Source organism: Taudactylus pleione, unplaced genomic scaffold, assembly GCF_031769625.1.
Source record: "Taudactylus pleione unplaced genomic scaffold, aTauple2 ptg000174l, whole genome shotgun sequence".
NCBI lineage: Eukaryota > Metazoa > Chordata > Amphibia > Anura > Myobatrachidae > Taudactylus > Taudactylus pleione.
Window position 1 is genome coordinate 45,006 of NW_028284576.1, and position 144,179 is coordinate 189,184.

The window sequence follows — 144,179 nt, forward strand, 5'->3', positions numbered from 1 at the left end:
TAAAAACAATACAATACACATTTATTGTCCTCAACAACAGAACAAAACAATGTTGGATTGTCAACGAAATGTCAATTACAAACACGTCAGCATATAAAACAAACCAGTATAATCTCTCCATAATACTCAGGTCAGAACATTTTGACAGTTCAATAGACGAACAGCTACAGGAAAGAAGCTATTATATAACCGTTTTGTACTCCTAAATCGTACATCTGATATGCTGGGCCATACATGCTACAATTAACTGATATCGACCAATCGCCCCGATCATTGTAGCGTGTGGGGGGGCGACCGTGGGTTAAATATTGCTTGGTCGGGCATGCCGGATTGTCCAGCATGCCCGTCCGATGCGTTATTTCCCGGTAAACTGTCGGCCGCATCGGGCAGTGTATGCCCAGCCACGGCCGACAGACAGACATTTCCTGTGTTCCTTCCTATGGACGGAACAGGGAAACGTCTCCTTCCCCGGGGGCGGAGCGCGGATGTCGGGCTGATACACTGTGAGATAAATCTCACAGTGTTTGCCGGCGACATCTGCGGCTGGCAGCCAGCCAGATAAAATGTCTTTCGGTCTGACAGACATTTTATCTGGCCGTGTATGCCAAGCAATAGGAATTTTTCGAAAACCATATAGTTGGGATGACTAGGGTTAGCTAACATACTTCTAGCCTGCTTTAATACTGTCATAGAGAACTTGAATTTGGGGCAATTTCACACCCACTATTTTACTTGCAGTCTTGACCACACGTTCATGGGCACCCTGATCAGCATCAGAACAATTTCCAAACCATGTAATAATCCCATAGATCAGGACACTCTCTATTATACACCGATAAAAGCTTAGGAGCATCTCTGAACTCAACTACACACATACATAGACATCCTAATTTAACAGAGTTTATTAAATATATTTAGAAGTGTTGTATATTCGCTAGTCTGTGGTTGTCATCTATAAATATAGCAGAATATAGCGACATGTATGTGATGTCAGACGTATTTATTATATCAGTAATGACACTATTATATTATGTTGCTGCACCTGGGTTTTGTTTTATGGACAGTAACAAGGATACAGATAATCAATGCATCATAAATCATCAGATAACTTACCTACTACAGGTATAGTTATGATTTATCATATGAAAGACCAAAGAGCGACAGTCTCTTAGCATGAAGAGTCCTAATAAAGCCACTGCATCAGAACATTGGGGGTCATTCAGACCCACTCGCGAGCGGGAGTCCGCTCGCAAGTGGGTCGATGGTCCCCACTGCGCATGCGCACGACGGAGGGAGCTCCGTCGTGCGCATGCGCGAGACCCGGCGAGCGAAGGACTTTCCATCGCTCGGGGTCTCGCACCAAAGGGGACGTGCTGTCGATGTTGATTGACAGCACGCCCCCTTTGGTGGGCGTTCCGGGGGGTGCTGTGGGTGGTGACTCACAGCTATACGAGCGCCCAGGAGGACGCTCCATTTTAATGGAGGTGGGCCCTGATTCAGAACGAGCGCTCTGGTCAGAGCGTCCGGCTCTGAATCAGGGCCATTATTTGTACCACACCATACTCAATGACAGCAATATAGAAATACAAATGATTAAATGAGCATGCATAGCCAACTTATAAGAAAACAATAAGGCTGACTTGCTCATATGAATTAGATAAATCAATCAATTGTTCATATTTTATTAATCAGAATACCTTATATGTATTTAGGATGTATTGAGCAGATTTCTAAGTATGTTAGGGCAAACACATATGTAATCTCCATTCAAAGTGGATTGAAGACGAGAGATATTGCTATTTAACCATGAAGATCGAATTATGGCAAATGAAGAAAGCTTATACAGTATATAGAATGACAGTAAATAGTGTAAATGAATAGATGACTAGGTTATTGGTCATTTGCATAACATATGAATTATTGGTTTCCCAGTGGTTCACTATAATCAATCGAGCTGCAATCGGAATGTGGGTTATTACAACCCCCCAAACAATCTCCAGAAAGCTGCAGGCTCTTGGGGGTACATCTTATAGGAACTGTGAGGGGTTCAATACCAGAGTAATACGAAAGGGTCTTATTAAGTATATCAGTGTTCTCCCCAGGCAGTTTTCGGCGGGCGCATCGCCCGGCAGAAACAGCCTACTGCCCGGCACTTTCCCCCGTCGACCCCTGCTGTGGAACGCTGGCCTCTGCAGTGACCGGAGGCTAAAGAAGCCTCTGATCGCTTCAGAGTCAAGCATTCCCAGTGATGCACTGCGTGGGTGATGTCATGACATCACCCGCGACATGAGGAGCCTTCCCTGTGTGCCTGCTGGATCTAGTTAGAGCCAGTCAGAGCGAGGCAGCGGGAGCGTGAGCGGCGATAAAGTTAAGGTAAGTTCTGGACTGGGGCTGGGACCGGGACCAGTCTGGGGGCACTGCCTAAGGGGCACTATTTATGCCTGGGGGCACTGCATAAGGGACCAGCCTGGGGGCACTGCATAAGGGACACTATTTAAGTCTGGGGGCACTACATAAGGGTACTACTTCAGCCTGTGGGCACTGCATAAGGTCAAAGCAAAACTACAGGGGGCAATGCATAAAGGGGAAAACTACAGGGGGCACTGTATAAAGGGCACAAATACATGGGGTACTGCATATGGGGATAATTACAGGGGGCATTGCATAATGGGCACTTTTGACTGAGTACCAGTTGGGGAGAAGCCTGAGACCTGTCGGCTGGAATGGTAATGGAGATACCCCTTTTCCCGGCATGCGTATAATTGCGAAGGGCCCCACCTGGCTACTTGATGACGCCACCCGGCTGGAAAAAAATTCTGGGGAGAACACTGTATATCCTACGAGGATGGCTGGTTTAGATTGCTTGACCTTGTGGTTGAGATTTGCATCCAATGGAGCCACAAGAAATCTAGATGTTGTGGGCTTTTCAAGTCACTGATTTGGTCCAAATCAATAGCTCTCTAATGTTTCATGATATACAGTAGAGGACCGTAAGTTCTCCCTATTTTTTTTTTCATCATACAGAATGTGGAACTCCTTGAGGTTGCTCTTGCCATTGCTAAACAACTTCTGTAAGTCATAATATATAAAGGAATACAAAGGGAGTTGTTGTAAAAAGGGGTGTGAGGTAGAGCTGTCATTTTGAAATGAGTAATCTTTTTTAGTTCTATCTCTGTACTGTATATATAATTTGAACATTATTTTAATCTTGTTACGATCATCTATTCCAAGCATTTGTAATATGGATTAATTTAGTTTAACATACCTCCCAACATGACCCTCTCCAGGAGGGACACAATGCTCTGGTCCTGGACTTCCCTGGTAAGAGGTGGGGCTGCAGCCCAGTCCAAAATTCAAATAGGGGAGCCTCACCAACTGTCATTTCACACGCTGCCAAACATCACTGGCTGGGACTCACTGGCAGTCGGTGTGACTCCCCTATTTGAATTTTGGACTGTGCTGCTGCCCCACCCCTGGAGCCTCCACCAATCATAAATTACCAGGTAAGTCCAGGACCAGAGCATTGTGTCCCTCCTGGAGAGGGTCATGTTGGGAGGTATGAGTTTAAGATAACTATTTGAACTCCTTTACAGCCAACTACTTTAATATTTAAAGAGGGAAATAAACATTTTAGTTTATTTATTTTTTACGTTTTTACTTTTGTACTACTTTTTTTTATTTCAGATTGAGACTCAAATAAGTAGTTATAATATGTAGGTATATTATTATTATTATTGCAGATTCACTGTAAACATATCAGCATGGTTCAACTTCTAATAGTAATGTCTTCTGTGCCTGGATATAATAGTAATGTCTTCTGTGCATGGATCTAATAGTAATGTCTTCTGTGCCTGGATCATATAGTAATGTCTTCTGTGCATGGATCTAATAGTAATGTCTTCTGTGCATGGATCTAAGGTTAGGTCTAGAACGAGGTGCTGCAAAGGACCTCTCTTACGTCACAACCATGTGACCCGCTGCAAAAGGGGGAGGGGTAAGGTTCAGAATGGGGGCCAAAATTGTACCCGCGCTAGCTTGCTTCGCTCACTGTGCTTTGGGCACGGTGGCTCACTTCTCTCACCCCAGGTTTATATTCCCCCTCTGTAACCACGTGGATAGTAACACTGGTAGCGGTCTGGCCCTGCTGCAGTGGCCACTTGGTTGTGATGTCAGAGGTCCATTCTCCAACTTGGATCTAGCAACAACCATGGATCTAATAGTAATGTCTTCTGTGTCTGGATATAATAGTAATGTGTTGTAGGTATGTGTCTAATAGTAATACATTATCTTGTAGCTTTTAGGAGGATATCCATGGTAATGTCACATGATGACATCACTGGGATTTCCTTTTACAATATTGAAGCACCCCAGTGGTATTAGATTGTAGGGACAGATTTCAACTTTACATGTTATTAGCTCACATTGTGGCTCCAGGAATTCAAGGAAACTATTTTTGGTCCTATCAAAAGACGGGTAGACTAATGTATCTAATATTTGGGGGCTGATGTGGACTTGAACACAACTCAGCCATAACTGCTGCCGCAATTGTGTGCATGAGAGATAAATATGTTCATCTGCCCGCACACAGAGTTGCATGTAGCTGGACAGCAGCTATTCGTACTGTTCATGTTTTACCCATTATCATTATCAGTTCAGCTCTAGGTGTAAAAGATGCTTGCAACAACCTGGTTGCACCACATCATTTGCAAGTGCAGACGTAAATGACATATGTATGACTCTACATTGCCTGCAGTTGTGTGGATGCAATGCCCATCGCAGATGCCATCCCATATACAGTGGGCTTGTGAAAATATGCCAAAGACTTAGCTTCCATTTTGTGCACAGAGACGCCCGCCTCCGGCGTCTCACATCTTGTGCTTACATACAAAAATATCAGAAAAATCGGTCACACATTAGTCATAAATCAAACCTTTGAGCAACCCTACAGAATGCTGTCTCAGGCAGAGCAGCTCCCCTAAGATGCTGGGGCATCTCCAGCTGCAAACAAATACGCGGAGGTTCACTAGGGCATGCCCATAAAATGGTCTTGGCTCACCTGCATTTTTTAGCCGTCCCCCGTAACCTCAGCCAAACGCTGACTACATGTCACCCACTTTGCACAAAAATCCTCTCTGCGATCGCTGTCGCTAACCAACTGCTGAGCGTGAACAGTGTGGCATCGACGCATCTGCTTAAGGCAAAACATGCAAGATACGCTCTGCAAATGGAATTACAGCCAGGATAATAACTACATTCCACATCAGGGACGCCAAGTGCGCACAAAAAGTTTTCTGTCACTATGCATTTTATTCATGGTCACAAATGACACCACCGGCTTTGGTGAAGGCATGGCACAGTCTGCAGGTGCATATCCTTCTCTTACACAATGTACAGGACATCCTAGCTTCTGAACATGGGCAAAAAATTAGACACAGGGAAATTCCTGGCTCCTGGCCCACAAGGACGCCACAATCTCTGAATAGGAAACAGTTACTTAAAATAACTACTTAGATTTAGAAAAGCAACATTCATGATATAACCATCAGTCATGAAATACTGTATGATCCAATCACCAATGGGGATGCATCCCAGAAAGTGTAATATAATACTGTATAGATATACATCTTTTAACTCCCCAAGGGGTCCATTTCCAAATTCCAGTAAGCACATACCATCCTGGTTTCAAATTAGCTTACAAGGGAATCAGCACCATAGCTTGCAGACATATCCGAATCATCTATTAGGCAACTATGGCTCCTGCTAAAGGCCCAGTGTATATTTATGAGGGGCAATTACCCTATTAAGGCCCGTATTCAATTTGAAGCGAAAAGCTGTTTTTGCGTGATTTTGGCGAAAACTTTTCCACGATGATGTCATTTTCGCCTGTTATGATTTTACTCTGTATTCAATTTGGAAGACTTTCCGCCTAGGCGGAAACTCAATGCAATGTAATAGGCGAAAAATATTCGCCTATGAATAGCAGGCAGAAAAAAGTGCAGAATTTGGGTTTTGGGGTGCAACATTGCGGGAACCCCTGTGCAGCCTTAAGACAGTCCCCCAAAGGTAAAGTGTGTCAAAAATGTTAACAAAAAAATCACTTAAGGACACCCCAAAAAATCACTTTGAATTTGGGGGCAAAAAAAAAAATGTTGGGGGACAAAGTTAAAAACTAGCGAACTTGACTCTGGGGGGTTCCCCAAGTACGCTCCAAGTGTTTTTTTTCATTGCAGGTGCTTGCGGAAGGTGGATTTTTCACGATTTTTTCAACTTAACTTTAGCAACTTTAAAATATGCTGACCCCCATTTTCAAGTACCCCAAAGTTATTTTCTGAAAAAAACCCTTCTGAATACTATTCTGCACCACTTATACAAAAACACTATTTAGCTGCAATTGAGCCCGCTTAAAAACACCAAATACATTCAGCAAGCCAAATCGGGTGGTACCATAGCTAACCCCCATGTCAGGGCATCTTTTGGGGGTGTCAGGCTGATTTCCCCAAATCTGTCAGTACTTTCCGCTTGTTTAAGTTTCGCCGGGTCCTGTTTTCGCCTGCTTTCAAATTGAATATGGCGATACGCGGGCATGTGCGCGATACTTTTCCGCCTGCAAAACATGCGATGTCGGCGAAAAGTCTGGGAGGCGAAAAAGTATCGCGGCTCGGCTCAAATTGAATACGGGCCTTAGTCTCATGTTTTTTGTTTTTGGACAGAGTAAAGAAGAGACACAATCAGTATTGTATCTATTTACTATGGGATCTTAATCCAACACTGCCTGAAAGACAACCAACAGAAGCCACCCCGATCCATTGCCATTGGCCAATCTTAGCCAAATGCATAGTTTTCCTCACTTTCATATAGCCCTGTGTTACGGCAATACATTAAATATAGTTTCCCTTTAAGCTTCAATCAATAGTCCATGCGTTTTCTTTAATACACTGTAGGAAACACAAACACGTTTGCAAATTGGATTTGCCAAAACTTAAACATCAGCATGTAGAATTATACTGAAAGCTACAGAAAGCAGCAAATTATTGTAACATTATTAATTTGCCCCACTTGAAATTTCCATAAATTATTTTTTCCCCAAACTTTTGTGAATACATTACGCTGTAATTGGGTAACTTTCCTCTTGCAGTTTTCCTCATCTCATTCATTCCTGGGAATGAAACCTGATTAATGAATCTGCTGTATAAATCTGTTTAAACAATACATTCAGAACAGCAGCAATAAATTTCCTGTTACAATTTAAGTCAAAACAGTTATTGCTTTATACTTTATGGTTAATAAATAGTGACAAATTCAATTACATTAAAATAAACAAGCTCATTGTTAATATATGTAAATAATAAAACCATATTGTGATATATTCCCCACACTAAAGGCTGTGATAAACCATACGGTATCTCAGCTCCCAAAGAACATTGTAATTCCCTTATTATTACAAAACACAGAAGTGCTTGGCTTGTACTCCTGATGGTTTTAAAATGAATGTGTAGTAACTATTATGCAAATTGGCATTATTATAATCTTCTGCAGGTTCAGCTTTGTGGTTTTGGCACTTGCCCTTGTGTAGATGAGCTTTTAAAAAAAAAAAAAAAAAAAATATATATATATATATATATATATATATATATAAAGTTTAATTTATCCACTATATGTGTGTGTATAAATACAAATGTATATTATATATCTATACATAAATTATATATCTATATATAGTATATATATATATATATATATATATATATAAATATATATATATATATATATATATATATATATATATATATATATATATTCATACAATTTACAGTAGGGAGTACATTACCCATGTGGTATTAACAAGCTAAAAAAAACACAGCAAAATCAATCACTGTGTATAGCTGCCTGTCTATTTTTGAAGGTCTGTGGCAGTACATCTCATCTTTGGATGGAGATAATGTATGCATGGGGCGGGAGGAGGGGAGAGTAAAGAAAAAAAATATTAATTAAATTAAACAAAACATTTTTCCTTTGTTAATAATATTAAATAATAATTTTATTTGTGTTAAATATTAAATTTAAAATCAAATTAATTTAAATTAAATATAATTTTGCATAGTTTTTTAAAAGAATTTTGTTGATTTTTTTTTTCTTTTTTAACTGCTTTCAATACTGTGGACATTTGTGACCTGGCAATGCAGAATTGGAGAATGCCCAAAAAGGACTCAGAGTTGACCACACAGCGATAAGTCTCTCCGTATCGCGGCCAGCCAGTATAGCCAAACTTTTAATGGTAAATTGCAGAAATATATTTGTTTTTATTGCTGCAATAAGTGGTGATAAAAATAATTTTCTATTGCCACATAAGGTGGAATTCAGTTGTTTTCTCGAGCCCGATTTCCCGTTGAAAGTGACAGGGTATCACGGGGCGAAATTCAATTGATTAGAATTTTCAGCTAATCAAACCCAATGAGGTTGGGTTTAGCCGCACAAAATGGCTACACCCGTTTAAAGAGCTGGGTGCGATTGTGAAAAGTGCCATTTGGGCACCCAAAAGGGTCACTTTTCATGCATTTCAGCTCGCACCCCCAGAGGGATGTGAGGTGAATTGTCAGCCATGGCAGATGATTGCAGCCGACATTAGCAACAATTGAATTGCTCCGTCGGGGGCCTAGGTGGCTGCAAACAATTGAATTCTGCCCATAATGTCACCACCAGGGCTGTGCATCTGAGACTTGTATCAGCTCTCTCATGTCTGGCAATATTAATAACTATTGATTACTTCTTTTAGCTGGTTAACAGTTTGTTGTAAGTGTCGGGCCTTAATAATAATACCTGTCAGGGCCGAATTAAGGGGGGGGGCGACAGGGGCGGTCGTCCCTGGGCCCCCACACACAGAGGGGCCCCCACTAGCAGCGGTGCAGCCGGTGGCTTCACCCGCCGCTAGTGTCCCCGCCACTAGTGTAGTGTAGACCGCACAGTGAGCGCGGCCACACTACACAGTGACAAACACACAGCCGCTGGCGGCAGCTGCGTGTACATTACAGCAGCCGATGACAGTCACACAGACTCTCATTGGCTGCTGCTTCAACGGAGGGAGCCGGCAGGATCTCACTTATGAGCTCCGTCTTCCGGCTCCTGCCGGGTGATGATGGGAGAGACGTCATGATGCTGATATCTCTCCCATACAGCAGGAGAAGAGGAGCCGGAGCGGAAAGTGGCGGTCGCGTCAGGAGTGGGGTTTCAGGTAAGTTGTGGTTTTTTTTGTGTGTGTAAGGGGCACTGCATAGGGGGGGCCGCTTCATGGTGGCACTGGGGGCAATGATTAGGACAACTACTGGCGGCACTGAATAGGGGTGGGCTACAACTGGGGGCAGTGTATAGGGGCGACTACGTCTGAGGGCAATGCATAACGGGGGACTACTGAGGGCACTATATAAGGGGCACTGCATGGGGGGGACCACTACTAGGTCTGGGGGCACTATAACAGGGGCACTGCATGGGGGGACCACTACTGGGTTTGGGGGCACTATATAATGGGCACTCCTGTATAGGGGGGACCACTACTGGGGCACTATATAAGGGGCACTGCATGGGGGGACCACTACTGGGTCTGGGGGCACTATATAAGGGGCACTACTAGGGGGAACTGCATAGGGGGACCACTACTGGGGCATTATATAGGGGGCACTGCATAGAGGGGGGGACACTACTGGGTCTGGGGGCACTATATAAGGTGCACTAATGGGGCACTGTATAGGGGGACCACTACTGGGGCACTATATAAGGGGCATTGCATGGGGGGACCACTACTGGGTCTGGGGGCACTATATAAGGGGCACTGCATGGGGGGACCACTACTGGGGGCACTGAATAAGGGGCATTACTACAGGGGATGGTGGTATATAGGGTCCCCCACAAGGTTGTTGCGCAGGGGCCCCCACAGACCTTAATCCGGCTCTGATACCTGTAATAGTTTTAATATTTTGTTCATCACTTAATTTTTTTTAAATGTGACTTCGGGTTGTACACTTATAGAGAAGTGTGAGACCCAGAGATGATCACTTTCAGATGGAATCACCGGTGTCCCAATCACCGGTGTTTGCCGCCTGTCACAAGGGGCTCTTTTGTGCTGCTTGACAATGTATGAAGATATCCAATCACTAGGAGAACCTCAGAGGTGACAGCTTAGAATACGATGGAAGAGAACGCCATACAGCCAGGTCAGTAGTCACTTACATGTAGGTCACAGCGTGTATCCTATGTCAACGGCAACGGAAAAGGTTAAAGTACAACTGTAGCGATCATGCTCTCGCAAAAAAACAATCACTTGCACTATGGAGGTATTGAAGACTAGAAACCAAAAGCACTATTTGCCTGTGTATTCTGTGACTATGACAAATAGGGAATACACAGAAAATGTAACAAATCTGCTAAGAAGTGGAGAAGTGAAGAAATTACCCACACTGTAGCAACAAATCATCTTCTAGCTAGCAATTATCAAGTGCATCATTTAAAATGACAGGTATAAGCAACCATCCCGATTTTGGTGGGGCAGTTCCACCATCACGTAAAGGTACTGCAGTATCCTGCGGTTGTGAAAGGTGGGAAGATCTTTCACCTGCGGCTCTTCATAAATAGCAATCTGACACTTGTCCTACATTACATTCTGCATGCACTACGGACATCTTTCTACATTATCAGATCGGAATTGGGAAAACGCCACTCGTCTATATGTCAATCAATCACATTGTTTAAAATTAAAAATGTAACCTGTCATAACGACATCTGCAAAATGAGTGACTCTGCGCCCATCTGTAATAGGATGGGATGGTGATGTGAATGCTATAATTGCAGACTTCTTCATTGTCACGGTGAACAGGATGATATACTGTATGTGTGTGAGTGGTAATCCAAAAATTCTAACAATTTTTTGATCTGACAGAGACTAACAATCAGTGTACTATTTATTGTAACACCAAGAGGCAATTGATGTAATCGGCTGTAAAATATACCCTATGTAGACAAAAGTGATTAGACACCCCCATGCAAGCGAAATTCATACCATGCACCATTGCACACAAGTTCCAAATAGCCACTAATGTGGAGGTTTCGACAGGAACACTTGGTAGGGAGGCCCAGGCACTTACAGTTCTATGGAAACAACAAATGTTTTTATCAGGACGACAATGCCACCTATAATGTTTCCAGGGTGACGCTGGACTGGTGTACAGAAAATTCGGTAACCCGGATGGACTGACTAGCTCAGAGTCCAGATCTAAACCCCACTGAGAACCTCTGGGAGGAATTGGAGAGACGGGTGCGTTCTAGACCGATTCGACCATCTTCAGTGTCACAGTCGGTCACTGTACATAAGGCAGAATGGCAGAACATACCACCTGCTGCTGTCCAAGAACTGGTGGCCAGTTTGCCAGGAAGGGCGTCTGCTGTAATCACTACACATGGTGCACCTACAAAGTACTGACGTCACTAACATCTCATTGATCTATTTGCTGTCAGTGTCCAATCACTTTTTTCTGCATAGTGTATTTCCATAATCACATTGGGGGCGATTCAATTGTTTTTTAGGCGTGACAATTAATGAGCGCCCAGTGTTGCATTTCAATTGTTCTGGGCACTCACTAATTATCGCCCTCTTCGCCCCGGGTTTAGCCGTGTAAAGTTCTGATTAGGGTGCTCTAACTGCGGTTAGCGCGCCCTAACCTGGGTGTTTCTCACACATTTCTGCTCACACCCTCCTGATGGAGCAAGCAGAAATGCCGGTGGCGGCGGCTATCGCGCCCTGAGGGAGCAACAATTGAATCACCCCCATTGGGTTTGATTCAGAGATGGAGTTTGTTTAGCAACGCCGCTGCGACCCGTCATGCACAAGCGCAATCCCGATGGTTTGCGTACATCTCTAAATCGGGTCCATAGATCGCTACATATTTGGTAACATATAGTATAATGAATTAAAAGAACGCCACTTAATTTAATGTCGGCAGGATCCCCGGGGACATCATAGTGGACGCTGAATTGACTGTTACATCTGCGCCAATATCTGTGACATTATTTCTGTTAAATGCTCTTTTTTTCTTTGTCGATTAGAAAGATTTATTTTTTTCCATCTTATTTCTATCTGTCTCTATTATGCACATTTTCATATGTATTATCCTCTTTGTGATTTCTGGAACCTGGATGGTTTTGGAGCTCAGTAAAAAGGACAGATGCAAATCACTGATCTGAGGAACTGGCAATAACCGCTTCAGTACAGACGCTGAATACATTACCAGAGTTATTTATGAGAAAGGTGACCAGGGCTCCCTTAACGCGGAGTGAAATATTTATGGCTTTTGCATTAAGAGGGTGGTCTAGTCATCTTATTTATAGAGTCCACGGGCTTCAAACCAATGACAAAATATTGAAGCACAATTGTGAAAGGTGAAAAGCTCATTGATTTCAATAAATTATTATGAATAAATATAATGCAGAATTGAGACCTATTATTGCGGATGGGAAGCTGGCAGCCTATTCTTATGAGTGATGGAGGGATGGAGCTGGGCACTCAGGAAAACAACAGAGTTTTGGTGACAGGTAGAGAGGAACTGGACCCGTAGCATAAAAACACAAACTGCTTGCTACAACAGAGCAGCACAGTGGTTAGCAATGCTGGGTTATTTGGGTTCAATGCTGTCCACATTGTGATGTCAGTGTAGATTTGGGGTCTGAAGTAGAGTAGGCCACAAATTTGCATTCCGAATGTATACCATACCTACTTTCTGGCTCGGGCAGCCAGGTGGGAGGTGCGGGGGGTCGTGGTGAGTGATGGTATGATCGAGATATTATGGCCCCACCACTTGCTATTAGGGATGTGCAGGCTCGGATAGGTTCGAGTTTGCACGTGGAGTTCGGATTTTTCCCTCCAAAAAATCGGAACTCAGAACGAGGCAAAACGTCATCTTACATGGACGAACATCATCATTCCTGGTCTTTTGTCCAGGAATGATGATGTTCGTCCATGTAAGATGACGTTTTGCCTCGTTCTGAGTTCCGTTTTTTTGGAGGGAAAAATCCGAACTCCACGTGCAAACTCGAACCTATCCGAGCCTGCACATCCCTACTTGCTATGATTACTGGCATTGTAAAGCGGGAGCTGGGCCATGATGAAGCAATTAAGCATGACTCGTCTCGTCAAGCCGTCCCGGACCGCCCACTTCACTAGGGACCACTGTGATGTTCTGAACTTGTACATCTGAGTGTGAGTCTGGATCTTCAGTAAAAGGGCTCCAATGCAGCAGACACAACTTTTCCTCACCCCGAGTTCTGTAGTGCTTCATCTCTTGTACTTCATGTGAGAAACCAATTCCAGTGCGGTTAAATTTGCAACCCAGCGTCTCTTGTACATTGCGAGCAGCTTTTCGCTGATTGTGCAATGAGATATACAGTGCGCTACTCCTCTCGGAGAGCCTCTGTTGCTCCTGGTGTCTCACGCCATATGGGGCAGGTCTGTACAACGGTCATCATCATCAACTGCATAATAAATATAGGCTAATTAAATGTATATATTTTTTTAAGTCCTATACCCCACACTCCACCGAAAGCAAAATGGCCCTCTGTAAAGCAACATCCAGCACCAGGTTATGCCAGGCTGGGCTGGATATACTATAATAAGTTGTCCAAAAGCATGGCCTCCCCTTGCCATGATGTGAAACTAGGTCATAATTTTAGGTAAATCATGGGGCTATTCCTGGCACCCATTGGGTTGTGAGTGCCAGGGCAATAGTGTATTGTGATAATATTTAGTACTGTTATGGAAATACAAGTCCCTGCACTTGCAGCAATCAACTGTTTGAAGAAGGTTGAGCTTGTAGAACTACAAGCATCAGCATGACTATTACTGACTTTACCATACAATTTTCCCTGGCTCCAAGGGCTTAAGGTGTGTTCAGAAGTACTACAAGCTCGCATGCCCCTATCTGCCTGTGATCAAGTCTAAGTTATATTTAATTTATAATCTGGCTGCAAATTGATGGATATGGCACAGTACAGCCAGGGTTGGACTGGCCCACAGGGGAACAGGGGAAATCCCCGGTGGGCCCCACTGCCTGTGGGCCCACCTCTTCCTCTAGGTGAAAGGTTCCAGACCTCAAATTATAGATTGTTACTCTATTAGATGGTCAGTTACCAGGAACATTGATAAGCATTGGGGCTTGGTTCTCTTCTATAGAAACTACACCAAGGTTTGCCCATTCGTTAGCCAAGCATCTGTGGTGGCTGACCATACCCCCTTTGGTGGATGACCACACCCTTTGGTGGATGACCACACCCTTTAAGCATGGGCCCCTATCACTGTATTCCCCCGGTGGGCCCTTCATGTCCCAGTACAACACTGAGTACAGCAATGCACATTTTTGCAAATTACATTCCAAATTATGTTCAACTGAAAATCAGGCCCTTTACATTCTCACCATGACTACTGCATTGGTGCGCTGCATTCCGTGGTCATCCAAAGATTTCCTGCCAGGTTACTTGGCTTGTGTCTATGATGATCCTTGATTTGTGGCTGTGGCAGGAAATTAGACTGTAATTACCACTGGTGCAGGAACTGAGTTGCATCCTGTGATTAAACAGTGCTGCAGATTTTGCTCTATACGCAGGGCCGGATTGAGGGCCACATGGGCCTGGAGCTGAAAATGACCAAGGGCCTATTATGAGAAGCAGAGGAGGCGTGACCAGTGCTGTGTGGGTGTGACCAGTGCTGTGTGGGTGTGACCAGTGCCGTGTGGGCGTGACCAGTGCTGTTTGGGTGTGACCAGTGCTGTGTGGGTGTGACCAGTGCTGTGTGGGTGTGGCCAGTGAAATGTGGGCGTGTACATTCCTATACTCACAGCCCCAATGTCTCCCTAAATATGTAAAAGAAAAAAATGCTTCATTTTGTGAGGTAAAAAGAAATACAATTTTACTACTTATGATTTATGGCTGACTGTGTGGACAGCAGATGGCCATTCATCATCATGTTGTCATGACAATGGGCCTATTTTATGTGGAGGCCTGGAGCTGTAGCTCCATCCGCCCCATTGTTAATCTGGCCCTGACTATACGCTAAGGATAATATCATTAAAAATTCCATACTGACATAAAAGACGTGGCTTGTACAATCTCAGGACAGGATGTGCTAAAGGTAAAATGTGCCCAAAACTCAGAAAAGTGCAGTTTTTGGAATTCTGGGCCTGATTCAAACCCGCTCGAGAGCGCTGAGCGCTCGCAAGTGGGTCGATGTTGGCCCAGTGCGCATGAGCACTATGGAGGCGGCTCCGTCGTGCGCATGCGCGAGACCTGGATAGCAACGGGCAAACCGGTCTCGTACCAAAGGGGGCGTGCTGTCGATGTTGAGTGACAGCACACCCCCTTTGGTGGGCAGACCGGGGGCGTGGCTGCCCAGACAGAGGCATTCCCATGGGAACGCCTACCATCTGGGGCCGGCCCCACTGTCATCACAAGTGATGTCAGTGGGTGGACTTCTTGCTCTGTAAGAGCAAGAAGTCCACTGGGACTTGCGGCAACGAGACCGTACCACAAGGGTCTCGTCACAAGTCCGATGGTTGCGAAGGTCTTGATCACCCACAGCTATGCGAGCGGCCAGGAGGTAGCTCTAAAAAAACAATAGGCGGGCACTGATTCAGAGCGAGCGCTCTGAAAGAGCGTCCGGCTCTGAATCAGGCCCTCTGTCCGCATTCCCTATATGTTCCAAGCTCCGGAATACCATACATTCCGGAGCTTGTACTCTGTAGAGCTGTCCTTTGCGCATTTATAAGTACATACCGGCATTATTAACGCCAGTATGTACCCTATAAGTGGCAGGATGTATTTCATCCAAAATGTGATGCATAGTACATTCAGCCCTTAGTCTTTGGTCATTGAAGGGAGAAGTTTTATGCTATATTTGCTAATAGCAACAGAAATGCGAGGATGATGGGGTACAGTACTGTAGCTCTGTTTTGTTTGCTCACAGGATTTATCGAAATGAGTGACATATACACAACCATTACACTGACTGGATGCGCAGCTCGCCTTAAGGGGATGGATACTGTACCTGTGATCAAATTGCCAGAGCCGTAACTAGACTTTTTGGTGCCCTATGCAAGAAAGAGCATTGGTGCCCCCCCCATTTTTCAAATAGGGACATAGTGCACCCAAAAAACAGGAATGGCCCATTGGGGAAGGGCCAGGGAAGAGATAGCGGGGAGGCCAGGAGATGCTGGGGATGAAATAAGAGGAAGCTACAAGTGAGAATGATAAATGAATAAACAGAAAATTGATAGCCCAAACAGCGCCCCCTGCCCTGCGGTGCCCTGTCCCCTGTGCCATGTATTGCAAAATTCTATTACATATTATATATAATTAGTAATGTTGGAGTTGTGCACCTATACTTTTTCTTCCTGGGATTTCTTAGTACTCAGAACCCTCCTGCCTGCGCTTGTTGTGGGGGCCCCTCTATGTGTGGGGGCCCCGGGACGAACGCCCCTTTCGCCCCCCTTAATCCGGCCTTGGGTCTGGTTCAGCAAGGAATGCAACTGTAAATGCAATAGCGATTATGCATGCAGTCTCACTGCGATAGTATGCTAATCCATTGCGATCGCAATGCAATCTCCGGACGCCCACTTTACCATACACACATCCATAATGTTTAGAAAGACTGTGAAAACATTGGTACAATCCAGTACCATCGCAGCCTCACGCACACTTGCACAAGCTCTGACATTACTCAGATATTGCTAACTTCAGGCCTCAGGCTGCGTAAGGCACTGTAGTGGATAATTTATGCACGCCCCTTCAAAGGCGCTCAAATGCACTGGCACGCCTGTGTTTCCGCAACCCCCCCTCATTACCCACAAACGCCACTTCCTGTCAATCACTCTGCAAAGGGTCTGCGTAGCCGCTGCAATCGCAGTCCTGATCGCAGTGGCTAGTCCACGCACGTGCATGCGCAGTACTCAACAATCGCCCGATTGCATGCGTACCAGCAACTATATATATTTCAACTTATATATATAACATATTTTTGTAGCCAATCACCCCGTCACTTCTTATTTTCTGTTGTTACAATTGATAGAGTCAGGTGATTCTGCAGAGTTACTGGGGCCTATTCATTAAACCTAAAAATTCTCTGGAGATAATTAGCTTTAGAACTCTCATGGAGTTCTAGCTAATTATAGGTGGAATTCATCATTCCACCTCTCCATAAGTATCTATTCCGAAAAGCTGTCATTTTTGCGATGACAACTTTTCGGGAAATAGATACTTTCCCTGCCTACACTACCTTATCGCATCTGGAAACCGTGCTGCGCATGCGCTGTTATATCTGTAAAACCAGCGCATGCGCAGCACTGCCTACAGATGCGTTAAGTTTGTGTACCCCCCCCGACCCCCCCACCCCCCTCCGCTCACCTCCCCCCCCCCCCGACATACCTGTCCTTGCAGCAGCCTCCGGCTCCGTCCTGCTGGTCTGTCATGCGGTTTCCCAGCAGACCACATGACAGATTAGAAAAAAAAAAAAAAAAAATTTCTTTGTCTAAACTTTCTTGTGCTCTGCTGGGGAGCACACATGTCCGACCAGCCTCCGGAGCCTGAGGACGGAGCAGAGCGCCGGAGGGACTCGTCGGGGGACCTGCAGACGCCGATACAGGTAATTTTCACCTGCTATTCGCCACCTCACAGTGACGAATAGTAACTGCATCAAATTACGAAAATTGATAATTTTCGGAATTTGATGAATACCACAATTTTCACATCCCCATACTAATGTACTAATGTACTAATGTACTAATGTATGGGGAGTGTGGAAATTAACACAGGGGAACTTAGCAAGGAGATATCTGTGATATCTCCTGTGCTAAGTGGCTACATAAATACCAAAATAACGTTATTTAAGGAAAATGTCCTTAAAACGTTATTTTAGTGTTGATGAATAGGCCCCTCAGTCTGTTGGCAAAAAGGGCGGACGAATCCTGCATTGAACACACAAGTCAGGGTGTGTTCTGTATCAACGTATTGGACATTCTGCTTTGTAATCTCCACAGCACAGATAACGGTGGGCAGTATTCTGCAAATCTATTTACTGTAACTAGGCCTCGGCAATGTATAATGTTGGCAGCGTGCTGAGCTATATGCTTGCAGTAATGCACCTGCTTTGTGCATATGTTTTGCCCTATGCAGTCTGGAATAAACAGAAACCACAGGAGTTTATGGAATTGTGAAACAGCTAAAGAGAAGTCAGCTTAATGCCGGAAATATTTATATCACTGGTATGTTACAAACCTTTGCTTTGCTTTCTTATAGTGAAAGGAAACCCCAGCTGTTTTGTGATATTTATTATGACGGGCTTGGAAGGCGGGGTAGGGGGGAGCTCAACAGTAGCCGAGGGTATCCAATGGAAGGGTGAGAGGTGACCATGTGATGCTGTCATCAACAAGACACAGCCCAAGTCAACCGCTATAGACATTGTAAATGCAGCTGTAGATTCAATTGCTTGTGTTACAGTAGGAAATGCTACACTAATGTGGCTCAATCATTCCTCTAGTGTCCAAGTTCATGCACTGTCCTAGTATTATATTTCTGTGTGGTAAATACATACTACAGGTCCAGATAATATTATAAATACAGTATATCATAGAGTAAAGTCTGTTTGGTCCTCTTATGATCCACAAAAATACAGATATGCAGCATACAGTACCTACTCCCAAAACCTCCGGGAGACACACACATTTTTGGGGAGTCCCTCGGGCTCCAAGAAGAGTGGGTGCTTCTCCATCATCCGGCCTAATTTCTACTGAAATGGGCAGGATGGTGGAGAAGCACCACTCAGCACCGGTCAGAGGCATCAGCCTCTCACCACAGTCCAGCACATGCTGCTGATCCCTGTTCCCCCTCCCTGGGTCAGCCCCTGTGCAGTGTTCAGAGCCATAAAACTTAGGTGCTCTTGCTGCCAATACATGGGTTTAGGCTGATTCTACCCTGCTGGGATAAAGGACAACACTAGTCCCCATGGGGATTTTGTCAAATATTGGCATGGGATTTTAAATCTTGAGCTGTTGATTATGGGCTGGCAGATGGTCCACATCTAAGTTCTGAGTTGTTGGTGATGGGCTGGCAGTTGGTTCCCCATCTAAGCCTTGAGTTGATGGTGATGGACTGGCAGTTGGCTCCTATCTAAACCTTGAGTTGTTGGTGATGGGCTGGTAGTTGGCTCACATGTAAACCTTGAGATGTTGGTGATAGGCTGGCAGTTGGCCCCATCTAGACCTTGAGTTGTTGGAAATGGGCTGGCAATTGGTTCCCATCTAAGCCTTGAGTTGTTGGTGATGGGTTGGATGTTGGCCCCATCTAAGCCTTGAGTTGTTGGTGATGGACTAGCAGTTGGGTCCCATCTAAACCTTGAGTTTTTGGCAATGGGCTGGCAGTTGACCCCATCTTGGCCTTGAGTTGTTGGCAATGGGCTGCCAGATGTCCTCAAACTAAGCCTTGAGTTGTTGGTGATGGGCTGGCAGGTGGCTCCCATCTAAGCCTTGCAGTTGACCCCATCTAAACTTTTGGGTTATTTGGGCAAGATGTCGATAGTGTTCTTTTTTCACCATCATATCTATCCCTCCTTTCAATAAATAATGAAATAATGCTGGCCCTTTTCCCTGCCAATATGTCTCTGTGTCTTTATTGTAGATATGTTTTCCTTTATTCACCTGGCCTGGAAGTTTATATAGTATGTAAGCCCCACTGGGACAGGGACTGATGTTTTTGACTAAATACTCTCTGTAAATTGCTACGGAATATTTGGACTGACGTGGCTGGCCATACACTGCAGAATCAATAAACTCTAGGCACTAGAGTGTGCTGAGGGTCTATTGCGCATGCGCAGATTGCTTGGGAAATGTCACGGTCACCATTTTCCCTGCAATTTCTCACAGTGCATGCGCAAATCCTGGAAAAATGGCTGCGGCGGCCATTTTCCGGCGTTTGAACAGCGCTGGGAGACCCAATGCAGGACTTCGGGAGGTAAGTATGACAAATTATGGGTGCAGGGTGTACCCGGGGGCCCAAGTGCACCGCACACCATGCACCCATTATTGATACGCCCCTGGCTGCTACCTATCACTAAAACCTCAGCTACCATGATGGTGGATGCATTACCTGCAGAATATCACAATATATAGACACCAAGCTGACAACAAATGACACATCTAATATATTATATGGGAATATAAAAGGGGATATAGAAAAGTACCTAAGGGCAAGGTACAGTAGCAAGGGGATAATAGTGTTTGGTTTGGCTAACCTCTCATGCAGACATATAATTGGTTGGGGTCAGTCTATCCATTTGTCCATCCATAAATCCATGTACGTATCTATCTATCTATCTATCTATCTATCTCATATCTATCTATCTATCTATCTATCTATCTATCTATCTATCTATCTCATATCTATCTATCTATCTCATATCTATCTATCTATCTATCTATCTATCTATCTATCTATCTATCTATCTATCTCATATCTATTTATCTATCTATCTATCTACTAGGGGTGAGCGGGTTCGGATTTCTGAAATCCGAACCCCCCCCGAGCCCCCCCGATCCGAGGCCACTCCGAGTCAGGCTCGACTTTTCCCGCCTGACTCGGATCTGAAATCGAGGCAAAACATCATCATCCCGCCTTCCGGGTCTTGCGGGTTTTGGATTCTATATAAGGTACCCACGTCGGCGCCATTTTCTCACTCAGCTGTGCACAGTGAAGAGGGAGGGTGGGAGTTATGGCTGGCTGGGCTGTGTAGTGTAGTGTAGTGCAGTGTAGTGTTGTGCTGTGCTGTGCTGCGCTGTGCTGCTGTTGTCCATAGGGGCTGTGTCCACTCCTCCAAAGTCCATAGGGGCTGGCTAGACTGTGTTGTGCAGTCAGTTGACCATAGGGGCTGTGTCCACTCCAAAGTTCTGTGCAGTGTCCCAGTCCTAAAGGGGTGCTGTAGTGTTATCCAGGGGGTGCTCTGTCCATCAGAGGTGCTCCCCCCAAGTGCAAAAAAATATATATTTTTTCTGTGTTTGTGAATTGTGTGCACAGTAGCCGCACATGCATCAACAAAGTAGTGACAAGCGTGCGCCTGTGTCATAAGTAAAGGGCCAGCTGGCTTGACCGTTAAAGGGTGCTGTAACCCCCAAAGTGCACTCCAAACAAAAAAAAAAATATTTTCTGTGTTTGTGAATTGTGTGCACTGCGGCTGCACGTGCATCAACAAAGGAGCAGCACCAAGATTGCGCCTGTGTCCCATTAGTAAAGGGCCAGCTGGCTTGTCAGTTAAAGGGTGCTGTAACCCCCAAAGTACACTCCAAACAAAAGAAAAAAATATTTTCTGTGTTTGTGAATTGTGTGCACTGTGGTTGCACCTGCATCAACAAAGGAGCAGCGCCAAGCGTGCGCCTGTGTCACATTAGTAAAGGGCCGGCTGGCTTGTCCATTAAAGGGTGCTTTAACCCCCAAAGTACACTCCAAACAAAAAAAATATATTTTCTGTGTTTGTGAATTGTGTGCACAGTGGCTGCACGTGCATCAACAAAGGAGCAGCGCCAAGTGTGCGCCTGTGTCCCATAAGTAAAGGGCCAGCTGGCTTGTCCGTTAAAGGGTGCTGTAACCCGCAAAAAACACTACAAACAAAATAAAAAAATATTTTCTGTGTTTGTGAATTGTGTGCACTGTAGCCGCACGTGCATCAACAAAGTAGTGACAAGCGTGCGCCTGTGTCATAAGTAAAGGGCCGGCTGGCTTGACCATTAAAGGGTGCTGTAACCCCCAAAGTGCTCTCCACACAAAATAAAAAATATTTTCTGTGTTTGTGAATTGTGTGCACTGCGGCTGCACGTGCATCAACAAAGGAGCAGCACCAAGCGTGCACCTGTGTCCCATTAGTAAAGGGCCAGCTGGCTTTTCAGTTAAAGGGTGCTGTAACCCCCAAAGTACACTCCAAGCAAAATAAAAAAGTATTTTCTGTGTTTGTGAATTGTGTGCACTGTGGTTGCACCTGCATCTACAAAGGAGCAGCGCCAAGCGTGCGCCTGTGTCACATTAGTAAAGGGCCGGCTGGCTTGTCCATTAAAGGGTGCTGTAACCCCCAAAGTACACTCCAAACAAAAAAAATATATTTTCTGTGTTTGTGAATTGTGTGCACTGTAGCCGCACGTGCATCAACAAATTAGTGCCAAGCGTGCACCTGTGTCATAAGTAAAGGGCCGGCTGGCTTGACCTTTAAAGGGTGTTGTAACCCCCAAAGTACACTCCAAACAAACAAAAAAATATTTTCTGTGTTTGTGAATTGTGTGCTCTGTGGCTGCACGTGCATCAACAAAGGAGCAGTGCCAAGGGTGCGCCTGTGTCCCATTAGTAAAGGGCCGGCTGGCTTGTCCGTTAAAGGGTGCTGTAACCCCCAAAGGGCACTCCAAACAAAATAAAAAAATATTTTCTGTGTTTGTGAATTATGTGCACTGTGGCTGCACGTGCATCAACAAAGGAGCAGCGCCAAGCGTGCGCCTGTGTCACATTAGTAAAGGGCCGGCTGGCTTGTCCATTAAAGGGTGCTTTAACCCCCAAAGTACACTCCAAACAAAAAAAATATATTTTCTGTGTTTGTGAATTGTGTGCACTGTGGCTGCACGTGCATCAACAAAGGAGCAGCGCCAAGTGTGCGCCTGTGTCCCATAAGTAAAGGGCCAGCTGGCTTGTCCGTTAAAGGGTGCTGTAACCCGCAAAAAACACTACAAACAAAATAAAAAAATATTTTCTGTGTTTGTGAATTGTGTGCACTGTAGCCGCACGTGCATCAACAAAGTAGTGACAAGCGTGCGCCTGTGTCATAAGTAAAGGGCCGGCTAGTTTGACCATTAAAGGGTGCTGTAACCCCCAAAGTGCTCTCCACACAAAATAAAAAATATTTTCTGTGTTTGTGAATTGTGTGCACTGCGGCTGCACGTGCATCAACAAAGGAGCAGCACCAAGCGTGCACCTGTGTCCCATTAGTAAAGGGCCAGCTGGCTTTTCAGTTAAAGGGTGCTGTAACCCCCAAAGTACACTCCAAGCAAAATAAAAAAGTATTTTCTGTGTTTGTGAATTGTGTGCACTGTGGTTGCACCTGCATCTACAAAGGAGCAGCGCCAAGCGTGCGCCTGTGTCACATTAGTAAAGGGCCGGCTGGCTTGTCCATTAAAGGGTGCTTTAACCCCCAAAGTACACTCCAAACAAAAAAAATATATTTTCTGTGTTTGTGAATTGTGTGCACTGTAGCCGCACGTGCATCAACAAATTAGTGCCAAGCGTGCACCTGTGTCATAAGTAAAGGGCCGGCTGGCTTGACCTTTAAAGGGTGTTGTAACCCCCAAAGTACACTCCAAACAAACAAAAAAATATTTTCTGTGTTTGTGAATTGTGTGCTCTGTGGCTGCACGTGCATCAACAAAGGAGCAGTGCCAAGGGTGCGCCTGTGTCCCATTAGTAAAGGGCCGGCTGGCTTGTCCGTTAAAGGGTGCTGTAACCCCCAAAGGGCACTCCAAACAAAATAAAAAAATATTTTCTGTGTTTGTGAATTATGTGCACTGTGGCTGCACGTGCATCAACAAAGGAGCAGCGCCAAGTGTGCACCTGTGTCCCATTAGTAAAGGGCCAGCTGGCTTGTCCGTTAAAGGGTGCTGTAACCCCCATAGTACACTCCAAACAAAAAAAAAATATATTTTCTGTGTTTGTGAATTGTGTGCACTGTAGCCGCACGTGCATCAACAAAGTAGTGCCAAGCGTGCGCTTGAGTCATAAGTAAAGCGCCAGCTGGCTTGACCGTTAAAGGGTGCTGTAACCCCCAAAGTACACTCCAAACAAAATAAAAAAATATTTTCTGTGTTTGTGAATTGTGTGCACTGTGGCTGCATGTGCATCAACAAAGGAGCAGCGCCAAGCGTGCGCCTGTGTCATAAGTAAAGGGCATGCTGGCTTGTCCGTTAAAGGGTGCTGTAACCCCCAAAGTACACTCCAAACAAAATAAAAAAATATTTTCTATGTTTGTGAATTGTGTGCACTCTGGCTGCACGTGCATCAACAAAGGATCAGCACCAAGCTTGCGCCTGTGTCCCATAAGTAAAGAGCCGGCTTGGCTCATTTCTTAAAGGGTGGTGTAACCCACAAAGAGCACTAGTCTCCAGCAAAAATAAAAAAAAAAATTCTGTGTTTGTGTGCGCCTTAGCCGCACGTATATATCAAATCAATATAACATAAATGGAGGTCCAAACTTTCTCCGATAAAAATAAAATAGGGAAAGATCAAGAACCACTTCCTCCTAGTGCTGAAGCTGCTGCCACTAGTCATGACATAGACGATAACATGCCATCAACGTCGTCTGCCAAGGCCGATGCCCAAAGTCATAGTAGAGGGCACATACAATCCCAAATGACATAGTTCAGGAAAAAGACCTGAAAAAAAAAACATTTAAATCATCTGAAGAGAAACGTAAACTTGCCAATATCCCATTTATGACACGGAGTGGCAAGGAACGGCTAAGGTCTTTCCCTATGTTCATGACTAGTGGTTCAGCTTCACATGACGATGGAAGCCCTCCTCCCGCTAAAAAAATCAAACGAGTTAAGCTGGCAAAAGCACAGCGAAGAACTGTGCGTTCTAAGAAGATATCACAAATTGCCAAGGAAAGTCCAAGTGTGGTGGCGGTTGCAATGCCTGACCTTCCCAGCACTGGACGGGAAGAGGTGGCTCTTTCCACCATTTGCACGCCCCCTGCAAGTGCTGAAAGGAGCACCTACAGTCCACTTGCTGATATGCAAATTGAAGATGTCACTGTTGAAGTACAATAGGATGAGGATACTGGTGTAGCTGGTCTGGCAATATTTCTATCTAAATCTGGACAATAACTGTCTTGCCATATGTACCATATGTAAAGGTGAAATAAGTAGGGGTAGGGACATTAACCACCTAGGAACATCCTCCCTTATACGGCACCTGCAGCACGTTCCAAAAAAGTTACTGTCAAGTTCAGAAACTTTGGCTAAAACCGTAAGCAGTCCAGGGACACCTAAGTCCCATTGTCCTGTTGTATCCAAGCGCCTGCAAACCACACCGTCAACTGCCTCCTCGTCAATTTCCTCCTTAGTCAGGATCGGAAGTAGTCCTGCAGGCCATGTCTCTGGCATGACTGACTCTCCTATCCGGGATTCCTCCGGAGGATCCTGCATTGCTACACCTACTGCTGCTGCTGCTGCTGTTGCTGCTGCTGGGAGTCGTTCATCATCCCAGAGAGGAAGTAGGAACACCACTACTTTTACTAAACAATTGACCCTCCAACAGTCCTTAGCGAGGAGGATGAAGTACGACGGCAGTCATCCTGAAGCAAAACGTATAACTGAGGCCTTGACTGCTATGTTGGTGTTAGACGTGCGTCCGGTATGCGCCATTAGTGCAGTGGGATTTAGGCAATTGATGGAGGTAGTGTGTCCCCGGTTCCAAATCCTGTCTAGATTCCACTTCACTAGGCAGGCGATACCGAGTGTACAGAAACGTCAGAAAAAGTGTCCTCAGTGTCCTGAAAAATGCGGTTGAACCCAATGTCCACTTAACCACGGACATGTGGACAAGTGGAACAGGGCAGACTAAGGACTATATGACTGTGACAGCCCACTGGGTAGATGTATCACCTTACGCAGCAACAACAGCAGCGTCACCAGTAGCAGCATCTCAGAAACGCCAGCTCGTTCCAAGGCAGGCTACGCTGTGTATCACTGGTTTCAGTAAGAGGCACACCGCCGACAACCTCTTAGAGAAACTGAGGGAAATCATCGCCCAGTGGCTTACCCCACTTAGACTCTCCTGGGGATTTGTGATATCTGACAACGCCACCAATATTGTGCGGGCATTACATCTGGGCAAATTCCAGCACGTCCCATGTTTAGCTCACACAATAAACTTGGTGGTGCAGAATTTTCTGAAAAGCGACAGGGGCGTGCAGGAGATGCTTTGGGTGGCCAGAAAAATTTCTGGCCACTTTCGCCATTCAGCGACTGTGTGCCGAAGACTGGAGCGCCAGCAAACACTGTTGAACCTGCCCCGCCATCACCTGAAGCAAGAGGTTGTGACGCGGTGGAACTCAATCCTCTATATGCTTCAGAGGATGGAGGAGCAGCAAAAGGCCATTCAAGCCTATACATCCACCTATGACATAGGCAAAGGAGGGGGTATGCACCTGACTCAAGTGCAGTGGAGAATGATTTCCGTGTTGTGCAAGGTTCTCCAGCCCTTCGAACTTGCCACATGTGAAGTCAGTTCAGACACTGCCAGCTTGAGTCAGGTCATTCCCCTCATCAGGCTTTTGCAGAAGCAGCTGGAGAAAGTGAAGGAGGAGCTAAGACGGAGCGATTCCGCTCGGCATGTGGGACTTGTGGATGAAGCCCTTCATTCGCTTTGCCAGGATTCCAGGGTGGTCAATCTGTTGAAATCAGACCACTACATTTTGGCCACCGTGCTCTATCCTAGGTTTAAAGCCTATGTGGTGCAAAGACCTGCTGGTGAAAACACTGTCAGCTGAAGCGGAACGTGACATGTCAACAGCTCCTTCTTCATTTTCTCCCACAACTGGGGCTGCCAGGAAAAAACTTAGGTATCCTAAGCAACCCGCTGGTGGTGATGCAGGGCAGGCAGGACCAAGTTTGGACATCTGGTCCAGACTGAAGGACCTGGCAACAATTTCTGACATGTCTACTGTCACTGCATATGATACTGTCACCATTGACAGAATGGTGGAGGATTACATCGGTGACAGCATCCAAGTAGGCATGTCAGACAGTCCGTACCTGTACTTGCAGGAAAAAGAGGCAATTTGGAGGCCCCTGTACAAACTGGCTCTATTTTACCTGAGTTGCCCCCCCTCCAGTGTGTACTCCGAAAGAGTGTTTAGTGCACCCGGGAACCTTGTCAGCGAAAGGCGTAGGAGATTGCTTCCACAAAATGTGGAGAAGATGATGTTCATAAAAATGAATTACCAACTCTTCCAGGGAGACCAGCGTCCAGAACGTACTGAGGGACCTGTGGTGGTGGATTCCAGTGGGGACGAATTAATACTCTGTGAGGATGAGGATGTACACAACACTGAAGAGGGTGAGGAATCGGTGGATGAGGAGGCTGAGGATGACATTTTTGCCTCCATAGAGCCAGTTTGTGCAGGGACAGATTAATTGCAAGCTTGTTTTGTGGGGGCCCAAACGAACCAATCATTTCAGCCACAGTCGTGTGGCAGACCCTGGCGCTGAAATGATTGGATTGTTAAAGTGTGCATGTCCTATTTATACAACATAAGGCTGGGTGGGAGGGCCCAAGGCCATCCTGTCTGCCACTGCAGTGCCACTCCTAGATGGGCCACGTGTTTGTGCCGACCACTCGTGTCGCTTAGCATAGCCTTTTGGACATAAAAACACTATTGTGAGGTGTGAGGTGTTCAGAATAGACTGGAAATGAGTGGAAATTAAGGTTATTGAGGTTAATAATAGCATAGGAGCAGAAAAACCAACACATTCTGTGATTTTAGCTGTTTTTATTCTTTTTTTTAAAAAAAAATACAGATCCAAAACTCAAAACCCAGAACCCAAAACACAGAAGGGTGGTTTTGGCAAAACCAATACAGATCCAAAACACGAAGAAAGATCCAGATCCAAAACCAAAACACAAAACACAAAAAGTGGCCAGTGCACACCCCTACTATCTATCTATCTATCTATCTATCTATCTATCTATCTATCTATCTATCTATCTATCTATCTATCTATCTAATATCTATCTCATATCTATCTATCTATCTATCTATCTATCTATCTATCTATCTATCTATCTATCTATCTATCTTCTATCCATCCATTAATGGCCCCTACTGAGTCTATATTAATTACACATGGTTTTATTGGTACAGTAAAATGTATTATTATTTATCAAAGCTTGTGGAGAGATAAAGTGGAGAGCAATACAGGGGTCTATTTACTAAGCCTTCGATGGAGATTCAGTGAATGGAGATAACGTACCAGCTCCTACTGTAACTACCATGTCACCGGCTGTGTTTGAAAAATTACAGTTAGGAGCTGGTTGGTTGGTACCTTATCTCTGTCTACTTTATCTCCTTCCAAGGCTTAGTAAGTAGACCCCAAAGCACCACCAACCAATCAACTTCTAACTGTCATGTTAAAGGTTGTGTTTCAAACATGATAGTTAGAATCTGGTTGGTTGGTAGTTTATCTCTCTCCAAGCCTTGATGCATCTCCCCATAAGTCAGGAAATGTCCCTGCATATTGACAGATACATTTTAACTTCAGGACTTTGTCAATAGAGCAGAACCTATTTATTATTAAAGGTAGAAGTCGTTTTCTGTTCCTCCCCCTGTTTCCGTCACTACTTCAATAACACAAGTTGGAAATCATATCACATATCTTAGTTTACATTCGATCATCTTTATTTTTTTAAATAAGCTTTTACTTAATGAACACTGAGAGTGATCCCGGGTACATTACTGGTACAGTAATTGTTTATGTGCACCAGCTATGAACAGTCTCTATACTGCAAGGAAACATTTAAGTGACACATTTGCTGGAAAATTGTAGCTTGTTACTGTCACAACAACTGGAATGTTTGACCCTGAGAAGTGGTCCTTGGGTCTACGTAGTGCTTTACCCTCCCAGGCATCTCTCTGTAAGAGCATGTTAGCCTACTGTACTGTGTGTTTATAAATTGTAAATAATGTGAAATGTTTTCAGAAGATGTAACTCTCCCTGCAAATGAAACCATGTGAACGTGCATGTTTCTTATGTATGCAAATGCAACCAGACTTCCAGCTTGCTTAATGTCCCAATGCAGATAATGGATACACATGCTGAGCTCAGTAAGCCACAACTGACAGCTCGCCCCCACCCTGCCCACCCCAGCAAGAGACACCAAGAGCCCCCAGGGACCCTTGCTGGCACTATCTCCAGAGTGGCTATAAAAGGATATATCACCATCACCCTCATACTACTAATTCCCTAAAACATACAGTACAGGCTGGTAACATCTCTATATACAGCGAGACATCTCAGGTTGCATACTAAAGAGAGAGAAAAAGTTACCAAACTTCCTTCCTCCTCTGTCTGCACAAATAGAAATAATTACCTCTAAAAACATAACAATTTGTCTAGGGAGGCCCATTCATTGCTTTAAGAGCTCTATTTTCCCCTAAAAGGCACTTGATTGCAACTTTAACGATTCAACATTTATGCCTCGACAATTTTGTTTTTGTGTTAGGCCATTACACTTATTTATAGTGGTTTGGGTGCTACATGGAATGTGTTTGCCTTTCATTTCCATGTATGCCTTCGGGTTCAGTCATCTGTTGTTTTTTTCCTTCTCTCTCTGGCAATATTTACACAATTAGAGATTTTTATGCATCAATTAGTGCCCCCCCCATCCCCCCACCCCCCTAATCTCTTTCTCGCTCGCACATTACTTGGGAAGACTGTGATCTGTTTTGTGCATTCACTCTCTAGAAGTTCTTCAACCTAAAAACCCTAAGAGGAAGGCAACAAGCGTGGAATGCTGATGAGCAGGATATCACCTCTGTAACGCGCGTACAGTATATCATTTACATTCCATTTGCATTTTAATTCAGAGACATTATGACAGCTATCACTTAACCTTGAAAATATAAATATCAGTGTATTATATCTGTTTTGTAAATGTCATGGTTGGGCAACAGATATAATAAACAATGTTTAATACCAGTAAACAAATGCATATAACATTGTGCTACAGTATATGCTTTTAACTTTATTATTTAGACCATCGATATGATTTGTCAATCATTTCTCTGAAAATAAAACTGTCGGCCCAACATCACAAATTATCCCGCAATCAAAACCATGGGAAACTTGTCCGTCTTTTCAGAAAAAGAATGTAAATATATGTACAGTACTGGATTGTTGTTCGGGTCAATTTGAGGAAAAAAGTCCAGACTTTTCGCCTGCTGGACTTTTCGCCTCCTTTGCCTGTTTTCCAGGCGGAAAAGTATCGCGCGCGTGCCCGAGATTCCCCGTATTCAATTTTAAAGTACACGAAAATGGGACCCGGCGAAACTTGGAGCAGCGAAAAAAAAAGGGAATTTTTGGGAAATCATCCTTGGACCCCCCTAAAGATGTCCAGACATGGGGGATCACTATGGGTACCCCAGTTTTTGCATGTGGAATGGAAGTCGGGTTTTTAAATAGCCGCGGCAGGTGCATAAATGCGGCTTTGAAGTAGGTGATGCAGTAGAGCATTTAGCAATTTTTTTTTGGGGGGGGGAAATAACTATGCCCACCAAATTTGGGGTACATGAAAACGGGTGCAAGCATATTTTTAAGTCCCTAAAATTATTTTTTTTAATTCTTCAAAAGTGCACCTGCCACTACTACCCGCAATGAAGAAAACACCAGCCGCATACTTGGGAACTCCTCTGGATATATTTTAGCTAGTCCCGATTTTTTTTAAAAACTTTTTTTGACATACATTATTTTTAGGGGCCATTCCCAGGGGTGCAGGCTATTTTTTTTGAAGCCTGCACCCCTAAACCCCAATTCTGCACTTTTTTTTTGCCAGCTAAAGGCTGGAGAAAACTTAACCCGTTTTTTTACAAAGACTTTCGCACTGGCGAAAAGTTTTTGTAATTGAATATGGGTATAATTACAATACGCAAAAATTATGTTATCGGCGTGTTTTCGCCTCAAATTGAATACCCCCAAGATTAAATATTTCACCCAACAACAATGTAATACTATCAGTGTTCTGGGCTATGGCTACTCTGATATATATCTTTATCTATCTAGCAACAGGTGTACTAATAAGCGTAGGCTTTGCGGGAAGAGCTATGTGTTCTTACTTATTAAAGCAACAGAAATGAGAGACTTTGCTGTCTGAGCGCCTTGTGCCGGGCCTGCCCCTTTTATGCATGAGGTCATGGCGTTGCTCGTGGGGGGGAGGGAGTGCCGACAATGCAGCAGTGCCTCGTGGGGGGGAGGGGGTCTTGAAGATGCTCCGGGCAGCTGTAATTAAGGCAGGCACGCTGCAGCGACATGTACAGAAAAAAAAAACTTTATTTTTTGCTTAAAACTAGGAGTTTCCCATGAAATACTGGACCTGTGGGGTATAAACAGCCCCTCACTAGCTCATTTATAAAAGACTGCTGCAAAATAATGATTCTGCTTTTATGGATGAGTGGAACATCATACACACAATACAGGGATGGGGTGGGTTTTATGTGTAGATTATCGGGGGGGAGGGGGACAACAAATCAATATTTTTAACTGGTAATACTCCCCAAAAAAAGGAACTTTTCATATGGTAGGTCATACCGTACAAAGCCCCCATTTACTAATGAGTTGTATCACCAAAACGAGTGATAAATTACACAGTGTATGATAAATGGTGCTCCAGCCAATCAGCTCCCAACTGTCATTTTTCTAACAGGTGACAGTTGGGAGCTGATTGGCTGGAGCACCATTTATCACACACAGTGTAATTTATCACTTGTTTTGGTGATAAAACTCGTTACTAAATGAGGCCCCTAGCATGGGGTTTTTTAGGATCATTTATAAAAGCTGCTAGTGCAAGTTTATACAAATTTGAGCATTGGCGACCATTAAATGCCAGCGGTTCTATTTCTATCCTAGGTTTTCTGTGCAACATTATTATAACTAGGCCCTAATTGTTTTTTTTAAATTAAAAGAAAAAAATGAGGATTATATACATATCATATATATGATGTTACCCATAGCCACAAAATACAGTCTAACTTTGACATTTCTACTCCAATTTAGCAAATAAAATGCAAATGTCTATCCGGTCTTAAAAAAATGTATGTTGTATGTTCGGTGATTCACTTCCGTCTGTATGAATTGAAGACAACAACAAAAAAACAAACAACTTTTTTGGTATTTTTAAAAGAAAGGATTGTTTTTATTATTTTTTTCTGTTTTTCACTTTAATATGTATTTTAAATGTTACTATGTAATCTAATGTGTAAATAGATAAATCCCCAATGTTTTTTATTTAACTTGTTCACTGACTATATGACAACATAATTGTAATAATAATTATTATTATTTATGCTTGAGTTAAATTGGGGAGAAAATTGCACGCTCATGGGTGATATATATGTGAAATTGACCTTCCATGATAAAGAACAGTTGGAGTTTGAATGTAGGGAAACTTTCAGTTCAGAAATGTCTAAAATGTTCCTTTTTTTTCCCAAATGCCTGGTTTATGCCTCAATGGCATAATCATCGACCCGCAAGAGAATCTCCTGGTATGTAATAGCAGCGGATCCCGGAGCTGTATCATTTATCTGGAAGCTATATAAACCCTGGGGCTGTACAACTGAATCTGCTTTATCAATCAGCTCATCGGACACCTGTGAGGATACCACTGATGGGGAACAACTCCCCAAAGACTTCTGAATGCATACTTCAAATTGTAATAGGAAAATCACAGTGTAGTAGAAAATCTGTGCTCCCTGATTGGTTTAAACATCTCATAAGCGAGAGTCGACGACTGTCTCAATGCTAAAATATTAACAGAAATATGAGGAAAAGAATAAACCTGTTCTCTTTGCAATACTGTAGGTGTCAGGTGATAGTATATTTTATTACTTGCCATTGTATACTGTATGTAAGAGATAAACAAAGGTTTCACAGATTTGTCATCATACATCTAGCCTCAATATGCCATGCAGCGCCGTCGTACACAGATACCGTATACAAGTGACCAATTTGATCAGCACAGTCTGCTGGTGCGTACTTGTCCCATCGCATTGCGACTGAGACACATTTTTGGCAATAAAAGATGTCCGACACCAGCAGAATCTCTTGGGAGCCGGCGCGCCGAGAGGGGCTTTTTAACACGACTGCAGGAAAGATGAGTAAGGACCAGTGGAGGTTCCAGAGGTGGGGCTGCAGCACAGTTCAAAATTCAAATAGGGGAGCCGCACTAACTGCCCTTACAAATGCTGCCAAACATCGTCGACCAGGACTCACTGGCAGTTGGTTGTTGCTCCCCAATATGAATTTTGGACTGTGCTGCAGCCCCACCGCTAGAACCGCCACTGGTAAGTAAGCATCTGTAGGGTATAGAGGCTGAGGCTGCTGGCAAACCCATTTGTCACAAGTTCTCCATTCTTTAAGGGATCATACACATGGGAGGTTTCCTGAATGCTCGAGTGACCGTGAACACAAAAAGCAGCGTTTACGGTTTGTGAAGAGTTCCTGAGACAACCTGTATTGTGCTGATGTCCTAATGAACATCTCTGAGATAATGGCAAAAAATCTCTTCTCTGAGAAGATCCTCATCAACTGAATACATTAATGAAAGTGGTGGACGTGGTCAGGACCATAACTAGGGATATGCAAGTGATGCCAGTGTCCAGGGCACAAGGCTGTGGGGGAAGCACACATATTTGGTTTTCAGTGTGCCTATAATGGCACCATGCTGCCTGCAGATCTGCCGGAAAGCTACCTTGTGAGTCAGCTCAGCTTCCTGGTCCCGGTGGGAGCCTAGCACACACTCCGTGCAGTCACATGGGGAAAGGATGGGCCCAGGATGCATCGTCACGGTTCTAGGTACGGCTATAAGACCAGATACTGGGTTTTATAATAATCTAGCAAATCCATGTCTGGTAAGGGAACTGCGCGAGTTGGCTATGTGAAGATGACCGTGATATAGGAAGGCTCACACAATGATATGAACATACTGTGATATGAGGGGTCCATGATTGGTGTGCTATAGAGTACTAACGTGCGGCAGAGTAATCCCCTTCAAGCCATGGCTTTGATAGGCTGGGTAAAACATTAAGATCATGATGCCATGGTGTCTTTTCACACCCTCTATTCCATGCAGCTTTCGTTGGTTGAGAGGTTACTTGTATACCAGCTAAGAAGAAACATGACCTCTGACTTGGATGTACTGTTGAGGATTCCCGGAAAGGCTATTTTTTTTTCAATTATTATTATTTAATTTAAATAGCACCATCACCGTGAAAAAAAAGCTGGTCCCATTATTGTCTATGGGACTAGTTTCTAGAGGAAATAATGGCAGAGCAGTAGTGTTCTAGTGATAGACTATCTCTTGTTTTCTAAACAGAGCTGCCTGATTTTCCAACCAGTGTGAAACATCCAGCTAATTTTGGGCAAGTCGATTTGAGCATCTCTCGCTGTGAACTTCAAATCAATCGGACAGTTGGGGACAAGTTATAAATGTTCCTCGCAGCTCCCATGTACAGTGTGACATCAAATTGGATGGAAGTTCCCAATAAAAACTTTCCTGGTAGTTTCTCTTGTTGTACGTGTGCTATAGAGATTTCTTATTTGTCTTTCTTTTCTTTTATTTATTTTTGTAACATATTGCCGGCCTTTGATTGGGAATCTAGATTATATTGACGTTAACAATCTCTAATAGTAGGGAAATAATGAGAGAAGAAACTGAGGGCCTGATTCAGAGCCGAACGCTCTGACTAGCGCTCGCTCTGAATCAGGGCCCTCCTCCATGAAAATGGAGTGGCCTCCTGGCCGCTCGCATAGCTGTGGGTGACCACCCACAGCATATGCGAGCGTCCATGATGACGGTCGAAATGGTCTTGACCATCGTGACCATCGGGCTTGCGACGGAGACCCTGCGGTAGGGTCTCGCTGCCGCAAGCCCAGGAGTGATTTGGGCTCTATCAGTGATGTCAGTGGGGCCGGCTTCAGACGGTAGGCGTTCCCATGGGAACGCCTCTGGCTGGCAGGCACGCCCCCGGCACGCCCACCGAAGGGGGCGTGCTGTCAATCAAAATCGACAGCACGCCCCCTTTGGTGCGAGACCCGGAGCGATGGAGAGCCCGTTGCTCGCCGGGTCTCGCGCATGCGCACGTCGGAGCTCCCTCCGTCATGCGCATGCGCTGTGGGGGAACATCTACCCGCTTGCTAGCTTCCTGCGCTCGCAAGCGGGTCTGAATGACCCCCTGAGCTTGGATAAAAGCACTGATGTATACATAATAAGCACATTATTATTATTAATATTATTATTATTATTATTATTATTAATAATTTATTTTATTTGTTTTGTAATGTTCAGGGAAGAGGAATCCAGTGAGCAGCAGGGTTAAACACAATGCCATAATTTATTTGCCCATAGACCATTTAGAGAACTATTCACTGGTTTGGAGTTTGTCTGAATACAGCCGGTTTACACAAGACTAACAATGAAACATCATTTTGTGCAAATTTCAGATTGTTTTAATGAGTTACAGTACATGGCAACATTTTAAACACACAGACCCTGAGATTAGTTACATTATGAGGCTTTGAATCATAATATACTGTCATTTATATGTTAAAGGAAAGATCAATATTATCTTGAACCTGTGAAAATAAAACCATATATATTTTTTTATGTGATTGAATTAAATGTTAATGTTTGCAAACCATGAAAATAGAGGTCTAATAGCTTCCAGTAGGTGTGAAACACAATTACTGAAGTTAACATGAAATATGAAATTGGTGAAGAACATGTAAACCTGAGATTTTCATCCATAAATGTAAGAGTTCCAGGTTCAAAATGAAATATTGTTAAAGGATTTACATCACAGATCCAAATATTCCATATTTATTTACCTGTTGGATCAGGTGGTTTTCTGGGATTACTAGTTCAATTTGTTTATTTTTTATAAACTCAGAGCATTGATGACGGTAAGAGCCTGTGCTCATTAAAGTAGTGCAAAATGGACATTTTGCAGCAGAGGAACCAACCCTTTTGTGTGCCTGGATTTGCATTGGTGCGGATAAATTTCCATAGGAGCACATTGTTTTATGGAACAAGATGGAACATCTGAGGATGGACATGATGTTGCCCAACCAGAGAGAAGGAGTTGGGCAGAGTGAAGGCACTCATAAAAAACTAAAAAGAGTAGGCATGTTGCTGCACCTAATCATGCAGAACAGTGCAGAACCGATTCCATTGTGTGGAGTGAGGTTATTGGACTGAGAGAGAGGGATGGAAAAGGTGCATTTTCAGTGTTGTTTCTTTGGCAAAGAGGGTCAAGGTCATCTCCACCGTATAAAAGGTCTTGAATCTTGCACCAGCTCAGACCTGAATCAGGTCTCAGTCTATACTTTAAATAGATGCATTTTCCTCTGCCATGGTGGTAAAAGCACCAAAAATTGCCCCATGTAATAAGGACGGTTTCCATGTTCCCACAATCTCATGATTAAAAGTCATATTCAAGGATTAAACCAACATTGTTTTAGTAAAACAGTGAACATTTGATAGAAAGTGATGATACAAAGGTTGTACTATCACGTAAAGTTTACAGTTTTGCACCAAGCACATCTAAAGTTTGTGATCCCTGAAACTGAAGCAGACATGTGCCCCATGTGACAGGCCATTGAGGCCGACTGGCAGTGTACAGTTAGTAATGGGTTTTGTGGTGCATCTCAAGTGTGCTTCATTCTCATGGATGGAACCTGTAATGGAGGGAACAGCCTATCAAATGACTAGGAATCAGTGACACCAATGAGCCACTCTGTGAGGTACAACATGGAGGAAAACATTTTGTGGGCTGAAGAGATATTTATGAGAGTGCATCTGATTAGTGGATTTACTCCAAACCAGTGCCTGATGAATATTAATCAAGAAGGGCATTGGTTATCTCACTTGTTCTTAGGAAATTGCCAGGCAGCATTTTCATCCATATTGGTTCCCACCACAAAATGGCTGCCTAAACCATTTACAGGGCCATTCCTAGGCCAGGCACTAACTGTAAAAATTCATGGTATTGAGAGAGGTGCGGACAGATAACTAAGCAGTGTACAAAGAGAGCTGGTTAATAAAGTTGCTTAGTAACAAAAAAGAAATCATGGTAATCCCCCCTCCTCCCTGTCTCTATCAGTCTGCACCTGAGGGGATATATGACCCCACCCCACCACTGCTGAATGCCAAAATGCCCTGACTGTGTATTGGTAACTGGTGCTCTTTAAATATTATGCTTATCGCTCTAAGAAAACTAAACCACAGACAATAATATAAATGTAGAACATTTGCTTGAAACATTTTATGTCTCCATGTGGTATAATACCCTACAGTTATACTAATTGAATTAATATATTTCATTATTTTTATATGTGAGTAACTATAAATAACATTACATTTATGATTTTAAAAAATATTAATTTAGATGAATCTCATTTTACTGTTTTTCTTACATCTTGTAAGCATTTTCTGTACTTGCAGTAACCTCATCATAAACTGTAATTATTCTATTAGTTTGCCTGCATTATAAAAACCAATTTCACTGAAAAATAAAAAACTACAGAATGTACATACTGTACAGTACTTAATAAATCACTTCTGTTTTTTCACAGCTGTAAGTTTATTCAATATAATCCTGAATCAATGTTTACCACTAAATTGATTACTTTTGTGAGTCTTTATTGGAAATTGCATACATATGCTGACACATTTATTAGATTACATCACATAGATTAACTATATTCTCTGAGAAATAGCTATGCTTGCAGGCTAGAGGCAGGAGAGCAGTGAGTTTTTTTTTTTTTTACTTGCAAACATAAATTTAATTATTCCATTAATATTTAGCTGCTAATTTTAGCACGTATATTCATCTATATAATATGTTCTAATTTGAAAGCAGCAAATTTAATTTGCCATGTTGTAGATTACCTATGTTTTTGTTTTTATAAAGGAAGCCTCATTAAAAAAAAAAAAAAAAGATTTTCCGGATTTTATTATTTTTAAATTTATTGTATTTATTTTGTATTTTATGTTGTTATACAAAAATGTGTTTCTTTTTTTGTGCATTCCACTCTGCTGTGAGTAGCCACAGTATTTTGACCTTTTACAGTTTACAGCCAGAGTATTGAAATATCACCAATAAGAGCAATAGAATGTTACATGTCCCAAGCCAACCTGTAAGTAATTAGACCATTAGAACTTTCAAAAACTTTGACCAGCTTGTAACCATTCAGACCATTAGAACTTTCGAAGAGCTACATCAATCTGTAGCCAGTGCAGGGGCAGAACTATGGGAGACCATGGAGGCGCCTGTCACCGGGCTCCAGCTCTAAAGGGGCGCCTCCTCCATTGCCCACAACATATTCACCACACTTAGAGTTGTAACTATGTAACTGGAGTGTACCGTCACAGCCGCCCAATACATGGCACCCCTACCCGGCACCTGAGAAGCCAACATACACTAGTGGAGAGCTCCATGTCAAACCATCAGATGTTGCCTTTGTCCATCTATAGCCTATTTGCATGCAAATTGCTAAATTACAGTATCAGCTGCTGTGATGGGGGGGCACCAAATTATAACTTGCCTCCAGGCGTCTGGGATGAATTTACGCCAGTGTGATGATTAGAACTTTCACAGAGCTAGAGCAACCTATACCCAATCAGATCATTAGAACATTCACAGAGCTAGACCATCCTGTAGCCAATCAGTGCAATAGAACTTTCAAAGAGCTCGATTAGCCTGTAGATAATTGGGCCATTCACAGCGATAGATCACCTGTAAGCAATCAGAGCTAGACCAATCTGTAGCCAATCAGACCATTAGAACTTTCAGGGGGAGATATATCAAAGTTTAAAGAGAGATAAAGTAGAAAAGTTACCTATAGCAACCAGCAAGCTTCTTACTGTGCTGGATAAATAATAGCTGGAAGCATTAGAACATTCAAAGAGCTAGACCAACCTGTAGTTAATCAGATCATTTGAACTTTCAGGGGGAGATGTATCAAACTTTAAAGAGAGATAAAATAGAAGAGTTACCTATAGCACCAACTGGCTTCTAATTGTGTTGGATATATAATATAATAGCTGAAAGCATAAGAACATTCAAAGAGCTAGACCAACCTGTAGACCATCAGAGCATTAGAACATTCACAGAGTTATACCAATGTGTAGCCAATCAGAGCATTAAATAATTAAAGGCTAGTCCAACCTGTAGCCAATCAGAGCATTAAATCATTAAAGGCTAGTCCAACCTGTAGCGAATGATAAAATAAAACAGAATGTTCACAGCACAAAAGTTAAAGCATCCGACTTACCAACATTTATTTACGGTGCTGTCTTTAAAAAGTAATAACTACTACACAATCAAAATTCTACATGCCAGGTATTTTTATTAATCTTTTTTTACGTTAAAATGAGCCCCCATCCTCATTAAATATTTGGAACTTCACTTTACTTTATTACTCACTGTCTAATTACTAAATTCATCCGAGGAAAAAAATACTGGTTAGAAGATTTTCCTTCCATTTTCTCCGTCAGATTTACAAAATAAACCATAATAACATTTGAATAATCATCCAATAATGTAGAACATTTAACCATCTGTGATTTAATTACTTATTACCCTAAAGAACGATGAAAGAAATGGCAGCTTTAGTTAAATTGAATAGATTTGAGCTAATTTTACAGATCTTTGTCATATAAACTGTTATCAATTATTTTTAATGATTCTTATTACATCAGTTTATTATCTGTAGGGATGAAATCGTTGATCGCTATTTTCCATTTTCTCAGCAAAACTCCTTCTCTTACTCATTCCCATGAGCTCAGCTGTGTTTTCCATTCTGCGTGTCAGCGTCTTCGTAATTTGCTGCAGATGAAAAGAGAAAGCGAAAGGAAAAGCATTAATAAGAACTTTAAATATAATGGCATTTTATTTTTGTAAATAGTCTTTGGAAGTATTGCAAAGTTCCTGATCTCTCCTCACTTTTGGATGAGGTTTGACGTCAGTTACCATGGAGGATAGTGAACAGGGATGCAGGCAGGATATCTGCGGGCGATATCCCGACACTTACATCTCGACATGGGACTAAAAATAGGCGTTGAAATCCCGACGCCTATTATTAACCCCGCTACGGAATCCCGACACCCGGCATACCGAACAAAGGTATGCCAGGTGTCTTAGAATCTAGCTGTGCGCGCGGAGGGGGTAGGTTAGATTTAGGGATCCCGGGGAACTTTGGGTTAGGCACCCCCCTGGAGGGTTAGGGTAGGGAAAGGGGTGGTTAGGCTTAGGCACTACTAGGGGGGGTTATGTTTAGGCTCCCCCAAAAGGTTAGGTTTAGGGTGCGGGGAGGGGAGGTTAGGTTTAGGCACTAACAGGGGAGGTTACGGTTAGGCACTAGGGGGGAGGTTAGGGTTAGGCACCCCTAAGGGAGGGTTAGGGGGGAAAGGAGAGGGTTAGGGTACTTACCTTTAGCTGTCTGGATTTCAACCCACCAGGCTGTCGCTGTCGGTATTTGAACCGGCGGCTAAACTGCCGCCGGCATTACATACCAATTCCAGTAAACACGAAATATCTCTTTTATGGGGTACAATTTCTGACACTCAGGGGTCAATTTATGTAACATAGGAGCTAAAAAATGCACCATAGTGCAGCTTATGGAAGCGATACTGATTTCAGTACTGCTGGAATTAACTAATTCATGGCTCCTTTTGGAGCCACGATGAAGACCCAGAGTTAAGTCGACATGTCCATTGTGGTCTATAGTGACTTTGGAAAGTGTCCCTAAATAGGTGGGCCCCAGAGAACCCCCTGATTTTACTGGTTAGTTTGAAGAAGGTGACCAAAGTCCTTTCTCTGGGGAAAATGCAGGAGAAAGGGTTTTTCTCATTTACATAAATAGGCTCCTAAGTACTTTAGTTGCCTTTTTGTGTCTAAGCAAATATCCCGAATGAGCTAAAGACTGTGTGACAGTTTTCATAAACCTTTTTCTATAAATAAGTAGAACTATGAACTTTGTCTTATTGAGAGATGTTTAATAATTTATCTGCTCCAGTTTGACTTGCCCCCTTCCCCGAGAGTATTTTATGCAGCTGGTAAGATTTTGAAGCTTAGATTGACATCAGTTAGATTAGACAACCCCACTGTAAATGTGCTTACCCATGGACAGAATAGTGGCCGTGTAGCACTACTAAGGGTCGGTGACATGCCTGGATAGATTTGCGCTCTCGACATGCCTCCTTCTCTTGTTCAATTCTCTCTTGGATAATAGTACAAATGTAAAAAAAAAATCTATACTACTATTATTATAAAAATAAGGAATAATAAGTAAAATAGCAATAGAAAATATCAATAAATAGTAAACACAGATCCAATTAATTCAATGGTGGATAAAGAGGGATGTTGCGGCCGCCGGTCTCTATACCAATGCTGGAATTCCTACTAGGGAGTTAAGATAAGTATCAAAATACCAACGCCTATCTTAATCTCGATGCCGGAATCCAGGAGGACGCATGCCCGAATGAAGGTAAGCCGTGGGGTGGAGAGTTAGGTTTAGGTCAGTTAGTGGGGTTAGCGTTAGGTTTTTTGGAGGGGAGGTTAGGGTTAGGCACTCCTAAGGGAGAAGATTAGGGTCAGGCATCACTAGAGGGGTTAGGGTTAGGCACTAAGAGAGGAGGGTTAGGCATGAAGGGGGGAGACTTAGGTTTAGGAACTAACGGGGAGGGTTAGGGTGCAGGGTCGGGAGGGTTAGGCTACAAGAAGGGAGGGTTAGAGGGAGAAGGGGGGAGGGTAAGTATACTTAACTGTAGGGATATCAATCATTGGGATGCCGCTGTTGGTATTGTGACCGGAGGCATCTGGACAGCCGGCATTACATACTCATTCTGATAAAGATATGTTGTCAGCCCGATCAGATTAATGCAGTGATCCAGAGATAGACGGTCCAGTAGGATTACCCAAATAGTGAGAGCATGGTAAGTATTGGCGCTAGCGCTCGGCAATCCTAATTGGTCACCTTGGGCACCAGGGTATGGGAGGCATTTTAAACTCTGATTGAGAGACATAGGTTAGACCTTCTAAACCTACTAAAGAGGACAAGTGAAAGTGTTGCTCATAGCAACCAATCTTGTATTGGTCTAATACAGTCTAGAAACTATTAGCTGGAATCAGCTTTAGAAGGCTTGATAAATCTCCCCCTACGTCTCTCACTCAGGGTGGGATGTATCAAAGCCTAAAAAAACTTCCAAAAACTACAGTTTCCTGAGGTTTACTGCAGTACATATAAATCCCGGAGAATTCTATATGGCTGAGATGTGCCTATATGCCGCCAAATTGTGCCCGATAGGCAATGCCATCAATAGATGGTGTTGGCTATAGACCGGCCCGCCGAGAGCCCTGCCCCAGTAAAAAGGGGGCATGGCCTAATCGCGGGAGGCATGACCACGCCCCTTTAGGTAAAAAGAAAGGTTTTGCAGTGCCGCTTCCGGCGCTGTGCACTGGCGAGGGGGGCGCAGCGAGCCCCCTCAGTCCAGTGCATAACCAGTGGGGGGCACAATCAGCTTGATTGCTCCCCCCACAGGCATAGGAGACTGCTGTGGCTGCTTCTTAGCAGCTGCGAGCAGTCTCCCAGTGCAGTCCAGCACACAGCAGTGTGTGCTGGGCTGCTGTGATGTAAGAGGGGGGGGAGTGGTGCTGGGCTCCTCCAGCAAGGCCAGCCCGGGTAATTTGTACCTGCTCTACCCCCTCTCGGCACCCCTGGCTATAGAAGCCTATGGGTTTTTTTTACCAAGATGGTCATACATGCACATTAGAACTTCTGGGTCATAAACCTGGAAGTCAAGTTTTCATTCTATATCAGAAGAACTGTCCCAGCAGGTAAGGAGACCGATGTACCATTGTTAAAATATGCCAGTATGCATCCAAACAGGGGCATACATGAGACATCCCACCCTCAAAGTTTTAGACACCTTCTATACCCTGGTGTCTTTTGATTAGTCTTTACTTTCACTGTGGCACAAGGCGGTGGGGCAGAATCTGCAGCACAATGGTGTCTGCAGAAGGCGGTGTTGGGGGTCAACTAAGGGGTTCAGGGTGGCAATGAGTATGAGATATTAGCAATCCTAATGGCTATTAATGGTTATTACTCTTGATTATCCCATGTATAGTAGGGCAGTGGAAAGGGATACATCTGTGCTCAGTGCTGGGATTCAGGTTATTTTGTGACCTGGGTTTCATCAATGTGCATCCTGCATGTTCCGAAACCATAAACTAAAGAAGGTCAATAATTAAATAAAAGGATTTACTGTATTCTGTTGCCCACAATGAAAACCTGTGTTCACAGTCTAATTGCAAACGTTGGGCCCATCTCCTATTTCCTAATTAGCTTTCACGGCAGACAACCCAAATGTTCTTGTGTATGTCACCTGATTTTGTTTTCATTTTTATCATAATGCGTTTAAATCGCTTTGACAGTTGTTTTTCAGCCGTTCAACAGACTAACGGCTTCTCCATTCAGACTTGACAAAAACTGTCAATTCCCTCATTTGTCAACAGCAACACTAAGCAGACTGCTCCACAACTTTCTGGAACGCAAAAGAGCATCTTACACCAAAAAGCTCAACCTCCGGTGCCCTCTCCTGCGTCCGAATACATCAGGCTGACTGAACACACCTCAATCAAATTAAGATCAGTCTTCCTCGGCTCAACATTTGCAAGACCTCAAACAGAGGTAACAGACACTGGGTGTCCTGGAAAATGCCCACATGCTGATAACATGTCAGTGTCAAACTTTTCCATCTCATCTTTTCTTTGTCAGCAAATGTTTCGATTTCAAAAACAAAAATAGGAGAAAATGAACTAGTGGATCAAGGATTTCGGGTGAATGCTTCTTAATAACATCGTTAAAAGTTGAAGCTAGTTTGCATCCTTATGCATTTTTGCAGTTAATGACTAATTTTAAATAGAGCAGAGATTCATTTATCACATTTTCAGTAGTTGGCACAAGGCACAATAGGGTGGGAATGAGCGCGAGGCATGAAGCACGAAACAGATGCCGATACTAATTACGACCGTAACATTTTGTCATGTCCTCAAATTTTCAAAGCATCTGTACAACCAACATCACTATTGACATAAGGCTCAGCAGCAACTCAGAGAGGAAGCCGGATTATCTGGGTAAACAAGAAAAATAAATAAAACTCAGTTTGGAAACTTGTTACAAGAAAACAGGTCTCATTACAAAAACATATTATGAAGAAACAGTGCTAGGAATTGCTGTGCATTCATTTAACATTAGTTTTATTTTGTGCCGTCTTTATCAGACCCGCAGAATTGGTGAACACTTTAGTTATTTTCCATATTTTGAACCAAAGGCCCTGATTCAGAGCCGGACGCTCTGACCAGAGCGCTCGCTCTGAATCAGGGCCCTCCTCCATTAAAATGGAGCGTCCTCCTGGACGCTCGTATAGCTGTGGGTCACCACCCACAGCATATACGAGCGTCCAAAAAGATGGTCGCGATGGTCTTGACCATCGCGACCATCGGACTTGCGACAGAAAGCCTGCTGTAGGGTTTCCCAGCCACAAGCCCTGGAGTGATTTTGGCTCTATCAGAGCCAAAATCACTCCCACTGACATCACTAGTGATGTCAGTGGGGCCGGCTTCAGACGGTAGGCGTTCCCATGGGAACGCCTCTGTCTGGCAGGCACGCCCCTGGCACGCCCACCAAAGGGGGCGTGCTGTCAGTCACCATCGACAGCACTCCCCCTTTGGTGTGAGACCCCGAGCGACGGATTCCCCGTCGCTCGCCGGGTCTCGCGCATGCGCACGACGGAGCTCCCTCCGTCGTGCGCATGCGCAGTGGGGAACATCGACCCACTTGCGAGCGTACTGCCGCTTGCGAGTGGGTCTGAATGACCCCCAAAGTCCACTCTTTCCCTTTCTGTAATGTCAATTGTTCTGTAGCAAAACTATAAGCAGAGACGGTGGTGACACCAGGTGATAGTGTTGAACATGCTGAATTTGCTGGGAGCAGTAGTTCTCCAGATGAATTGCTACACCAAAGTATTATATAACAGGGCAGCGTGTGATTGATGTTGATTAGATGTATAATGCAGTAGTTGGTGCTGGTGGCGGTTAGACCACACGGATGAGGCTTAACCAGTTCTTAGATTTATTATATATCAGGTAGAACAACAGGATGCATGTGACCCAGGGAATTACACAGGTGTGACAGCAGTAGATTTAATACACTATTTGTGGCAGCCTGGAGCTCTGGATATTGCTGGGAGTTATAGTGCACCAGGCGTCATACTTGCCAACTCTCCCTGATTGTCAGGTAGACCCCCTGAAATAGTACCATTCTCCCGGACTCCCTGAAGAGTCTAGTAATCTCCCTGCTTGCACCTTACCCCCATTATGAAGCTGTTACATACTTGGGGGAAAAAAGAAACCAAAGATATAAACATTCAAATGGTATAATCAGTGCCATTTCCCTGCATTAGTTATAAGGCACAATGATCCCTGTGGCTATATACATTTTCATATAAGGTTTGCCACTTATCGGGCACCCCTTGTAAAACACAATACATGAGCAAGCCCTGAAAAGTAATGTATCAGTGTGTTTTCATCAACAAATAGATCTTACTAACTCCTTTGGGGCTCATTTACATTTGGATGTAAGTCAGGTTTATGACACGCCCCTCAGATGTAGCAGGACACGCCCACTTTACCGCCATGCTCATAGGTGCTGCTCTCACAATCTCCCTGAAAAGCTTTTACAAAAGTAGGCAAGTTTCCGGATGTGGTCACGGTTCCGACACCAGTGGGTTGTAGCACTGGTTGTCTAGTGTACAATGGTAGTGGTATAGTGTTCTTACGGGCATACAACAGGGCACTGTAGGGCTTTTTGGTGGTGAGACTCTCAGTTTATACCATATATTATTTTTTTAGTGAACTTTGTAGACTGTGCTTGGTTAAGATTGAAATTTACTATTGTTTTGTGCATATTAATTATGTAGTTAGGGGTGGATTTAGGGGTCAGGCAGCCCCTCGGCAGAACATCCAACATCATCGGATGCCCTCCACCCCCCTTTCCCCATAGAATAGAGGGCCTGATTCAGAGCCGGACGCTATTTGCGGACGCTCGTTCTGAAAAAGGGGCTGGCTATTTAAATTGAGCGCTCGCTCTTTGCGGTCTGTAGACGCCTCTATGTCTGAACGAGCGAACGAAACATGCGCTCGCTATTTTGTAAAGACGCCCCCTGGCCGCTCGCATCATACGTCATCTCCGCTATTTATTAGATTAATCGAGTACATCGAAAGGCGTATGAACTGCTCGCAGTGCTTGTGGTAGCATTTTCCTACCGCAATCATGCGAGCAGTTCAGGCTAAAAGACAACCAAGTGACGTGGTCGATGACGCTGCTTTGTTAATTATGCACACCCTTAAAACGCCCGTTTTGACCGTTTGGCACGCCTGCGTTCGGATCTCCGTTCCCCGTTTTCAAGCACCTTCCCCTGTTACCACCCACAAACGCCTCATCCTGTCACTCAAATTAGCAGACATTCGTTATTTTGTGAGCACACGATTTCCGACCGCACTGACTGGTTGGCGCATGCGCATTACAACCCATACGCATGCGCCAACGAACGAGCGGCCGCTTACGAGCGGCTCTGAATCAGGACCAGAGTACTGTATTACTAATGAACGCCTCCATTATACTGTACTGAATGTTATGTTATACTGTACTATTAGTAGAGATATGCGCTGACCCCCGTGTTTTGATTTTGATTTTGGATCTGGATTCATCGTTTTGGATCTAGGTTTTGTTTTTTAAAGATAAAAAGGTTTTAAATTATATAACTTTTACAATCGAAAACCCTAATTCAGATTTAAAATCCGAATTCCGAACTGCGGGAAGATCAGAACCATGACTTGGATCTGCCCGAATCCCCTCGGGAGTTTAGAACCGCGACTCGGATCTGTCTGGATTCACGAAATGCGGGTGGATTCGGATGTCTGGAGAATTGAACTGCACATCTCTAACTAATAGATATGTTGGAAAATGCACCCCCCCCCCAAAAAATAAATCTTCAGGCAACAAACATACCAGTCAAAACATCAGTTATTTAGATGTACTAAAGACCTTTAGTTTACAAACAAATTATAGTTTGGAAATAAAGAGTTATCAGCTCCACTTATAAATGTAGGAAGCTGGGGACAATGGACCTCATTCAGAGTCGGTCATAGCGGCCGCACGGTCGTACGCCACCGATGTTCGCTAAACTGCGCATGCGTAAAGTTCGCAATGCGCGTGCGCAAACTAGCCGCCACGATCAGAAATTTCTCTCTCCTTGAACACAGCCAGGTCGGTAGTTTGAGTGACAGATGGAGGCGTTTGTGGGTGGTAACAGGGGAAGGTGCTTGAAAACGGGGGAGTGGAGATCCGAACGCAGGCGTGCCTAATTATGCGAACGGCGTTTTATGGGAGTGCATAATTAACAAAGTAGCGTCATAGCACACGTGACATGGGAGGTTTTTACACTGACATGATCGTAGAGCATAGGAGAGGGTATGGTCAACCTTAAGCTCTACGACCAGTTCCGATGGTTCCCTATGGTCTCGATTAATCCTTATATGCCGGAGATGATGTGTAAAGCATACGAGAAGGGGGCGTATTTTTTTGTCTTCCGGCCGCTTCCTCCCCTTGGTCGGCCAGTTACCGATCCGATCTTAGGGACGCAACTTGCGAGTGCATCATTTTCATATCCGGCCCCTTTTCCCGTACGACCGTGCGGCTGCAACGACCGACTCTGAATCAGGTCCTATATGTGTAGGATTTCCGGAATTCCTCCGTCTTTGAAAAGCTTATAAGTTGAAGAGTTCCGTGGGCAGTTCAGCAGCAGTAACAGGTAGGTCGCTGCAGGCCCTGCCGCCTTTATGTTGGGGACACTCCTGTTGCCTCCGTACTGCCAAAGAAGTCGCAACTTCACCCCGCCCCCCTCACAACTCTCACATCACAATTCTCCAGCTGAGCCCCTTCCCCTCTAGTTGCAAACTTATAAAACGAAGGGCCTGATTCAGACCCACTCGCGAGCGGCTGTCCGCTCGCAAGTGGGTCGATGTTAGGGACTGAGCATGCGCACGACGGAGGGAGCTCCGTCGTGCGCATGCGCCAGACGCGACGAGCGAAGGAAAGTCCTTCGCTCGTTGTGTCCGATCAAAGGGGGCGTGCTGTCAATGTTGATTGACAGCACGCCCCCTTTGGTGGGCGTGCCGGGGGCGTGCCTCCCTGATGGGGGCGTTCCCATGGGAACGCCTCCCGTCAGAAGCCGGCCCACTGACATCACTAGTGATGTCAGTGGGAGTGATTTTGGCTCTGATAGAGCCAAAATCACTCAGGAGCTTGCGGTTGAAAACCTCAACCGCAGGCTCCGGCTCGCAATTTCGATGGTCGCGATGGTCTCGACCATCACGGCCATCACAAAGCACGCTCGTATAGCCTGTGGGTGGTGACCCACAGCTATACGAGCGTCCAGGAGGACGCTCCATGAAAATGGAGCCCGGCCCTCATTCAGAGCGTGCGCTCTGCTCAGAGCGTACGGCTCTGAATGAGGGCCTAAGTTATGGTGGCAATATAAAAAAAAAGCGAAAGATCTCCCGGCCCCATCAGGATAGCGGTAAAACTTCACTCTGGTGCTGTGGTGCCCCTAGGTATGTGCCCCACGTGCCTACTGTATACAGTATATAGTAGTTACGTGTGAATATTTTGATGTGTTATGTCACAAACATTTTGTGTTGAATCTTTGCGTAAATTCAAATACTATATATTTTACGTATTGGAATACCCTTCTCCAAAATCCTACCTTTGCTCCTGAATGACACAATAGTCCATAGTCAGCACCAGAGATGGAAACAACATCGTGCAGCGCATAAAATATTCATCCCTGATTCCGCATCACTGTGGAATTCACTCAGTGACTAATTCTATTTGACTTATGAGAGTCGGTGTTGATTCACTTTGTAAAACATGATGCATTGGGATAGCAGGGGATATGTGTAAGGTGCGCCTAGAAGAGTTTATAAAATGCCAGCTCCCCGGTGTCTCTTCGGAAGGTTAAAGGTTAAATCAAACATATTTACAATGGCCATTATGAAAATTATAAAATACAGCAGGTCCTAGTGACTGGCTGACACAGGATTCTCAGTTTGCAAAGAGCTTCTGCAAATGCGTTCACCTGCTGTCCTCAGTATGTATAAACAATTGTATTGTATTTTTTATACTACAGAAACAGAATATACTGTATATATATATATAGTAATTCCAGAGCTATGTTCAGAATTTCTGTCTGTCTTTTACAGCTGTTATTTTGCCCATGTTATTACCATAGTGTATTTCACATTCAAACATTAAAGTTGCGGTAGCCGCTACGTCATTTGGTGAAGCCGGTACTGTGTCTTTATGGTAATACTGTGGCCGATGGGTGTTCTATTGAGACACCCGTGGCTGCGGTGCATGGGCGTAACTACCATAGGTTCGAAGGGGTGTACCTGTTATGGGCCCCATCTTCCTTGTCAAAGTTACATGTGTTACATGGGCGTCTTAAGAGAGGAGGGGGCCCACATGCACTCCCTGTGCAGGGACCCCTCCTCTCTACCCGGTGGCCGGCAGCCGACTGACGCGGCTGGCCAGCCACCGGAGCCCTAGTAGACTCCGGGCACTAGAGTGTGCCCGGAGACTACTGCACATGTGCAGTACGTTGGAATAATGGCCATGGCGGCCATTGTCCGGTGTTCTGAGTAGCGCTGACACCCGGCGTGGGACCAAATAATATGGGTGCAGGGTGTGCGGTGCGGGGCCCCGCACACACTGATGTGTTATATACATTTTTCACCATTGGGGGTACATAGAGGCCCTTACACACTTTTGCTATGGGGCCTTCAAATACCTAGTTACGCCTGTGCTGTGGTGCAAATACACCAATGTGTGTAGAAACATGAACTATCGGTGCACCATTGGAAATTGCACCTGCCTGTGACAAGCGCAGAATGTACTACAGACAACAGCCGCCAATGTCAGTGCAATTGTGCAATTGTGTCTTTAGATGCGACGGCAGACACCAACACATGCATCTGGTTAGCCGAACCCTCCTTCCCCAGTTACCACCCACAAATGCCCATTATATTGCATGGATCTCCATGCAATTTCGATCTCCATCTCTGTGTGGTAACCAGTAGGGCGCAAATGCAGTGCAGAAGGAAAACATTGGCCAATTGCCCTCCATGCTTTTCTGGCGTCCACCTCTGAATATAATGATGTCATTCTTTGAGGAGCCTCCTTTCTGGTCATTTTTCCCATGGACCTGTTCTCCTAATGCCTGCTCACATTTAATGGCTTTGGTCCTGATTGGGGACTGAAACGTTGGCCGCAGCTCTGATCCATGTCAGGTGCTAAATTGTAATGGCTCTCTTTTTCTTACAGCGATTAGTGATCATCGTTCCCTTTTCTTTGTGATTATGGGGTGTATTTGCTAAGCAGTGATAACTCAGTGATCTCCCATGAGCTCCCGTTAATTTTATTCTTCCCATTGTGTGGCTAGTTTATCGCGCTGTGGACCTGATTCAGATCTGGATGCTAAGAAGCGTTTGCTCGTAGCTGGCCGATGATCGCATTCTGCGCATGCATTGCAGTGCGCGTGTGCGAACCAGTGCGAACGCTCGGGAAGTGTTTGCTCGTTGTGCATAGACTGCCCAGCAGAGTGAGTGACAGGAGAAGCCGTTTGTGGGTGGTGACCGGGGCTGGCCACTATAAACGGGGGAGTGGAGGTGTGAACGCAGGCGTGCCTGAGGGCCTGATTCAGAGCCAAAGGCTCTGACCAGAGCGCTTGCTCTGAATCAGGGCCCTCCTCCCTCAACTTGGAGCGGCCTCATGGACGCTCGCATAGCTGTGGATTACCACCCACAGCTATAGCGAGCGTCCATAATGATGGTCGCGATGGTCAAGACCATCGCGAACCATCGGGCTTGCGACGAGACCCTGCGGTAGGGACTCAGTGACCGCAAGCCCTGGAGTGATTTTGGCTCTATCAGAGCCAAAATCACTCCCACTGACATCACTACTGATGTCAGTGGGGCTTGACTCAGACGGTAGGCGTTCCCATGGGAACGCCTCCGTCTGGCAGCCATGCCCCCGGCACGCCCCCTTTGGTGCGAGACCCATAACGACGGCTTGGCCATCGTTATTCGGGTCTCGCGCATGCGCACGACAGAGCTCCCTCCATCGTGCGCATGCGCAATTCGGCACCATCGACCTGCTTGCGAGCATCCTGCGCTCGCGAGCGGGTCTGAATCAGCCCCTGAGTGTCTTAATGCGGTTTCAGAGGCGTGCATAATTAACAGGCAGCTTGATTGTACACGTCACCTGGTTGTATTTTACACTGAAGTGATCTCAGTGCTTGCGGCAGGGTATAGTCAACATCAAGTGCTGCGATCGCATCCGATGGTCCTCGATGTACCGATGGTAACATACACTTCCAGAAGATAACATGCGCAAGTGGGCGTTTTAAGACAGGCTGTTCGACGTCTGCCTACACAAAGTTATCGCACGCCGAGACATAGTGGGCGTGCTAATGCCTTGCCGTACGATCGCCTGCCTTGCTGGGTGTGCGCTGGATTTGCATACGCTGGGTGCGAACAAACTCATCTAGCTAGCGTGCTGAATGAGCCCCTTCATCCTCAATGTATTCAACTGCGATAAGGTCAGCTTTACACTTACTTCAATTTGTATATGTTCTGAATTTGTTATGTTTTTTCTGTTTTTCAATAACGGGTGTATTTTTACTTACTGCTATGAAGAGTAACTTTGGTCAGAATTGATACAATTACACATTTTATAATTCTAGGTCAATTTACTGTTTTTATATATACAAGTCACCCGGGTGCCCCCGAAATATGTGACAGACCATGACATAAAATCTACATTATTGGCAGTGAAAAGATAATAAACAATATTACAGAAGATAGCAGAAAAACACTCACTGAGCCTAAAAGTTTGTGTGGGGGTGGGATGTGTTGGAGCCTGGTGATAAGCACCCCAAGTGTGGATCGTTATGCAAAATACAGTCCCCCCATATATATATATATATATATATATATATATACATATATATATATATATATATATATATATATGTGGGTTTAACGCACTCGGCCTTTGGCTCATACATTGCTACTAAAATAAAACAGAAAATTAATTCCCGGCCTATTCGGCTCTAGCAAAACAAAATTATTCCCTTTCTCAAAGTGGTGAGAGGAAATCATTTTGGAATGATTCACTCTCACGAAACAGAAGACTTTTGCACAGCACTTACAGTCACTCCTTCAACAGGCCTGGTTTCCAGGCAGTGAGAGACTCATTAAACAGACTGACACGCTTTATCAGCCTCTCACAGATGGTCTGGTAATCAAGGCTGCTAATCAGACAGCAGCTAAAATCCTGGGGCATATATACAGGGCTGCCAAGAGCCGGTCCGGACCCGGGTGAAGGGGGCATTGCCTAATCGCAGGAGGCTGCGCGCTGGGTAGTGGGGCGCTGTGAGCCCCTCAGCCCAGTGCATATCCAGGGGTGGCGCGATCAGGATGATCACTCGCCCTTACAGGCAGAGGAGACTGCTGCTGCAGCAGCAAACAGTCTCCCTTTGCAGCCCAGCACACAGCAGCGTGTGCTGGGCTGGTCAGCTGACAGGGAGGAGGGGGCTGGTGTCAGACCCGGGCCCCCGCAAGACTCCTCAAGCAAGCCCGGGCCCTGGTAATTAGTACCCACTCCCCTTCCTTTCTTGGCACACCTGCATCTATATCTCCTCTTGACAACCTTTGTAGTGGTTTTGTATATATATATATATATATATATATATATATATAAATATACTGTGTATATATATATATATATATATATATATATATATATATCTACATTGTACTTGTGTGTGTGTGTGAATATAATGTTATATTTGCAAACATATCACAGTAAAAGCAGGCATTTTTTTGTTTTTTGTTTAATAAAATGTGCAGATTTGCAGAAAGTAAATCTATGTCCCAAGGATATAGATGCCCAGAATAAGCCTATACATAAAACATTCGCCTGAACCAAAATGTAAACAATGACTTTTACACCTTTCTTCCAATAAAACGAGATGCTGGGTCAATATAGCAAATGGTTCGCAAGAAAAATCAATGCCTTTCATTTATTGTTTGATAAACAATTACTCTTATAAAAGGAGACAGAGGTATTACGGCTATAAACAACACATTCACTATCTCAGTTTTTTGAACTGAAGGGAAACAAATCAGAGAAATATCTGGGAATGGGGCCCCATTATATTATCAAGATTGCAAGGAGGAATCATTCCTACATGGCACCGACATAGATCTCTGGGCTATAAAATCAGCTTTGTTGTATAACGCAGTTGTTACTGCCTTATAGTGGCAGAGACAGATCTTGTGTTTTCGTTAGAGATTAGAAAAATGTTCATAAAACATTCACGCTGTAAGTGATCCAAATGGAATTTTCGCTGCCACGTACTGTATGTCCCATCTGGAAATCCCAGTCCTGTTCCATCCACAATGTGTAACAGGTTAATTGACTGTTGTCAGCCGAGTGCTGTTTATAGCCAAGATCTGTGCTCCAGGAGGTTATGGAAGGGTTAAAGGGAAACCCCTGTTTTCAGTAATTTTTTTTCAGCCAACTAAATTATTATAATAGGGGACATCCAAAAATGGACAATGCCTTTAAGTACCAATAGTGAACACTTCCAATATCAATGTGAAAATTTACACTGCCATTTCCATGGGCTCTGGGCCTGATTCAGAGCCGCTCGTAAGCGGCCGCTCGTTTGCTCCGAGCGATGTTCGCACATCTGCGCATGCGTATGGGTTGTAATGCGCATGCGCCAACAAGTCAGTGCGGTCGGAAATCGTGTGCTCGCAAAACAGCGAGGGCCTGCTAATTTGAGTGAGAGGATGAGGCGTTTGTGGGTGGTAACAGGGGAAGGTGCTTGAAAACGGGGAAACTTGAATGCAGGCGTGCCAAACGTTCAAAACGGGCGTTTTAAGGGTGTGCATAATTAACAAAGCAGCGTCATTGACCACGTCAGTTGGTTGTCTTTTAGCCTGAACTGCTCGCATGATTGCTGTAGGAAAATCCTACCACAAGAATAGCGAGCAGTTCATACGCCTTTCGATGTACTCGATTAATCTAATAAATAGCGGAGATGACGTATGACGCGAGCGGCCAGGGGGCGTCTTTACAAAATAGCGAGCACATGTTTCGTTCGCTCGTTCAGACATAGAGGCGTCAACAGACCGCAAAGAGCGAGCGCTCAATTTAAATATCCGGCCTCTTTTTCTGAACGACCGTCCACAAATAGCGTCCGGCTCTGAATCAGGCCCAGTGTTCACATTCAGCAATTATATTTATTACTTAAAAATGTGGAAACGATTGATTCTGCATTTTTTTATTATTTCCTCTATACAGAAATGAGAAAATGGAGACGATAACGCAATTATCTTCTCTATTAATTCCCATATGGCATATTAACGCACTGAAGGGATCTGCCATTGCTCTATACCAGTGATTCCCAACCTCGGTCCTCAAGGCACACTAACAGTCCTGGTTTTAGTGATATCCATGATTGTGCACAGATGGTTAAATCAAAGTAACTGAGGTACTAATTAAGTCACTTGTGCTCAAGCATGGCTATCCCTAAAACCTGGACTGTTAGTGTGTCTTGAGGACCATGGTTGGGAACCCCTGCTCTATACAGTCCTTTAACCTTTTTTTGCTATTCAGCAAATCCCGAAAGACTGCAGGTACAGAGGGAACTTTTCCCATAAGTCCCTGCAGGATCTTGAAGCTCCACCCCAGTCTCCGTCCCTGCTTTGTGGTTACCTGCTCCAGCTTCCCAAAACTGTCTAAATTGATTGAAATGTGTACACAGGCTTTATATTAGTCTGTATACAGGGCCGCAACTAGGGGGGGGCTGGAGGTGCACGTGCATCGGGTGAGCCGCTGTACCTGGTGCCAGTGACCTCCAGCCCGGCGCTGCAGAGAGGCTCCAAGCCGGACGTCCGCTGGTAATATTTATTACCAGCGGGCGCCCGGCTCCTTCTCTGCAGCGACGCGGTGTAGCCGGAGCCGGAGTTCTCTCCCGAACTCCAGCTTCCGGCTCTCCCCACGGGCACTATGGGGGAGACGTCATGACATCTCCCCCATAGTTCCAAGGAGCAGCCGGCGGACCGGACGCGACGCTGGATGCAGGAGCGGGGTTCAAGGTAAGTATTTTTTTTTTTAATAAGCTGCACTACAGGGGCATTATTATGGGGGCAGGGGCATTACCACAGGGGCATTACTATGGGGGCAGGGGCATTACCACAGGGGCATTACTATGGGGGCATAGGCAATAAGGGGCATTACTAATGGGGCATGAGCACTACAGGGGCATTACTATTGGGGCATGGGCACTACAGGGGCATTACCACAGGGGCATTACTGTGGGGGCATGAGCACTACAGGGGCATTACTGTAAGGGCACTACAGGGATATTACTATGGGGCATGGGCAATACAGGGGCATTACTATGAGAGCATGGGCACTACAGGGGCATTACTATGAAAGCATGGGCACTACAGGGGCATTAATATGGGAGCATGGGCACTACAGGGGCATTACTATGGGGGTATTAACATATGGGCATTACTATGGGGCATTACAATATGGGCACTACTGCAGGGGGAATTACATGGGGGGCGCCAAATTACTGTCTTGCCCCTGGTGACAAAAATCCTAGTTTCGGCCCTGCTGTATACATTTATATTTATCCGCTTTTATATATACAATTTATATATACATTTTAAATATAAAAAAGCACATAAATGTATACAGACTAATATAAAGCATGTCAATCAATTTAGACAGTTTTGACAGGCTGGAGTTGGACTTGGAGGTCATCACACTGCAGGGACGGAGATTGTTCGGAAGCGCTTGACTGAGCATGTGCAGAAGAAGAAACAGAAGGTTTTGTTTTCTGAATACCGAAAACAATGACATCTGTAACATCGCAGGGACAGCGTGCTGACGCAACCGCTGCCCCTGCATACAAAAATGCTATATAGCAGTCATAAAATTTAGTAATTGATAAGAAATCGTGACAATTCATATTCAGGGCAACATCATCACTCTTACTGACTAGAGCCCTGCATGAGGAATAAAATTATTTCATGGAATATTGTGGAATACGATGTGATGGGAAAAAAAAAGAGATTGCTGGAGAGATCTTTTTTTTTTATCTCATGAGGTTCATTTTGATTATTTAACAGTACAATATTTCTGCCACGATATTTCCTCTATCACTTTTTGTACGTGTAACTATGTAGACACCGGATAACAACTGTGGCAGATTCTGACAACTCTTTCACTTACCCGATCACTGGATGTAAAGGGGAGAAATGATGTGACACCTTAATGAACTGATTACTTTTAGGAAGCTGAAGAGGGCATCAATTAGTGTGCCCTCACCCACCGCGTAGGAATGGGCGCAAGTACTACGGACTATATTAATACGATGATATGAATAGCAGTCAGACAGAATCTAATTTATATTGCAGAAGCAAAAAATTCATTTAACACCGATTCCCCAAGGTAATCCTCATGATGGCGTTAGAGAGCAGAATGAAAACAGAAATACAGCCGCTCAGTCATTCATGTACCAGGCAAATTACTATAACTAACAGGTTTACATTGTGCCATGTGGAGATTGTTGCAGAAAACTGACCCTATGTGTTCATAATGTCCCTAAAATGCAATTGTGCATCTACTGTATATATTAACTACACTATGTAGACAAAAGTGATTGGAAACCCCCAGCTTCAGCTGGTTTGGCATGGGTCCACCAGTTGTAATGAATGGTCACATCAACTCTGAGAAGTATAGAGATGTTCTCCATAACTCTGTCCTCCCTACATTGTGGCAGTTTTATGGAACCAACAAATGTGTTTATCAGGATGACAATGCCACCAGTCATGTTTCCAGGGTGACGCTGGACTGGTATACAGAAAATTCGGTCACCCGGATGGACTGGCCAGCTCAGAGTCCAGATCTTAACCCCATTGAGAACCTCTGGGACAAATTGGAGCAACGGGTGAATTCTAGGCCGCTTCGACCTTCTTCAGTGTCACAGTTGGTCACTGTACTTTAGAGGGAATGGCAAAACATACCGCCTGCTGCTGTCCAGGAACTTGTGTACAGTTTGCCAAGAAGGGTGTCTGCGGTAATCACTGCACGTGGTGACCTACAAAGTGCTGACATCAATAAAGTCTCAATGCTCTATTTGCTGTCAGTGTCCAATGACATTTGTCTATATAGTGTAGTATTCTCAACCCGTCAGTCACAGGACCCCTCATTCAGCAACTTGTGAGCAGGCAAAATGTGTAAAAAAAAACCCCTGTACCTGTAGCCGTTGTGCCCGGTGTTGCTTTTTTAAAAAAAATTCTCTATAGCTCCCTTTCCCATCTGACTCCCACTGCGCATTTCCGGGACAAACAGAGTAGGATTACATGGTAGGGTACCAAAATGAGCAGAAGTAGCTGTACTAGGGGTCAGAGGTTCTGGGAGCCTCTGATAATATTACACTGGTTAAGAGCTCCTCATTTCTTGTAGTTTATTTTGGGATCATGTAACGACAAAAAGGTCTGAGATGGAGGAGAGAACTGAGGAGAGAGAGAGATAGACAGAGGAAAAAAAAAAGAATAAGGGAAGATAGATAAGAGGAAATATAGGAGGAGGGAAAGAGAGATATGGAGGGAGATAGAGAGATAGGGATGGAGGGAGAGAAAGAAAGAGAGAAAGAAATAGAGAGAGGCACACTTATCAATAATCGCATACTCAATGCTATCTGGGCACAATAATAGCATTGCAGTACGCGATGATAGCACCGGGATGTATTAAATAGCAACCAAAGGACACAAAAGGAGCCCGTGCCTGCGATGTGCTAGGCTTGAAGTGACTGCATGAGTGGTCTCTTCACTCCTCCACCAAGGCTTGTGCGCATGCACGGTCTACAGACCACACAAGCATGGTGGCCATTGATGGGGAGGTTTCCTGCAGAACCATCTCCCAGTAATTTTGCCAAAGTGTAGCCCAAAGGTTACAGCAGCACAAAGCCATCTTCAGATGGTGATAGCTGTGGGGGCCAAGCGCAGGAATGCATCACATTCTGGTGCTTGGAAATTCTGACAGCATTGCATCCCCCATAGCAAGCTATGGGGGTTGCAGCTGCTATTAGAAATGGAGGGACAGCAGCAGATATCATTGATCGGACATATCTGCTGCGATCCCTCCATAATACATCTGGGGATTACTTAATATTGCAGGTATCCCCCTGAAAATGGGTGTTTTTGGGGAATATGTTACAAATATATTTTATGAATAGGTGACAGAAAGAGAGAGAGAGAGATGGGTAGAGAGAAAGAGAAGTAGAGAAAGGGAAGGCATCTCTCTTTCAAAGTGGCAGTAAGCACATTCAGCCTAATGAAGGCTTTGTGTAGATGGCCCTGACACACTTAAACACTCTTTGTGTAGATGTACCCTATGCATTTCATCAGTATTTGTGTAGATGGACCCTATGCATTTCATCAGTATTTGTGTAGATGGACAGTATGCATTTCATCAGTATTTGTGTAGGTGGACCCTATGCATTTCATCAGTATTTGTGTAGGTGGACCCTATGCATTTCATCAGTATTTGTGTAGATGGACCCTATGCATTTCATCAGTATTTGTGTAGATGGACCGTATGCATTTCATCAGTATTTGTGTAGGTGGACCCTATGCATTTCATCAGTATTTGTGTAGATGGCCCTGACACACTTAAACACTCTTTGTGTAGATGGACCTTATGCATTTCATCAGTATTTGTGTAGATGGACCGTATGCATTTCATCAGTATTTGTGTAGATGGACCCTATGCATTTCATCAGTATTTGTGTAGGTGGACCCTATGCATTTCATCAGTATTTGTGTAGATGGACCCTATGCATTTCATCAGTATTTGTGTAGATGGACCGTATGCATTTCATCAGTATTTGTGTAGGTGGACCCTATGCATTTCATCAGTATTTGTGTAGATGGCCCTGACACACTTAAACACTCTTTGTGTAGATGGACCTTATGCATTTCATCAGTATTTGTGTAGATGGACCTTATGCATTTCATTAGTATTTGTGTAGATGGACCGTATGCATTTCATCAGTATTTGTGTAGATGGACTCTATGCATTTCTTCAGTATTTGTGTAGATGGACCCTACGCATTTCATCAGTATATGTGTAGATGGACCCTACACATTTCATCAGTATTTGTGTAGATGGACCCTACACATTTCATCAGTATTTGTGTAAATGGACCATAGACATTTTATCTGTATTTGTGAAGATGGACCGTACGCATTTCATCTGTATTTGTGTAGATGGACAGTATGCATTTCATCAGTATTTGTGTAGATGGACCCAATGCATTTCATCAGTATATGTGTAGATGGACCCTACACATTTCATCAGTATTTGTATAAATGGACCCTACACATTTCATCTGTATTTGTGTAGATGGACCGTACACATTTCATCAGTATTTGTGTAGATGGACTCTACGCATTTCATCTGTATTTGTGTAGATGGACCGTACGCATTTCATCTGTATTTTTGTAGATGGACCGTACACATTTCATCAGTATTTGTGTAGATGGACCGTAGACATTTTATCTGTATTTGTGTAGATGGACCATACGCATTTCATCTGTATTTGTGTAGATGGACCGTACACATTTCATCAGAATTTGTGTAGATGGACCGTATGCATTTCATCAGTATACGTCTAGAAGGACCCTACACATTTCATCAGTATTTGTGTAGATGGACCCTACACATTTCATCAGTATTTGTGTAGATGGACCCTACACATTTCATCAGTATTTGTGTAGATGGACCCTACACATTTCATCCGAATTTGTGTAGGAGGACCCTACACATTTCATCAGTATTTGTGTAGATGGAACGTATGCATTTCATCAGTATATGTGTAGATGGACCCTACACATTTCATCAGTATTTATGTAGATGGACCCTACACATTTCATCAGTATTTGTGTAGATGGACCCTATGCATTTCATCAGTATTTGTGTAGATGGACCCTACGCATTTCATCAGTATTTGTGTAGATGGACTCTATGCATTTCATCAGTATTTGTGTAGATGGACCATACGCATTTCATCTGTATTTGTGTAGATGGACAGTACGCATTTCATCTGTATTTGTGTAGATGGACTCTACGCATTTCATCAGGCCTGCACTTCCTCCACTGAACCTGTAAATAAACCCTAACAATTAGATATTTTCCACCTAATACGTATTTAGGTGCATATTTACTACCCTGAAGCTATTCGTGGATCGTTGGTACAGAAGCAAATTCATATGGAAACAGTAAGTACATCACCCTTTTAATTAGTAAGACATTTTACATATTTCACCTACAGTAAAACACTACTCATTTGTGGGTAGCTGCACTAAGCCCTTTGAGAGAGATAAAGGGGAGAGAGATAAAGTACCAACCAATCAGCTCCTAACTGTAATTTTTCAAAAACAGTCTGTAAAGTGAGAGTTAGGAGCTGCCTGGTTGGTACTTTATCTCTCTCCAATGCTTAGTACATATACCCCTTGATCCTCTTTCATGACTTCCATATTGTATGAGCGTAAGGTGGCTGCATGTACTGTATCCTCTGCATTAAAATTAGGGATGTGCGCCGACCCCCATGTTTTCGTTTTGGCTTTAGATCTGTATCTCCTTTAAGGTTTTGGATCTGGATTTGGTGTTACGAAACTACCCTTGCATGTTTTGGTTCTGTACTTTTCCTAAAAAAATCATAAAAACAGCTGAAATCACATAATTTGGGTCTTTTTTTGCTCCTATAGTATTATTAACCTCAATAACATAAATTTACAGTAATTTCCAGTAAATTTTGACCACCTCACAGCTCACAATATTGATTTCATCCAGTTTAGGACAAAAGGTTGCATCGAGCTACTGTAGCTGGCTGACTAAGCTAAGCGACAGCAGTGGGCAGCACTAACATGCTGCACTTCAACTTCCAACATGGCACAGAGTGGCACTGCAGTAATAGATAGGATGGCAGTTAAATAAACTATAACATTAAAATGTCAGACAGCAATGACCCAAACAGCACAGTTGTTCCTGTGCCTTAATAATTTTCTGACTTAAGCCCTGTATGCCCTTGGGCATTGACTTTAGTAGATGATGTAGACAGACTAGTATCATCATGACTGGTGGCACTGGCTGCAGTTCCAGCACTAGTATGTGGTTCCTGCTCTCCTCTCAACTGATCGATCTTCATATCAACAAACACGAACGAAGTGGGGTACAGCACACACGTCAATTTGTACCAATTTTAAATATTACACTGCGGTATCAATGACCTACAATGTCACAATATTTTTTTACAAATAAGAAAAGAATAACACACTGTTACCACTTACAGTGTCACAAGATTTTTTATGAGTAAAACATTGTACTACCTCTTACAGTGTCACAATATTTTTTATGAATAAGAATAACACACTGTGCTGCGACAATACATGGATGAAAAACTGTGGTAGGGCCGGCAGTGTCACTGAACAATAACAGCGTAGCTAGGACGCACACTCAAAAAAAATATATATTTTTTTTATTTGTGGAATGCTAAGTTTATTTAACTTTTATTTTTGTTACACTGGGGAAGAGCACCCATGGACGAGGCAGCAGCCCCTAGATGAACAATACAGCACCCCTTTATGAACAACAAAGCACCCCTGCGGAGTGCGGATGAACCACCTGCAGAGTCACAAATACGTGGACGATAAACTGCGGTCTGGCCGGCAGTGTCACTGAACAATAATAGCGTAGCTAGCACACACACAAAACAAAATGAAAAACAAAAAAAGATCTTTTATTTTTTGTGGAATGATAAATATTAATTTTAACTTTTATTTTTTTAACACCCCTGAACGACACAGCACCCCTTTATGTACTGCAGCCCCAGCCCGATAACACTGCAGCCTTGAACAACAGAGAAGAACAGAGCACGTCTGTTCTGTACACTCTCTACAGCCAGAGTAAAAACGGCACCGATCACCGGGACCTTTATAGAATCCAAAACCCGAGAGAATCCGACAGCGGGAAGATGACGTTTTACCTCGTTTTCATATTTGAGTCAGATGGGAAAATTCGAGCCGGACTTGGATCCAACTCAGAATTGCAATGTTCGGGTAGGTCCAGTTCTCAGAGAACCGGACCCGCTCATCTCTAATTAAAATATTTATTATTAGAATGGTATTTATGCAGTATTACATTGTTCTTTAATGTAGGGAGTGTGTCTGGTTGGTGTAAAATGTTCTGTTTTGGTCAATACCTAATCTCCATAACTTTAGGCCAATACCTAATCTCCATAACCTTAGGCCAGTACCTAGTCTCCATAACCTTAGGCCAGTACCTAATCTCCATAACCTTAGGCCAATACCTAATCTCCATAACCTTAGGCCAGCACCTAGTCTCCATAACCTTAGGCCAATACCTAGTCTCCATAACCTTAGGCCAATACCTAATCTCCATAACCTTAGGCCAATACCTAATCTCCATAACCTTAGGCCAATACCTAATCTCCATAACCTTAGGCCAGTGCCTAGTCTCCATAACCTTAGGCCAATACCTAATCTCCATAACCTTAGGCCAATACCTAATCTCCATAACCTTAGGCCAGTGCCTAGTCTCCATAACCTTAGGCCAATACCTAATCTCCATAACCTTAGGCCAGTGCCTAGTCTCCATAACCTTAGGCTAGTATCTAATCTCCATAACTTTAGGCTAGTACCTAATCTCCATAATGATTTGTGTAAGGTAGGTACCTGCGGCCACCTGAGAAAACAAACTTCTAAATGCATAATCTCCACCTCTTAAAGCCCATTTAGATACATAATTCCACAATTTGTGTTATTTTTAGATATGCACACATAGGGGATATACAATTATCAGCGATGGCCCTGAGGCACAGGTGTACTAACCGTTTCTCCAGCACTTCATGGCCACCAATATTACAGATTTCACCTCAACCCTCATAGTAATACATTGGTAAACCTGCAATGCTGGTTACCGTAATTTTTAGTAATGTGCTCATCTGCATATCTCAGCTGCGCCTTGTGGGCAATGGATTATCTTTCACCCCCCCTTTCCACCGAAGAGTCAGGCATTAGTAAATACTCTATAGCAAACCATGGGCTCATACTTTTAATTCTTGCAGATTTAAAAGGAATGCTAAAATGATTTATTTCCTTGGCCACCCAGGATTTTTTTTAATGAATACAATTCATATTACTGTACACTGTACAACAACTCAGACCGTCTATTAATAATACAAATGTAACAATGGGCCCTGGAACAACACATGCTACATAGGCAACTTAAGTATTCGTACACAGAATTGAGAGCTTCCCATTGCAATCTGCGAGATGCTCACTTGTTTTACAGCCATTTGCTGCCGGATGAACACAGCGCGACCTTTCCACTCCAGCTCGCTGTGCGGAACAGCAGGGATGATACACAGAATGGTTTAGTTTAGAAATAGCTCACATCAGTGAGAGGGGCCAGAGTGTGCTGCAGGGTTGTGCTGGTAAAGAAAATCTTCTGATTACCTGGGTTTGTCATAAAGGCAGGGATCATATATCTGTATGTCTTGTTCTGTCCATGGGAAGTGAGCTGATCCGCAGACTGCTACAGTACAGTACACCATTATTTTTAATCCCAAGTATTCAGTGGTAATAGCTTTATATATTACACAAGGAATAATGCACAGAATGCTTCGCAGTAGGTCTTTCTTCATAAGATAGCATCAATCTGAGCAATATATTATTATCTATATATAAAGTGCACATATATTAAACAGTGCTTTACAGACACTTCGCTGATTCCCACCAGCCCCTGCCCCAGTGGAGCTTACAATCTATATTCCCTATCACACAGGGTGTGGTATATAAGATAAATATTCACCATGTAGACATTAATAATGACAACATGAGAATATCGACCATGGTCAAAATGTTGACATTGCTGAAGTGTCGACATAATAGAATGTCAACAGACCGTCCCTGGTGGTCTAATGGTGTTTCTAGCAGCAGCTCCTGATCCAGGAGGTCATATATATATAAAGCAGTTTCAGTGCAGACATCTGACGGAGCAGCGGTTCAGGTGAGTATTCTTCCCCTATCCCTAACCTTAATCCCTACCCCTAACACTCTGCCTGATGCTTAACCCTAACCCCACCCCACAGCATAACCTTAACCTCCCCTAGTGCCTAACCCTCCCATTCCGTAGCCTAACCCTAATCTTCCCCCTAGTGTCAAACCCCTAAATCTCCCGGCCATCCCGCAGCCTAACCCTATCCCCCCCAGTGCCTAACCCCTAACCCTCCCATACCGCAGCCTAACCTTAATCTCTTCCTAGTGCCTAACCCCTAACCCTCTCCATAGTGCCTAACCCTAACCCGCAGAATAGTGGAGGTATTGCTGTATTAAAGCTTATATGTTCTTTATGGCAAATAGATGGTCCAAGAATTTTTATTTAACAGTAACTAGATTTATTGGTGCCCTGTGCCAGAGAGAGCATCCCCCTCCCAATTTTTAAATAGGGACATAAGATAGTGTACCTGAAAAAGGACCATGGCTTCATGGGAAAGGGCCAAGGAAGAGATAGGGGAGGCCAGGAGATGCTGGGGATAAATAGGGACATAATATAGTGCACCTGAGAGAGGGCCGTGGCCTCATGGGGAAGGGCCAGGGAAGAGATAGGGGAGGCCAGGAGATGCTGGGGATAGATAGGGACATAATATAGTGCACCTGAGAGAGGGCCATGGCCTCATGGGGGAGGCCAGGAAAGAGATAGGGGAGGCCAGGAGATGCTCAGGATAAATAGGGACATAATATAGTGCACCTGAGAGAGAGCTATGGCCTCATGGGGAAGGGCCAGGGAAGAGATAGGGGAGGCCAGGAGATGCTGGGAATAAATAGGGACATAATATAGTGCACCTGAGAGAGGGCCATTGCCTCATGGGGAAGGGCCAGGGAAGAGATAGGGGAGGCCAGGAGATGCTGGGGATAAATAGGGACATAATATAGTGCACCTGAGAGAGGGCCATGGCCTCATGAGGAAGGGCCAGGGAAGAGATAGGGGATGCCAGGAGATGCTGGGGATAAAAGAAGAGGAAGCTACAAGTGAGAATGATAATAAACAGGAAAATTGACAGGCCCAAACAGCGCCCCCTGCCTTGCGGTGCCCTGTGCCATGGCACAGGTCGCACTACCCTAGTTACGGCCCTGGCCTAACCACTAACCCTCCCGTACCGCAGCCTAACTGTAATCTCCCCCTAGTGCCTTACTCCTAACCAGAGCCGTAACTAGACATTTTGGTGCCCTGTGCCAGAAAGAGCATTGGCGCCCCCTCATTTTTCAAAGGGACATAATGCACCCAAAAAAGGGCCATAGCTTCATGGGAAACCGCCAGGGAAGAGATAGGAGAGGCCAGGAGATGCTGGGAATGAAATAAGAGGAAGCTACAAGCAAGAATGATAATAAACAGAAATTTGACAGGCCCAAACAGCGCCCCCTGCCCTGTGGTGCCCTGTGCGATGGCACCGGACGCACTACCCTAGCTACGGCCCTGCTCCTAACCTTCCTGTCCCACAGCCTAACCCTAATCACCTCCTAGTGCCAAATCCTCAACCCACCCATCCTGCAACCTAACACTAATGTCGACATTCTGAGGATGTCGACATGTTGCCAGTCGACATTCAACAATGCCGTACAGTATCTGACTATGGAAAAGGTGACAGCGGGATTGATGCCAAGTGAGAACTACGCCAGTTGTCATATTATTACAGATGCAGCTGATATATTGCCCATTAAGGAATTATGGGTAGAGGCATACAAATGGACACTAATTCACCTTGCATGTGTAATAGAAATATGCAGACTGAATAAATCTCACATTCATTTTAGCACACATACTGGTGAAACGTGCAGAGCCATTATTTTAGCTGAGGGTCAAAGCGTATATTTGTGTATATTTGCAGATCTCAAGCTTACTCAGCGTGGAAATTTTTCAAACTGACAATTAAAGTAAATAATCAAACACAAAAAATAAGATAATACTACCAAAGAAATGCACAGATGTATCTTCTCATATAATACAAAACCCCATATTTATACACATATAACCAACTGGGTTATAGTCAGTGGGCATGGGACAGAATTGGCCACCCACCAGTACGGATTATGAATAGTCATGTCTACAGTGGTAGGCAAAATTCAATGAGGTCTTGTTGATGCAACTATGTCTTATGCTAGGCCATTCTTTTGCTCCCATCGTACAGTAGGTTCCATATTTTGAGCATTTTGAGTATTGAAAAACCTGATTTACCTTTAACTCTGCATCAAGCTCTTAATGGTTAACACAATTGTTTTATAAAATATTCAATAAACAATTATTACAATAATATCATTGATATAAAGATTTAATTTAAGAAGAATTTATGTTAAAGTTTGTCATTATGCAAATTATACATTGTTTTATTGCAAAATCTTTATTTTGAAATATACTATATGCATGCCAAATTTGTTTTTTGCAGCACCTTAGGGTTAAACCTATAAATGCCACGTGACCTATCACAGGGCCGAAACTAGAATTCTTGTCAAACGGGCAAGGCCATAATTTGACCCTCCTCCCAAACTCGGTGTCTCTGCAGCAGTCTGTGTCCCCCCTTCCCGTATCACTGCAGCTGTTTGTATCTCTCCCCCCTATATCTCTGCAAGAGCAACCTGTGTTTGTGTTACCCCTCTCCTCACCACCACTTACCTGGATCTTCTCCTTGCTCTTACTTAAGGCAGCAGCTCGCAGGCTCTTCACACACTGTTCTTCAGTGCGTATGATGTCACCTTCCTCAGCCAGCCCCCATCACCTTCCAAAGCCAGTTTTCAGCCCCCATCACCTTCCTCAGCCAACTCCAGCCCCATCACCTTCCTCAGCCAGCCCCCATCACCTTCCTCAACCAGTCCCCATCACCCTCCTCAGCCAGGCCCCATCACCTTCCTCAGCCAGCCCAGCACCTTCCTCAGTCAGCCCCCATCACCTTCCTCAGACAGCCCCCGTCACCTTCCTCAGACAGCCCCCATCACCTTCCTCAGCCATCTCTCATCACCTTCCTCAGCCAACCCTCATCACCTTCCTCAGCCAGCCCAGCACCTTCCTCAGCCAGCCCCCGTCACCTTCCTCAGCCAGCCCTCATCACCTTCCTCAGCCAGCCCCCGTCACCTTGCTGAGCCATCCCTCATCACCTTCCTCAGCCAGCCCTCATCACCTTCCTCAGTCAGCCCCCATCACCTTCCTCAGCCAGCCCCCGTCACCCTCCTCAGCCAGCCCCCATCACCTTCCTCAGCCATCTCTCATCACCTTCCTCAGCCAACCCTCATCACCTTCCTCAGCCAGCTCAGCACCTTCCTCAGCCAGGCCCTGTCACCTTCCTCAGCCAGCCCTCATCACCTTCCTCAGCCAGCCCCCGTCACCTTGCTGAGCCATCCCTCATCACCTTCCTCAGCCAGCCCTCATCACCTTCCTCAGCCAGCCCTCATCACCTTCCTTAGCCAGCCCCCATCACCTTCCAAAGCCAGCCTTCAGCCCCATCACCTTCCTCAAACAGCCCCCAGTCCCATTAAGAGTTACACCTACTGTACATGGTATAACAGTCCTGGATGAAAATAGATATATGCATAAATGGAAGGCCCTCAGTCTATTGTATGCACCTGCAATTATTTCAATAGATTTAGGATATTTCTATGACTTTGAGAGTGTTAAATGTGAACTGTATAATGTTTCATCCTCATCATCTAAGTAGGAGAAGTGTCAGTAACAAGCTGATTGGAGTTGTGGTGCCTGCAAGATTCCCCTTTAGGGATGATGGCTGGAGAAACATAAATACAATCAGAGATATCTGAGGTTATTGGTCTGTTTAGTTGGAAATTCTGTAACTTATGGGGAAATGTATCAAAGCTTCTAACAAGTAGAGGAGTGGACCAGTGGAGAAGTTGCCCGTTTCAACCAATCAGCTTTGAAATAGCATTTATAAAGTACATTCTATAAAATGATAGGTCAGAGCTGATAGGTTGCCATTAAAAACTTCTCCACTTTTTTATTTGTCCTCACTTTAGAAGATTTGATACATCTCCCCCTTTACTCTTCCCCGCAGTTGGTAGTAGCGCATGCAGGGGGGTTTCTGAGTACCCAGAACCCCCCCTGACAGACTGGAGTGCAAGAAATGTGTTCTTAAGCCCCGCCTCCTGTACAGTATATATATATATATATATATATATATATATATATATAAAGAAACCCCCTCATAAAAATCCTGCATTTGCCCCTGGTTGGAGTCTGATGATACCACTGGTCTTACTATTTGGGTGGGGGTGATGAGAATTGGTTTAAGTAATTGAAGTTGTAGCTTGGTCAAGTGTGTACTGTCTACATTTTATGGGTTATTTAAAAAAAAAATTAAATTTGAACAGCTGAGATTTTTATCCTTGAGTTAAACCCAGAGTTTGAAGTTCAAATTCTTCTTTAGCAAGAAAAAGAACATTTAAAATATTATACAATTTAGCTGAAACTTGTTCATACTGGCTGGAAATAGATTTTTTTAATCTCTCTGCAATTCAAACATTATGTAGTCTCTCTGAAATTCAAAAAAATGATCGCAAATGTTTGAACTTTAGTACCAGTTATTATTACCTGTTCAAGAATGACTTGGAAGCAATTTGGAGCACCTCCCATTTAAGGAGGTGATTAGTGGGAATGTGGAGAGTCTATTAGAATTGGCAATTTGACCTTCTCTCATCCTGTAGGTTGTGGAACCTGGCTAGGACCATTACTTTCAGTAGGATGCCTTTGCAATATCTATGACCATTTTAGTTTAGAAAGAATAGAAACTAATGCCATTAAAGCATTAAAATGTAAAAAGTGAATCATCACATAAATGCAGCCACAACCTCATTAGACAATAGGCTCCTTAAACATGGTGCTGCTCACAATTTTGGTGCTCTCCAAATAGAATACAGTATAATAAACATACTGAGCAGGACTTACAGAGAAAATAAAAAATGCAATCTATAAGGGAATGGTCTTAAGGTGGGTACACATTACATGATATGTGGCCCGATCTGGTGGATCGGCCCGACATATCGTGCACATCAGCAAATGTGTACCCACTATGTTGGCCCTTGCGCGCTTCTATGGGGTCATTCATCACATCGACAGATCTGCAGTAAATGCTTGCCAGTCTGTCAATGTGATGAACAGGCAGGTGAATGGAGCCATTGCCCGACATATCGGGCGGTTAGGCGCCAGATTGTGTAATGTCTACCGGCCGCCCGATATGTCAGCCCTTAGGGCATCTAATCGCTGGGTACACACATTGTTAAGAGTGTACCCAGCTTTAAAGTAAGAGTAGGCACGGCTTTCTTCTGTAATATCCCCATATGTTGGGCAGGGGGTTTACAGGATGAATTAAAAATTGTGGAATAAAGTGGGCCTGACTTTTATGCCACTTGTGGTGAAATACAAATATTTAGAAAAATAATTCACGGTGCTCTTGCATTTTATCTGTTTGCCAGTTATTCCCCCCCACCGTGTCATAGTCACGACTTCATGTACATCATGGCATCCTTAAACCTGAAGTTAGTTGGCTTAAAAAATATCTACTGTAGCACCCTATATGATTGCCCAATCCATGTAGTTTCTGTCCAAATGCAGCTCCTCACAAATGTAGAAAAATTACCCTATGTGAGATCAATAATATTCATTATTAAACATATATAGGTCTCCACCTGATCATGGGTACCTTATATTATCATTGCTCTCACATCCTGCCTTCATGCACATAGATGTACATTCAGGCACACTCATGATTAAATTAGACAGAAAAGATCTAGGGAAATTACCATTTCACATATTAGAGCCAATCTCATACCCAGCACCAATCATGAAGTGGGACCATACGCCATAGATAAACATACGGATAATGGAGGGCTTTTTTAACCCACATAAGTGTGACATAACTCATATTGAGCAAACATAAACTTAGATACAAGTTTTAGTTGATTTCACACCAGGACACGTACAGGGCTGGCTCTAGGTATGTTCCTGGCTGTGCGGTCGCAGAGGGCCGCCAGGGTCAGGCAGTAGGAAAGTTTCACCCTCCGCCCCGTCAGTTGCAATGAATATGTAAGCACAGGGGGAGTGTGCAGTGAGAGAAGGGGTACACGGGACGGCACAGTGTGCCGAGGCACCTAGCGCTGGACCTGGACACGTACACTCAATATATATGTTGAGAATAAAGGATTTATTGTAGGTGTAGAATCAGTGCTCAAAGATCAAACATTAAGCAACTGTAAACATGACATGCATCTGATATGTACATAAGATAATTGGGGGAATATTCCCATGAACTCCAACAGTTCCAAATAATTTAAAAAGTTAATATCATCTCTAAATCTAATTCTACATCCACATAACATCCTCCATTAATGTTACATGTTGTTTTATTGTAGATTTTCTATTCATTCATACCCATATTGTTTTACCCGCACTATCATATCCTAATATGTCTAGTGCTGTCAATCAACTCTGACCGCGCCCAGTTAAGACAGCTGAACCAATGGAATTCCAATCCCGCCCCATCCAGGAAGTATATCTAGAAGACATAATTTACAGATTATCACATCCCTTGAAAATGGCTTTATCCGTGCCAAAACGCGTTGGGTTTACACACCAATATAAACCATCAGTTACCAGCAAAGGCCCCATTTAACCCTGGACCACCCCATGTGGACTGCCCACATACGGAAAGGAATGATTGTGAGCAGCTGGAGCTACAGCTGTACACGTAGAGGAGCCAGAAGCCACAAGGGACCTCGGTATTGAAGTTATAACAGCCAGCCAGCAGAGACGGTTAAGTACCAACGAGTCCCTGTAGGCCCATTATTCACTCCTGGAACTTCACCTTCCGCTCACCAACATCTGAACACCGGCTCCCGACAGAGAGGTAAGAACCAAAATTTACTTTATTAAACTATTAACGCTGGCCTGTACTCGGATTACCACCTTCACAGGACTTCTATAAAGGAAGACCGGGACGTACCCGCAGACTTATGAAAAATGACTACCTATATCTGCCACCAGAACTGCTCTGATTTGTGGCACTGGACATTTCCTATACCCTTATCCTCATCCCCCTTCCACCTCACCATCCACTATTGTCCAGTGCCTTGTACCCACATCCATCCCTCACAACCCCCCTCACATAGTAAGTACAGTCAATACACATGTCCCGTTTTTATCTATCAATCACCACAGTAATTGTTACAACAAATATATTTAGATTTTATTTACATAGTGTAAGCCTTATTTCACATTAAGGCCCTGATTCAGAGCCGGACGCTCTGACCAGAGCGCTCGCTTTGAATCAGGGCCCACCTCCATTAATATGGAGCGTCCTCCTGGACGCTCGTATAGCTGTGGGTCACCACCCACAGCATATACGAGCATGCAGGATGATGGTCGCGATGGTCTTGACCATTGCGACCATCGAAACTGCGAGCAGAAGCCTGCGGTTGAGTTTTTCAACCGCAAGGCCAGGAGTGATTTTGGCTCTATCAGAGCCAAAATCACTCCCACTGACATCACTAGTGATGTCAGTGGGGCCGGCTTCAGACGGTAGGCGTTCCCTTGGGAACGCCTCCGTCTGGCAGGCACGCCCCCGGCACGCCCACCAAAGGCGGCGTGCTGTCAGTCAACATCGACAGCACGCCCCCTTTGATGAGACACTACGAGTGAAGGAAAGTCCTTAGCTCGTCGCGTCTCGCACATGCGCACGACGGAGCTCCCTCCATCGTGCGGATGCGCAGTGCAGACCATCGACCCACTTGCGAGCGGACAGCCGCTCGCGAGTGGGTCTGAATGAGGGCCTAAGTTCATAGACTCCAGGCAATATGTTTTTGATTGATAACAACCTTTCAACACTGGGCAACGTGAAGTGGTATGTAGAGAGCGAAACAGCTCTGTGCAGTTTAATTTATTAATCAATAATAAACATTTTTTCTTTTACACCCACTGTTGTTTATCGTCATTGAAAGCTTAAATCAATATAACAAACACTACTGACTGACACGGTCACCACATACACAGGTTGAGCGCTGGGGATCACTCTCTGTTTATGAGGGTGGTTACCTCATCATCCCTAAGCTGCCCTGACATCAAGCGTGTATATCTAGAGCGCGCACGCAGACCAAATTGTCAATTTAGTTATTCTCTTTGTGCGAAAAAGTAATTATAAGATGGAAAAATGATTAAATAAAGGAGCTGTATGAAACTCAGTAAAATACAGTTTTTCATCGTTAGCGTTCCGTGAGCGTCACGAATGGGCGATACATTTACACAATTTAAAGATACTTTTATAGAACTGTACATACTGGGAAGAAAAGTTGTGTTTCTCAAATTGATTTTTTTTTCATAAGACAATTCTCGAATATAAAAGAAAAACACAGAAACAGAACAATGTGAACTGATGTGAGGAATTGGAAAAATATTGACCGAGCCAGTAAACAAGACACAATGTGCTCAGATAATAAATATTTCACAGATATTTCATCAATAAAAAGAAAATATAATGCATTGGAAGCATTGACTAGAGACAATTACAAGATACAATGAAATCAAAGCACTAAAATGGATAAATCCAAATCTTAAAAAAATGAAATGCCAAATTTTCACTACTTTTGATACAAATTATTAGGCTAGATGAGATAAAATCTGTGGTCAAGTAACGAAAAGTATGTTATGCTGGTGCCCTTCCTACTGGGGTATTAACTGTGAGACACATTTGCTTATTCAGAGCCAAACCATTCATCTGGTGCATATGTGTAGCCAGTGGAAAGGGGGCATGGCCTCTTGGGGAAAGGGCGTGGCTTTGTGGCACACACTCGGTTTTATTAATCTGGGGACGTGCCCTGCAGAAGATGCCGGGCTGCCCAAAGACTCTCACTGAACTGCACTGGGGAGGCAGTGACACATTACAGTACAGCGCCGGACTCCTGGTCAATGAGTAGTAGCCGGCATTTTGGTGTCACCCCCTCGGAGGATGAGACCTGGTGCCATCCACACCGCCCTAGTGACACCACTGTGTGTAGCGATTTTTTAACTACTGTGTTTTGATAAAATAAATATGCACTAAAAACATGCGGTCCTTTTGGTCCATGGCCAGATCAACAATGGGGCAGATGGGACTACAGCATTTGGCCTCCACAATAGGCCCATCAACACGACACCATGATGATGACCATCTGCCCAGCTGGCCACATGGTTGGCCATAAATCATAAATATCAAACATGCATTTCTATATTCTTCACAAAATGATGCAAGTTTTCTACTTTTAAGTAATTAAGGAAACATTGGGGCTGATAGTGTAGGAGGTGTACACACCCGCATGGCACTGGCCACACCCACATGGCACTGGTCACACCCACACAGTGATGGTCACAGCTCCTCCCCTTCTCACAATAAGCCCTTGATCATATTCAGCCCAAAGCCCATGTGGCCCTTAGCCCAGCACTGTCTTGGTCTTATGTTAAATGTGAGTTATACAAGGAATTCCCTATGTAACTCCTTAATAGAAAGATGCATATTAAATTCGCATATTATATTCTCCAAAAGTTTTCCCCATAATGCTTATATTCAATACTAAGTTTTCCATTAGAGACAAACATGAGTGCCGTCTGTGTGGAGTTAGTATGTGCTCTCAGTACCTATGTGGGTTTCTTCCAAGTACATTGTTTTCCTCCCACGCGCCAACAACACACTGGAGGGTTAGTTGGCTTCATATAAAATTCACTATTATTCCATGTTACATCTAATCCTCTGTTTGAGGCATTGCACACATAGAGCAGTTGCTATTGGACCTTCATATACTTCTTAATATTTTATTAACAGAATGAAATTATTTATATAGTGCACACGTATTCCACAGCATGTTACAGAGATTATTTGCCCACCTATAAAATCCTCAGATCATTAAATAACATCACACCCACAACTAAATCAACATTAAAATAACATAATAATACTAAAAATAATAATAATAATAATAATAATAATAATAATAATAATAATAATAACAACAACCTACTACTACTACTACTACTACTACTACTACTACTACTACTACTAATAACAATAACTACTACTGCTACTGCTAATAATAGTAATAATAATAATAATAATAATAATAATAATAATAATAATAATAATAATAACAACAACAACCTACTACTACTACTACTAATAACAATAACTACAACTGCTACTACTGCTAATAATAATAATAATAACAATAATAATAATAGTAATAATAATAATAATAATAATAATAATAATAATAATAATAATAATAATAATAATAATAATAATAACAACAACCTACTACTACTACTACTAATAACAATAACTACAACTGCTACTACTGCTAATAATAATAATAATAATAATAATAACAATAATAATAATAATAATAATAATAATAATAATAGTAATAATAATAATAATAATAATAATAATAATAATAATAATAATAATAATAATAATAACAACAACAACCTACTACTACTACTACTACTACTACTAATAACAATAACTACAACTGCTACTACTGCTAATAATAATAACAATAATAATAATAATAATAATAATAATAATAATAATAATAATAATAATAATAACCAAATATTACTACTATTACTAATTAGAGATGAGCGGGTATGGTTCTGAGAATGGACCTACCCGAAAATACGTGTTCCAAGAGCAATCCTAGTCTGGCTCGGGGTTTCCCGCCAGACTTGGTTCCCAAAACAAGGCAAAATGTCCATCAATCCCGGTGTCGGATTCTTGCGGGTTTTGGATTGCATATAAGTCCCTTCCTGCAGTGATCGGCACAATTTGCTTCACTCCGGCTGTGCAGTACTCTGTAGTGTGGCTGACCTGTGGACTGTGCTATTCAGGGGCTGTGCTGTCCATCCAGGGGCTGAGCTTAGTCCATCCAGGGGCTGTGCTGGGTCCATCCAAGGGCTGAGCTTAGTCCATCCAGGGGACTTTGCTGTGTCCATCCAGGGGCTGACCTTAGTCCATCCAGGGGCTGTGCTGTCCATCCAGGGGCTGTGCTGTGTCCATCCAGGGGCTGACCTTAGTCCATCCAGGGGCTGTGCTGTCCATCCAGGGGCTGTGCTCTCCATCCAGGGGCTGTGCTGTCCATCCAGGGGCTGTGCTCTCCATCCAGGGGCTGTGCTGTCCATCCAGGGGCTGAGCTTAATCCATCCAGGGGCTGTGCTGTGTCCATCCTAGGTCTGTGTTGTGTCCATGCAGGGGCTGTGCTGTCCATCTAGGGGCTGTGCCGTGTCCATCCAAGGGCTGACCTTAGTCCATCCAGGGGCTGTGCTGTCCATCCAGGGGCTGTGCTCTCCATCCAGGGGCTGTGCTGTCCATCCAGGGGCTGTGCTCTCCATCCAGGGGCTGTGCTGTCCATCCAGGGGCTGAGCTTAATCCATCCAGGGGCTGTGCTGTGTCCATCCTAGGTCTGTGTTGTGTCCATGCAGGGGCTGTGCTGTCCATCTAGGGGCTGTGCCGTGTCCATCCAAGGGCTGTGCTATGCTCTGTCCATACACTCCAGTGACTGCTTCTGTGCTCAGTGCTGTGCTGTCTCCATCTACTCCTGTGCTGCCAACGCACCTGTCCAGTGTCTATCCACTCCACTGTTACCAACGCTCCTGTCCAGTGTCCATCCGCTCCAGTGTTGCCAATACACCTGTCCAGTGTCCATCCACTCCAGTGCTGCCGATGCACCTGTCCAGTGTCCATCCACTCCCGTGCTGCCGACACACCTGTCCAGTGTCCATCCACTCCAGTGCTGCCGATGCACCTGTCCAGTGTCCATCCACTCCCGTGCTGCCGATGCACCTGTCCAGTGTCCATCCACTCCCGTGCTGCCGACACACCTGTCCAGTGTCCATCCACTCCAGTGCTGCCGACGCATCTGTCCAGTGTAAATCTGCTCCAGTGATTAAAAAAAAACAATAAAGTAAAAAGTTACATGAAATAAAAATAAAGGAAGAAAATATTTTAAAAAGGTTAAAAAAACAATAAGTTAAAGAACAATTGTTTTTTTGTGCTGTTCCCCAGTTTTTCCCTAACACAAGTACTGTGACGCTGCACGCCATAACCCGTTGTGTCCATACAAGTACGGTTATGCTGCAGGCTGTACCCTAGTGTATCCATACAAGTACTGTGATGCTGCAGAGAGTACCCCAGTGTGTATCCCTAACACACAAGTACTGTGGCTCTTTAGGCTGCACCCCAGTGTATCCATATAAGCACTGTGACGCTGCAGGCCGTACCCAAGTGTATCCATATTAGTACTATGATGCTGCAGGCCGTACCCCAGTGTATCCATATTAGTACTGTGACGCTGCAGGCCTTACCCCAGTGTATCCATATAAGCACTGTGACGCTGCAGGCAGTAACCCAGTGTATCCATATTAGTACTATGATGCTGCAGGCCGTACCCCAGTGTATCCATATTAGTACTGTGACGCTGCAGGCCTTACCCCAGTGTATCCATATAAGCACTGTGATGCTGCAGGCCGTAACCCAGTGTATCCATATTAGTACTATGATGCTGCAGGCCGTACCCCAGTGTATCCATATTAGTACTGTGACGCTGCAGGCCGTACCCAAGTGTATCCATATTAGTACTATGATGCTGCAGGCCGTACCCCAGTGTATCCATATTAGTACTGTGACGCTGCAGGCCTTACCCCAGTGTATCCATATAAGCACTGTGACGCTGCAGGCCGTAACCCAGTGTATCCATATTAGTACTATGATGCTGCAGGCCGTACCCAAGTGTATCCATATTAGTACTGTGACGCTGCAGGCCTTACCCCAGTCTATCCATATAAGCACTGTGATGCTACAGGCCGTAACCCAGTGTATCCATATTAGTACTATGATGCTGCAGGCCGTACCCCAGTGTATCCATATTAGTACTGTGACGCCGCAGGCCTTACCCCAGTGTATCCATATAGGCACTGTGACGCTGCAGGCCATACCCAGTGTATCCATAAAAGCACTGTGACACTGCAGGCCGTACCCCAGTGTATCCATATTAGTCATACATGCCTACCCTCCCGGTTTTCACAGGAGGCTCCCGATTTTTTGGGTAACCCCCCGCACCCCCGGAAGGGTAGGCATTTCTCCCGCTTTCTGCCCACTTCCTAGTGAAGTGGGCAGAATGCAGAGAACTTCCGCAGCACTCGCGGGTCTCTGTGTAGGGGGCGGGCTTAATGACGCGATTCTGCGGGAATCACGTCATTTAGCCCCGCCCCTTATGCAAATCTACGCCAATCGCGACAATTTGCCGCGAAGGGGGCGGGGCCTAATGATGCAAGATGTCAGGCCCCCCCCCCATCACGACCCGATCTTTCTCCTCTCTCCAAGTCTCCCGCAAAAGAGTACTACAATGTAGGCAAGTATGATATTAGTACTGTGACGCTGCAGGCCTTACCCCAGTGTATCCATATATGCACTGTGACACTGCAGGCCATACTCCAGTGTATCCATATAAGTACTATGATGCTGCAGGCTGTACCCCAGTGTATACATATTAGTACTGTGACGCTGCAGGCCTTACCCCAGTGTATCCATATAAGTACTATGATGCTGCAGGCCGTAACCCAGTGTATCCATATTAGTACTATGATGCTGCAGGCCGTACCCCAGTGTATCCATATTAGTACTGTGACGCTGCAGGCCTTACCCCAGTGTATCCATATAAGTACTATGATGCTGCAGGCCGTAACCCAGTGTATCCATATTAGTAATATGATGCTGCAGGCCTTACCCCAGTGTATCCATATAGGAACTGTGACGCTGCAGGCCATACCCCAGTGTATCCATACAAGTACTGTGAGGCTGCAGGCGGTACCCCAGTATGTATCTATAACACAAGTACTGTGACGCCTCAGGACATACTCTAAGTGTGTATTTATAACACAAGTACTGTGGTGCCGCAGGCTGTATCCTTAGTGTGTATGCATAACAAAAGTACTGTGACGCCCCAGGCCATACCCCAGTATGTATCCATAACACAAGTACTGTGACAGCTCAGGCCGTACCCTTAGTGTGTATCCATAATGCAAATACTGTGACGCTTCAGACCGTACCCCACTGTGTATTCATAACACAAGCACTGTGACGCCGCAGTCCGTACCATTAGTGTGTTATAGTAGTTTATTAAACTGTCATACTGTTGGCTACTGCAGTGTCACTCTGTTTCCTAGATGTGCTATGTTGGAAACTGAACTGCTACATGTTTGTGACGCCCACTGCTTTCGCTTAGCTTAGTCAGCCAGATAGCTCAGTGCAACCTTTTGGCCTAAACTGGATGAAATCAATATTGTGAGCTGTGAGGTGGTCAAAACTGACTGAAAATGAATGTGATCAAGGTTAATAATACTGTAGGAACAAAAACAGGCCCAAATTATGTGGTTTCAGCTGTTTTTATGATTTTTGTAGAAAACAATACAGATCCAAGAAGAAAACACGCAAGGGTGGTTTTGGCAAAACCAAATCCAGATCCAAAATACAAAGGAGATACAGATCCAAAACCAAAACAAGGTGGTCGGTGCACATCTCTACTACTACTATTACTACTACTACTTAAAACACAAAAATAATAATAATAATAACAACAACAACAACAACAACAACAACAACAACAATAATAATAATAATAATAATAATAATAATAATAATAAATAATAATAATAAAAAACACAATAATAGTAATAACAAAATACTACTACTACTACTACTACTACTACTACTACTAATAATAATAATTAATGTAATAAACATTCCTGTATTCGGGAATGTGATGTTTCACAGATTCCAATTGTTCCTTTCTTCTTACAGTTGAGGAACTTTAAACAAACATCTAACTAGTTAGCAACAGCACAAAAAAAATATTTAAGGGATTTTTCATCCTATACTTCAAAAAATCAAGCGCCTTTTATTACTGTTCCATTGTCAAATTTATATTTTTTTCTAAAGCACTCAAAAAATTAGATGCTCTTAAGACTTAGTAAAGTTTCTTCACAATCAGTCAGTATCAAAATGCTCATCTTAAAAATCATATAAACCGCTCCCCAAATGTCTCACTTCACAAAAATCTCTTAGAAAAGTAGGTTGGGTGTTTGGATAAACTTTTCATTACTTTTCGCTTTCACACTGAGACTTGAGAAGATCCTCAGATGTTCAGTAAAGCAAACTGCAAGTTTGTTTGTCTAGCTGTGGGTGACATGTTTCAAGTGCTATCAGCATGGGGCATATAGAAACACAAAATGTTTATATCCAGGGCAAGCACACAGAGAAGGAATGGAAGCTTGCACAGGTTAGTTGGATAAACAAACAGAATATAGAGATGAAACACTGCAATAAACAAACACGTTTAGTGCTAAAACAGGTTCGAATGGAACATGTTCAACTGTGTCAGCAATCTTATATATATTACAAGAAAACAAATATTTTAAAGTGAGTAGAGTAGGGATGTGCGCCGACCCCTGAGTTTTTGTTTTTGCTTTTGTTTTGGATCTGTAGCTCCTTCGTGTTTAGGATCTGGATTTGGTTTTGCCAAAACCGCCATTGTGTGTTTTGGTTTTGGTTTTGGATCTGTACTTATTTTCAAAAATTTATAAAACTGCTAACATCACATACTTTGGGCTTTTTTTGTTCCTACAGTATTATTAACCTCAATAACATTTATTTCCACTCATTTCCAGTCAATTTTGACCACCTCACAGCTCACAATATTGTTTTCATCTGGTTTAGGCCCAAAATTTGCACCAAGCTAGCTGGCTGACTAAGCTAAGTGGCAGCAGTGGGTGGCACAAACACATGGCAGTTTAACTTCCAACATGGCACATAAAGAAACATATGTTTTCATTAATCAAGAGGCCTGAGGAAGATGGAGTATGAATGTAGTTGAAGGCAGGGACAGGAAGGGTTGATTGGAAATAAATATAATTAAATTTTTTGATTCCAAAGCAAATTTATATGGGAGGAGGGGAGAGCATGTGTAAACAATATGTCCCATGTTTTGCCCACAAAATCATCTTGGTAGTTCTGAATATTTTTTAAAATTAAAGGGGCATGCAGAAGATGCTGTCTGTGGCCATAAACATTCTGGACATTTTTGGCATTCAGCAACCACCTGTCAAAGATTGCAGCAGCAGTGGCAGTTCAACTTCCAACATGGCACATCAAGAAACAAATGTTTTTATAATTCAAGAGGCCTGAGGGAGTTGTGTATGTATGTAGTTGAAGGCAGGGAAAGGAAGTGATTAGTAGTAAATTTAATTAAATTTTTTGTTTCCAAAGCAAATTTATGAGAAAGGGGAGGCATTTATAATAACATATTTAAATCATTCACATCAGTCCTTGTCCCAGAAGAACCCCTGAGCACTATGGCTGCTGCTGCTGCTGCTGCTGGGAGTGGATTTTCATCCCAGAAGGGGACCAGGAAGACTACTAGTAGTACTTTAAAAAACAATTGACTGTAAACAATCCTTTGCAAGGGGGATCAAGTATGACAGCAGTCACCCATTTGCACAGCGGATCTCTGATGCCATAACATCTATGCTATTAGATGTGCGTCCAATATCCGCCAATAATGCAGTGGGTTTTAGACAATTAATTGAGGTTCTGTGCCCCCACTACCAAATCCCATCTAGATTCCACTTCACTAGAAAAGCAATTCCCAACCTGGCAGCAGCCCCTTGATGAACAGCACAGCACCCCTTTATAGACAACAAAGCAGGAGTGCGGATTGACCACCTGCAGAGTCACAAATACGTGGATGATAAACTGTGGTCTGGCCAGCAGTGTCACCGAACAATAACAGTGCAGCTAAGTTACTAACACACACAATAATAACTTTTTTTTTATTTTTTGAGGAATGAACATTTTATTTCACTTTTATTTTTTTTCACTGTGGAAAAGCACCCCTGAACGAGGCAGCAGCCTCCTGATAAACAATACAGCACCCATTTTATGGACAACAAAGCACACCTGTGGAGTGCGGACGCACCACTGGCAGAGTCACAAATACGTGGATGATAAACTGCAGTCTGTTCAGCAGTTTTGCCGAACAATAATAGCATAATTAGCACACACACAAAAAAATTAATTAAAAAATATCTTTATTTTAGTTTTTGAAGAATTATAATGTTATTTCACTTTTATTTGTTTTACACTGGGGAAGAGCACCCCTGGATTGACAGAGCACCCCCTTAGACAACACAGCACCCCCTTATGAACTGCAGCCCTAGCCTCTTAATGGACAGGACAACACAGCAGCACCCCTTTATGGACAACACAGCAGCAGCCATGTATGTACTGCAGCCCCAGCCCCTTGATTGACAGGACAAGAGTGACACAGCAGCACCCCTTTATGTACTGATTACTGAAGCCCCCCTTTATGTACTGCAGCCTTGGCCCCTTTATGGACAACACAGCAGCAGCCCTTTATGTACTGCAGCCCTAGCCCTTTAATGGACAGGACAACACAGCAGCACCCCTTTATGGACAACACAGCAGCCATTTATGTACTGCAGCCCCAGCCCCTTTATGGACAACAAAGCAGCACCCTGCACCCCAAACCCCGACAGGTCACCTCAGACAGAGCAGCACGTGCACGGACAGAGCAGCACATGCACAGACACAGCAGCACGTGCACAGACAGCAGCACGTGCACAGACACAGCAGCACGTGCACAGACAGCAGCACGTGCACAGACACAGAAGCACGTGCACAGACACAGCAGCACATGCACAGACAGAGCCGTATGTCTGTTCTGGCAGCAGCCACAGCCAGAGTGAAAATGACGCTGATCACCAGAACCTTTATACAATCCAAAACCTGCGAGAATCCAATAGCGGAAGGATTACGCATTTTGCCTCGTTTTCGGATCTCAGTCAGGCATGAAATCCGAGCCGGACTCAGATCTCGGCTCGGATACAGAAGTTCAGGAGTGTCCAGTTCCCGGAGAACTGGACCCGCTCATCAAAGTGATATTCAATATCTGATTAATAACCAGCTCCATCACTTTGCTTCTTATAATGAAAAAAAGCAAAAATTCTCTACTACAGAGTAAGAAAACGTATCTTGATGCACAAATGTGTCAGCCCACATGTATTCACATATGTAACAATGTGCGCTGATACCGGTTCTCCCCCATGTATTAATGCAGGGTTGGGTAGTATGTGCCAGGGGAACTATGTGCCCCTGTCATTATCGGCACTGCTACAAGATCATGCACTGATATTCTAGGCAATGTATGAATGGTCAGTGGCACTGACCGCTCAGACAGCTGCAGCTATCGATTTTGACAGGTGCAACTAGCGTTGCCCTAATACCACAGCAGGGACAGCACGGTCCCTGGCTGTGGTGGCTGCCGGGCTCTGGGATGCACGTGAAATCTCGCAATGCTTGTGAGATCTCACGCATGACCAGTGGAGCCAACCAGGTGGCGCTTTGGCAGAGATCGCCAAATGGGGGGTTCTTACATCTCGTTGGTACTGCTTCCTGCTTCACCTCGGTAAAGAGCTGAAGCAGGAAGAGTTATAGCGGCACAAGGCGTGCCGCTATAATACACCTCCCTCCTGCTCCTCCCACTACATTCTGTAACTCATACGTATATATTACTATTATTGAACTTGTGATCAGTGGCAAAATGTAAATAAAGCAGCTATGAATGTAAGCCAACCTTTACTCTAGTCCTATGTATGCGATACCCTACCAAAACACTGTCTTAAGCCTATGGTGGGTATTACTAATGTATTTAAAATCCCTATAAAAACAAAATACATGTACTGGTGCAGGTAATATGTGATGAGTCAGCAGGAGGTCACATGATGCAGAAGCTGCTACAGGTGACTGAGGGGGACAGTTCCGGCAGTTACAGGGAGCCCTGAGGATGATGCGCTGAGGAGAGGACCTGCACATGAGGACTCTCCTGAGGAACAGCAGCAATTTGTGGACAAATCAGTGGTTGGCTGCTGCCACCGGAGCACCAGGGACCTCCACCCAGCACCTGTGACAGCCTCCAGCAAAGGGGTGAAAAGCTGAAGGTGGTCCCATCGCCATCAGAGGCTGGATCGGAGGAAGGCCTGCCTCGATATATACTTCAAGCAGAGAATAGCCGATATCCCATATAAAGAGACCACTGGGTAGTGCCAGTTATCTCCCTGAAGGAGCTGAACCAATATCCGGAGAGGTCGGTAACACAATCCCCAACTAAATCCTGCATTATAGGCTGCAATACAGCCACAGCACTGAGGCCATAGACATTACAGAGTAAGGTGAGGGGTGCAGGTGTCAGTTATAGTGACCATCACCTGATTATCATTTGAAGCACCATACTCGTCCAGCAGTATAGCTAGTACCCAAGATACTGGACAGCAGCCATAGCTAGCTTACAATCAGTACATAACAGCCTTAACCCATCAGGAGGCATCAACTAAACAACATTACATTAGTGAAAGTCTGCAGAGATAACAGCATAAAGTAAGATGACAATTCCTTTTAAGCACTTCAAATGGCTGTAAAAGTTACATTATAGGCTGCAAAAGGCATTCAACCTGGGCAACGTTACTACAACAGCGCTCTCCAACAGTATTTAAGTAATAACTTTAGCAAAAGTGAGAGAAACATCCCAAAATCAACTTATAAGTGCACCACCTATAAATAACAAACTGAACGTATTGTTGGTATTAGGCTGCATGCATGCAATTATAAAAGTGAACAAAAGCACTTTGAACAAAATGTGTGTTATTCAAAAAGTGTTACATTTCTTTTATTTAATTGTTTGGTCACTGATATACAGTAAGTGCGACTGTGCCAAGTTGTTTAGTGTGTAATACATGACAATGTAACTGTAGTTCACTGGGACCAGTTAGGTATTCAGAAATAGTGATATAATTTGTTCCGTAAAGAGAGTTTTAAGGAAATTTGCATCTTGGTAGGGAATATTCATCTTTTCACAGGTGTTTGAAGTGGATGGGGTAAACAGAAAGTCTCCCACCAATTTCCAGTGTAATAAAAACTCCATTTTCAATTCAGTGTGATTTTCTAGTAGATGTAAAGAAATTATATTGTAATTTGTCACATGCTGATAGTTACACATTGTGTGATGTTTTGCATTTAAATTAGGAGATGTGCGGGTCCGGTTCTTAGAGAAACAACAACAACCGAATTTAGGGGTTCCAAGTCAAACCGAGTCCGAGTTCGGATCTTCCTGCGGTTCGGAACTTGGATTTAAAAACCAAACTCGAATATTGGATTGCATGCTCACAGGTCACAATGACGTCATATTAGCTGTTTTTATTTAATTATTTTTAAACTAATACAGCTTCAAGACCAAAACATGAAGATGAAACCAGATCCAAAACCAAAACACAGGGGTCGACGCACATCTCTAATATAAATAGCTGAAACTTGGCTATTTTGGGCAGATGGGCAAATCCTGACATCAATATTTTGGTATCAAATTCCCCTTAAAAGAGAGGCAGCTAGAAACCACTATGAGGGTCATTCAGACCCGCTCGCGAGCGGCAGGACGCTCGCAGGCGGGTCGATGTTCCCCACTGCGCATGCACACGACGGAGGGAGCTCCGTCGTGCGCATGCGCGAGACCCGGCGAGCGACGGGCTCACCATCGCTCCGGGTCTTGCACCAAAGGGGGCGTGCTGTCGATGTTGATTGACAGCATGCCCCCTTTGGTGGGCGTGCTAGGGGCGTGCCTGCCAGACGGAGGCGTTCCCATGGGAACGCCTACCATCTCAAGCCGGCCCCACTGACATCACTAGTGATGTCAGTGGGAGTGATTTTGGCTCTGATAGAGCCAAAATCACTCCAGGGCTTGCGGCAGCGAGACCCTACCGCAGGGTCTCCGTCGCAAGCCCGATGGTCGCGATGGTCAATACCATCGCGACCATCATCATGGACGCTCGCTATAGCTGTGACTCGCTATAGCTGTGAGTGGTAACCCACACCTATGCGAGCGTCCATGAGGACGCTCCAAAAAAAGGTAGGAGGGCCCTGATTCAGAGCGAGCGCTCTGGTCAGAGCGTTCAGCTCTGAATCAGGCCCAATGTTTGCAGATAGACATTTTCACGGTTATTGAAGTTCATGAGTGTAAGGTAAAGGTGTCATCTCCGATTACTGTTAAAGGGCACTACCAATAATATATATGTATATATACAGGTGTGCGCTACTCTATCTATGCACGCTGGCTGAATCTGTCTTGCTGTTACATGTATATGCCTGCATTAACCCTGTGTTACCCTGCATCCTGTTATCTGCCGGTTAATAAACCAACAAGCATGGTTAAGTTATCTGCCATGTATACTGCCCTCCATGGCACACCGCTGACACCTATCAACACCATAGGCTCTGCCAATAATTGCTGACAGGGCTGTAACTGCAGTAAGTGGCATGCCAATAATTTAGCTCTCGAGAAATGAAGTGGAACATCAATGGTTTTCAAAAACATTTCTGCTAAGTCAAACATGTCACCAAAGTGGTTTGCCTAGAACTGGTGCATAGGAACCATAAGGTCTGAGCATGATTAAACCACAAGGCTGTTACTGATTGGCCTTTTAGAGATTGGATTAGTCAATTGACATATGCTAATGTGGTGCATGACCTATCACATTTAGATAGGGGCGTTTAGGTGACCGTTATAGTGTCCGGCACCCATTTTAGGTCTCTAGGTTTTTTCTTTTTTTTTGCTTCAGGTCCGGTTACCATGCCCTTTGTTGTGTTTCACCAACATTGTTACCCATCCCTTTGGTTTGTTGGTGTTGTGCATGTTGGTGCCTATGAGTTAAGTGTTTGGGTTTGCATTAATTAGCCTTTTTTTATTTTGTTTTTACAGGTCATTTTCATTGGAAGGTCCATTAGGTACTCAGTCATTCTTATGTTTTCAGGGCTTCTTTGACATCTGTGGCTCATGACTTCCATCTGCTTCCTGTGGTTCGGGATGTCTGTTGGTTAGGCTTCTGTGGAATGTTATGGGAGGCTCTATAGGAATGGTTAATGGCTGCAGAGAGATCCTTCGGGGTACCTCAAGTGTTGATGTGTCATCTAGGAGGTAATAATTTGTGCAGACGCACGTCGCTGGTTTTGTGGTGAGCTATTGTACGAGATTTTCAATTCATTTCTTGATCTTGGCCTTTCTGCAGGTTTAGTTGGTCAGCTATTGTGCCATTGCAAATATGGCATTCCAAGAAACCTGGCCTGGTGGTGGATGACGCTAGGAAGAAAGTAGATTTGGTGGTTTCCAGATGTCTGAAATCCCTGATCGGGATTGTGGTGGAGCATAGGCGGCTCAGAATTAGGGACGTTCATCTGTGCAGGCCTGATGGCATTTATCTCACTGACAAAATCTTTGTTTTTAGAAGATATTTTTAAGGGTATTTCGGAGTTGGGTTTATATTTATAAGGTGGTGGTGCTGCTGCTTTAGTGGCCTTAATGTTGGCAGTAAGAACAGTTTAGTTGAGTTGATTCCTTTAGTGGGTGCGCTCTCCTTTACCAATGGTATACAGACAGTTACAGTATATGATTATGTCCCATCAGAGCATTTGGCACCACCCATCCTGGTGTGTTCTATTTCGGGAGTTGTACACCAATGACGAATTTTGTAATGCATGAATATTTCAAATTTAATGTTGTCCGTTCTTGTTAATGTTATTTAACAACATATTAATTATATCAAATCAATTTGATCTAATTTGAATCCAATTCCTGTCGTGGCGTAATTTATATATTAGATAAGTGATTCATATTCAAGTTTTGAATTAAAGGGCGAACCATACCGGCATCAGCCATTAGTGAGTTTATTGGTGTCTAGAAATGATTAGGTCTGAGCATGCTTAAACCATGAGGCTGCCAGGGTATGGCCCCTTTAAGAGATTGGATTAGTTAATTGACATATGCTAATGTGGTGCCAGACCTATCACAGTTAGGTAGGTGTGTTTAGGTGACTGTTACGAGTGTCTGGTTTCCATTTTACGTCTCTTATTTTTGTGGAAAACCCTCCATCCCTCACCTCTATTTTGCTTGGATGTTTTCTCTTTATGTGGTGGTGGTAAGAATGGTTTTGTTGAGTTGATAGTCAATTCCGATAGGACTCTATTTACTACAATCCACATTGGGAATGCAGATTGTAGTGTGATATTACCGACTGAATTTTAATTGCGAATTCAGTCAATATCACAGAGATTTACTAAAAATCCCTTGCAGGGACAGAGCTAGCGCTAAAGCTCTGTCCCTGCGAATTCCCTCCGCACACTTATCACAGTATATTCGCAAAACAATACAGTGACAAGTGCCCTTGCATGCGCCGACCGGCCGCCGCTAAACCCCACCTCCTGCCAATCGTGACCCCCCCTTAATTACTCTTACCACCGGTGATCGGGGCTCCGGTGATTTTCTCCATGGCTCCGGTCAGCTGATCTCCCATCCTGCACTGGGACCCGGTCAGCTGACCCGGTTCCAGTGCAGGCTGGGAGACCAGCTGACCGGAGGGAGGACATCAACGGAGCCCCGATCTCCGATCCATGGACAGGTAAGTTTTTTTTTTCACTATCTTTTTTTACCAGCAGTGATCAGCATGTGGTCTGTTTAGACCACACAGCTGATCACTGGGGCTGGCTCTGGGCTGTGCTCTGCATGTTAGAGCTGAGCAGGAGTCCGGTAAACAGGGGAGACTCTGGATAACTCCACCTCCAGGTCGCGTTATTATCACAGGGCTTCCCCCGGTATTTTTTTCACAATTTATTTTTAGTAACTACCAGACTGATCGCATTTTCCATTACAATTATGGGAAATGCGATCCGATTACTACAAATCAGTGATAATTAGGACTTGGAGTAGAATTTTATGAATTCTACTCCAATTGCCCTTTAGTAACTTTAGGTGATACTAAAATATCATACCAATGATATACAGTTAAATGATTACGTCCCATCAGGGCACCGCCCATCTGGGTGTGTCTTATTTGGGGAGTTGTACACCAATGACTGATTTTGGAATGTATGAATGTTTCAAGTTTAATGCTGTCCGCCACCTTACTAGCCTTAATTAACATCATATTAATTATTTCAAATAAATTGTATCTAATTTGAATCCAGCTCCTGTTGTGGTGTGTTTTATTTATTATTTATACAGTAAGTGGCTTATATTCAAGTTTTGAATCAAAGGGATAACCATACCGGCATCCGCTGTTGGTGAGTTTATGTGCCTGCCTTAAAAACGTGACATAGGAAAGCAGAGCCTCTAATGCACATATACAGTAATGTCATTTGCATGAATTACAGTGCAGAAATGTATACTGGCGGGTTAAGAGGTTTTCACGCCCTGAGCTCGCAGGAGGGCAGTATGGCGTTCTTTGTGTTCTCCCGGTCAATAGCCATGTTAATGTCCTTTGATGTCAATAAAATCCACTGGTCTTAGAGTAAGAGACACATCAATATGTTATGGCAAGTGCAAATTATATTTATTCTTTGAAATGAGGATGACAGCATTAACAGTGGAGAACAGCATGGGCTCACTTTGAACTTCCTTACACAATGGAAATCACAACCCTGCAATGTCTTATGTTGTTATGTATCTCTTGTCGCTGTATAATAAGTGCTCACACTGTTGAGACCAATGCAATGCGAACAGCAGGTGTCACTCAATAGGGAGGCATCAAGCTCTTTCTAATGCATCCCTGTTTACTACCATACGGTATGACTCCAACATGTGTGGCTTCCAGTTTTCATTTAATTAAGTCAAAATTTAATAAAGCTGTCATTAAACAGAGAAAAAGAATATTATAAAGACAGCATGCTGTCAGAAAGCATACATACATTTGGTTTTCTATATTATAAACTCTTCAATCACCTAGTTCATCAGAACACACGTCGTACAGTAAGTGGAAATATTCCACATTTGCATTGAGAGAGCTTGGAGGCTTCCCTGCGGCTCATCTATAAACAGAGGGAACGGTGCAGAGTATCTCGGAAATTAGATTTTCTCGTTGTGATTTGTGCCCTCTGAGTCCGTTTGTATCACCTGCGTATACAGCGTCTGATGCTGAGCTGGACAAATGCCGGTTTGCAAAATGTATCTTGCATTTACATGTGTTTGTAGTACGCAGGGTAATGTGACCAGTGACATGGCACAGGGCACCGCAGGGCAGGGGGCGCTGTTTGGGCCTGTCTGTTTTCCTGTTTATTGTCATTCTCACTTGTAGCTTCCTCTTCTTTTAACCCCAACATCTCCCGGCCTCCACTATCTCTTCCCTGGCCCTTCCCCATGAGGCCATGGCCCTTTTTCAGGTGCACTAACTCATGTCCATATTTATCCCCAGCATCTCCTGGCCTCCCCTATCTCTTCCCTGGCCCTTCCCCATGAGGCCATGGCCCTCTCTCAGGTGCACTATATTATGTCCCTATTTATTCCCAGCATCTCCTGGCCTCTCCTATCTCTTCCCTGGCCCTTCCCCATGAGGCCATGGCCCTCTCTCAGGTGCACTATATTATGTCCCTATTTATCCCCAGCATCTCCTGGCCTCTCCTATCTCTTCCCTGGCCCTTCCCCATGAGGCCATGGCCCTCTCTCAGGTGCACTATATTATGTCCCTATTTATCCCCAGCATCTCCTGGCCTCCCCTATCTCTTCCCTGGTCCTTCCCCATGAGACCATGTCCCTCTCTCAGGTGCACTATATTATGTCCCTATTTATTCCCAGCATCTCCTGGCCTCCCCTATCTCTTCTCTGACCCTTCCCCATGAGGCCATGGCCCTCTCTCAGGTGCACTATATTATGTCCCTATTTATTCCCAGCATCTCCTGGCCTCTCCTATCTCTTCCCTGGCCCTTCCCCATGAGGCCATGGCCCTCTCTCAGGTGCACTATATTATGTCCCTATTTATCCCCAGCATCTCCTGGCCTCCCCTATCTCTTCCCTGGTCCTTCCCCATGAGACCATGTCCCTCTCTCAGGTGCACTATATTATGTCCCTATTTATTCCCAGCATCTCCTGGCCTCCCCTATCTCTTCCCTGGCCATTCCCCATGAGGCCATGGCCCTCTCTCAGGTTCACTATATTATGTCCCTATTTATCTCCAGCATCTCCTGGCCTCCCCTATCTCTTCCCTGGCCCTTCCCCATGAGGCCATGGCCCTCTCTCAGGTTCACTATATTATGTCCCTATTTATCCCCAGCATCTCCTGGCCTCCCCTATCTCTTCCACGGCCCTTCCCCATGAGTCCATTGCCCTTTTTCAGGTGCAGTAACTTATGTCCCTATTTAAAAAAATGGGGGGGGGGCACCAATACTCTCTCTGGCACAGGGCACCAAAAAGTCTAGTTAAGGCTCTGTTTGTACAACCCAGGCTTTGGAACTTAGCACACGCACGTACGGGCGCTGAAAGAGTTGTACACACCACGATTGCATCTTGGCTGCAATGGGGCATTGTCACATTTGACAAAGTTCAGCGAGGGCGTATTGATGCAGAGTTAGATGCTAGCGATTCTGAGAATCATCTGGAAAGTTACTTTTCTTTACACCAGAACATAATACGCGTGTGTGGACATAATACCTGTTAGTAATGAAGTGCGCTACTGAACAGTCTCCAACAAAAGGGCTTCTCAAGGAAAACGTAATTCCCTTAAAAATGATGGCCGCCGATAGTGTATCTGTGCAGGCACGGCACCATTTTGCCACTATGTAGAGCGACATGATGGAGGATGGACACCAACGTTAACCGCTTGATCCTTTGTTCCAGAGCTCTGTACACCCATACTGAGAGTTCAGTCGGTGGTAATATGTCAGTATCCCTGTTCCGCCACAAGCTCCGCTCCATCCAGAACCAGATATCTGTAACAGTGAGTATGACCACAGCCACTACTACAAAACAAACTACAGAGCCAGGTGAAGATGTGTACAGCAGGAACCATCAAGGCTGCACACACATTCCCAACAGTACAGAGTTACTGTAACATATGCTCAGCATGTTGCTTAAATAAAAGTGAAATTTGTTATGAGTTTCTGTACCAGTAAAGACATCTTATATTTATGGCCATAACATGTTCATTATGGGTGTTGACTCAAGTCAACTTTTTTCATCCCTTTATTTGACAAGCCTCATAGTAATATTGTTCGGGCACTAAAGGATCCCCAATTAGCCCCAAAGTCCGGTCCGATGCCGGCACTAATTGAGGATTTCTTTTTTGGGTACTGATGTGTCCCAAAAAATTACTCTCGAAAGTACAGTTTTTGGCCAGTGCAATAGTGAAAACACATAGGGCCTGATTCAGAGCCGGACGCCATTTGCGCTCGCTCGTTCAGAAAAGGGGGTGGCTATTTAAATTAACAGTTCGCTCTTTGCGGTCTGTTCACGCCTCTATGTCTGAACGAGCGAACAAAACATGCGGACGTAATTTTGAAAAAAACGCCCCCTGGCCGTTCGCATCATACGTCATGTCCGCTATTTATTAGATTAATCGAGTACATCGGACGGTGTATGAACTGCTCGCTATTCTTGTGGTAGGTTTTTCCTACCGCAATCATGCGAGCAGATCTGACTATAAAATAACCAAGTGACGTGGTCGATGACGCTGCTTTATTAATTATGCACACCCTTAAAACGCCCGTTTTGACCTTTAAGCACGCCTGCGTTCGGATCTCCACTCCCCATTTTCAAGCACCTTCCCCTGTTACCACCCACATACGCCTCCTCCTGTCACTCAAAATAGCAGGCAATCGCTATTTAGCGAGCACATGAATTTCAGCCGCACTGACTGGTTCACGCATGCGTATTACAATCCGTACGCATGCGCAGATGTGCGAACATCGCTCGGAACGAACGAGCGCCCGCTTACGAGCGGCTCTGAATCAGGCCCATAGTTCCGTGAACTTATCACGGATCCTATTAGTTTTTGGGTAAAAAAAAATTAGCTAAAAGCGGGGATTATCGGCAAAAAATCCCTGTTTTACTTTATTGGATACTGCCCTAAATCTCTATTGCCAGAGTGAAGTTTACTGTACTTTAATTATTATTTGTGTTTAAGCGACTTGGAAATGGACATGGCTAGAGGTAACCTGTATCCTATCAAAGCATCAGAATAGTCACAACCTGGCTCACAGATCAGACGTGAGATAAAGCTCATGCATTCAGCTTTAAAAATAATTAAAACAATGAAACAGAATTTTGGAACTTAGTGCTGCCTCCCTCCAAAATAATACAAAAGTGAAATGACTCCTGGAAAATGGCACATACTTAACTGGCCTTTACGTTACTGTTCATCCATAGAATGTTCTCAGCGCTACGTAGGGTAGAATCCCTCCTGCAGATTTCTATACATTACATTTATTTCCTCTTACTGTAACTGTTGAGGCAAATGACCAAGAGTATAAGCAGAAGTATCCTAATGTCACATTAGTACTTAGTAAAGGATATGTATGTACACTTTATGAGGTAAAAAGTATATATGGTTCATGCATACCTCCCAACTGTCCCGCTTTGGGCAGGAGAGTCACGTTTTTCTGGGACTGTCCCACCTGTGGGCCGCAGTGTCCCACAGTGTGGTGGTGGGGAGAGTTGGGGAGAGCACACACACACCACTGCTATGCATAGCAGAGCAGCGGGTGAGTAGATGCCATGCAGCTTTACTGCGCAGGCTAAGTCTACGGGGGCAGCCCAGCATCTTCGGGACTGCTTGGCATGCCCCCAGAGTGAACAAATGGGGGTGCTAGATGAGACCATGACCACCCACACTAAGCTACGCCCCATTGGTGGTAGACACCACCCCCTTTTTGGCGGCGCGCATTATTTCCCCCTTCCAACTTCGACTATGTTGGGAGGTATGGTTCATTTAGTTACATATTTTATGGTACTTCTTTCTTTGGTGAGGATGTGCACATACACTATAGAAGATCATGTGAAGTGATATAGGTGGGAGTGATTTGGTTCCTGTAAGGGAAAGAAGGTCCGGTTCAAGAGACATATATAAGAGTTGTCAGCAGCAGCTGACAGTGAGTCAGGAGTTCCCTTCCTCAGGTGCTCACCCCCTTGTGACCTGAGCGGCAGAGCCCTGATAGGCTGCCGGGCACGGGGTGTTGAGCCAGAGCGGAAGCCTTGTATATGAGAGAAGACATTCATTGGAGTAAAGTGTGGTGATCACCTGGCCAGCTCCTTGCTTGGCAAAAATAGATATGACCGTGGTTGATGTCAATTGCTTATTACCTAAGGAGAAGTACAGATCAAGTATTAATAATAGTAGCGCACCTCGGTTGTTTAGCTGCTTCCATGCTTCTTATTTGCAATAGGAATTGAATATTAATGCAACGAGTGGGAAGCGCTTAATGAACAATGATGAATAATATTGTGTAACTATGGGATCTATTAATAGTGTGTGTAAGTGATGATGTGTGTAATATAGTTCATATATATGTATATGTGTAATAATATAACTGAAACCACTACCGTAAAAGAAAGAGAAAAGCAAATGAAATACATTTAAATTAAAAATATCACAGTACCAATAAGGAAAATTATAAATTAAATGAAATAAATAAACAAGTAAGTAAATAAAATGCAATGAAAACTAAAATAGTGTTAAGAAATAGCAGCATGTAATGTTTAAGCTCTTTTTCTGGGTGAATTGTGTGCCCGCTGCTGTGATGCAATGCTGCGCGTAAAGAGCTGTCGGCGGGTGTGTAGTAAAGGGTTTACTACACACTAGCCGACGGTATTTTCCTCATAGAGCTATAAGCCAGAAAGAACGCCGAAGACAAGATCTAAACTGACAGGAGCAAGCCGCAACCCCAACACAGAAGACGGAACACAGTGTTAGTGTCCATCAACTGCAGAGCGCCGGCAAGCAAATACTGGCGCCGGAGGGAAGTCCAGGCGAGTTACTCCACGTCCAACAAGGTTCAGGGTAAGATAGGGATAGTTACCCGTAGCATTGCATTACAGCAGCGGGCACCCAATTCACCCAGAACAAGAGCTTAAACATTACATGCTGCTATTTGCTAACACTATTTATTTTAGTTTTCTTTGCATTTTATTTATTTACTTGTTTATTTCATTTAATTTATTATTTTCCTTATTGGTACTGTGATATTTTTAATTTAAATTTATTTAATTTGCTTTTCTCTTTCTCCTAAGGAGAAGTACCAGGAGATAACAGAAATAGCCGTGAAAGAAGAGGGTCTTATGGATTGGAATTACCTTAGTAGTGTTAATAATGGTGTGTGGGAGAGGAGTGGTGTATTGAATAAATGTTTTTCAGCGTCAGATATGAAACACATCAGATGTACTTTGAATTTGCACCATAGCATTTCAATGGACCACACGGCACAGATCAAGGCTGGTACCTCTTCTGCATCAGGTTCCTCAAAGTTAAGGTTTACGTCAGAAGAAGGGGGAACATCTAGGAAACAGTGTACTGTAGATGTCACAAAAAATACAGTCTCCCATCACATTAAGACAACCCTCTCTCTTTAGGTAAAGATTTTCTCTTTCTATTTTCTGAATTATTGCTTAATTTAGCCCTAATTCTGACCTAAATAAATCCTGAGTGTGAGAGGACACCACAACTGACTCCTGTGTCTCATTTGTGTGTGTGAAGCTCGACTTGGAGTGATCCCCAAAATTAAATTTCTCTGCCAAAGTACAAGTGGTAAATTTACTAACAATTGTGTCCTGCCCGAGTCTGTCCGGTTTTAAACATGGGTCAGAATTGGAAGGTTTTTTTAAAAAGAAAATCGGTAATTTACCAAGCTACCGTGTTTGTCAAGATCGTGTTTCCAGATGGTGTATGTGATCGTTCCTACCTGTGTTTAATCCCCATATATCCTGCCTGTGTTTCCTTTCAGAACAAGCAAGCTGCTTGTGTGTTTTATGAAATTGTTAAATATTTTTTTAAACTTACGTGGGGTTTCCCCTGCCCCAAAGCATAACCAGCCCCAGGCTCCTGAGCAAGTCCTGGTTCTAAAAATACAGGGGGAAAAACATGTAGGGTTTCCCCATAGTTTAGGAACCAGCACTGGGCTTGGAGAGCTGGTCCTTGTTTTAAGAATAGGTGGAAAAATGACATGAGGTTCACCTATTTTTAAAACCACCAAGACTAGCTCTCAGAGCCCAGTGCTGGTTCCTAAAATACGGGGAACCCTACACATTTTTTTCTCTTGTAGTTTTAGAACCAGGACTGGCTCAGGTGCTGGGGGCTGGTTATGCTTTGGGGGTGGAACCGCAAGTTTTTTTTTTTTTTTCATATTAACCATTAATTTTAAGAAGTAGAGGCAGAAACACAGTGTATGTTTCTACCAAATACGCTGCTGAGGGGGGGGGGGGGTCTAATTGACACTTCTATTTTTAAACTGTGTTAACTTAGAGTACACCTATGATTATAATCATGATTCTTGGTAAATTCCCATGTTGTATTCCTGTCTTTGGAAAGTACTGCCGTTTTCAGATGATGGTGTATTCATTTGTATTGGTATTTACAGCCGCACTTTAAATTTAAAAACTCCCGTGTTCACCTGTAAAAAACTGAAAAACTCCAGTTTTTGCCATAGTAAATTCCTGTGTTTGCAAAAATGACAAAATACTCCCGTGATTGCAAAAACAGACCAACACGATTTTTAGTAAAGTTCCCTCCAAGATGGAGGCATAACTGGTGCTTTTGTTTGATTTCAGAAAAAGGTAAACCTCCCGCACACCAGCCCCCAAGCTGGCTCTGACTTTGCGGAGCTGATTAAAGTAAAAAACATTTTTAAAAAATAATATAAAAGGGACTCTATGCCCACTTTCCCAAATCCTCACCCAGTCCTAGAGCTAGACAGCCTGGGCTGTATTCCACAATAAGAGGGAGTCCACAAGCATTGGGACCCCAGATCTTGCTGCTTCTTAAGGTTGAGTGGCAAAAACCAGTATGCGCCCCTCCAAGGTGCCACCAGCACTTTACTCCATACAGCAACGGGAATGCGTTCCATTCACCCAACCATTTCCATCTGCATGTGCACAATTCTGCTTCTCTGCAAATGACAAAACCGGTCTAGACAAACCTACAGTACGCACTTTAGGTGCAATATAAAAGGAAGTGTGCGCATCAAGGTAAGTGACGGTCCCTTTCACGGTTACACTATAAAAATGGCCGCAAGCATAAATTAACTTTTTTTTATCAACTATTTTAGCAGATTATTCCCTGGTGCAAAACTCCTGAAAAATATTCATGGGATGTTTCTTTCTGTTCGGGCATCTTTATCCTTTATGAAATCCTTTTCCCATTCATTTAGCAACACTCTACTTTGTACTACATTATAATATGGCCTTTTTTTCTGTTCTACCCCCCAATTTCCAGTTGTCTCCTTCTCCCTGACCCTATCACAGAAATGGTAGTTGTACTCCATTGAGTGTGGAATGACATATTCAGCAAACACATCATCCCGACAGACAAACTGTCACGCCGGCATTGAGCTGTAAACAACCTTCTCTACATTCTGCTGCGACCACAAATTTGTCAACATTTAAAATGAGATGCAGTTGAAAAATATTCATTTCTATGAGATGTCTGTCACCGCTAAGCCCTCTGGGATTTCTACCTTTCTCTGGGTTAAGCAGACAAACAGAACTCAATCTTGTCAACCTGGAGTAATTCCACAACTGTAATCTGAAATGGAGGGAGGGGTGATTTCACAGTCACCTACAATATATGGTACTTGTGTTGCAAACGCAGCATCATTTAATCTTATTACTATTTTTTAGGTTACAATTAGAGATGTGCGCTAACCACTGTATTTTGTTTATAGTTTTGGGTCTGGATTCATCTTCGTCTTTTGGTTTTGTTTTTGCAAAACCACCCTTCAGTGTTTTGGTTTTGGATCTGGGTTTTTCTTTAATAAAAAAAAATATATATAAAAAGTTTTTAAAAACTGCTAAAATCATGTAAGTTTTGCAATCTAAATCAGGCCATAGCCCGTCAGTCTGGTAATGTAGATATGTGTGTAATTCACAGACTATCACATTTAACATTTAATAGATGAACACATGAAAGAAAGTTTTGTAATCTTTTGAAATACATCAAGAATAGGGGCTCTATTTATTAACATAATTTTGATTAAAATAAAGTGATAAAGGCTGTTTTGTGTTATCACACCTTTTCACATTATTTTAGTATCACCTATAGTTATTACAGGGCAATTTGAGTAGAATTCGTAAAATTCTACTCCAACCCCTAAGTATCACTTATTTTTAGTAATCAGATCACATTTCCCATAATTGTAATGGGAAATGTGATCTGACCAAAGTTATTAAAAATAAATTGTAAAAAAATACCGGGGAAAGCCCTGTGTCGGGGGTGGGGCTTAGCACCGTGGGGTAGCAGCGGCGGCCGGACGGCGCATGCGCAGGGCTCTAGTAACGGTATTTGTTTGCGAAAATATCGTGATTCACAGGGACAGAGCTTTCTCGCAAGCTCTGTCCTTGCAAGGGATTTTTAGTAAATCCCTGTGATATTGCCTGAATTTGCAATGCGAATTCAGTTGATAATATCACACTACAATCTGCATTACAAATGCGGATTGTAGTAAATTGAGCCCTAAGTCACAGAACAAATGGCCCATTGAATTAACGTTTTTACTGTTCTCCCACTCATTTTACAGACCATATGCCAAACTACAAAGCTCCAGTAGATGTACTGTAGATTGCTTTTACAGTGATCAGCTTAAAATGTCCATGGCGGATAAATAAGCATTACAGGTCCTACATGTCCATCCACTACCGCTACTGCACTTCTGTGGTTGAAAGAATGGTCAACAACCCCAACATATCTGTGGAACCCAGAAGGACAGAAGAATAAGTTCAAGAATCCAAATTCATCAAAATAATAGCACAAGAAATGTCAGTACTGAAGTTTTGATAGATATTATGAATCCACACATTTCGCAGCCCCCTGTGTATCAGATGCGACCGTCAGGAATGGGTTGATGATAATAAATGATGATGATGCACAAGTCAACTAAGTACCAGAGACTGGTATAAGTGATTGCAATAAAGCAAGAGACACATGAGGACCAGAGGCTCAAAGGATTGAAGCTAATGAGGCACAAGACATTTGAGACTGGAATGCTGTAGCTAAAGGTAGCAAGGCACGATGCACAGTTGTACTGGAGTCATACATATCTGTATACCAGGCACTAAGCAGACTTAAATAGCCTGCAGAATGAATGGGATGGCAATCTTATCTGCATTTGCAGTCATGTGATGGGGGATTAAAGAATGGGTGTGTGCATGCCCCTGTTTCAAATATGCAAAGACCATGTTCATCTATGAGAGGAGACAGGGCACTGGTCCCTTATAAGTAAACTGGTAGGTCTGGTAGGTCTGGAGTGTGACATCAGTAAAGCAAAAGGGCTACTGTAAATTTGAAATACCTACTTCTTAATGGTCACCCTCAGTCATGTAGAGACATCATTAATTTACCTAATCACTGTACTAGAGTGCACAGAAAACAAAGAGAGAGTTAGACATATGTATTTACCATGTGCACCGGCTGTGGATCCTAAGATGCCATGTTTTTGTTTTGGTAAAACTTAAATGTGTATCACACCTTAAGGTGTACTTCTATTCTCTGCTTTCAGATGACACCCCCACAAGCTGGAGGTCATTACTCAAGATTGTAACGTTATCAGGGATCCACGCGGTTCGCCACCCCCTGTGTGAATACCAGATGGAGAGTGGGAATAGTATGAAGTGGTTCAAATGTCACATTTTACTCCAACTTTCTACTGCTCTACTACTGTCTGTTTACTTAATTAAAGTTTTCATTTTGCCTTTTTTAAGGCTTATACCAATCATGAAAGTGAGGGAACATCGAAATTGTGTTTATTACATCACACAAAATGGACTCCAGGAAAAATGAGACCTCTCCAGCCTTTATCCTCTTTCAATAGTCTCTCACCCAAAAAAAAATTTTGCTCTACCGATGCCCTCATTCGGCCAAACTCCTTCTCTCACCCGTGCAAACTTTTTGCTGATACAAAAACCTTCCATCCACCTTTGGTGGAAATCATGGTTATCGGTGGTTTCAAAGCAGATGTTTTGCACTTTGTAGACTTCATCCACTGCATTTAATCTAAAGTATTTTATTGCTCTTGTCTCACAGTCAGGAAAAATCCTAACAAAGAAAGATATAATTTTCTCTCATTTTGTCACCAGCAAAGTATTTATGCTAAAGACTTTATTAACGCTTTAAAGGCCTGCTTCTTTTGTTTCTTGCGCATTGACTTGAAAAAAGAAATGAAAGATTAATTATTTACACGGTAGATGCCCTGCGTGCTCCCAGGATTGTACTCATGCAGAAGCCTTTTATCACAGCATGTATAGATTTACTCAGGTGCTGTCATATATGAAGAGCATCACAGACACAAGAGAAGCTGGTCCAGACGGGGGCGTTTATTGCATTCATCCCCAGACAAAGGGAGTAAGAGATAGACTTGAAAGAGCTGAATGTATATAATGTATACAGTGCATATGGGCTGCTCATATTAAAAGACTTATCGGTATTACGAGCCCCAGAGTGGCTGAGTAAGACATCAGACTTTCAGGGAAATACTGAGAGCTTTAATGGATTACACTGGAGTGTTACTGTGTTATATCTGTGCACCAGGACTCACATTAAATCAAATCAAAATAATCAGTGTTAAACTTAATTAATGTAAACACTGCCTGTACTGTGTATATATAACTAATATATAAATAACTAGAGATGTGCGCTGACCCTCGTGTTTTTGATCTGGACTCATCTTCGTGTTTTCATTTTGCAAAAACCACCCTCAAGTGTTTTTGTTTTGGATCTGGGGTATTTGTTTCAAAAAAGTGCTAAAAAAGTTTTAAAAAACAGCTAAAATCATGACATTTTTGCCTATCCAAATCCCAAACTTCAGATTTAAAATCTGAACTCCGAAGTGCGGGAAGATCAGAACCACCACTCAGATCAGTCTGGATCTCCTCAGGACATCAGAACCAAGACTCGGATCCTTCCGGTTCATAAATTTGGATGGATTCGGATTTCTGGAAAACCATAACGCACATCGCTATAAATAATTGAGTTCCTCTATTCTTGTCAAGATGCTGCCATGTTGCGATAATGCACATAGGGCGGGATGCATGACGCATCACACCCATGATGTGATGCATTCTGCCAGTCATCGCACGCAGCATGTCGGCGTTGGTAACGCCAGTATGCATGATGATCCCTGCAAAGGACCGATCTGTCGGTAAGAGCGGCCCTTTGTCATGGAGGGGCTTCCGGGTCTATGACCCAGAAGCTCCTCCAATGTCCTTCTGGACATAGGCTTCTATGGGTAACGCCATCACAAAGATGGCGTTACCCACCATAACTAAGCATACTCCGGGGCTTGGTGCATATGAGAAATGCGGTCAAACACGCATTTTTGGGGTTTAATGGCATTTTTCTCATTGATGCATCCCGCCCATACTGTGACAATTTACCTAGTGACAATATTGGGAGATATCCTGCATCGTTTGATGGGGGACCTCATACTAACATTTCACCCTGTATTCCCAAAAGTCGAGGAATGCTACTGCTTTTCCCACTTTTTTTGTCCCTCAATATTACCTCTACTTTGCCTACTCTAGATATGTTACCCATACCAACCAATCAGCTTCTGGCTATCAATACATTCTATAAAATGACAGCTAGAAGCTGATTGGTTGCTATGGGCAGCATCTTCACTTCCCCTTTTTGTCTGCTTTCCATTTTATCATTATCTCACTGCCTGATTCAGCAAGGATCGCTGATGCGATTGCGGCAGCAAGAGCGTACGCAGTTCTGCTGCGAAATTATGCAAATTACTGCGATCACAATGCCGCCGCAACACAACGTAAAGACGCCCACTTCCCTTTACTCACATCTATAATACCTTGCAAGTCTGGGAAAACATCGGTACCATCAAGTACCATCGGAGGCTCACGCACAATTAAGGCAGGTCAAACCCTACTCACAAACTGCTAAACTTCCTGTCGCTATCTAGAGTTCAGGCCACATATGCCATCGCAGGGGCTTAATTAAGCACGCCCCTGTAATGGCGTTGAGACGCACTGGTATACCTGTGTTTCGCCGACCCCCCCCACCCTCGTCACCACCCACAAACGGTACTTCCTGTCAATCACTCTGCGATGGGTCTGCGTAGTTGCAGTCCTGATCGAAGTGGCAGTTTCACACATGCACGCACAGAATGCAACAATCGACCGGGTGCGTGCATTTCTGACTCTCAGTAAAGTCTTTATTGGACGACTCACAATAGAGATAGTCTTTCACCTCAGTTCTCGCACTGACAGGGGTGAAGTGTAAAGTCAGACATTCATTTCTCTTCTTTCCAAGGATTCATTCTAAAGAGCCAATTTATAGTAGTTATCCAAATAAAAATGTTATACGTAACAAATAATAGTGGCAGATATATTATAAAACAATTTTCTGCAGGGGGAGGAAGTATTCTCTGATAAGAGGCCTGCACTGAAGACAATTATTTGTATAATCAATACTTTTTTGCTTTTCTTACGTTATGTTAATGGAATCTTTAGTTGGTGTTAATGTTTGGAGAAAATCAATTTATTACGTCAGAAAGCTTTTTGCAGCTCAAAAAAAAAAAAAAAAACATTTTTATTACCCCCATAAATTTCTATGGGGTTTGCTAGTCTGCAAGAACTGGGCTATTGTCTGTGAGAAAAGGATTATCGCTGGTGTTATATCAAAGTGGAATTCAAGATTAACGGCCAGCGAAGTCCCAAGTTTTGTTCACCAGCAAAAAAGGGTTATCACCCCTGATTAATAGGATCCCAAGTTCTTTGTGTTTTCGGAGAAGTGCACAAAAGGTGTGAAATGCCCCAATAAGTGAGGAATATTTTTAGCCTAAAAGATAAAAAAAAAAAAGAGTGGAAATTTAGAAAGCTACAGAAGTGTCCTGCTACATCTGTGCTGCGTACGCAGAAATGGCGTTTGCGCGCGAGGGGATATGCTCACTGTGTTCGCACCTGCGCCGACATAGGAATGCATCGTACGATCACAGTGCATGCCATAGCGTATGCTGCTGCGGGTAATCGCGTGGCGCGATGCGTGCGCATGTTTGTAGCGCGATCGGTAAAAATGTAGCAGGACACATCTGTAGGTCTGTAATGTCATTTGGTTGTATATGTTTTCTTTATCTTTACAAATCAACTAATATTATACTCATCAACATTGAAAGTCTACATTCACTACAGGCTTCTCTATCTAAAAAGATATTGATCCAAATAAAATCCATTTAATAATATTTTGAAATAAACTGACAATGCAACAGCTTCAGAAGCTCCAGCGACAGTAACAAGTCATCTCCCATGGAGTCTAAATGTAACCTACAATGTGTATAACAAGCAAACTTTTCTGCTTGCTCAAATAACGTATACCTGAATAATAATGTTTGGAGGGTGATTCTTCTTGGTCATATAAATCAGTTAATTTATAGGATAATAACATTCTTTGGGTGGTAATGATTTATACACACCAGGACTTCTATTTTCTTTTTTATTTAGTCAAAAAATTATTAACATGAAATATACAAATAAACTGTCAGGAGATTGGAGAGCTGCATTTCTATGGGTATGTTGGGAAAACTTTAAGGTGATAGGACAGCCAGGTCCCCATGTGTGTGGTGGAAAACTCTCAGGAGATAGAACAGCCAGGTACCCATGTGCATGGTGGCAAAGCTATCAGGAAATTTGAGAGGCAGGTCTCCATGTGTGTGGTGAAAAGCTCCCCTGAGAAAGAGCCCCCAGATCTTCATGTGCACGGTGGAAAGCTCTCAGGAGATAGGACAGTCAGGTTTCCATATGCATGGTGAAAAGCTCACACGAGATATGACAACCAGTTCTCCATGTGCATGGTATAACAACTCAGGAAATTTGACAGCAACGTCTCCATGTGTGTAGTTGAAAGCTCTCAATAGATAGAATACCCTTGTCTCCATGTGTGAGATACTGTAGATCTGCCAGGAAATATGACAAGGAGGTCCCCATGTGTGTGGTGAAAAGGCTCTCAGGAGAAAGAAGACCCAGGTTCCCATGTGTGTTGTGGAAAGTTCTCAGGCGATAGGACAGCCAGGTCTCCATATGCATGGTGGAAGGCTCTCAGGATATTGGACAGTCAGGGCCCCATATGCATGGTGAAAAGCTTTCAGGAAAGTTGACAGTCTCCATGTGTGAGAAGGAAAGCTCTCAGGAGACAGGACAGCCAGATCTCCATGTGTGTGGTGGAAAGCAAGGAGTACATCGTAGAGGGCAATTGAGGTTCTTTGTATCAACTGAGCAATGCATGATTGATGGAAAACATGCTTGCAGGACATCTCACAGACTTGGTCCTGAATTTAGGTTTTCATTATACAGCTGATATAGGAGTCTGGTGTCTCATCCTGTGCGTATTGGTGACTCGTCATTTTGTCTATTTGTCTGATCTATCTCACTGTGGGAAATATGGTTTTCCCCCATGTGATGGTAGTTGGACTTTGCATTACTCTAATTCTAGACCTCTCAGTTTGTATAGGACTTTTGGAATTATTTCTCTCCTGCCTTTCCCTCCCCTGAGAGTTCCCTCTCCTACCTCTCCCTACTCTCTGCCAGTGGTTTTGCTGTAGGTTTCTTGTTTCTGCTCTTCTGCATCCTGAACCCAGTCTCTAATAAAATGTCATCTTAAAAGTTTCATCGGAAAAAGATACATTTTATATTGTAGCTATAATAATTACCCATAAATAACATGTAAACTGCAATCACTGTATTATTGAAAAAATCATGAGCTGCAGCAATAATATTTTGATAAATGTTTTTTTGGTAGAGTCAAGGGTCAATTCAGTTCAATGTGTTGCGCCGCCGGGACGTCTGGCCGCTCACATGGACCATCTATTATTGTAGCCAAATTTTGCTAATTTTCTTCTTTAACACCCCTATTACTACTGTCCATATGCCACACAGAATAACATGCTATAGATTGGTTTTACTGCCCCAAACATTTCACTTACCAGGACCCCCATGTCCACTCCACCTTCTGTTGTCCTCCAGAAGACACCTCTTCTCTCCAGTAGTCAAATAATATAATATTAAAGACCACAAAGAACAGACTTCAGCAACAAGCTCAGTAACACACAAAATGCCAGTGATGGTCCTGATCTCTGGTGTATTATATCTGCCCTTATGGTGTCAAAGTGGATGGCCCTCATCTGACTATAGGGATATCACAAGCTGCCATATTTCCTGCTGGCAAGGAGAAAAACAGCTAAGTAATGTACACAATATTTCCGACAAAGTCCCGCCCACTACGCCATAATCACGGTGAGCTGTGTGAATGGAGACTGGTCTGGGCAATGGTGACAGTTGGGAGGTCTGTCACATGGTAAATCCCCATCTTTGTTCCATTGTTAATGTCACAGCGACCCCTGACATCAAACCCAAAAACATTAATCAGCAGCCTGCAACAGACTGATTCATGTGCCCCAATGGGCAATATGGTTATTTGTGGACATGGTTTCTGTAGCCAGGACTTCATATCAGTTGCCGTACAGGACAAAGGGTCATTGCAGCAACATTGTTTCACAAACTAACAATAATCCTGGCAGCTCCAAAAGTCCAATTGAAGTGAATGGGGGAGGGAAGCATTGTGAGGACTCTGTCTACTAGCAGTTCATGTCCCCTGAAATGTTCAGCTCACAAATGTAGTTTAGAACCAAAATTCAGTATACTGTATTCTTATATTGCCACCAGAATCAGAGTAGGACACACAGAGGTAAAGTAAAATAAAATATGGAGGAGATGGAGAGAAAGAAAATGGAGAAGTTACCAATAGCACTTAAACACAAGAGGGAAGGCACCCAGCGCTGATCTGATCCCGGTGAGATATATGCCCATAAAGGTATCTTTGAAAGCCTCCCTTACGTCAACCCACCGTCGTTTGTGAGTGACCACTTCAAAACATAAGGTCCTTCAGTGTGGAACCTCAGCGTGATTTACTGCAGAAGGCGTGTTCCTTTGTGAAGAGCAGATGCCGGGTTCTGGATTTGCATTTTGTTTCTCATAGTCAATAATTTTATCCAGAAAATCGCTATCAAAGTTTCCTGATATTTCCCTGAGACACTGCAGGCTGTGATCACTCAGGACATCTTTTTTTTCCAGCTCAGTAAAAACATCCCATAAACTCGTTACTTTCTCCAGAACAGCCAGAGGAAGCGCATATGCGAATATCGCCTTCACTTGTGCCAGTTTACTGTCAGGTAGAAAGCTTCCTGAGATCAAAGAGTAAACGTCATTGCATTGGGAGAGGCTGCAGTGAGGAGATTCATTTAGATCTTTTCCTTTCCACCACTGCAACACTCTCTGGTTCTAAGCTTCTTGCCAGCAGCGACTTCTCTTCCGTGGCCAGCTCTTCCTACTTCTTTTCTTATGGAAGTCCTCTTTCTCTCCCTGGAAGAGGACTTCCATAAGAAAAGAAGTAGGAAGAGCTGGCCATGGAAGAGAAGTCGCTGCTGACAAGAAGCTGAGGATCAAGAAGCTGAGGACCAGAGAGTGTTGCAGTGGTGGAAAGGAAAAGACCTAAACGAATCTCCCCACTGCAGCCTCTCCCAGTACCATGGCATTTACTCTTTGATCTCGGAAAGCTTGTACCTGACAGTAAACTGGCACAAGTGAAGGTGATATTCACATATGCGCTTCCTCTGGCTGTTCTGGAGAAAGTAATGAGTTTATGCGATGTTTTTACTGAGCTGGGAAAAAAAAGACATCCTGAGTGAGCACAGCCTGCAGAGTCTGAGGGAAATATCAGGAAGCTTTGAAAGCGATTTTCTGGATAAAATTATTGACTATCAAAGTTTCCTGATATTTCCCTCAGACACTGCAGGCTGTGATCACTCAGGACGTCTTTTTTTTCCCAGCTCAGTAAAAACATCCCATAAACTCGTTACTTTCTCCAGAACAGCCAGAGGAAGCGCATATGCGAATATCGCCTTCACTTGTGCCAGTTACTGTCAGGTACAAGCTTCCCGAGATCAAAGAGTAAACGCCATGGTGTTGGGAGAGGCTGCAGTGGGGAGATTCATTTAGGTCTTTTCCTTTCCACCACTGCAACACTCTCTGGTCCTCAGCTTCTTCATCCTCAGCTTCTTGCCAGCAGATACTTCTCTGCCATGGCCAGCTCTTCCTACTTCTTTTCTTATGGAAGTCCTCTTCCAGGGAGAGAAAGAGGACTTCCATAAGAAAAGAAGTAGGAAGAGCTGGCCACGGAAGAGAAGTCGCTGCTGGCATGAAGCTGAGGACCAGAGAGTGTTGCAGTGGTGGAAAGGAAAATACCTAAATTAATCTCCCCACTGCAGCCTCTCCCAACACCATGGTGTTTACTCTTTGATCTCAGAAATCTTGTACCTGACAGTAACTGGCACAAGTGAAGGCGATATTCGCATATGCGCTTCCTCTGGCTGTTCTGGAGAAAGTAACGAGTTTATGGGATGTTTTTACTGAGCTGGGAAAAAAAAGACGTCCTGAGTGAGCACAGCCTGCAGTGTCTGAGGGAAATATCAGAAAACTTTGAAAGCGATTTTCTGGATAAAATTATTGACTATGAGAAACAAAACGCAGTGCCAGAACCCGGCATCTGCTCTTCACAAAGGAACATGCCTTCTGCAGTAGATCACGCTGAGGTTCCACACTAAAGGACCTTATGTTTTGAAGTGGTCACTCACAAACGATGGTGGTTTGAAGTAAAGGAGGCTTTCAAATATACCTTTATGGGCATATATCTCACCGGTGTCAGAACAGCGCTGGGTGCCTTCCCTCTTGTGTTTAAGTGTATTTAGTGGATAAGGGATTGTTGATCCTTTGGATTTGGACCCCAGCAGCCGGTCTGTAAGCGCAAGTCACCACACACTTGTTTGTTTCTATAAAGTTACCCATAGCAACCAATCAGCTTTTGTCATTTTATAGCCCGTGCTAGATAAATGATAGCTAGAAGATGATTGGTTGCTATGGGTAACTTCACTTTCTCTCTCTTGAAGGTTGGCTATCTCTCCTCTGTAAACCCTTAGAATAGCCAACATTTCACAATTTACCCCATAATGTGTTCCGTGATTTATTTTTGTCGTGTATGTAACCAGTAACAGTTGACAATACATTACAATTGAGAATATACTGTATATACTTTGAAATAGCTGTCTTCTGGCTAAATAGTTACATTGGCAATACATTACAAATGAAAATAAAATATATACAGTACTGTGCAAAAGTTTTAGGCATGTGTTAATAGTTTATTTGTATCATTTAACAAAATGCAAAGTGAATGAACAGAAGAGAAATCTAATTTAAATTACTATTTGGTGTGACCACCCATTGCCTTCAAAACAGCATCAATTCTTCTAGGTACACTTGCACACAGTTTTTGAAGGAACTCGGCAGGGAGGTTGTTCCAAACATCTTGGAGAACTAACGACAGATCTTCTGTAGCTGTAGCTTACTCATATCCTTCTGTCTCTTCATGTAATCCCAGACAGACTTGATGATGATGAGATCAGGGCTCTGTGGGGGCCATATCATCACTTCCAGGACTCCTTGTTCTTCTTTACGCTGAAGATGGTTCTTAATGACATTGGCTGTATGTTTGAGGTCGTTGTTCTGCTGCAGAATAAATTTGGAGCCAATCAGACACCTCCCTGATGGTACTGCATGATGGATAAGTACCTGTCTGTATTTCTCGGCATTGAGGAAACCATTATTCCTGACCAATTCTTCAACTCCATTTACTGATATGCAGCCCCAAACTTGCAAGAAACCTCCACCATGCTTCACTGTTGCCTGGAGACACTCATTACTGTGCCGCAACATCATCAAGTCTGTCTGGGATTACATGAAGAAACAGAAGAATTTGAGCAGGAATACATCCACGTTAGATCTGTGGTTAGTTCTCCAAGATGTTTGGAACAACCTCCCTGCCGAGTTCCTTCAAAAACAAATGTGCAAGTGTACCTAGAAGAATTAAAGAATTGATGCTGTTTTGAAGGCAAAGGGTGGTCACACAAAATATTAATTTGATTTAGATTTCACTTCTGTTCATTCACTTTGCAGTTTGTTAATTGATAAAATAAACTATTAATACTTTTACTTTTGAAAGCATTCTTACTTTGCAGCATTTTTTCCATACCAGCCCAAAATTTTTGCACAGTACTGTGTATATATACACTATATATATATATATATATATATATATATATACACACATACATATCAGTAGTGCAATTGACAATACATTACAAATGAGAATATATATATATATATATATATACATATATATATATCCTCTAAATAGCTATCCTCTGCCTTAATAGTTACATTTGAAGATAAATAAATAAGCAGCAACCCCTTAATAGACAATTTGTCAATGCACAGGTATTCCATATTAGTCTAATAAGTGCAGACATCCGCTTGTATAATTCCCTGGTATCTCTCGTAATCAATGTTCACCCTGAACTAAAAGCCTGCGCGCTATTTGTGTCATGAATCTTGATTGATGAATTAGTACAACTGGTGCCAGTGATGTATAAGTGGATGGTCTATGAAAGCTTATTGATTTACATCTCACATGCAAATTTCTGACTAATTAAAAAGCCTTTGTCCTATTTTCAGTAAATACAAAGCATTTTTTTTTTTTTAAACTCGTTTCCCTTAATTTTACTCATCCTGAAAGAAAGCGACAGTACTATCTTAGAACAGAGGTGGAGAGTCTAGTAGCTGGGTTGTAGTAACACTAATCTGCTAAAAGTTATGTGTCAATGCATCGAAACGTAATGTATCAATGCTATTCACCACCAAAACTGTAAATGTGTTTTTTATTTTATTTTGTATGATGGGAGCCTGGCATTATTCATTATAAATTGGAACTGGCACTCAACAAATGTGGTATTGAATATCTACCAAGTAAGTCATCATTTAAGGACAGAGGGCGTGATTCAGACCCGCTCTTAAGCTGCCGCTCGTTCGCTCCGGGCGATGTTCGCACATCTGCGCATGCGTATGGGTCGTAATGCGCATGCGCAAACCAGTCTGTGCGGTCGGAAATCGCGTGTTCGCAAAATAGCGAGTGCCTGCTAATTTGAGTGACAGGATGAGGCGTTTGTGGGTGGTAACAGGGGAAGGTGCTTGAAAACGGGGAGTGGAGATCTGAACGCAGGCGTGCCAAACGGTCAAAATGGGCGTTTAATGGGAGTGCATAATTAACAAAGCAGCTTCATCGGCCACGTCACTTGGTTGTCTTTTAGCCTGAACTGCTCGTATGATTGCGGTAGGAAAATCCAACCACAAGCACTGCGAGCAGTTCAGACGCCTTTCAATGTACTCGATTAATCTAATAAATAGCGGAGATGACGTATGATGCGAACGACCAGGGGGCGTCTTTGCAAAATAGCGAGCGCATATTTTGTTCGCTCACTCAGACATAGAGGTGTCAACAGACCGCAAAGAGCGAGCGCTCTATTTAAATATTCGGCCCCTTTTTCTGAACGAGCGAGCGCAAATAGCGTCCGGCTCTGAATCAGGCCCAGAGTTTTTTGTATCTGCATAATGAAAGTGTAACATACAGAAATAGCTGCGTGTGATACAGCAGGGGTGCAGAGAGGGAGCGGTTTGCGGTTACTAATTATCCAGCCCAGGGCTTGTTCAAGGGTCCCGGCGGGGGACTGGACCAGCTGTTGAAGAGGACAAATGTAACTTGGAGGTTGCATGTTTACACCTCCAAGATTGGTCACGGCCCTCAGTATTGTCAGGATGCGGCCTGGAATCGGCCGTTACTTACACCTATGCCAACATCTCCGTGCTCCTAGGCGTGTGGATGCCAGGCCTAAGGTTATGTAGTGACTGAGTATTCTCCTCGGGGTCCGCCAGAATCCTCATGTGTGCGTCTTGGTACCATGAGAGTGGACATGGACACTGCCATGTTGGTTCATGTCATCTGACAAGAATCATCTAATGATAGCCTATGGTCGGTCAGCTGTCTCATTCGACCAATGACAAGCTACCTAAGGGTATTTAAACCTGACTCTTGGTGCAGGAAGTTGCCTGTGCAACTTAATTTCTCTTGTGGTTACTCGCTGAGACTGCATTCCAAGGCTCACACTTCTCTGAAGTATTTCTACTAGTTGCAAAACCTGAGTATAATATCTTTAATCAGCATCTGGATACTCACCAGTTAACATCTCTAATCAGCATCTGGGTGCTCACCAGTTAACATCTCTATTCAGCATCTGAATATTCACCGGTAAACACCTTTAATCAGCATCTGGGTGCTCACTAGTTTAACACCTCTATTCACTGTCTGAATACTCATCAGTTGACATCTCTATTCAGCGTCTGAGATCACTGATGGCTGTCATCACTACCCTGTATCCGGAGTCATTCCAGTTACACTGCTATTGAGTATCTGGACACTGATCACCTTGCAAATACCTCCTAGCTATATCATCGCTAGTTTGAGTGTGACTGCTGACACCCGTTCCTTACCACCTGTGTCTGGTCCTCTAGTGAACTGTGTTCTTTTGTCTTCTGCTTTTCCCAGATACCTACTCTAAGGGCTGCGACCTGTTCACTCGGTGCTGCAAAAACCCATATCCCGCTTGGAGGGGTCACTGGTGAACACCACTGAGTGGATTAAACTCCGCGCCCTGGACTAGGACTCATAAACATCTGGGAATAGTTTATGAGGAAGACCTACATCCAACCACCCCGTCTCCTGCCTCCAATCCACCTTAGACCCCCCGGCTACTGAACCCAAATCTGAGGATCAAACATCCCTGGGTCTGATAAGTATCACCTGGGCCCACCATATGTTTAGATTTTTTTGCATTGCAGAGTATGATACACCAGCGCTACGAGACATTCTGCATCAGCCCTGTAATTTATGGAATAGTTGAGCAAATTTTAAGCACATTTATTTGTTTAAAAAAGTTCAATATATTACCGGACCGTTTCTAGTGAGGAAAGTCACCCCCGCATTTAATTATTGTAATTTTTTATGATGATGCCTGTTAAAAATGTCTGATAGATGTGTCTCTATAATAGGATATATCACAGTCTTGCATACTATTCTTTGGCCAATTGGCAATCAAGGAAGTGACTCCTGTCTATAAACCAGGCATCATCATCCTTGATGTAGTCCGAGTGATGAAACGTATAGAGTGGCCTCCTGCGTGGCATTCTCCGGTGGATGGAATTCTGGACCTCATTCAGAGTCGGTCGAAGCGGCCGCACGGTACGCCACCGATGTTTGCTAAACTGCGCATGCATTAAGTTCACAAACTAGCCGCTACGATCAGAAATTTCTCTCTCCTTGAACACAGCCAGGTCGGTAGTTTGAGTGACAGATTGAGGCGTTTGTGGGTGGTAACAGGGGAAGATGCTTGAAAACGGGGGAGTGGAGATCCGAACGCAGGCGTGCCTAATTATGCGAACAGCGTTTTATAGGAGTGCATAATTAACAAAGTAGCGTCATGGCACACGTGACATGGGAGGTTTTTACACTGACATGATCGTAGAGCTTAAGAGAGGGTATGGTCAACCTTAAGCTCTACGACCAGTTCCAATGGTGCCCGATGGTCTCAATTAATCCTTTTATGCCCAGAGATGACGTGTAATGCGTACGAGAAGGGGGCATATTTTTTGTCTTCCGGCCGCTTCCTCCCCTTGGTCGGCCAGCTGCCGATCCGATCTTAGGGATGCAACATGCGAGTGCATAATTTGCATATCCGGACCCTTTTCCCGTACGACCGTGTGGCCACTTCAACCAACTCTGAATAAGGTCCTCTGACCCCTGAGTAGACATTTTATAGAGTTGTGATTTAAAAAAAAAAAATTAATATCCACAGTATCACACTACGGTAGCCTGCCGTGGCATGCGATCTGCTATAAGGCTCTATGGGGATGCCTTGTCAGCACTGAATAATTGTGTGGATCCATACTGGATGTTTGAATATATCATCTGATATGCCTAATGTGATGTACTGTGTATATGTAAACTTGGATAGATAGATAGATAGATAGATAGATAGATAGATAGATAGATAGATAGATAGATAGATAGATAGATAGATAGATAGTACAAAATAGTGCCACTTATGGGACTGTTAATAAATGATGATACAGACACTCACTGTAGATCCAACATTTTCGAGGTATATATATAATCACTCCAAATATGGGTGGCACTCTGGGACTTGGAAGCATTAGCAAAAGTACAATATTGTAATAGACTCCAACTTCTCAGCATTATTCAAAAGCCATATTCAGGGATAACATCACATCTGAAAAGGTGCAGTTGTTACCTTAAACACCCTTCCCTTTAAAACACCCAGGTGCAGAGAGTAATCAGCTCCACATGGTGAGTCCAGACCCCTACCATGATATCAGGAAGGGTTGCAACTCTCCCCTAGCAACAACTGCTGGCCTTTGATTGACAGATCTCAGCTGTGGATCTGACCTGACAGAGGATGAGCGACTGCATTTCCTCCCAGTGTCAGAAGCGAGTGAATAAAATGTTTTGTGTATTTCATTAGTTCATGTCTGCACAGTCCAAAAGGATTAATTTACCATCTTAATGTAATATACCTACGAGTGAGTTACTTAGCAACTGGTTGGTTTCCTCCTGATAAGTATCTCCTGCAAGTATTAGCGGGTTTTCTCAAATGATTTATCTAGCTGGAAGTGATCCCTATAAAAACCAACATTTATGGGCAAGTGGAACCCCCCCTCTCCTCTCTGTGTTTGTCTATGAGATGACTGCTCTCACAGTCAAGATGGGCTGCTAAAAACTAGGAAACTTTCCACGACCATGTCCCTGGTTCTCCCTTTTGTTTGTAACAGCTGTCACCAAAACTCCCTTCTGTGCCATTCATACAGTACGTGACTTAGGGCTCTGTTTTCTAAGCAGTGTTAGGAGACAGAGTGAAAAGTGATAAGGTGCCAGCCAATCAGCTCCCAACTGCCATCTCACAGGCTGTGTTTGAAAAATGACAGTTAGGAGCTGATTGGCTGGCGCCTTATCACTTTTCACACTGTCTCCTAACACTGCTTAGTAAACAGACCCCTTAATTTGTTTCCTTTTCACAACTTTTACTGGCAATGTTCTCAGACCGTTTCTGACCATTACACAAAAATATCAAAGAAGAATCTGAGATAAGTGGTGCTCTATTTGTATTTAGGGGTCTATTTACTAAGCAGTGTTAGGAGACAGACTGAAAAGTGATAAGAAAGTGATAAGGTACCAGCCAATCAGCTCCCAACTGTCATCTCACAGGCTGTGTTTGAAAAATGACAGTTGGGAGCTGATTGGCTGGCACCTTATCACTTTCTTATCACTTTTCACTCTGTCTCATAACACTGCTTAGTAAATAGACCCCTTAGTCTTATGCTGGGTACACACTGGCAGATATATTGGTTGATCCACCGATCGCCCGTACACAAGCAGCAGCAGCCGCGGGGCGGGGTATGGGTCCGCCCCCATCCCGCCCTCCCGGCAAGCAGGACCTTCAGCTGACTGGAAGATGATGGTCGTTCAGTGTATATGAACGACCATCATCTACAGATATATCTGCAGATCACTCGATTTGCAGATAAACTGTATATCTTTGCATTGTGTACCCACCTTTAGAGGAATGGGAACCAGAAATTAAATTCTAAATAAAGATATGTTGATGTGCATTATACTGGTTTGTATTCATAGAAAAAAAAAAGACAACATTTGTATATAAGAGAAAGTGATAGGTGTTTGTGATACAAAGTACAATGTTCTAATAAAAAAATATATATACAGTAAGTGTATGCATTTGGGGCTGTAAACAATTTATCATGTGATTGGCACTTATTGTTGAGATTTTTGCAGAATAAAGACTTTGCCTTATTGCTTTATGGATTTTTCTCCTCTAGAGTGCTTCACTTCAATATAGCGTTCTGATGAATAGTCCTCCATGTTTTACTAGCTATTAGCGCTGCTACAATATAAATACTATATTTTCATCATTATAATATGTAATCTGTGTGACTTATATCAAATTGTTTTCCTATTTACTATATTTATGTCAGATAAGCAATGTATTAATTGTGGCTCCAGAAGTGGAAGTCTATAATGCTTTTCCTTCCCATTCAGCACAAATATAATGATTTTTGTAAGCACATTGAAACAAATGTATTTTTTTGCCTTTTGTTTTATTTAGGTCACATGTGGAAAGTGAAACACAATCAGGAAAAATAAAAAACTCTCACAAATTATTATTTTGTTTTATCTTTGCTCCATCTATTGCTACCCAGCAAATATTCAAACCAACAAAAATCCTTGTCCATGGCTACAGGCTCAAAGTGATTCGTTTGATTAACAAAAATGATAATAAAAGATAACACATTTTACTGTTCGTGCAATAGAGAAAATTATTTTTACCTAATAAAGCAGAGGTTCCCAAACGCGGTCCTCAAGGCTGCCCAACAGTTCATTGCTATCCATGGTTGAGCACAGGTGGTTAAACCAAATTGACTAAGGTACAAATTAAATCACCTGTGCTCAACCATGGTTATCTCTAAAACCTGAACTGTTGGGGAGCCTTGAGGACCGTGTTTGGGATCCTCTGTAATGAACAGTTTTAGTACCAGTACAGATTCCTATATTTTTAGTAGTTAAACAGCTCTTAACTCCACTTCTAACTGCAAAAATAATAAGCTAATGTCTCTGATTTAGAATAATCCCACATACAAGTACCTCATTTCCTACAGGTTTTTTTTTCTAAAGGTCAATTTTAATCGATTCAAACTCGATCATAATTGATCAACATCGATGTTGTGTTTCTGGGGCTAAATCACTCAGGATGTAGTCAGCATCCCGGCGTGCGGAATACCGATGGTCTAAATACCAGTGCCAGAATCCTGACAGTGTCGGGATCCCGGCTCCAGTATCCCAACTGCTGGCATCCCAAAGGTAAGTATCGGGGGTTAGGTATAGGTTTAGGGGTTAGAGTTATCAAACTAAGGAGGGAGTGTTCAGTTAGGGTGTAGGGAGGGGGAGGTTAGGGTTAGGCACCAGGGAGGGAGTGTTAGGGTGTAGGGAGGGGGAGGTTAGGATTAGGCACCAGGGAGGGAGTGTTAGGATTAGGCACCAGGGAGGGAGTGTTAGGGTTAGGGTAGGGGTTAGGGTTAGTGGTAGTATACTTACCTACCTCTGTCGAGATTATCACTGTCGGATGCCACTGTCGGTATTCAGACCAGCGACATCCCGACCGCCGGGAATTCATACCTAACCCAAATCACACATTTACTCATACTTAATAAAAATCTAAAATTGTCTGTTAGTAAATGTGTGATTTAGCCCCAGAAGCATAACATCGATGTTAATCAGTTTTGATTGATCTTTATTGATTTTAAATTGATCAAAATCAACCATTAGTAAGTATATCCCAAAGAGAGAGAAGGAGAAATACAAAGAGAGAGAGAGAGGAGAAATACAAAGAGAGAGAGAGGGAGAGGAGAAATACAAAGAGAAAGAGAGAGAGAGAAATACAAAGAGAGAGAGAGGGAGGAGAAATACAAAGAGAGAGAGAGAGAGGGGGAGAGGAGAAATACAAAGAGAGAGAAGGAGAAATACAAAGAGAGAGAGGGAGAGGAGAAATACAAAGAGAGAGAGAGAGGGGGAGAGGAGAAATACAAAGAGAGAGAAGGAGAAATACAAAGAGAGAGAGAGGGAGAGGAGAAATACAAAGAGAGAGAGAGAGAGAAGAGAAATACAAAGAGAGAGAGAGGAGAAATACAAAGAGAGAGAGAGGGAGAGGAGAAATACAAAGAAAGAGAGAGAGAGAGAGGAGAGATACAAAGAGAGAGAGAGAGAGAGAGGAGAAATACAAAGAGAGAGAGAGAGGGAGAGAGAGAGAGGAGTAATACAAAGAGAGAGAGAGAGGAGAAATACAAAGAGAGAGAGAGGAGAAATACAAAGAGAGAGAGAGGGGGAGAGGAGAAATACAAAGAGAGAGAGAGAGAGGGGGAGAGGAGAAATACAAAGAGAGAGAGAGAGAGAGAGGAGAAATACAAAGAGAGAGAGAGAGAGAAGGAGAGGAGAAATACAAAGAGAGAGAGAGAGGAGAAATACAAAGAGAGAGAGAGAGAGAAGGAGAGGAGAAATACAAAGAGAGAGAGAGAGAGAGAGAGAGAGAGAGAGGAGTAATACAAAGAGAGAGAGAGGAGAAATACAAAGAGAGAGAGAGGAGAAATACAAAGAGAGAGAGAGGGGGAGAGGAGAAATACAAAGAGAGAGAGTGAGAGAGAGGGAGAGGAGAAATACAAAGAGAGAGAGAGAAGGAGAGGAGAAATACAAAGAGAGAGAGAGGGAGAGAGAGAGAGGAGTAATACAAAGAGAGAGAGAGAGAGAGAGAGAGAGAGAGGAGAAATACAAAAAGAGAGAGAGGAGAAATACAAAGAGAGAGAGAGAGGAGAAATACAAAGAAAGAGAGAGAGAGAGAGAGGGAGAGGAAAAATACAAAGAGAGAGAGAGAGAGAGAGAGGAGAAATACAAAGAGAGAGAGAGTGGGGGAGAGGAGAAATACAAAGAGAGAGAATGAGAAATAGAAAGAGAGAGAGAGGGAGAGGAGAATTACAAAGAGAGAGAGAGAGAGAGAAGAGAAATACAAAGAGAGAGAGGGGAGAAATACAAAGAGAGAGAGAGAGAGGGAGAGGAGAAATTCAAAGAGAGAGAGAGAGAGGAGAAATACAAAGAGAGAGAGAGAGAGAGATGAGAAATACAAAGAGAGAGAGAAGGAGAGAAGAAATACAAAGAGAGAGAGAGAGAGATGAGAAATACAAAGAGAGAGAGAGGGAGAGAGAGAGAGAGGAGTAATACAAAGAGAGAGAGAGAGAGAGAAGGAGAGGAGAAATACAAAGAGAGAGAGAGGGGGAGAGGAGAAATACAAAGAGAGAGAGAGGGAGGGAGTGGAAAAATACAAAGAGAGAGAGAGAGAAAGAGAGAGAGAGAGAGAGAGAGAGAGGAGAAATACAAAGAGAGAGAGAGAAGGAGAGGAGAAATACAAAGAGAGAGAGAGAGGGAGAGAGAGAGGAGTAATACAAAGAGAGAGAGAGAGAGAGAGAGAGGAGAAATACAAAGAGAGAGAGAGAGAGAGAGAGAGAGAAGAGAAATACAAAGAGAGAGAGAGGAGAAATACAAAGAGAGAGAGAGAGAGAGGGGGAGAGGAGAAATACAAAGAGAGAGAAGGAGAAATACAAAGAGAGAGAGGGAGAGAGAGAGGCATAATACAAAGAGAGAGAGAGAGGAGAAATACAAAGAGAGAGGAGAAATACAAAGAGAGAGAGAGAGAGAGAGAGAGAGGAGAAATGCAAATAGAGAGAGAGAGAGAAGAGAAATACAAAGAGAGAGAGGGGAGAAATACAAAGAGAGAGAGAGGGAGAGGAGAAATACAAAGAGAGAGAGAGAGGATAAATACAAAGAGAGAGAGAGAGAGAGAGAGAGAGATGAGAAATACAAAGAGAGAGAGAAGGAGAGGAGAAATACAAAGAGAGAGAGAGAGATGAGAAATACAAAGAGAGAGAGAGGGAGAGAGAGAGAGGAGTAATACAAAGAGAGAGAGAGAGAGAGAAGGAGAGGAGAAATACAAAGAGAGAGAGAGGGGGAGAGGAGAAATACAAAGAGAGAGAGAGGGAGGGAGTGGAAAAATACAAAGAGAGAGAGAGAGAGAGAAAGAGAGAGAGAGAGGAGAAATTCAAATAGAGAGAGAGAAGGAGAGGAGAAATACAAAGAGAGAGAGAGAGGGAGAGAGAGAGGAGTAATACAAAGAGAGAGAGAGAGAGGAGAAATACAAAGAGAGAGAGAGAGAGAGAGAGAGAGAAGAGAAATACAAAGAGAGAGAGAGAGGAGAAATACAAAGAGAGAGAGAGAGAGGGGGAGAGGAGAAATACAAAGAGAGAGAAGGAGAAATACAAAGAGAGAGGGAGAGAGAGAGAGGCGTAATACAAAGAGAGAGAGAGAGGAGAAATACAAAGAGAGAGAGAGAGGAGAAATACAAAGAGAGAGAGAGAGAGAGAGAGAGAGAGAGAGAGAGGAGAAATGCAAAGAGAGAGAGAGAGAGAGAGAGAGAGAAGAGGAATACAAAGAGAGAGAGAGGAGAAATACAAAGACAGAGAGAGGGAGAGGAGAAATACAAAGAGAGAGGGAGAGAGGGGGAGAGGAGAAATACAAAGAGAGAGAAGGAGAAATACAAAGAGTGAGAGAGAGGGAGAGAGAGAGAGGAGTAATACAAAGAGAGAGAGAGAGAGAGAGGAGAAATACAAAGAGAGAGAGAGGAGAAATACAAAGAGAGAGAGAGAGGGGGAGAGGAAAAATACAAAGAGAGAGAGAGAGAGAGGGAGAGGAAAAATACAAAGAGAGAGAGAGAGAGGAAAAATACAAAGAGAGAGAGAGAGAGAGAGAGGAGAAATACAAAGAGAGAGAGAGAGAGAGAGGAGAAATACAAAGAGAGAGAGAGGGAGAGAGAGAGAGAGAGAGGAGTAATACAAAGAGAGAGAGAGGAGAAATACAAAGAGAGAGAGAGGAGAAATACAAAGAGAGAGAGGGGGAGAGGAGAAATACAAAGAGAGAGAGAGAGGGAGAGGAAAAATACAAAGAGAGAGAGAGAGAGAGAGGGAGAGGAGAAATACAAAGAGAGAGAGAGAAGGAGAGGAGAAATACAAAGAGAGAGAGAGAGAGAGAGAGGGGGGGGAGAGGAGAAATACAAAGAGAGAGAGAGAAGGATAGGATAAATACAAAGAGAGATAGATAGATAGATAGATAGATAGATAGATAGCTATGAGATAGATAGATAGATAGATAGATAGATAGATAGATAGATAGATAGAGAACCAGGGAGAATATAAGTGCTGCACAAAATAGTGTAAACAATCTTAGTGCACATAAGGGCCCAGGTAAATTCATCAGGGTACATATATATATAATAAAGACTAAACAGTTTCACCATTAAAGCATGGTAGGTGCAGATTTTCCATCTGAGTATGGTCTCCAATGTGGGAGATTAAGGGGTATATTTACTAAAGACAGAGTGTTTAGAGGTGGAGATGTTGCCCATAGCAACCAGTCAGATTCTACTTAACATTTATCTGGCACCTTGTACAAGATAATAGCTAGAATCTGTCTGGCTACTATGGGCAACATCTCCACTTCAAAAATCTCTCACTTTAGTAAAATTACCCCTAACAGGGGTATTCAATTTGATGCAAAAATTTCGGAATCGGCGATATATTATAGCCGATGACGTCATTTTTGCCGATTTCAATTATCCCCGTATTCAATTTCAAAGACTTTTCACAGGTTTAAAAAGTCTTTGAAAAAAAATGGGGATAACTTTTCACCACTGAATAGGTGGCGAAAAAAAGTGCAGAATTGGGGTTTAGGGGTGCAGGCTTAAAAAAATAGCCTGCACCCCTGGGAATGACATTTAAAAATAAAAGTTTTAAAAAAAAATAGGGACACCCAAAAAAAATGTATTTAAAAATTGGGGTAAAAAAAAATAGGAAAAAACTGTTTAAAAATAGGGAAATAGGATCAGGGGTATTCTGTAAGTATGCGACAGGTGTATTCTAGAATAGATTATTAGCGGCAGGTGCATTTTTGCAGAATATAAAAAAAATTACTTTAGGGACATAAAAATATGCTAGTACCCATTTTCATGTGCACCAAATTTGATGAGACCACTTAAAAAAATAAAAAAATATAACCTAAGTGCTCTTCTGCATCACTTCTTCAACGTCGGGAACAAAACACCTGCCGCGGCTATTTAAAACCCTGAATTTCATTTGCAGGCTAAAACGGGGGTACCAAGAGTGATCCCCATGTTTTGATTGCTTTAGGGCGGTCCTACAATTTATTCCAGGTAAATCCCGTTTTTTTTCGCCGATCCTATTTCGCCGGCTGCCGTTTTCGTAGCTTTGAAATTGAATACGGGGATAAAGCAGGCGCGCGCCCAATACTTTATCCCAGGAAAAGCACCGATGTGGAGCGAAAAGTCCATCATGGACTTTTCGCTCCAATATTGAATACCCCTCTAAGTGTCTATCTATGCAACCATTAATAGCAACACGCCCGCGAAGCTCCCACAACAGGCCCATTATATGGACCATCTACATGCATCTGAATACTCACCTCCCTGTCACCTCCCAGTCACCGCCAATACATTTTCAATACACTTCTGTGTGCGTTCGTCTGATACTACTACCGCAAATCTGTACAAACCCAAACAGGACACATGCACGGTGTGAATTAGACACATGAGCAGTAAATAGAAAATCACTCGACTGCATTCAGAATCAGGCCCATTATCCTTTTCATGCCTGCTCGCCGAGAGCTTTGTTCTCTTAGTGGCTGCAATGTGCCGTTCCGGAATGACAAATCATGGCCAGCAACATCTCTGCTTTTGCATCGCGCCCCGTCCAGGTGCGCAGGAAATGTAGTAATGGTACCTTAACTGGCAAATATTTGCACAACTGTACATCATGGTGATGTTCAACACCGCATTGCCCGTAATTGAGTTACCCTATTAATTTCAATCATCCGATCTCTCAGTGTGTCACCTGTATTTGCACCAAACCACTAAGGAGATTAGATGTAAAAAAAAAGTATTGTTACAAATATAAACCTCATTTAAAGAACTCAATAACGTGTTTGTTCTTAGCCTTAGCGCAAAGCGGCCTCTTGTACTTGTCAAGCCCCGTTGTTGGTTTGAATTTAATAAAAACACAGACTATACAATACTGAAATGCTTAATCATCCAAATTTCTCGTAATTGTCCTCAAACCCAATTCTTCACGTTATTATACAACCAAAGTAAATTTTGTTGCGAAGACCCCAAATTCTCAGCATATTTACTCTAGAAATGCAATTTCTAAAGCTTTCAGCCAAGAAAGACTAATTACTATTCATTTAAACAGTAGCCGAGATGCACAGATCATTATTAAATATGCATGTTTTTATCATTTTTAATAGAGTATAAAAGTGGATACTACATTTTGTGGAAATGATTGGAAATGGGTATAATGAAGACTGCGCTAGTTTATATATACGGCTTACTTTGTCTTTGTCGGTAGATTTTATGCACCTACAGTAGTCTAAGAGATTTTTTGTTGGATATTTCACCAAACAGTTGAAACAATTATAATTATATTTTTCTTACCTAGACTTCTAAGCACTTTTATTACTTACATAGAATATAAATATCTCCAAGTGGACCAACACACCCTCTCTGCTATATCATTTTAAACCATCCTGCCTTAGTAAGCATTGCCCTTCCCTCTATATTATGCCTCAATGAGATGGACCACAAGGTTTACATTCTTACATAACAACAACAGATAGGACCTTCGGTGGCTGGACAGCTGAGCTTGTGAGTGTAGAGCAGGTCCATCCTTTGGAAGTTTCTCGTCTCTTTCAATCTTCTTTATACCAGAAGGAAATTGCTAGGGCTCACAAGCTGGTCCACAGAGAGGGACACCCAAGACTGTGCATACCTACTTGATAAATACCTATGCAAAGCATGCAGATTAGGAGGGGTGTGAGTGGACACACATATTGGAGGGTAGTGGTCCAGAAGGGAGCCATGGATGGGAGACCCATCCAGCCTTCACCATAATATCCACCACGAGGAGGCCCATACCCAAGGCTGTGCATACCATACTTGACAAATGCCTATGCAGAGCACGCAGATTAGGAGGGGTGTGAGTGGTTACACATATTGGAGGCAAGTAGTCCAACAGGGGTCCATGGATAGGAGATCCATCGGCCATCAACTTAATATCCACCACCAGGTGTATCCTTGCACAAAGGGAGGAGATGAAAACAAGGATGTAGTCATTGTGATGTTGTGAACTAGTGAGGGAGAGCGTCCCTGGTCCTTTAAAACTTAAGTAATCCATTGTTTACATTTTTTGTTAATAAAATCTCACTGTAAAGATAGAGGGCCCTGATCCAGAGCCGCTCACTGCTGGCGAGCGCTCGCTCAGAATCAGGGCGTGTTCTCCAGCCCGCTCGCAAAGGTGTGGGTGACCACCCACAGCTTGTTCAAGCAGCCTGGAGTCCATCGCAATTATCACGACCATCGGGCTTGCGACGAGACCCGGTGGTAGGGACTCGGCTCCCACAAGCCCGAGTGGACTTCCTGCTCTAAAAGAGCAGGAAGTCCACTACTGACATCACTAGTGATGTCACTGGGGCCACCCACAAACGCCTGGCGTGCCTAAGGGAACACCTGTGTTTGTGCAGCCACCCCCCTCCCTGCCTTCAAAACGGGGCGAGCTGTCACTCACCATCGACAGCTGCCCCGTCGTGTCACGAGACCCGTAGCAACTGAGCTGAAGTCGCAGGATGGGTCTCGCGCATGCACACGCTGGAGGCGGCGTATGCACAGTGGGGGACCATCGACCTGCTTGCAAGCACTGTGCGCTTGCGAGCGGGTCTGAGTCAGGCCCAGAGTTGTGTCACATTTGGGATCTTAGAGAGCCAAATATAATCTTTAATCCTGGGATCGGAATGAAGCTATAGTGTCTAGCCAAGGATTCTATTACACTATTAAACATTGTTTTCCTTTTGTGTTTTACATCCTTATAGTGACATTGTGATGACTTGAAATCTTAAACTGATCCATGTGCTATGGGATTCAAAGATATCTGACATATGTCTGCAGTGATTAATGTCTTGTAAGGGCAACACAAAGAGGTATTTCCTAGGAGTGATTCAAAGATACCTAATATATACCTATAAAGGTCAGCGTCTTGTAAGTACATTCCCTGCCGAGTGGTGGCACTTTGAATTATTTTATATAAATAGTGTAAGAGGGATGTATTTGGTAAGTGGAGTTATCATGCGCTCTTTTGCATGCTCACTGATTTTCAGATACTGTATTCTACAACTATGCCCCGTATGCACTTTGAGGCGAAAAGTCCCGGACTTTTCACCTGCCGGACTTTCCACCTACATCGCATGTTTTTGGAGAAAACACTTTCCGCGCGCGCACCCGCTTTTCGCCCTATTCAATTTCAAAGGATGTGAAAACGGCACCCGGCAAAACTGAAACAGGCGAAAAGTCCTACAGTATAATGACACATTCTCGTCAATAACCTGGACAGCTGTCAATATGGCCCACCTTAAAAATCCACTTTTTTGTACAATAGAAAAGCTGGAGACAGATAAGAATTCTTGGAAAATGCACAAGTTTAACGTATCATCCAACCTCTATTCCATAGGACAAAACTCTAATTTTTTTTTTCAGATTTAATCAAACTTAACATTTTGCAAATGAAAATATGCCTTAGCGATGGCATTTTCCCTTTCCATGTAATAATTATTGTCTGGCCACCGGTGATAGAGGACTTTGGCATTTTTCTTGACTGACAAAATATTATTTTGACACCACATTATGCAAATTATTTGTAGTTTAACAATCTTAGCAGAACCATTCATTCTACAGGTTCAGTACTGTCTTATAATGGTGCCAGATGCTGGATGGGATATGGCGGATGGAAAACAGCTTTATGAGGATAGGACAGACAAAGTTGGCATCATACAGGCATTTTAGAGTGGAAAGCTGTTTTAGACAGAAAACATGGTGCTAAATGACGCGGATATCCTACAGAACAGCTCTCAATCAGTTTGTGTTATAATTTGACTTTAAAAGACTGCTCAGTTTTAAATAATATGCAACAGTAACAATAAAGGTAGGGTTGACCTAATATATAGTAAGCAGCTTGCGTTCAGATTATCTATAACTATTGGGGAAACTGTTTCTTGTATATAACATCTAGGATTGCAGTTGTCTGGCTGTGTTTCTTATTTATATCTCCCTTGCAAACAAAATGTAAGAACTCTCTGGGTCTCACATTGAAGATACCGTCAGCAGAGCTAATGGTAAAACACATTGGTGTCAGGTGAAGATTGTGATCTATTAGGAAATTGATACAATAAGTAAAGTTGTGTCCTTTTATAATATAGCCTCTGTGGCACCAAACAGCTCCACTCGGGTCCCTGGCGCCTTGGATGTATTGAGCTTTCTTTTCGCTAAAAATGTGTGACTTACAGGATTGGCGCAAATAAAATATCTAGAAGTGACAAAGGTGTATTTGTAGTGTACGCAGACCCTGGGACTTGTGATAATAATGCCCCTTACACATAATTCCCAAAGTAATAATGCCCCTTACATATAATTCCCAAAGTAATAATGCCCCTTACATATAATTCCCAAAGTAATAATGCCCCTTACATATAATTCCCAAAGTAATAATGCCCCTTACATATAATTCCCAAAGTAATAATGCCCCTTACATATAATTCCCAAAGTAATAATGCCCCTTACACACTATGCCCACAGTAATATTTTCCCTTACACATAATACCCACAATAATAGTGCCACTTACACATAATGCCCATAGTAGTAATGCTCCTTACACACTATACCCACAGTAATAATTCCCCCTTACACATAATGCCCACAGTATTAATGCCCGCAGTAATAATGCCCATAGTAGTAATGCCCCTTACACATAATGCCCATAGTAATAATAATGCCCCTTACACATAATGCCCACAGTAATAATGCCCCTTACACATAATGCCCATAGTAGTAATGCCCCTTACACATAATGCCCATAGTAGTAATGCCCGTTACACATAATGCCTATCGTAATAATGCCCCTTACACATAATGCCCATAGTAGTAATGCCCCTTACACACTATGCCCACAGTAATATTGATTCACGTCTTATGGCATAAATACATACTAGAGGACTAGAGATGTGCGCTACTAAGCAGTAGTGTTCTAGTTTTGGATCTGGATTTTTTTTTTAAATAGATAAAAAGTTTTTAAAACAGATAAAATCCTGTCTTTATGAAATCCAAAACCCGAAATTCAGATCTAAAATTTTAATTCCGAACCATGAAAAGATCAGAACCTTTAACTCGGATTTACACAAATTCACAAAACTCTGGTGGATTCTTATTTCTGGAGAACCGAACCGCACATCTCTAATGAGGACACATCTGTTTGCCTGATGTAACAGACAATTCCAAAAACAACTATAAGTACAGTAGTTCTTGGTCAAAACGTTGTATGGCAGCTTTACCTTCCCTGACATTAAGGAGCATTTGTTCCAGTCTCACCAGTATGACCTCAATAAACTCATAATCCTACATGGAATGGGTATGATATCCCGACACTGGTGATGCCGGATGTCAATATATAGACAACGGCATCCCGATGGTGACAATCCCAACAGGGGAACAGTAAGTAGTGTTCCCCTGTCCAATTACCCCCTAACTCTTGTTGCCTGCACCCTGCTACTAACACCCAACATACCCCACACCCTTACCCTAACCTCCCCCTGGTGGTGCCTGAACCTAACCCCCCCTGTCTTGAACCTAACCCTATCCTCCCCCCTCCCGCAGCCTATGCCTAACTCCCCCAGGGGCACCTAACACCCCCCCCCCCCAAACTGCGGCTAACACCTACCCGGCTCTGATATATTGAAGTTCGCAATGCTGGCTATCGGGATTCCGCCATCTTCAGCCATGCCATGATTCCGGCTCCGTCTTCCCACGCTGATCGAGATTCAATATATAGACAGTCGGCAACCTTGGTGTCGATATATTAACCGCATCCCTCCTACATAATACTATGTATGACTATAATATGTGTAGAAGTGAACACTGTGCCCTTTCATTATATTATACTGTATGAGTTAAAAAAGAATAGTGAAAGCATCTTAACACCGATACAACCACCCAAACTACGCAAATAGTTCTCCAGCGCTTGACAGTTTAACTGTTTATTTTTTTTTGCCGTTATGTAAATTGCCCATAACTGAAATTTATTTTTGAATCATTCGGTACTTGTATAATATATAATGGTACGTTATCTCTATCCTAGGCTTAGTACATCTACCTCTAAGTGATCATACTGTAAATGCTCCTCCTCATCCAACATACATGAGTGTCATATAACAAATGGACACAATATAAAACAATCTATATTTGCAGATGATTATGGTGACATAACCCCACAAACATGAAATTACTTTCTACAATCTATTTTCAGAAACCGATTAGAAATTAATTTGTATCAAGGGGTAACGATAGACAGTAAACAGCCAGAAGCAGCTGCTTTTCAGCGTGCACATAAAACACATTACACATTGCCTGATAAATATACTTTATTATAGGCCTGTTCTGTCAATTGAAATCAAATTAATTTGCCATCACAATACACAGAATCTTCATACAAACTAAGCAGTAGAGTAACCACAAAAGCCATAGGCATTCCATTAGCGATGACCCACTCCTTAAACCAACATGGGATTCGTATTTAAACTTGTTATAATGTTTCAGATCTTGAAAAGACAGAAAACAACAGTGTAATAATGTGACAGCGATAGCTGAATGTAATTTTTATTGAGATGGATTGAAACCTATTTGCTATGATATTTGCTTTTAATAATTAAATTTTTCAAACACAGTAGAGAGAGAGACATCAATATTTTATTACCAAACTTTTCCATTTTATGTTACATTAGTTTGCTCTGCCTGTCTGTCTTTTCAACATCCCGATGACACTTTTGCATATGATTGAATTCAATTTGAGCTTCTAAATGCTCTTTGGATGCTATTCACAATTATGAGCACCCATTAACTCTATATTCTATCCATGAAGGAAGAGCAAAGATCCGTTTCTAAGCAGCGCAAATCACATGGCTCATTAATTTCGTGCAGGGTTTAACTGTTCTTGCTTGTACTCTACTACAGTGCAGGTCAAAGGGATGTAATTATTCCTATGTTAACTAAATTACACCTTGTCCTTGGAACCAACATACAGTACAGTACGGTTCCACTAGAAAAAAAAAACTGTATACTGAATTTTTTAAACAAATTTTCAAAACCAATGGGAATCAGCATTTTGTATTTGAAAGTTACCTGTATTTTTATTACTCCGTTCAATGTGGCACAGCCAAATATAGGTTATGTACAAGGGTGACAAGACCACCTAAAGGTCATCATTGAAAATCAGCAACATGTTCAATCTCTTCCATCGTATCCCCACGGATTTTGAAGATAAATGTCACGCTTTAAGTATGAAGAGCACGTACAGTAGGAGTTAATACATATTGTAGGAGTTTTAGCTAAAATGATCGATTTCATATACATTGCTCCTTGGGAGTTATTTATCAACATACAGATGTGTCTTCATCAGGGGCGTTTCTAGAGAGGAGGGGGCCCGTGGGCAGTCTCCGACATGGGCCCCCTCCTCTCCGCCCGGCGGCCGGCAGCGCACTGAGCTGTGCACGGCCAGCACCGGAGTTATAGACTCTGGGCACTAGAGTGTGCCCAGAGTCTATAATGTATGCACAGGTCACCGGGAAAATGGCCGCCGCGGCCATTTTCCAGTCGTTTTACAGCGCCGGACCCCCACGCCGACGTGGGGCTCCGGAGAGGTAAGTAACATTATGGGTGCAGGGTGTGCGGTGCAGGGCCCCCCTGGACCCAGGGGCCCGTGTTCCCCTCACACCCTGCACCCATTATAGATAAACCCCTGGTCCTCATGCACTGCGGCTTTAGTTGCGCTAAACAGCTACTCTTGGCGGGCCAGATCCCGGGCGACTTGCCACACCCAGCATCATTTATGCCCAATTTGTGCTTCTTATTTGCACAAATAAAACAAGTGACAAATAGCGACAAAACTACTTTGCTAAACTACACATAACGATTTGATGCGCAACATTTGTACACGTGTGCGCGAATGAGTTTGAATCTGTATATAATGAGCTTCGATGCAGCAGCCGCCAGGGTGCACAAGGAGGCTAAATGTATTGTTTACACATCTGTACATGTTTAAACGATGTGAATGAGACACAAAATTTTATGAAAAAGTCGCTATGCTGCACCGTGCGGCTCACACCATTTGGGGAATTCAAGTTAGGTGTATCAGGAAAAAAAAGGTATTTTACCATTGGTCAGCCTAATACACAATAGCAGCCAATCAGACAATAACTTTGTTTGGTGTATTGCAATTTAGATAAATCAGGGGTCTGAGCACCCTGCAATCAAAATTGGGGGCGTGGCCTCATTACCATAGGCCATGCCCCCTAAGTGATGTTATTTGGAGGCGTACCCGCGTGGCACGCCTCCAAATAACGTCAAGCTGGGGGTAAAGCCCAGCCCTCCTTCACTGGCTGGGCTTCCCCCAGCCCTCTCCCATCAGTGAATGGATGCTGCACGCATGCGCGCTGCATCCATTCACACTCCGGGAGTCCGGCCCCGCCAACACAGTTGCGGTGGTGGGGGTCCCCAACTTCCCGACTTGACCACCTGTGGGCCACTTCGGCCCAGGGGTGGAACAGAGGGACAGTACTGTCGTGCTGGAATCGGGATGTTGGGAAGGGGTGCGCCCTCTATGGGTGGCACTCCTGTGCGACCGCACTGGTCGAACACCCCTAGAGCCCGCCATGAGATAACTGAAATGAAAAGTCTGGGGGGTAGAAATACTAAGGAAATGGTTGCCAAAGCCGCTGTTCATCTGCAAACCTGCTCCTTAAGGTGCCCATACACGGTTTGGCACCTTGCTATGCGACTTGTGGTCCGACGGCCAACATAGCGGGCGGTCCCCACATACGGAGCGATTGGGTGGCCGACCACCCGATATGCCGTCACTCCCCTCCCTCACCCGCATGGCGCTGCATGAGATCGTACATCGCATCCCCAGATCAAGTGAACCTGCAGCAAGATCTGGATGAGCGATGTACGGCCCCACGGGAGTGCGGACTGGGCGATATCATACCCACACCTGGTACAATATATAGCAGCGATATCGTACCAATCTGTCAGATAGGCTGCTATATCGCACCATGTATGGGCACCTTAAGTGAATCTACCCCTCAGTGATTAGTTGTACTGGATGCAAGCTTGCACCTAGTATATACAAGTAGATCATCCCCACTCTCTATTATATTTGCCAGTGTTTCTCCTATTGAAAAGTGCATAGATTTATTTTTTTTATGTTTCTATTTTTATTAAAACTTTTTTTTTAAAGTACATTGTCCGCTTTGAAAATATTTTCTATTTACTTTATATTTTTATGGTAACATTTTCATCACATCCCTAATATGCATTTTACCATATTAATTATTTTTCAATTATGCCGAACCTTTACTGCGAGTTTACGTGTCGGCTTCAAATCGCTGATAAACCCAGGGCACCGTATTACTATTCTTTTTGAAGAAATATGCTACAATGCCTCTGTGAGATTTCAGGAGCCTGGGAGTATTTTATGATGGCATTAATACATAACATTATTGTAAAATTTAGAAAGATGAAGAGATTGAAGCTTTTGCTTTCCTGTAAGGATTGTTTTGTGTGTGTGTGTGTGTGGGGGGGGGGGGGGGGTTGTTTGTGTGTGTTTTTTGATGTGTAAAGAAATATCTTTATAATAAAGACTTTATTTCCTAATTCGCTGTATATATAGAGTATACTCTATACAAAAGGTATAAAAAAAGATTTGTAGAAACGGTGGCTGCAATGTGTCCTGACAGCCCTTACATTTGCTCCTTCACCAGTCATTAAACAATACTAAATAAATTTGGTTTATCTTCCATGTGCAGGAATAATAGGGCTTAAAGCTGTATGTTTTTATTTTATTATTAAATAATTATTTAGACTTTTTATGCATTTTATGCAGGCTTGTGTACTGTGGACCTCATTCAGAGTCTCTCGCAAGCGGCCGCTCGCTTGTACGCGGCCGATGTTAACAGACCAGGCATGCGTGCACTTCATTGTGCGCATGTGCGTACGAGTCCTTGCGATCACAAAATCCGTCGCTTGTACGGCTTGTGAGCAGGAAGTGACTCCCGATAGTTGATTGACAGGAAAGGCCGTTTGTGGGTGGTAACAGGGGAAGGTGCTTGTGAACGGGGGAGAGGTTGTGCGAACACAGGTGTGTCAGGCCACCAAAACGCCGTTTAAAGGGCGTGCATAAATTACAAAGTAGCGTCATGGTACACGTCACCTGAATGTATTTTAGCCAGGCTAAGTCAACCGCAAGGGCTGCGAGCAGTTCCGATTGCTCTCGATTTCCTGGAGATGACGTCTGTTGCGAGTGGCAAGGGGGTGTCTTTAGACACTTGCGAGCACACTTTGCCGTAGCTCGCTAAAGCATAGTGGGCATCCTTACGAGGCGCTGTGCGAGCACTTCATTACAATATCCGGTCCCTTTTTGCCAGCGAGCGACCGCATCTTGTGAGAGACTCTGAATGAGGTCCTGTATCTTCTGTGTGATGCTCATGTCTAGAGACTGGATTCGTGCATGTGCGCCCTTGTTGTCATTCTATCACTTACACCTTCCTGCACCTGGAAAGGGGTGATGGGAGAGGGAAGGGCCGTTTTAGCGTAGCACGAGTGCAGTACAGGTGTGTTTACCCGCAGGAACATGCACATATACCCATTAGTATATTTTGTATCTGCTATGGGACCTGATGATGAAGATTTGTGGTAAACAGAATGTGCATGCTGCCATTACGGAGGGTCAGACGCATCATGATATTTCTACGTCCTCGCACATGAGCAGGAATGCACAATTTTTGTCTGCCCTATTTTGTCGGTAGTTTGCGTCCTGTTTGGCAACAGCTCAGGACCTTGTACCAAATCACACACGCAAAGCATCTGTAAGTATGACTGTTCCGTGTCAGCCGCATTTACTGCATTATGCTAATGTGATTATCCGTTGGGCTATTGCAAGTGTCTGTAGGACTTCAAGCGGGGAAACTGCACGGCACACTGTTTATACGTCCAATTTGTTTCAGTCCGCTAAAAATCAGCCACTACAGTAGTCGTGCATTGGAGCTAATAGAGCTGCATGTACCCAATAGCTCTAGCATGGAGTAGAGACTTTGAGCAGGTCTCTCCTGCACAGTCCATGGACTGCCTTTTGCTGGGGTAATTCCTTGTGATTAGAGGTGTGCACGGGGCCTGTGTTTTAGTTTTGGATCTGGATTCATCTCCGTGTTTTAGTTTTGGATTTGGATTAAAAAAATGATAAAAACAGCTACAATTTCCGAATCTAAAACCCGAGTTGGGTTTTTAACTCCAATTTCTGAACCGGCAACAGATCCGAACTGGGACTCGTTTCGAACTGGGTCTCAAAAGTGAATCCGCACCTTGATCTGGTTCTACTGGAAACTCCTAAATTCGGCTGTGTTCGGATTTCAGAAATCCGGACCCTCAAATCTCTTCTTGTGATGTCACTGTAGTGATGTCACAGCATTTCCTTATTAGACCAGGAAGTACAACATTCTGTTATCTTTGAGCTTTATGTGCCGGATCCAAAGAAGCTACCAGGAATGAATAGAATTTCTAGATACTACGGCTTTCCTGATATACAGAAAAACAAATTAAGGCTGCACTACACCTATATAACCTAAATGTGATGCAGGCCTGGGGGTAAATAGGGATTCACCTTCCCTATAAAATATATAACAAACTGTAATACAAATGAATGTACCCCTGGCGCTTCACATATAGACCAAATTCTATATATGGATAGTTCCAATATATATATATATATATATATATATATATCCACAAAACTAAAAGCGGGTAAAAGTAAGTATATTTATTAAAAATGATAGAGTATTAATCAATATATGTCTATCTGGACACATACACAAATACATACACACATATAACAAAGAACATAAAACTGACAGTGCAACGTAAATTTTGTGGAGGTGGGATACACCATTGGGCGTTTTACTCTCCCCTTTAAACTCAATGGAGATTATCTCCAAATGGTGGTCTTCACACTAAGCTGTGAGTGTTCAAAGCAGTATGCAGTAAAAGTCAGTATCTGGTAAAGATGTAATCCCAAATGTAGCAGCTGACACCTGGATTAGGTGTGTGCCCACATGGGAGTTGAGAAATATAGTTCTCACCGTTTGCTGTGCTAAGCTGAGTCGCTTGCAGATGAGGGTGCACGAAGGTGGTTTGCCGGCAAACACTTACCTCGCTGTCATCAACATGTTTCACCCAGCGACTGGTCTTCAACAGGATGGCGAGTCCCTCTAAACCTCCGCACTTTATATACCTTGGTAGGTCTTCCTCCTCTCTGCACGTTTTCTTTTCGTCACTTCCGCCAATCTCACAAGGTAAGGTGCGGTAGCATGTACTGTATATACAGTATATACAGTACATGCTACCACACCTTACCTTGTGCACCCTCATCTGCCAGCGACTCAGCTGACAAGGTCACATCACATGCGACTGTGTCCACCCCGGCGTGTACCACATGCGACCGTGTCCACCCCGCTGTATCACATGCAACCGTGTCCACCCCGCTGTATCACATGCGAGTGTCCACCATGCTGTACCACATGCAACCGTGTCCACCCCGCTGTATCACATGCGACCGTGTCCACCCCGGTGTATCACATGCGATGTGTCCACCCCACTGTATCACATGCGACCATGTCCATCCCGCTGTATCACATGTGACTGTGTCCACCCTGCTCTATCACATGTGACCGTGTCCGCCCCGCTGTATCACATGCGACCATGTCCACCCCGCTCTATCACATGCGACCGTGTCCACCTCGCTGTTGCCCCAGTTTTTGAAGAGGAGATCCTTTCTGCACAAGTGCAGAATGGATCTACTCTGTCTCCCCGGGCCCCCCTGCAGTGATGTGGCAGTCTGTGGCAACCACCATCACTGCCAGAATTGCGCCCCAGAATGCCACGCGGATAGCATTCTAGAGTGCATGAGGCGGGAATCAGAGTGGAACTTAGTTTGCCCCTGAGCACTATTTGCCTGAATTCTGTGTGTACAGAGATCAGCTGCATAGGGGGGGGTTGAATCATTAGTCCCCCCTGACACATTTAAGTGCTATACTGCACTTTGCATGTGTCAGGGGGGCATGTGTCATGACTTAGCACAGGTGCTTGTAAAGGGCGGGGTTTACACTGAACACAGAAAAAAAGGGATTTGCCCTCCAGAACAACTGTTGCAAAATAAATAAAAAAATACTTAAATCCTACATAATAATAGAGATTCAGAGGTATTAGTTACATACATTTGCAAATATATGAATAAGTACCAGGCCAATCGGCAAGGCTCCTCTATACTGGCATCCCTAACATTAAGGGGTTCACCCCTGCTTTTGCTACAATGTGCAGGAGGGCAAATCCCTTTTTTTCTGTGTTCAGTGTAAACCCCGCCCTTTACAAGCACCTGAGCAATGTCATTAATCTGATCTCAGCAACCACCATACTCTTTTGCAGTCTTGAGAGGCATGAAGGGAGTCAGCATTAGGAGGATGTGCTGGTCCTTATAGTGCCATGTGGAGGTTTCTGGGGTACCTCCAAGGTGAGTTAGCTCTCAGCTTATACATGTGCTGTTATCATGCAGTACACCAATTTGTAATTATATGACCCAGAGTGGGTGCTACTATTATGTAGCAATAATTATTTTGGGGTGAGCATTTCGGAGTAGGGCCCCCGGGGTTGTTCTGGCAGGGCCTTTTTCAGGGCATCACCACTTAATTCACATAGATATTTTAATCTCTTATCTAAATGTTTGTTTATTATGTCATTTTAATTCTTTCACATTTCATTAACACATTGATTTATCCTTACACATCTATCCTTTTCACTTCACTATCACCTTTTTTCCCCTGTTTGTGTGATGCCTTGAGAATGGTCCTTGGCTGGAATATTTTGGGGTACCCTGCTTCTCGGACGTGAACCCCTTAATGTTAGGGACGCCAGTATAGAGGAGCCTTGGCAATTGGCCTGGCGCTTATTCATATATTTGCATGTATATAACTAATACCTCTGAATCTCTATTATTATGTAGGATTTAAGTTTTTTTTTATTTTGCTACAGTGTGCTAGAGGGCAAATACCTTTTTTTCTTAGCTCCTTTATAAATAACAGTTAATAATATCAACTGCTCTCTGACTGCCAACCATGTGCTTTCTAACCTCCAAATGTATGAAGCCCAAGATGGGGGTCCCTAGTCATCTAGTGCTGGAACAAGGTCCATCCTTTGTGCCCAGCTGCCTAGTACCGTGGATTTTAGGTGGTTTTAGGGGCTATTTATCAAGCTAAATGGGCCCATTACACATGTGGAAACAGTAGTTTTCCCATTATGTAATTAACTTACCCATTTCTCAATAGTGGACCAATGTGTTTGCCCCCAATTTCTACACAAGTTTGACTCTGGCCCTCTCTGTGTGCATGTGTTAGGTCAGTTTACACATGCACACTTATACCTCTTTTCCACCAAAAACCCGGGTCTGACCTGGGTTTTCAGACATAGTTCCAACCCAGGTCAGACACTGTTTACACAGTACCATCGATCTGGGTTATTCTCAGGTCAGCCCCATTCACACTGAAACTGGGTCTGCCCTGCTAAACATGTGATGTCATAAAAAGTGGGAGGTGACTGCTCCACAACCACCAATCAGCTAATTTTAACTATGACCCAGGTCTTATAACCCAGGTTACACCGTTTACACTGCACCATACCTAGGTTCATCCTGGGTCAGACCCTGGTAGTTACCTGGATTGGATTGCTAGATCACTTGACCCGGTTATTTTTCAGGGACCCTTTTACACTGAGCATCGACCTGGGTAGACCCAGCAATAACCCAAGTTTTTGCTCTGGTGTGAAAGGCCGATTACTCTGCCCAGCATGTAAGCTTTGGCCGCTACATATTATAGGCAAAAGTATTAGTACGTATCGGTGCAGCTGTCCTGCATCCGGGGCAACGATGATTTGCCCCAGAATTTTAGCATACACTGCCGCAAGTCACAGCAATATGGACACTTAATTATCAGGAGCCAATCAGGGCTGGATAATGGATAGGCTGCATTTGCTTGGTGTTTCTTAGGCTTTATTCATACACACCATGTACTTTAGAAAAGGATGCTATATTTATCCAGCCTTGTATCAGTACATGTCACAGCATTTCAAATGGCCTAACATGAGAGCTTTGACTTTGCTCTTTTCAAAATATAATTGTCCTTATTTTCCAGGCTCTCTGACATGCTGTATGAATTGGAGCCTTTTAAGTTACAGCTCAGAGATGGACAACCTGACATTCTCGTGTACAATGTGCTAGTACAATCCAGAATATATTGCTCTCTCTCACACCCTAATGAAGCCTCGGCAGTTGGTTGAAGATGTTGGTGAGACCCGTAGGACAATTCTGTTAGGCCACTCCATGGAGATATTTTTACTTAGTGTTTCTTGGTGTTAGCCACCTTTTTTGTTCACTAACCTATTCCCATGATAGGATTATATTGGCTATATTACCGTCTACACTCCCCATTTATTACAATTTTACAATTTTTAGTTGTCTATTCATCATCGGAGTCCACGATAATTAAGCATTCAACTCGCTGCAGGCAGTGGATACTTAACTACCAGAGCAATTCAGGGTTGCCCCAGTGCAGGGACAGCTGCTTCGAAAAACAGCTGACCTGGCGATCCCTATCTCTGCTGCCAAACTAGCGGTGATATTTACCACGGAGGTGCCAGCCGACTGCACATGCGTGACCTGAGTACATGCGTGCACACAGCTGGAGGCCTCGCAGTTGGAGGTAGTGGAGGGATCCTCTTTACAACCCAGGACCTTCTTCCCATAGGAAGGAGCAGGGCCCCGGGATCCAACGCCATATGAAGATGTCATTGGTTCCCACAAGCAAACTTTGAATAACTTTACGTTTTTGGACATTGCTGAAAAGTAAGTGGCCCCATCGGCCCCTAATAATGAATGATCCGATAAGGGATCATAAATCCCTTAATGAAGGAGTCAATTTTGTAGCCCTCCCCTTGAGAGAATTTGTCACCGTAATATTCTTATGAACGGTATAATTATTATCACTGTTAAGGGGATCATACTTTGTTTTAATTGCTTCCTATGGGCCTGATTCAGAGCCGGACGCAATTAGCGCTCGCTCGTCCAGAAAATAGGGGTGGATATTCAAATGAACCGTTCGCTGTTTGCGGTCTGTTCACGCCTCTTGGTCTGAACGAGCGAACAAAACTTGTGGTCGTTTTTTGGGAAACAACGCCCCCTGGCCGCTCGCATCCTACGTCATGTCCGCTATTTATTAGATTAATCGAGTACATCGACCAGCGTATGAACTGCTCACTATTCTTGTGGTCGGTTTTTGCTACCACAATATTGCGAGCAGTTCTGACTATAAAATAACCCAGTGACGTGGTCAATGACGCTGCTGTATTAATTATGCACACCCATAAAACGCCCGTTTTGACCTTTAAGCACGCCTGCGTTCGGATCTCCACTCCCCGTTTTCAAGCACCTTCCCCTGTTACCACCCACATACGCCTCATTCTTTCACTCAAAATAGCAGGCATTCGCTATTTTGCGAGCACATGAATTTCGACCGCACTGACTGGTTCGCGCATGCGTATAACGATCCGTACGCATGCGCAGTTGGGCAAACATCGCTCTGAGCGAACGAGCTGCCGCTTACGAGTGGCTCTGAATCAGGCCCTATGTTCTTTGTTATGCTATATAATAATTATGTTGTCATTTGTCTATAGAGTGCCTAATTTGTATTCATTTAGTTTTTCATTGTACTCCCTGCCCTAAACCGTACTGCGTTAACTGCTATGCATCATGGGCAACACGAGGTTTGGTCATATGCTCCAGATATAATATTTCTTGCAGAATATTCCAACAAACCATGGGGGTTGACATTGACATCATCCTGTAAATTTCATGCAGAATTATCGAAGTTAAAAAAAAAAAATATATATATATATTTTTTTTTATTATTATTATTTTTATAAAATTTATTTATTTATTTTTTCAGAGCAAACCCGCAGCACCGACGTCTCTATTAACACATTTGAGACATGGTCAAAAGACAATGACCTGCTTATAAATGGCTTATGTATGGAACAGCGGCCACATTAAATGCCAAAAGTATAAAACAAATACAGTAGATTTAAATATTCAACTTTGTCCAATAGATACAATGTTTAATCTCAGCCCCTCACACAAGCGCTGTGCGGAGCATTAGCTCAGTTCCTCTTTGCTATTGTATTATTTTTATGCCAGATAAATACATCTGGCTTCTATTTAGAATTCAAGAAATTGTTCCAGTGTAAGTCGAATAAAAAACCTTTCGAAATGCATTCCAATAAGAATTAATAAGGTAAGGGGCTAACCTTGAGGGTCCGCTATAAAACCTGTACTTAAGAGCTTCCCTATGCGCTGTGAATACGAATCCTGCATTTGTGTGTCTGCGTTATGAAGGCGATGGAGGTCTAGTGACTTAAGGAACAAGTTCTTCCACTGTATAATGCTCAAAACAGATTACTGTTGTAATATATTGTTATAATGGAACAGATGAAGTGTGCCATACATCCATCACCGTAGGACGGACATTCCTTATGCATAAATGTATTCAATCCTTCCAAGACTTAAAACAAGAACTTCATATTAAACAAAAATATTTCTTTGCCTTGGGCTTTCCTTCACTAAAAAGATCACGAAATAATACTTTTATAAAGATATCCTTGAAAAATATATGTTCAACATCATGTATTACGCAAACCAAAGGGCTGAGTGCATTTTTGTTTGGAGAAGTTGTACTCTTTGTATTCTTGTTCTATGAGGTGACAATTTATTGGCAAAATCTGGTTGACCTCTGTTTCATTATATATGTATGTACTTCATAAATAAAATATATTGCCACTTTGTTCCTACGCTAGTACGTAATATATCTTTTTACTAATACCTATTTTTAATGCCACTTTAGCTAGTGACCAGGCACAGGAGAACAGTTTACATTTGACACTAGTTGGAAGGAGTACTCCTGTGCTGCCTCACTCCAGCTCTGTACAGGTAGGAAAGAGCCAGTAGTCGCTAGGACCCGTCAGAGTTCAGCAAAGAGAGGTCTGACCTCTGACATGTGATACTGTGCCGCATCTCTGTGAGTTTCCTCAGCGATTATGAGGATAGGTCGGACCAGGAAATGTCCTTGTGGAGAATGCCAGTGAAAGCACTCTTTGCAGCGCCTGCTGATGCAGGCAGTTGAGTCCCTTTCAGGTACGTTATAAGGGACATCACTCTGATATCCTTGCAGCTCCTGCTGATACAGGCAGTTGAGTCCCTTTAAGGTCAGCTATACAGGACAGCAGTCTGATATCCTTGCAGTTATTGTTGGTGCAGGCAGTTGAGTCCCTTTCAGGTACATTACATGGGACATAACTCTGATATCCTTGGAGCTCCTGCTGATGCAAGCAGTTGAGTCCCTTTAAGGTCAGCTATACAGGACAGCACTCTGAAATCCTTGCATTTATTGTTGGTGCAAGCAGTTGAGTCCCTTTCAGGTACGTTATAAGGGACATCACTCTGATATCCTTGGAGCTCCTGCTGATACAGGCAGTTGAGTCCCTTTAAGGTCAGCTATACAGGATAGCACTCTGATATCCTTGCAGCTATTGTTGGTGCAGGCAGTTGAGTCCCTTTCAGGTACATTATATGGGACATAACTCTGATATCCTTGGAGCTCCTGCTGATGCAAGCAGTTGAGTCCCTTTAAGGTCCACTATACAGGATAGCACTCTGATTTCCTTGCAGCTCCTGCTGATGCAGGCAGTTGTGTCCCTTTAAGTTCCACTATACAGGATAGCACTCTGATATCCTTGCAGCTCCTGCTAATGCAGGCAGTTCAGTCCCTTTTAGGTCTGCTATACAGGATAGCCCTTTGATATCCTAGCAGTTCTTGTTGGTGCAGACAGTTGAGTCCCTTTCAGGTCCACTATATGGGACAACACTATAATATCCTTGCAGCTCCTGCCAGTGTAGGCAGTTGAGTCCCTTTCAGGTCTGCTATACAGGACATGACTCTGATATCCTTGCAGCTCCTGCTGATGCAGGCAGTTGAGTCCCTTTAAGGTTCACTATACAGGATAGCACTCTGATATCCTTGCAGCTACTGCTGATGCAGGCAGTTGTCCCTTTAAGGTCAGCTATACAGGACAGCACTCTGATATCCTTGCAGTTCTTGCCGGTGCAGGCATTTGAGTCCATTTCAGGTCCGCTATATGGGACAACACTACAATATCCTTGCAGCTCCTGCCAGTGTAGGCAGTTGAGTCCCTTTCAGGTCTGCTATACAGGACATCACTCTGATATCCTTGCAGCTCCTGCTGATACAGGCAGTTGAGTCCCTTTAAGGTCCGCTATACAGTGTTAATTTTTGTAAGTGTATTGTATGTATTTTTAAATTTGTTATCTTAATGTGGTATAAAATGTTTTTATAATAAATGTATTTGTATTATTTGGCTTATCCAAGCTTGTGCATCAGTTGATTACTAATCCTAATTATACCTACCCATCAGTAGTTAAGGTGCTTTCTGTTGCTTTGCTTCAAGCTTGTTAATTGTAAATCACACAGATTTACTGAGACAACAGCTAAGAGTTGATTTTTTTCTTTGAGCAGCACCCTATGTTTTTCTTCGAATGATTATGACTTCATATTACACAAGCTGAAATAACAGCAGAACAGAGATGAGTGATGTGTCAGTGAGGACAGGGCTGCATGTGACAGGGGCAGTGACATGATGCGAGGAGGAGAATGGAGGCAGCAGTAAGCCACAGACTGAGAGTTATATAATGGGAGGTGCAGAGTCCCCAGCAGCACAGAGTATATCAGGAAATGAGCGATGTTTTAGTAAGGACAGGGCTGCATGTGACAGGGGCAGTGACATGATGTGAGTAGGGGAATGGAGGCAGCAGGAAGCCACAGACTGAGAGTTATATAGTGGTAGGAGCTGGGTCCCTAGCAGCACAGAGTATATCAGTAGATGAGCAATGTTTTAGTAAGGACAGGACTGCATGTTGCATGATGTAAAGTGGGCAATGGAGGCAGCAGGAAGCCACAGACATAGAGTTATATAGTGGGAGGAGCAGGGTTTCTAGCAGCACAGAGTATATCAGGAGATGAGGGTCTATTTATCAAACAATATTTGTGGGGTATAATGTACCATGGAGGGGCCACAGCAGATACCTCCATATGTGCCACAGCTTCTCCATTTCCAACAGAAGCCGCAGCCGCCATAGGTTTCTATGGGTGCTGTGAAGCTATCAGATGTACCAAGCCAAATGTCACCCGCAGCTAGCTCCATGAAGCTAGCACATTTTAGCCTCTGGGCTACAATCCACAAATAAAACCAGGAAAGGGTTCAAGAGAAACCCTCTGCCGCAATGGCCACCATACATGCATGGTCAGTAGTCTGCTCATGCGCCAGAATCCCGAAAGAGGAGAGAAGAGACCGCTGATGCAGACACCTCAATCCGAGCACATGGCACGTACAGGCTCTACTCCTGGGCTCATTCCTTTGCGGGCATATATTGATATATTCAGGTGGCACTGTACATCATTTATCTGTGGGCATATAGTGATACATTCAGGTGGTACTGTACATCATTTCTCTGTGGGCATATATTGATATATTCAGGTGGTACTGTACATCATTTCTCTGTGGGCATATATTGATATATTCAGGTGGTACTGTACATCATTTCTCTACGGGCATATATTGATACATTCAGGTGGTACGGTACATAATTTCTCTATGTGCACATATTGTACATTCAGGTGGTATTGTACATCATTTCTCTGCAGGCATATATTGTACATTCATGTGGTACTGTACATAATTTCTCTGCGGGCAAATATTGATACATTCAGGTGGTACGGTACATAATTTCTCTATGGGCATATATTGTACATTCATGTGGTACTGTACATCATTTCTCTGCGGGCATATACTGATACATTCAGGTGGTACGGTACATCATTTCTCTGCGGGCATATATTGTACATTCGGTTGGTACTGTATATAATTTCTCTGCGGGCATATATTGTACATTCAGGTGGTACTGTACATCATTTCTTTGCGGGCATATATTGTACATTCAGGTGGTACTGTACATCATTTTCTGTGGGCATATATTGATACATTCAGGTGGTATTGTACATAATTTCTCTGCGGGCATATATTGATACATTCAGTGGCGTAAATTCATCCCAGACGCCCGGAGACAAGTTATAATTTGGTACCCCCCCACGTCACAGCCACTGACACTGTAATGTAGCAATTAGCATGCAGACAGGCTATAGATAGACAAAGGCAGCAGCTGATGGTCTGACATGGAGCTCTCCACTGTATGGTAGCTTCTCAGGTACCGGGAAGGGGTGCCATGTATTGGGCGGCCATGACAGTACACTCCGGGTACATAGTAAAAGACCTAAGTCGGGTGAATATGTTGTGGACAGAGGGAGGAGGTGCCCCTTCAGAGCTGGAGCCCGGCAACAGTCGCCTCAATTGTCTCCCATAGTTCTGCCCCAGGATACATTCAGGTGGTACTGTACATCATTTCTCTGTGGGCATATAGTGATACATTCAGGTGGTACTGTACATTATTTATCTGTGGGCATATAGTGATACATTCAGGTGGTACTGTACATCATTCCTCTGCGGGCATATATTGATACATTCAGGTGGTACTGTACATCATTTCTCTGCGGGCATATATACATTCAGGTGGTACTGTACATCATTTCTCTGTGGGCATATAGTGATACATTCAGGTGGTACTGTATATCATTTCTCTGTGGGCATATATTGATATATTCAGGTGGTACTGTACATTATTCCTCTGCGGGCATATATTGATACATTCAGGTGGTACTGTACATCATTTCTCTGCAGGCATATATTGATATATTCAGGTGGCACTGTACATCATTTATCTGTGGGCATATAGTGATACATTCAGGTGGTACTGTACATCATTCCTCTGCGGGCATATATTGATACATTCAGGTGGTACTGTACATCATTTCTCTGCGGGCATATATTGATATATTCAGGTGGCACTGTACATCATTTCTCTGTGGGCATATATTGATATATTCAGGTGGTACTGTACATCATTTCTCTGTGGGCATATATTGATATATTCAGGTGGTACTGTACATCATTTCTCTGTTGGCATATATTGATATATTCAGGTGGTACTGTACATCATTTCTTATTGCTGCAAATAGTGTAGATCAGAAAAGACAATTATCGCGTCTGAAACCAGATAATTGATAATTATGCCCTGATGCGGGTACGAGAGTGGAGGCAGCAATAAGCCAGAGATGAAACAGTGAAAGAGTTTGGTTCCACAAAAGCGGGATCTAGTCAAGAAGCCGATCGTCGAAAAATGCAGACCGCCGGCTTCCCGACTATCTAATCCCGGCAAGGTACTAATGACAGGCACCGAAATCCTGATACCTGTCATTAGATCTACACCGCGAGCCTGACGCCCGGCATACCAAACAAAGGTAAGCCTGGCGCCGCGGGCGGACAGCCGCGTGGGTGGAGAAGGTTAGGCTTTAGGGCTCCTGGGGGGACATAGTATTAGGCTACCCCCGGGAGGGTTAGGCTAGGGGAAGGGGGGGAGGGTTATGTTAGGGGCTCTCGGGGGGAACTTATGGTTAGGCAACCCCTGGGAGGGTCAGGTTTAGGGTAGCGGAAGGAGGGGGGTTAGGATTAGACATCCCCGGGGGAAGGTTAGGGTTAGGAACCTCCCCCAGGAAATTTAGGGTTAGGCTGCGGGAAAGGGGGGGTTAGGTTTAGGCACTTAGAGGGGGTTGGGGTTAGGCACTTGGGGGGGAGGTTAGGGTTAGGCACCCCTAAGGGAGGGTTAGGGTTAGGGGGGGAGTAAGGTTAGCTACACTTACCTTAATCAATGATCAGGATCTTCACCCCTGCCGGGCAGCTGCTGTCAGGATTAACACCGCCAAAAGCACAGGGAAGATACAGTATGTAACACTCCTGAGAAACTGAGGAGAGAACAGTTTGGTGTCAGAAGCTCCACTCTCTATATGAAACTAAGTTTATACAAGTTGTTGCTTTATACAATGTTCTTTATTTTAGTTGTCAAATTTCTATTTTTCTGTCAGTTAAAGTGCATATTCGTGACACTGTATTGTTATCCGCTATCTTCACATCGGTTCTTATACAATAAACCAGAATATGTGCAAAAAAGGTTCTGCCTATCCCTATATAATTATAATAAAACAAACACGTTCTCTAGTTCTCTACTAGCAAATGATACTTGTTGCTAGACTACACTGTGCAAACTGCAAATTACAGACCTCCAAAGCATGACGGATGAACAATTGTGCAATTGAGTGAAACAGTTAATATTACTCTCAGTACATTCCAGCAAGTGACATTCTAAGGACATGATTTTCAGTGACCTGAATAGGGAATATTGTAGTTGGAGCTAGTTAATTAGAAAACGCATTTGTGTAATGAAAAAATAATCCAGGGTTTAATAGATTGGCAGCCAGTGCTCGTATTGTACACAACACCAACTGTCCAACATCTGACACTCCTGTTTTGCCATGCGTCTGGCATTCCGGGCACTGGAGCATTATGGTTTGAATTGGCGCGCAATCCACAGGCGGTGGAAACGGTGTTTGTCCAGTCCTTCAGTGGAGCTGATGATATTGAAAGCGTAGTAGGAACTTGGACTGTAACCATTTAAATACAAAAAACAGCCATCTGGACATCAGTTGACAAATATGCCTTCCAGAGTTCAGCTGTATTTTGGAAACATTGACTCAAATGGTCTTTGCATGACCTATTATGGCAAGCTTTGTAACGTTTCAAACAATTTGTCCTTAATTATATATTTGTTTCTCTTTTATCCTAAGTAGACAACAGTTTGGCTGACGAGTGTTTCAGTGCAATAGCATTCATATGGGAAGCTGGGCTCATAGCATAATATTAAACTTACATTTATAATTATCTAATCAATGCCTTT

General features: G+C 43.4%; 1 long non-coding RNA gene across 1 annotated transcript; it reads right to left on the reverse strand.

Annotated features, from left to right (window-relative positions):
* Positions 1 to 39,533: 39,533 nt before the first annotated feature.
* On the reverse strand, positions 39,534 to 114,762 carry LOC148520543 (uncharacterized). The gene is made up of 2 exons (XR_015878861.1): positions 114,687 to 114,762; positions 39,534 to 39,700 (listed from the first exon to the last, which is right to left on the reverse strand). It is a non-coding gene; the product is annotated as an uncharacterized LOC148520543 (long non-coding RNA).
* Positions 114,763 to 144,179: the final 29,417 nt, after the last annotated feature.